Here is a 144,179-nt window from a genome sequence, read left to right as displayed (position 1 = left end):
AAGGAGGTTTCTGGTACAAGGGGATGTTTGATATAGCATGTTCTTATATTCTTCTAGCTCATAAGAAGAAAGAAAAGGTACAAGATGCGGTGGGTAAAAGCTGTGGTTAGAACACTGAAATTGCAGATGAATTGCAGTTGTTTGACAGTAAAGGGAACTAACCGTTGGAACTGCTTTGCCCCAAGGATTGCGGCAGCAGCATCATGATTTGCATCGATCCTGCTTGTTTTTCTGAAATAAATGTTTTAGCTCAATCATCAGTCCTACAGCTCAAAACTGTTCACTTCTGTGGCCCTGGAAAAGTAATTCTCCACTGCAGGATCTATTAGGCAATACCTGCATTATGCCAGAGGTCAGATTGGATGATTACAATGGTTCCTTCGTGTTTTAGAATCACCAGACTTCACAAATTACCACCACATAGTTCACCCATATTCCTTCTCTGTCCATTTAGCCTGCCACCCCTCATCTCAGACAAACACTAAGGCTGACACTAAGAGATCTGAATAGAAACATCAAGGCAAACTGCTATCTATCCCTGGCAATCAGGCCAGAAGAAGCTCCAAGACCAGAAGAAGCTCTGCCCATCCTTATATGTATATCCCTACAGCAGATGTACATTGGTGAAAAAAGTTTGTATCGTGCTCAAAAGAGCTTTGCCTGTTATTTCATCTCATAGTTAGCATGGTTTCAGTGAAAATCACCATGAAAACAAGGATATGAATACAGAAAGAAGAACACAGAAGATGAAATTTCATCTGAATTCAACCAAAGTATAGATTATAGTAAATAGTTTGAAGTGGATCTAATGTGATTAGTTCTGCTACTAATTCCATCTGTTACAGAAGAATATAAGCAGAGAGAGGTAGTTAACCACATTACTCTGAAGTCAGGCAGAAGGCAGGGTACAGATGCACCTTATAGACTAATTGAATCAAAGACGCATAAGCTTTTGTGAGCTTCACAATGAAGTAAGTTAATCTAGTCATTTAGTCTGTTAGGTGCATTTCTACTCTGCCTTCTTCAGTAAAGTATAAGCTATAGATGTATATGGGGCATTAATAATAGTTCTGCTATTTAAAATGTAATGAGTGTCTTTGATATACCGGAGGGAGGTTTTTTTTACTTCATGGCTTATTTGAAAAAACACCATCTGTAAAGTTGCAACAAAATCTTGAAATCCTACTAATGTCTTTGACTCTCTTAAACATTAACTATGTTATCAAACTCACAATCTTTGTGGCTACATACACAAAAACTTCTGGGAAGTATGTATGTGTAAAAGCCTCAGGAACTTAAGAGCTTGGGTGTTTTTTTAAGTTTTTTTTTAATTATACAATCTCCTAATATGCAGTACACAGAGCAACACGCAGCATGCAGCAACGTACACCTTGCAGCAATGAAAACAAATCACAACTTAACTGTCAGTGCAGAAACAATATTTTTATTTACAAAATGAAAATAGTTCTTGCAGCATTTAAACATGCTACATATCTAAACAGGTATCAATCTGTAGTGCAAATACACCTATTTTCTGTTTATTTAATATTGACAAGACTGAAAATGGCTGTTTTTACATCAGGGATGAGTGACCAATAATTTGGTGTTTGCTTGGGGGGTCTGTATGCATACAGTTGTCATGTATAATATAATTCTTCCACCAGATTTCTGGTTTGTCCTGGACTACCATCTTAGGCTTGATTCTTAACCCCTTTTAAAGATTCTCTTGGCTTCAACTCCTTCATATATATAAATCTGTAAAGTTTAATGAAAAAAAAGAGTTGTTATCAGTGGCTTCTTCCTCTAAGATTTATTTCACAGATCCCACATTATTATCTATCATGGCATTACAATATCAGGGTGCACTCCTGTTGCTACTTTAACAGTAACCCCAGCTCACTCATGTGAGTAGTTCCATCAAAAGCAAATAGAAAGACTGAAGGTTGGAACCGTGGGGTTTTTTTCCCTTTTTTTTGAAAATCTTCCAACCTGTATTCAGGCTGGCGCAGTGTCACACTCTCAGACTGACCCCACATGCTTCTCTACAGTGAATCAGGCCAGCAGACCAACCTCACCCAAAGGATGCAGCTGAGCCTGCACTACTGGCCTCGGAGGCTGGAGGGTTGAGCACCACTGACTTAGAACACATGCACTGAATTTAATCCACATGGGTACGATAATATTTTTTAAAATGGCCATGTTTAATCTGTAAATTTTGAAATTCCAGTGGATCTTTAATTTAAAAATGGCAGATGTTGAACAAACGTCGGGCATTTTTAGAACAAAAAAGATCTTACATACATTTCTCATTTTTCAGCTAGTTTTAACATAGGTCTGAATTCATTATAGTTTGATATTTTACATTAACCAAAAAAACCTCCAGTTGCTTTTTAACTTACCTGAACTAGTTCATCGCCTACTATTTCTCTGAATGCCTTCAGTTCTTTCTTATTATCTTTCCTGTTGAATTTTCCCACAAGCTTATTTCCTTCCATGTTCCAGGAACCCTACAATGTAAAAAAAACAAAAAAATCCAAGAAAATTGTATTACTATTGACTCATATACATATGGCAGGACTGTTAAAATGTTGTTAAAAGCATTAAAAGGAGTTAAAGCAATTGAATATTTTTGCATACTGTCAATAGTCCTGTAAAATGGAGATACACTGAAACTATTTTACCGACTTTCCAACTCCAAGAAATTTCCAGATTTCTTCTAGTTTGAATACTTATTTTTATACATATATATTAAATTGATAGAAGTTTTCTTTCTTCTGAGATCAGGGTACTGGTAAAGTGACCAGCTTTTAGGGAACAAAATCCAGGACAGTGCCAAATACTACCCAGACTTCCCAAACCAGAAGTTGTTTACACCGCTACCCATTGCAGTTATAATAGCTGTGTTCACATGGTGCTGCACACAAACTAGCTCCCTAAATATTTTGGGAGTACACCAATTTGAAACCATTTTTTTCAAATTTGAGCAATAGTCTCTTTTCATGGACTCAGTGGGAATTTTGGAGCATGTTCTGGTACAGAACATTTGGTATGATTTGTAGGTTTAGTATATATATTTAATTTGATGAATAGAATCATAGGGCTGGAAGGGACCCTGAAGGATCATCAGGTCCAGTAAAATACAAATAAGTCTGCCTCTTTCATTGACAGAGACGAGTGCAGCCTCTCAAATAACCACCCACCTTTCATTTCCCATTACATGGAGGGAAGTACCCCAGTCACAAAGGATTTCCAGTGTTCAATGTCAGGACTTTGACACTTTCCCGAAGCTGTGTAGTTGCTAAAAACAGCTGTAATATACTTTTATTAGTTTAGCTCACACTATGGCTATGTCCACAGTGAAGTCACTGCTCTGACAATAGCTTATGTAGATACGCATGATCTAGCTTTAAACAAGCCAACTCAGGTACTGCTGGCAGTAACTCTGGTAGCACAGAGTTCAGTGCAGGCTCATTAGGTGCATACCAAGCTTCTCAGGCAGGCTTTGTAGCTTATGCTAAACTTGGTGCAGTTGAGGTTATCCTGTTATCAGTACAAGCTGCAGTTACATCTTGACTGCAGGCTCAACATGACCTAAATTAGACAGCACTGCTCATTTTGGAGGATTAGATTATTTTTATAGTGAAAATATAAACATTAAGTTGGAGGCCAAATTCTGCTCTCTGCTACATGAATACACTTTACATAGAGTCAAGTTTTACATAAAATCAGAAAGCTAAATAAACCATTAATTCCAGAGATAACTTTAGTAAAAGTACAGGTCCAGCATATGAAAGTGAGCCTCTTACAATGAGTTCAGTCCCATCAGCCAGGCTGTACTCAAATTCAACTCCCAACGTGAATACTATTTCTATGGAACGGAAAGTACTTGATTCTTTGATAGTGAATTTATTTCCCTCTTGCTGAATAATGATTTTCAGGTTGTCATGAGCTCCTAACTTTCTCTTCATTACATTAACACCTAGAAAAACAATCAGAAAGAAACAAATTAAATACATATCTATACCATCAGGTCCAATGGGGGATGAATTTATTGTTAGTTAAGTTAGTGCAGGACTCCCTCAGATCAGAATAACTATGTTTTATCTCTTAACTTGCATTCATTTTGCAAAAGATTAAAGATCTCTACCAGGATAAGGCAGTGAAAAAATCAGTCCCTTTGTTGAATTATTCAGGCCCGTGGAACTTATTCTCTATTTTACTATCTCACTCATCTCCAGGTTTCTAATTTCTAGATTTTCTGCTCTCTGTTTCTTCATGTGAACATTTCCCATGAGTTATAAAGGTCAAACTCATTCCAGACATAAACAAACGTTACTCCCAGTAACTTCAGTTGGGTTCACACCTGAAGTGACTTGGGCACTGTTTCTGTTTCTACAGCCATGAGACCAGTTGTTATTTTCTTTTTCCTAAGCTCTTAATTTCATCACAAATGACTTAAACTCTTAATTCCATTGCAAATCACAACATTTAAATAAAGTAACTGGAAATACATTTCAATTTAAATAGTCATTTGGAAACTAGTCTCTCCTTTTTTGTAAACTGCAGAAGATGATTCCCACTCCAACCTCCCAGAGACTGAAACCAACCACCACTTGTAACTGCAGGCATTTTCAAAAGCAGCTTCCAAATCTGAAAGCCCAGTTTTAGGTGCATCTGTTACATCTCTTTACCAGTTGGCACGTTATTGTGGAACTGTGTCTTTCAATGAGTTCCTCTGCAGTAATCTGCAATGTTTACCATCTAATCCTTAGGGAAACATATAGAATTTAATAGCGCTGAAATCAAGTGAGATTTACAGAAATTAAATAGGACTTTTGGAAATTACTTAAAAACCTGTAGCTTTTAAGATAACATGTCTGCCTTTGTAATATTTAATGAAACTATAGACAGAAAATCATATCCTTGCTGTACAGTCCTATATAAAAGGTATTGGGGTTTTTTTTAGTTCTATAGATTTTTCAGGTAAATTTAGTAAAGTAAGAGAATTCCCAATTTATGCCAAAGTAAATGGAATAATTCTGCTTGCATTGACAGAGTTACTCTGTATTTACTCCAGTGTACCTGAGATCCAAAACTTACACTGGAAATTAGCTGTAGAGGGAAAAAGCTGAAAAATTTGGAGGTGAATTTGCTAGGCCGAGAAGTTAAAAGGCAGTATTAGACAGTCAGCAAATGAGCAGGAACACTAAAAGGCAATTGAAAGGAGGACAAGGAGGGCATCACCAGCATTCAACAATCGCTCTTAAATAGTTGTAGTTAGAATTATCTTTCTGTGACATAATAGAACAGTAAAGCTTACCCATCTCCTCCATGAACTTTTCATAGTTTTCACTTCTGTCTACCTTCCAGGTGCCATCAAATGCCATTTTTCTGATCAAAAAGGGAGATTTCTTGTGGTGCTTCTGCTCAACCTGAGATGTAGTTCAGATTTGCAACAGGAATATATATTCTGTCTTATCTTGCAAACAATTTACAGGATGATGTGGCTGGCTAAAGCTCAAATGGTCACATGACCTCCTCAAGGTCAAGTCATTGTAGCTTATTCAGGTGACCTATAAAGATCTCTCCCTATTCCACCTCACCAAATCCCTCTTCCCAAAAGATGAAAATATCTGTACTGTTCTTTCTTTTGCATATAATAGTTACTAAATTAACTTATAAATGACACTACAGTAGTGGTTTAAATCAGCAAGCCAGGAAAGACAAGGATTTAGGGGCGAATGTATTAAGAAAATGTATTACTGATATTAACCTTATGCTTCTGGGTGTGCCTTTATGTACTGAAGAAAATAAACCAAACGTTTATTCGGGCAACCATACACAAACCTAAACTCAAATGCTAATATGGGTTGTGATTGGAAACTATTCAATATATGTATAACTAGCAAAGGGAAGAAGTAAGTAGAAAGAGCTATTTATTGAGTTCTTGCAAAATATTTATTTTGGAAACTACCTATTCATTTGTAGCCACCTGTGCTGTGCTCATGACAATTATTGAATTGCGGCCTGTATTTTTCCATCAAGTTTCATTCTGAGCAGTATTTGTTGTCCATATCTCATGTTTATACTGATCCAGGTTGAGAAGGGAAGAGATTTTCAATGCCATCCTAAATGGCACTGGTTGGTGACCTATCAGAATTGCTGTGTTTGTACATCTGTAGACATTGACACAATTCAATAGCTGCTGCATACAGCCAACTCTGTTGGATTTCACCGAGAGTTTTGTATGTGCTGTCAAATCCTGCTTGCTCTACTACTATGCTGACTGTTTAAGTGGGCCACCTGTTCATGGGTGAGGCAAGAAGCATTTGACTGATGGAGTCACAAAGGAACCAGGCCTGTACTTTAATTCATGGTTAATTGCAAAGGTGATGATGCCCTGAAAGGCACAACGTAGTGTTAGGAAAAAGAGGCTGTTTTTGAAAAGCCTGTAAAGACACATTTGAAAAGCAGCCCCCCTACTACTATACTAACGCTCCCTCCTAGAATTCAAGCGAGCCAATACCTTGTTGTTCTGATGCAGTTGGCTACATTTATTGGACCAGGTATATAGTTGCAAGACATGTCAGATGAGTTTCATGCCATCTCTCCCAACTACACAGCAGTGCCAATTAAAGATGTTACCAAATAAACCTTGCTTCTTGCATATTCCCTGGACTATCATGGTTACAAACATTGTGATTCTATGGGACTGACCCACCAGTTAGCCTTACTGTGCTTCTCCCCATTACAGTATTCTCCACGCTCCAAAGAGCAAAAGGCTAGAGAAAACACGTACTAGATAAAGTAGATCACATCTGGAACATCCACTGTTGAACTCATGTCACCTGGTTTCACAGCTGAATGTTGAAACATCTCCCTGTGTGGAGGCTGCAATAGACTTACTTCACTATGAATAATTACTACTATGGCAGCGAAGAAATAATCAATAGATTTTGTCAAATTCATGGTCTCCTGGTTTGCAGCTCAAGAAATAATAGGGTATTTTGTAGGAGAGGCTTTTTCAGTCATACACATGCTCACAGCCTGGAAATGCATGAAAGACACGTCAAATGTGTAAGCATTATGAAATACTCATGATAACTATGAGGTCTGAGTGTGCCTTTATGGGGTCAGTTTTAGAGAGAACTGATGGGGATCAGGAGGCGGCACAGAAACCCAGAGGGGATAGCGAGCGCTCTGTACACACAGAGACCCAGACATGCATTTATAGCACACAAGTTGAATGTGGTACATGAGAGGGTTTTGTAAAGACTAAACTGAGATTATATAGGATGCCAGCAATTGTTTTCACCAAACGTTTGAGTCATACACCACTGTTCAAGTGTGGGGTGCTGGCTAAGTGTTAACTCCAGGAAGGTCTAACTCCATGATACCAGACTGAACTCTGGCTTTACACAAGGTAATGGACTTCCCCCTACACACAGAATCGTAACAATGCCAGCTGTCATTGCAGGAGCTGACATTTTGCTAGCACTGCAGATTGCAGCTTGGACAGAACTTTTATTAAAAGTTTAATGTCAAATGAATCAAGAAAGCTATTAGGACAGCCATACCAAAGGAAAACCCCAGTCAGTTTTACTTCATAACCAGTGTCTTAATTCAGCTAACCTACCAGAGAAGAAAATAAAATTAACTCAAATAACATTCTCCCCCCCCCCCCCCCCCCCTATTTCCTCCAACAAAGTAAAAAGAAAACAGTTTTGATGGTCTTAGGGAATAGACAAATGCAAAGTTATGGGGCAGGCATACACTGTCCTAAATATAAGACATCATTTAGATCTCTATAGTAATTTTCACATGCAATTTACATAGCACTAGTGTAAAATGCCCCATTGCAAACTTTGAAAAAAAATCTGTTTCCTTTTGATAGGAAAAGAAAAGATGCTTTTAGTAGTTAAAATATTAGACTTTAAAACTCATTTCCTGCACTGAGAATCCATCGTTTTGGCATTTAGGACAAGACTGAGACAGTATATCTCACCCTAAAGGACTGCACTACCTAAGGAAAGGTTTTGGAATTAGCAGAGAGACAATTCCTTTCCTGCCTTCCTTCCTTATTCTAGGGAAATAAATTTAGAACAGAGGTATTCAAGCTGTTGGGCTCACCCCCCCGGGGGGGCATGAAGGAATGTTAAGGGGGTATAGGCAAGAAATTTGGAAGGAACTGGTAACTACAGCCTTGCCAGGGGGATGAGGGACCGGGAGACCCGGGTAGGTTCTGCCAGCGGGCTGCTGTGCCTCGGGGAGCCTGGGGTGGCAGGCATGCAACCTAGACCTGCAGCAGGGCCAAGGCAGGATGCGCTGGAGCTGTGGCAGGTGGAGCCCACCGAGCCAAGTAGTTCCTAGAATGAGGGGTGCCCTGTGCCTGGCTGTGGTGTTCCTCTGGGGTGATGGGGGTAGGGGGTACAAATAAAATTGTAACTGAAAGGTGGGGCTCAGCTCAAAAAGTTTGAAAACCGCTGATCATGAAGGATGTAACAGGGGCAGATTGCTCCCCCCCAGATCAGTTCCGCTGTACCGCCTGGCTTGAGGTCAGAGGCTGTTATTACAAAACCTAACTGATCCTTGAATGATAACTTACTCCTCTTTGCAATAAGATGTTCTCATTATCTTTTTTATTATATTACGATTTTTCTTTGACCTTTGAAATTATCAATCTCCATATATTATATATAGTGTTTTATTGTTACAGATTCCTTGTGTCCAGTTATAGTTCATACTCATTTTATTGTTGGCTAACAAATTATTAACTTCATTTTCTTTGCCATAATGATTCAACTATTACTGAATTTTGTTAAATTCAATAAAGAGAAAAATGTGCAATTATTTTCTTCAATCTCAACTTCATCTGTATTGCAATGCTTAACATTTAAAGTACTTTTATATGCAGAAAAGTAGAAGTTTATTCTTTTTCTAAATACCAGCAGAATTGAATATAGTCTTCCATGGGACCAATGGAACATTTGGTTCACATGTTTTAGGGTGCATATGAAGGCCAGGCAGGAGACAGACCATCAGCAGTTTGTTTGAGAATTTTGGGCTAGATGCCTACTTCCTGCGTATGCATTGCTCTCTCTCTCCCCTCTTTGAGAAAGCTGTTGCCTGGTTTTACAGTGTCCCAGGCTCCCACAGAAATGAACTGGTATCCTAAGAAACTAAAATTAAGAAATATTTGTTTTGCCTTTTGCGGTGGATAAAGATGACTTCTTAGACCTAACCCACCACTTCCCCCCAAAAAAGCATTATTTAATTTTATTTTATGTCAGAGGTATATGTCAGTTTCTCACTTTTGATTTCCTACTGGGAGAATTAATGATATTTTGCAGGAGCTAAATATTAATGTCAGGCAATGCTTCAGGATGAGGTGCAGCTAACTGGTGATTTTATTTTGGCTAGTGCCTATTCAACTTCAGATCATTGGGTGTTCAGCAGAATTTCTCAAAGCTGCTCTGTCAAGTTTGTGTCAAAAATTCAAAAAGTTCAAAAGTTCTCTCTCCCAGATATCTACTGGATAAAAAAAGGGTTATTTCAGGATACGGTGAGATACCTGATAAAGATCTCTCACCATTTTTTTTTTGCATGGTTTGTAGGAAAACCATGGGTTTCCAGATCTATCTTATTCCCATGTAGCCTCCTGACCATTTTAAAAAGGAGCGCCTTAAACTTTCTAAATCATGGGAATGGTAGAGATAATTAAAATGGGTTCAGGATTCACCAAAACTCCTGTGTGCCCCAGATAGACTTTTCTTCTCAACACATTGCACTTGTGGGTGCACTCTTCCTCCCAGGCACTCACTCCAGTTAGGCTTTTGTTTTTGTGCCACCCAGGAATCTTTGACTTTTCTCACAGGTGAAGCTGAAGATCCAAACCAAACCCACCTGCCTGTGGTCAAATATCAGTTGCACTCTGTACTGTCCCCTATAGGTTGTTGCTTTGAGTCTCTGCTGAACTTTCTCCTCATGAGATCTAAACCCCAAAGGGGTTCATTAATGTGTCATAGTTACTGCACATTAAGTTTAGTACTTGTATAACCAAGTACTAAATCAATGCACAGTAACTGGTGCTACTGTGCAGTAGCACTGGTGCATGGCTTTTTAGTGATGCTAACTGTGCAGTAGTGTAGATTTTAAATAAATAAGGATAAAATATTATAAAAAAGGGGGCTCTTCCTCCCCAGTACCTTCACAATATAAAATATATATAAAGTATAAAAAAATATATAAAATACAAAAATAACAACTGCAAATCTGCACAATATAGTCTTCCACTCTCTTTATTTTTATTTTTACTGGTTGCGGCCCCTAGCGAGTTCCTCCCATGAAAGTTTTCTGCAGGGAGGGGGAAAAAGGAAGAAGAGGAAGAGGAGAAGGGTTTGGAGCACAGTTGAAAAACTGGACTTTTGCCCCCCTCAACACACAAGGTTGAAGGTTGGTGGGACATATTACCTATTACCTAAATATCACCTGGGACACTGCATATGCTGGGCGTTGGGTCTGGTAGGCAGTGTCCTGCCCCTGGACTTTTGGTCGTGGTTCTGAAATGGAATGTGATGAAGTTCAGAAGGTTTGCAGTGTTGAAGGAAATCATGTAAACACTCACTCCAAAGTTTCAAACTACTTGCAGAAAACTTACCATTACAGTGTTGCTGCTGCAGCTGTCATCAGGAGCTATGCCCACATGGCGGGAGGTGTGGGGGGCACAGATGGAGGGTATGTGTGGGGGCAGGAGGACATACACTATAGGTGGCGGGGGGGCAGAAGAATTAAGAGGGGGTAGTAAATTAAGAGAATATTGGCTTCCTCCCCCATTTCTTTTTGTTACAATAAAAATAGTAATTTGCAGACCTGATCTGAACCTGTGGCCACTCCACTGTGTGCTGTGAGTGAGGGGTGAGGAGTGAACAAGGGTAAAAAAAAAAAAAAATCACAGTGGCACCTGCTGGCTAAAGGCTGGAACACAGCGCCACCTCATGGCAAAGGGGATTCATTAGAAGTCTTCAGAGCCTGTCTGTTTGAATGAACAAATCCATAGCTGGGGCAGTGTAACTGGGGAGCGTCGCATAATAACTCATCTCCGAGTAGTCTTAGTTAAAGGCTCGAAGTGGATTTTTAGAGCAGGAGGACATCCTGGGTCATGCAAACACAAACACAATTGCGTTGGTGTAAACAAGAAATGTCGTTTCATCTTCACACGCCCTTAATAGTACTGTCAGGTAGTATATTACATGGTTTTTGCCCTGCATGCTACTGAGCAGTTAACATCACATGTAGATGTGCCCAAGGATCCTGTTTAAATCTGCCTCAAAGATCTGACACACTTAGAGCACTTAGATCAATGTTCATTCATTTTTATACATAGGGATTACCTCATTTGTTCAATTCAGTTTGAGACAGCTCTCTGGCAGGGTCGCATGGGTGCAAGCCCGTTATGCCCCCAAGAGCAAAGGACCCTGGTGGACCCCTCCGGCAGACCCTGATCTCACCCCCAGCATGGAGCTGGGAGGTAAGTGGAGCCTGTAGTGGGAGGGCACTAGTTAGGAGCGGGAGGTAGCTGAGAGGAGCCAAGGAGGGTCATGCCCTCCCCCCACCCTCCCAGCTCCTACTTCACCCAGAGCCCTAGGGAGCCGCATAAACAGAGCATGCAAACAGGTATTCTCTAGGCCCCAGCACGAGTTAGTATGGGAGGGCGAGCAGGAGGGCCAAGAGGCTCTAGGTGGTAAGCCCGAAGAGAAGAGTCTGCACAGCAGTAGCCCAGACTACTACCTATGTGATGGTGGTGATGCACACCCCAAAGATCTCTGCTGCTCCCCACTGTAGGTGGAGCTTCCCCCTCTGGTACCACTGAGGCCTCTACCCAGATGGCCCCCTTGGCTCAATAGGGAACTCATGGACCTCCTGAATCTTAAAAGAGAAGCCTATAAGGGTTGGAGGATGGGAAATACCTCTATGGAGGATTATACATCACTGGCCTGCACCTGTAGGGAACAGACCAGAAAAGCCAAGGCCAAAACCGAGCTCAAATTGGCTACGGAAATCAAGGACAAGAAAAAGTCCTTCTTCAGATATGTTAGAAGTCAAAAGAGAAATAAGGGCAACGTTGGACCCCTGCTGAACCAAATGTGGCAGCTGAAATCCGACACCCAAGTAAAAGCTAATCTCCTCGATTACTTTGCGTCTGTTTTTCACCAGTCTAAGGGGATCACCCTGCCTGACAAGACACAGGGTTACGAGGGTACAGGTGACCACATGCCTACATTTGGTAAAGACCTTGTGAGGGAATACCTTGAGAGGCTGGATATCTATAAGTCAGTGGGCCCTGATGAAATGCATCCAAGAGTGCTAAAAGATTTGGCTGACATCATAGTGCAACCAATGGTGAGGGTATCTCAGAAACTGTGGTGCTCAGGAGAGGTTCCTGGAGATTGGAAGAGGCCAATGTGATGCCTATCTTCAAGAAAGGATGGAAGGAAGGAAGATCCAGGGAATGATAGGCCAATCAGTTTTATCTCAATCCCTGGAAAGATTATGGAAAAATAATTAAAGAATCCATCAACAATAGGCTAACGAAAGGTGTCATCCTGAAAGACAACCAATACAGTTTAATTTTGGATATGTCATGCCTGACCAACCTCATCTCCTTTTATGACCAGATGATATGTCACCTGGACAGGGGAGGAGAGGCTGATGTCATTTACTTGGATTTCAAAAAAGCCTTTGATTTGGTCTCCCATGATGTCCTCATGACAAAACTGGGGAATTGCAGCCTCAACAACCTTATGGTCCAATGGCTGGGCAACTGGCTCTGTGGTCTGACCCAGAGAGTGGTAGTTGATGGAACCAAGTCAACATGACGCATGGTGACCAGTAGCATCTCTCAGCATTCAGTACTTGGACCAGTACTCTTTAACATGCTCATAAATGACCTGGATTCGGGTGTCAGAAGCAGACTGGCTAAATTTACAGATGACACCAAATTATGGGGAAGTGCAGTCACACTAGAGGATAGGCTGGGGATTCAGGTTGACTTGGACAGGCTCGCAAAGCGGGCAGATCGAAACCTGATGACTTTTAACATAGAGAAATGCAAGGTGCTGCACCTCAGGAGAAAGAACCCACATTAGACCTATAGGCTCGGCAGTGCCGCACTCACTAGCACTATGACCGAAAGAGACTTGGGGCTCACGATTGACCACAAGATGAATATAAGCCACCGATGCGATGCCGCAGCCAGCAAAGCAAATAAAACCCTGGCTTGCATCTACCGATGCATCTCAAGCAAGACCCCAGATGTCATCCTCCCACTTTATTCAGCCTCAGTGAGGCTGCAGCTGGAGTACTGTATCCAGTTGTAGGCTCCATGCTTTAGAAAGGATGTGGAGAAGCTTGAGAGAATGCAAAGGAGAGCCATGTGCACGATCAGAGGTCAAGCGTGCAGGCCTTATGAGGAGAGGCTAAGAGGCATGGGACTCTTCAGTCTGGAAAAGCGTAGTCTCAGGGGGGACTTGGTGGCAGCCTATAAGTATATCAGGGGTATGCGTTAGGGTCTGGGAAAACATCTGTTCACCTGGGCATCCCAAGGGAAGACAAGGTCTAACAGTCACAAACTGCTGGAAGACCGTTCTAGACTGGGCATAAAGAAAAACTTCTTTACTGTCCAAGTCTCTAGAGTATGGAATAGACTCCCTCCAGAAGTGGTGTAAGCATCTACTCTGGACATGTTCAAAAAGTGTTTGGATGATTATCTTGCTGGGGTCATCTGACCCCAGCAGACTTCCTGCCCTGTGGGCAGGAGGCTGAACCCCATGATCTCACGAGGTCTTTTCCAGCCTTAATGTCTATGAAATCTACGAAATGTAGACAGGAGAGGAGCACTGTAAGCAAACAACAGAAAATATAACATCGGTAGAGGGGCAGTTAAATGAATATTGGATGTTATAATCTGCGTTATTTGGTCTAGTGATGATGTGGTCTGTGTTGATGAAGGGGCACAGCTGGCATCTGGGTCCAGAACAAGGTCTGGTGCCTTGGTAAAAATAGGCATTCCACCATTTGCTCAGAGAGATTTTGACACTCTCCCTAAGGGCACCTATACATGCTCCAGATATCTGGTCCAACACGCACTAATTAGCATGTATCAGAGCACATTTGATGAATCAAATGGATTTGATTAATCAGATCTGCTGGAGCGTGCTAATTAGCACGCTCCAGCAGCCTCTACATCATGTGTATTCACTACCTCTGTGCTTCAAAATGGCAGAGTGCCCCCACTGCCATTTTGAAGAATGGGACGCTGAATACACATGACACTGTGGGCACTTTAATTAGAGTTGCCCCCCCCCCCCCCCCCTTTCCCGGAGCACATATAACGACACCCTAAGATTCTGACTGCATTTGAGGTTTGCTTTTCCTCTCTGAAGTTAGCATGAGCCTTTCTTTCCATCTAAGATCTTGCCCTTGCAATTTTTGACACAAGCGTTTTTATGGGGAAATAACTATGGCTGCAGCTTTAAAGGATGCCTTTAAAAAGGTGTTCCTTTTCATCTGATCTGATGGCATTCGGTAGCATAGACTCCTAAACGTGAGACTTTTTGGTGACATCTCCAAATGGTGTATTTTTCAACCTGATTCTATTTTAAAATGATGGAATCAGACCATAGTTTCAAAGTTTGATCTGTATGAGTCAATTATTGAACTTTAGTAGGCAAAAAGAAATGATTAACTAGCACAAGTATCTAATCATGCCATACTGATAATCAAGAATATAGCACATCAAGCTATATTAAGCAAATTAAATGGCATTCCAAAGATCAGGGTGTCATAAATGTATTTGCAATAGCTTAGATCTGCTCTCCCACCAATGGTTACATGGCATATTGCCTTCAGCATTAATTAGTTCTAAAATAAGTAAAAATAAAGGAACCCAGCCTACAGAAACAGTTTAGATCATTGTATCTGCAATTACACTTTTCCAGCAAAGGATATTTGAACCAGTGCCTATTAGGGCCAATTAGGTTAACTGGTTGAATGGCTGTGGTGTGCTAGCGAAGCAAAAAGTTCCAGCTAGTAGGCTACAAAATTTTTCTGGATATTTTTTCAGGATAAATTTCAAGGGAAGCTCAGAAGATTCTACCCTTCCCTTTATACAGGCATTTATACAACCCTACTCATTTCTGAGGGATATGGTATATAATTTCTCATTGACTATACCTTTTACCAAAATACCCCACCTACTATGAGGTTATGATTTTGTTTGGAAGCTTCAATGTTATTTCTTGTTGGTTCACCAGTTTACTTCACAAATCCAAATGAAGGTTTCTAAGGTTTGTGTTCTAAGAGGCACTTGCCTGTTTAACAGTTGCATATAGAAGCTGGTTTCTTGTGAACACACAGTAAGAACATGTTCTGAGCTCTTGGAATATGCTGTTATTTAGACACGCTAATCATGTGAATGCTCGGAGACTCAGACCCCAGCAACGAGAGTGTCTTGTGTGCCTGCTGCATCTCCTGCCGCTAAGCCAAGCTGATGTGCTGCCTCATGATGTCCAACACCATCTGTTGATCCCGCGACATCTACATCGAGCACATCACGGAACATTGCCAGTACACCAACACCATCAGACCGGACCCAGAGGGGACCGCCTGAATCCTGCTCTGCACCTGATGGACTCCGAGAGTAATCTTCAGTGATGGACACTCCACTCCTCCCGAAGACGACCCCCACGATAAGACTCTATAGACTAACTTAGGGGGTCGGACTCGATGATCTATTGAGGTCCCTTCCGACCCTAACATCTAACATCTATGAACTTCTTCAACCTACCCCCTCCACCCTTGCGGACCATTGTACGGGTTTGTTTGTTTGTTCTTGCGACCCTCCTCCCACCTCTGGGTTTAGTTGGCTGACATTGTATTTTCTGTAACATAGGTGCGTTCCCCTCCTCACCCCCATCCCTCTTATGTTAGTCCCTCACTTGGGCACACTGTATTTCCCTTATGGCTGTCATCTTTTGGTTCATGACTATTAACATTTACTAATAAAATTCATTTTTAGGTTGTATACTTAGAAAGGTAAGGGCTCTATAGTCATATGTTGGTTAACCAGACATCTGTGATATCAAACACTAGCTCCGTGCTTTATGATTTTTAGCTTACTCAGTTATTTTTAAGAATTTGTTTCTAAGAGGTTTTCTCTTATCTAGAACCAAATTATCTGTATTTTTATGTTTCCTCTTTTTAAAACGGCCAGTTACCAGGATGACTAATGTGCGTGCCAGGTGTTGTGGTATTTTAGGTACTTCACTTTTTTAGATAAGCATTTGTGTGTGTGTAAACACTCCTACGTAAGAATTTTGTTATCTTCTCATTCAAAGCTGCTTTCTCCCCATCCCCATGTTTGCTCAGTTTCTTCCATTTAGTGTCACCAGCATCATGAGACTTGGAAATCCAAAGTAGCTATGATCTGTAGGATCTCTTGGCTGTTATTTCCACTGAAGTGTTTTCCAAATGAGGCTAAACTTCAATCCTTGGAATGGATTGAAAGTTCAGTCAATGTGGAGTCTAGTACCCTAATTACTCAGTAGTCACCTCTACATGTTATGGACAAGTATTATGGATACTCTATGTACCCTGCATTGACTTAATCATTTCTGTGTGATTACAGTGATCCACAAAGCACTGTATGGTTTGGATTTTGGCTATAGGCCCAAGCTAAAATATCTGGAAGCAGGGTTTTCTCAGGGGAGAGACATTAACTCCAGAATTAGCTTCACACATTAGGGCTGTGCTAACCTTTGGGTGGTGATTTTATTTGGAGGAGATTCGGTCAGATTTGGTGACAAATCTCTGAATCCAAATCGAATCAGGGGACCAATTAAAAGGTCCGAATCGATCCTCTAGCCAGGATCAAGAGCTTGATCAGGAATTCACCAGGGAACTAGCTGAGGCTGCATGCTCCCGGTGCATGGTTGTCATGGGAGATTTCAACTACCCTGACATCTCGTGGGAAGAGCACTCGGCCACATCCGAACAGTCACAAAGCTTCCTCACGTGTGTGGATGAGCTCTATCTGACTCAAGAAGTCTACAGACTGACAAGAGGCAAAGGGCTGCTTGAGCTGGTACTGGCAACGGGGGATGACTTAATCAGCAACCTAATGATTGAAGGGAAGCTGGGAGACAGTGACCATGAGCTGATCACCTTCACCATCTGCCATAAAGCAGGCAAGTCAGTCAGCAAAGCAGAAGTCCTCAACTTCAGGAAAGCTGACTTAGGACCTCACCAACAAGCCTTCTGAGCTTGTCAAAGGGACCATGACCCAAAGGGGAAGGGAGTTCAGGAAGAGTGGTTGCTCCTCAAGGGAGTGATCCTGAAAGCACAAGCAATGCCTATCCTATCTTGGAGGAAAGGCAGCAAAAGGGCACAGCAGCCCCCTTGGCTCTGCAGGGAACTAGTGAACCTCCTGCATAAAAAGAAAGGCCTATAATAGATGGAAGGCTGGATCCACCCCGAAGGAAGAGTACTTTGCACTGGTCCGGACCTGTAGGAAGTGTACCAGGAAAGCCAAGGCTGTGACTGAACTCCAACTGGCTACATATCAAGGACAATAAAAAATCCTTTTTTAGATATGTGGGGAGCCGGAGGAAAAGCAAGGGTAACATTGGATCCCTGCTAAACCATATGGGTCAACTGACAACTGATGCCCTGGAAAAAGCCAACCTCCTCAACAGGTATTTTGCATTGGTTTTTCACAAGGGACAGCTCTGCCCAATATGGTATGGGACGGCCAGGGCGAGGGAGAACTATTACCCTACATCAATGTTGACCATGTGAAGGAACACCTTGAGAGGTCTGACACCTTCAAGTCAGCTGGCCGAGACAGCTTACACCCCAGGGTACTTAAGGAGCTGGCAAGCATCATAGCTCGGCCACTGGGACGGATCTTCAAGAACTCGTGGTGCTCAGGCAAAGTGCCCGAGGATTGGAAGAAGGCCAGTGTGGTGCCCATCTTCAAGAAAAGGAGGAAAGTAGATCTGGGGAACTACAGGCTCATCAGCCTGACCTCCATCCCTGGGAAGATCTTGGAGAAAATCATCAAAGAGAGCATTTTTGACAAACTGGCTGAAGGCAACTTCTTAAGGGAAGTTGAGATAGGCAGCACAGGTTTGTTGTGGGTAGGTCTTGCCTGACCAATCTCATCTCCTTCTATGACCAGGTGACCTATCACTTGGACAAAGGAGAAGAGATTGATGTCATATATCTCGGCTTTAAAAAAGCTTTTGATCTGGTATCCCATTATCATCTTATAAAAAACTGGCCAACAGCGGCCTCGTCTACATCACAGTCCGCTGGCTGGGGATTTGGCTTCGAGGTTGGACCCAGAGCGTGGTAGTTGATGGAAGTCAATCATTGTGGGGCACTGTGACCAGTGGGGTCCCCCAAGGCTCTGTCCTTGGGCCTGTCCTTTTCAACATCTTCATTAATGGTGTGGACATTGGTGTCAGGAACGGACTGGCCAAGTTTGCTGATGACACCAAACTTTGGGGAAAAACATCCACACCCAAGGACAGATGGTGATCCAGGCTGACCTTGACAGGCTCATAAAATGGGCGGACGCAAACCTGATGGCCTTCAACTCTGAAAAATGCAAGGTACTCCACCTTGGGAAGAAAAACCCGCAGCATGCTTATAGGCTCAGCAGTGCTATGCTTGCTAGCACCACGGCCGAAAGGGACTTGGGGGTCATGATTGACCACAAGTTGAATATGAGCCACCAATGTGATGTTCCAGCCAGCAAAGTGAGCAAAACTCTGGCTTGCATCCATAGATGTTTCTCTAGCAAATCCCAGGATGTCATCCTTCTGCTGTATTTGGCCTTGGTGAGGCCGCAACTGGAGTACTGCATCCAATTCTGGGCTCCACAATTTAAAAAGGATGTGGAGAAGCTTGAGAGAGTCCAGAGAAGAGCCACGCACATGATCAGAAGGCAGGAAAACAGGCCTTATGATGAGAGGCTGAGAGCTATGGGACTCTTCAGTGCAGGCTCAGGGGGGACCTGGTGGCCGCCTATAAATATGTAAGTGGTGTACATCAGGGACTGGGGGAACACCTGTTCACTAGAGTGCTCCATGGGATGACAAGGTCAAATGGTCACAAACTTCTCCGAGACCTTTTCAGGCTGGACATAAGGAAGAACTTCTTTACAGTCCAAGTCCCCAAGACCTGGAACCGACTGCTGCCAGAGGTGGTGCAAGCACCTACTCTGGATTCCTTTAAGAGTGACTTGGACTTTTATGTCACTGGGATCCTGTGACCCCAGTTGACTTCCTGCCCCTGCGGCAGGGGGCTGGACTCGATGATCTTCTGAGGTCCCTTCCAGCCCTCATGTCTATGAAATCTATGATTCAAAGCTCTCCGAATCTTCGGAAAAGATTTGGAGAGCTTCAATAATACAGACAGTCCCATGCCTGCAGCAGGGAGCTGCAGCCAGACTCAGAGCTGGTAAGTAGTGGGGGGGGGGGGGCTGGGGAAGGGACCATGGGGGGACCCCTGCCAGGCCCCATCACCTGCCTGCTCCCCCAGCCCCTGCCCATGGCTGCCCTGCCTGCCCTAGCTCCTGGCCCTTTAAAGAAAAAAAAAACAACAACCCCCCCCCCCCCCCCCCCCCCGGAAAAGCCCCAGGACTCTCCGCTTCTGCAGCAGCCTCGGAGCTTTGTGGGGCTCATGCAGAGCCCCCCACGTGGTGTGGGGCAGCAGGGATTGCCCCCCGCCAGCAGAAACGGTGAGTTGGCGGGGTTCTTAAAGGGCCAGAGCCACACTAGGCAGGGCAGCCATGGGGGGAATGGAGGAGCAAGGAGGTGTCGGGGGGCTTGTGCAGAGCCCCTATGAAGCATGGGGCAGCGGGGGGCAGCACAGATCACTTGGCAGCACTCAGTGAGTCAGGGCTTTTTTTTTTTTTTGCCAAGTGCCAGGAGCTGGGGCAGGTGGGGCAACCATTGCCAGGTTTGGAGTACGGCCGGGGGATGGGCTTGCGTGATTCAGCTGAATTGATTTGGGACAGTGATTCAAATCACCAAACTGAATCACTGTCCCCTGAATTGGCTGAATCCAAATCTGAAGCGAATACTAGCCGATTCGCATAGGTCTATCACTCATTATTTCATCCAGGTCTATTGTCCTGAACATCCCTGTGCTGAATACCATTGCTTACTCAGGCATTTGCCTTAGAAAACAGGGAAAACAGAAGGGCCTGAAGCTGTTTGAAGAGGGAGTCCCTTGAAGTAATCCAATGAGTGGTGTATTACCTCTATTTTTTTTTATACACATGAGCTTGTTGGTTTAGAGCACTTAAGGTATGCAAAAATGTAATAGTGCCCTATATGTATATTCTGAACCTGAGCCAAGTTAGTTTCCAGACAGATAACAACTAGTACCAAGCAGAGACAGGGACATTTATTTATTATCACAAAAATTATAAGGTGTGTCTGCAAGCAGATTCCAACTGCAGTCAAGGAAACATGCGGTGTGATCTTCAAGGCAGACCTTAGATCTCAAGATGCGTTATATGGCTTTGCCTGTCAGTCTCCCCAGAATTTGAACTTGAACTCTGTATAGATATCAGCCAGCCATAAAGGTTGGCCTCTGGAGTTGATCCTGATATGAATCCAAACTCCACCAAAGGTTAGTTAGATAATCTAATTAACTGGGTGGTTATCTAATTCAAAGATTTTAATCTGGTCAAACCTCTGAGGCAGAGAAAATACTTTTGTTGAACAAGATAAAAAAAAGGATAAAGCCTTATGATATGGAAACATGAATATTACATTTCTATTTAGGAACAGAAGGTTTAAATCATGGCAGGAAGATGGAGTGTTTAGAAGTTGGAATCTATTCCCTGATCAATCACTGACTTTCACGTGTGACCTTGGGAAAGTCATTTAGTCTTTCAGTATCTCCCTTCCCTATCTATACATGGGAATGGTACTTTCCTACCAGAAAAGGATGTTGCAATCATAAAATAATCAATTATTGCAAGTTGCTCAAATACTATAGCAATGAATGCATGCCAGTGGATACGAAGGTGGATGATAAAGTCCAGCGCACACATGTGCATCTTCTGTGGACTTTATTTAGCAGTACAAGTTCATCATGTATGTTACTCCCATAAAAGTGCATTCAACTTATTTCAACAAGTTCTGTTGGATCAAGAGCTGTCTCTGTTGATACCCAGCAGATAATTTAAGCTCTACCATGTCTGCTTTCAGTTGCCTATAAAATTTAACACAGCCAAATATTCCACTCCCAACATGTTGTATTTTCAAGACTTAGTGTTCACTTAAACAAAACGGAAATGGTGTTTCTAATTCCAGAGGATGAAGTATCTGTTTAGGACTCAGATTAACATCTTGATACTAAGGAGCTAAGCATGGACTCCTATTGTACTTCAGGCATGCTTTTAGGGCCGAGGGCAGGGAGAGAGGAGTGGGACAAGGTTTGTGCACTGTTAGTTTTTATGGTCAGCTTTTTTGAAACCCTGGACTGCAACAGGCACAAGTGCCACTGCCAAATGTGGTTGTGCGCACAAGGATTTTTATCTTGGCAGATGCTCATTTCCAATTCAACGTGCCCATGTAGGCATACAGGCCCATCATGGCTGCTTCATGATCCTATTGCACCTCTGACTGTGACACACATAGCCAAAGACTCATGAAAAGCCAGAAAATGGTGGTCGCAGTTGGGCCAGTTGGGCTTTGCCATTTGCTGAAGAGATCCATGCATCATAATAAAGCCTGCTGATTTGTCTACTGCCAGCGCCCCATTTCCTTCTGGGTACCACTTACACAATTGTGCCGTGAGATCTTTTCAAAGTGTGCTACAGAATATCAGAGGGTGCCACAGAATATCAGCTCTTTTATCTTGTGAACCACATGTAGGTGTTTTTTTGCATTTAAACCCAGAGATTTCAAAAAGAAACCCATAGCGTAAAAAATATTCTGAGCTGTTGTGGTCTTAAGTTCTTTGCAACAGAAGAATTTCTCTACAGTATTATTTTTCTGTAGTAAAAACAAAAAGACTTAAAAGCTAAGAGCTGGAATTTTCTGAAAGGTATCTAGAGTCTGAAAAGATTGAGAACCACTGACCTATAAAATTCAGCATCTGCAGGAGTCTCCATGGGGATCTGCTGTAGTTGTCGGTGGGAAGGGTTTTTGTCGCATCTTGGAGGAAACCTTGCAAGGTATGTTCAGGATTGTCTCTTTGTGGAAGACTATTTGTGTCTGCTTATTGGGCCAGAGCTGAAGCTCTGGGTTTTATGGGAGCCATAGTAAGTGACACACTGGTAGGGATGGGGCAGGCAGCTGTGGCTGGGGGCTGGCAGGGTTTCAGGAGTTTTGTGGCTAGCTGTGCCTCAGTGGAGAAGCTTGTTGATAGTTGCTAACCGGCTTTTCCAATGATGTTCAGACAAGGATGTGTACTTTCCCAAGAACAGACTCTGCAAATGCTGGACCAAAGCCACAGGGAGGTCAGCGTGGGTTCCACCCCATGAATGAAAAAACAACCCTTCCACTCTCTGAGGATATAACAGCTCTGGGATTATCTCATGGCAGATAGCAAGCCAGGCATCTGAGGACTTCCTTGATGTTATTGGGATATGGCTGATAGTTCTGTAAGAATGTTCCCTGACTGAGATCGGCTGGGTGAGGCACTTAGGATAAAGCTAATCTGGTTACTGAAAGAAAGCATGGAGTAAACGCCCATAGTCCTACCATCTCTCAGGCAAATGTCTCTCAATTAGCAATTGCACATAATCATAAGCATAAGCATAAACTGGACTGGATAGGAGCAAAGTTGCATTGTAAAGGGAAATTCTCTGGCAAGGGGCATGAGGCAGATGTATGGGTCTTTGCATTTCTAATCTGTATGGTTTATATTTTCCACTTGTTGCATAGGAAAAATACATACCGTTTTGGAGTGTGGTTTATATTTCATGGAATGATGCTGTCAATCAGCTTCTAAATTGCTATTATTCCTCCCCATGGTATAGAAAAGCACTTGTCCTTTTTCAGTGGAAGCAATATCATAACTTCAGTCAGTTATCCAGGCCCTTACCCAAAGGAGCAAGAAAAGAACGAGTGAGAGAGGCTGGTTGGTGCAGCTGACAGTTGGCTATTGTAAAAAGGGCCTGCAGGTTGACCCCTGTATACAACTTCTATTTTCAGGGAAACCACCTGTAAGCTTTTTCAGTATTTACCTACTAAGATTTGCATGCAGCACCTTCTGACACTTGTTAGTGTCACACTGCCCTGGAATGGGCCATACCTGCATTGTGAAGTGCTCTTTCCTCCTCTCACCAAACTGCTGGCCACCACAACTGAACCCACCTAGAAGTCAGAGCAACAGCAATTGACATGAGCACCAGGGTATTTCACTTAATCTCAAACTCAATAAAAAAAATCTACCTACTAGGTAGTGCTGGTAGTTAGTTATTGAAAGATTTATCTTCCTTTCTCCACAGAATAACCAGCACCATCTGCTGGCTATAACTTAAAACTTCAGGGGTCTATAAAATATCACAAAAAACTTGGTCAGCTGTTTGGAAGATGGAATTTTCACACCCATCCCCACCTATTCCTGGGAGATTTCGTAATTTCTTTTTCCAAATCAGCAAAGAAAAACTTTGCCATGTTAAAAATGTTCACCGAGGGGAAAACAATTCAAAGGGTTGTGAATTGAAAGTGAAAATTCAGCATTTTTGAAGGAAATAAAAAATGATAATTTTCAATTGATATTCTGATGTAACATTATTTAAAACTGGAAAGCCAAAAAATGGCATTTTATTTTAGAAGTCAACTCAGCTATCATTTTGTTCTGAAGAGTTCTTTTTGAAACTATTTTAATTTTGACATTTTTTGACAAATTTAATCCCCCTGCCCAGTGACATCGTCACCATGAAAAGATTCAGTTTCAATGAAACTGTAATTCTTGAAAAATACTCTGCACAAAAGTTTTAACCAGCTCTAAAAATATGCATTCATATTTGGGCCTGTCTTGCAGCATAAAGCATCCATTTCTTTAATTTAAAAACTAAGTATGGCCTGTAGGAAGCACCAATGTGAAAGAAAGGATGGCTTTACTAATAAGATTAATCTTAGCTCCTATTCTTCTTTGTTTCTGGTCCAGCAGTCCAGGAACTCCATGGGAATATTAACAATGCCAGTCACCCTTACACAGCAATCATTGTGCTTCCACAGGGCACAGCAATAAGTAGGGGCTCTTAGGATCAAGTGTTCAAGTGTGTACATGAAGAGGTTGCCATACAGTTACCTGTGTGTAAAAAATGAGATGTTAGATATCAAGTGATATTTTCAAAGGAACTCAGCATTGCTTTAACTCTGCTTCAGTGAAGATCAGGGATAAAACTCAACAGAAATCAACAGAATCAGAGTTAGGACAATGTTTGTAGTTCAGAAAGATATCCAGAAAATACCTAGGTGGCACTTAGGTGCCCTGGCAAGGTATACGTGGCATTTAGGGGCCTAAAGCCAGAAGTGTGATCCTCAAGTCCCTTTCTAACTTGTTAGGCACCTAAAGAGTGTAGGCTCCTATGTATTCACCAGTAAAGTTCCCTACCTTCCTAAAGTCATGCTTCTGCATATACAGTAAAAGTTCCATTAACCAGCACCTTACAAGCTGGCATACTCTATTAACCAGCATGCTGGCTTGTAAGGAAAAGTGAAACCCGAAGTGCCCACCATGACACTTCCAGTTTAGCCAAGCCCCCATGGCCCGGGGACATGACAGGCTGTGCGGGACCCACCTCCCTGTCCCACAGGGCCCGCAGGAGAGGTGACGATGCCGCGGGAGGGGCGGTGATGCCCTGGATGCGGCAGGAAAAGCGGCGGCCAAAAATAGGCAAGGACACCTGTTTGGGCCGCTCAATTAACCGGCATATTGTGTTATCCAGCACCTCACATTCCCAGGGGATGCTGGATAACAGAGCCTTTACTGTACCTAGAATAGCTACCCATCTTAGCAGGGCTGAGCAATTTTTGGGGTGCAGACACAAGTGCAGCTCCCCACCGTAACTGAGAACACCTTCCAGGAAGTGCTCTGTGTTACAATGAGAGGAGGGAGGAATCTAGCTGCTGGGTGCAAGCCTGCAGCTGATTTTCCCTTACAATGGCCCCTGCTCCCTGCTAGGCTGCAAAGTTTTCCAAATGGGAAAAGGGGGAAGGGAGCAGAGGGAACTCATTTTAGAGGTTCCCCAGCTGGTGCATAGGTGAATTGGAGCCACCTCAACTCGGCGAGAAGGGCGGGGGGGCTCCAAACCACTCACCGCCACCCTGCAGCAGGGGCTGAAACCCCCCCAGACCAAACTCCCTCCAACTCCCTTTTCCTTCCTCCCATTCTGAAAACAGCTCGAGGCTGTCAGGCAGCGCAGACAGAAGTTACATAAAATGCTTTGTTTTGAAACATCTTCATCTGACCCCTCATGCAATGGGAGGTCAGATTTTCACCTGATTGGCCATTTTTGAAGCTATCTGTAGTTGTGCACCATCACAGCTAAAAACTGCTTTCTGTGGCTGGATTAGGCTAAAATTGTCACTTCTGTCTGCGCCCTCAGACTAGGCCTATATCTAAACATATGTCTAAATCCCATAAGGGGTCCAAATTGGCAAGCATGCTCTGAACACACTTACTATAGTACTGAGCTCTGCACCAAACACAGCAATCTCAACCATTTTCATTCAAAAACATACCGAAAGAGAAAACTGGTTATAGGAGACACAAAGTACTTTTTAGGCTTCTTGGCCACGTCCAGATGAGTGTGGCTGTGTGGTATGTGGTGCCGCAGGCACATCTGTGGCACCACATACTGCATGTTCCATTGTTCTCTGTGTTGGAAGGAGGCAGCACGGAGAGGTTTTTTTTTGACCCCTGGATAAACAGCTAGATTGCCACAAAAAAAAAGCAAGTGCCTCACGTGGCAGCAACATGTGCCACCCAAAGCTGGAGCCTGGCCAGCCAGAGCCACAATCCACTGCTGGCCAGGCTCCACGTTGTAGGATCGCCACTGCTGCAGTCCCAGGAGGCCCCCAGGACTCCAGGTAAGGCTGCTGGGGCCAATCTAATGCTGACCCCAGCCTCCCCTTTCCCACCCGAGTTAACTTGCTGCACGCCAGAGTGCGAGTAGGACAGGCATTCCTTGGGGACAACTAACAGTGGCTCAAAGTGCACCACCTCTAGTTGTCCCTAGGGAATCAAACATCTATGCATGGCCCTTGAGCCCTGGTGCAGAAAGGAATGTAGGACTGAAAGGACCACAAGGGGAACAAATAAGAAGGGACTGGTCTACTTAACCCCATAACTCAGGCTCTCTCTGAACAGAGGAGAAATTAGGTGCTGATAAGCAGATGCACTTGGTCACTTGCACATACAAACAATGGTTAGTTCAGGCAAAGAAACAGCTGTGCCCATGTTGGTACCAATCTAAATCTGAGACTCAAAATCTGGCCTCTTGCCTTCTTTCAAAAGGGACAGTTATTTTTAAGGGCTACACATACCTGCTTGTTTTGCCTAGAGCTAAAATAATTCTTCAACCAGAAGCATGGCTTCTTAATACCTAGCAGGCAGAGAACAGAAGAGAATATATTCACACTTTTGTTTAAAGTCACTAGATAAGACCCATCTAAATTGCTGTTGTATGACTGTCTCAAGGGACTAATTATATCCATACAGCAACTTTAAAGGAGCTGTTTGCCAATTCTGCTAATAAATAAGGCTGCTTATGACAGGTTCTGATATGCATAACTGCAGTGCTCTCTAGTGGTTAATAACACTAAATTATTTGTGTTGTTTTTTGAAGAAAAACATTGTGTCACTGGTTTTCAGTTCTGACAAAGCTCATGGCTGGGGAATTTCCTGACACTGATGCTAAAATTCTATAATACTTCATAGCAGTATCTCTAAGCTCCCCAGGGATTAATAATAAATGCAATTAATTCAATAATCCAATTAATATCAAAACTGCTATAAGCAACTTCTTGGACAAAGACGCTGCTCTGAAAATTCATGCTCATTAAAATTAATGATCAATAGACAAAGCTTAGTTGACATCTTCCTTTTTTTATTTTACAAAGCATGAAAAAACAGTACAAAGAAGAGAATGAGGAAATAAGTAACTGAAAAGCAGTCTGACACAGAAAATTACCTAACCCAGTATTCTTTCTTTCATTTACTGTACAGTTACTAGGACAAATCATTCTCTTAACTAACATAAAGAAAGTTATGCCAATTAACTGTAGTGGGGAAAACTGAAAAGGCAAGATCAAATTAACATTTAAGACTTTAATGCTACTTAGAAGTAGGACATAATATACAAAGTAACCCTGTTAGGCTAGTACAAAAATACTGTGCCCAGAAACTATATATTTGTTCAGATATTTTGAAAAGGTAGAAGAATACAAATAGACACACTTAGTGGCTAGTGACAGCTCATTATTTATTTTTTATTAAACTATAATATAAATTTGTTTTTAAACTATTTACAGTGCTTTCCAAACTACATTCTTTAAGTGACACACACGTTTGCCATGGGTATACACCAAGAGGGCTCCAAATTTGAGCTTCCGTCACATCTGCGGGCTATGATTGAAATCAGTGGGGCTAGTTCAGTTCACTAAAAGATCAAGGAAGTGTCACTACCAGAAAGAATTTGGTCCAGAGTGTTTTACTTTTTAATAGTATAGGCAAGAATAATGGTAAATATGACCCATTTCCCAAGTCTCTGGGGCACAGTCCTACTCCCACTTCAATGGGAATCATCACAGCAAAGGCAAACAAGTGTTTGAGCAGGTCCTGTTGCACGGAATGGGAGAACTTGGGTGTGCATAACGTTGCTTATTAATACACATTTACAAACAGTGGTACTTAGGTATGATCTCCTTTATGGAAAAAGACTACTCTCTGTGGAACACATGCTTTTCTAGTCATTTGTCAGTTATTCAACAATGCTGAAATATCCCGATATCACCATTTGCTCGATTTAGCAAAATATCACTCATTACCCAGGCCTGACTCTGATGGGGGCTTTCATTTCTGTTGAAGTCTGACCTGAACATCCAGCCCCAAACACCTGACTTTTGTCCAGCTCACATCTGTATCCAAACTACAAAACTCAAGCTTTTCTTTTAAACTAGTTCAGGTCTCTGGGGAATGCTGCAGAACAAAGAACAGTAAAATAAAGCCGAGTGCTTCTGGAACGTAGACCGCACATTGTTAGACACACACCCGATTGTTACAGAACTGATACAGATCAAATGCTCAGCTGATGCCTTCACAAGATACTTCCATGTAGCTTTTGTGAGAATAGTATGAATCAGCTCATTGTTTTCTAATCAGTATTCTAGGGTTTGGTTCTGCTACATCAAGGGTGCCAAACTCATCTGGCCCCATGGGCTGGATCAGGCCCACAGACCAGCCCTATGCACTGGAGCCAGCATACAGAGCCTGTCTAACGTGGGCGTCTCGTGCAGCACATGCCCTGGACCAGATGTGCAGGCTCCATGTGGCATGCTGGCCCCTGTCTGGGCCTTGTGCACTGAATGCAGCACCACAGGTGGACCATGCCAGGATGGTCTGTGGGCCCAATCTGTATTGGCGCCGTAGTCAGCATGCAGGGCGCTGCATGCAACACACCTCCCAGACCAGCCTGTGTGCTGCATGCAGTGCCTGCAGTGCTGGGTCCAGTGTCACATGCAGCGTGCACCATATTGGCTCCACATACTGAATGTGGCACATGGGGCTGAGGCCAGCATGTGCTACATGTAGTATGTGGGATTGGTAAGAAACCCACAGGCCAGATCCCAGGGCTCCACGGACCAGATACAGCCCAGGGGCTATATTTTTTGACACCCCGGGCTACATAATTGTGATGGGCCTGAAAAACCCAGCAGGGAAGTCCACTCCATAAACTTACCTGACTTAGGCCTCTTTCAACATCACAGGCTGAATCAGAATTGCACCTAACTGACCCTTGAAAGACAAAAGAATCTGAAACTGGATGTAGATCTGAGAATGGAAACTCTGATTCATCTCCAGATGGAGCATGCTGGGATAGTCTATCAAAATCTCACTTTTACATGTGCCTGGTTCTGAATGGCGTTTCTGAATCAGACCCATTTCTGTGAAGAGGGAAAAAAGCAGTGCCTTTTTACAGAAATGGCAGCATTTCCCCAAAAAGAAAATCCTCGTGTATCATTAAGGCCATCAGCCCTCTCTGCTCATCTGAAAGCAGCATAAAGTAACCAACTTAGCTTTAGCATGCTGGAAGGTATTAGGGGTTCACTGATTGCTGAAATGGCACTGGTTTATAATCAAGGGAGCAAACAAATTGTTATAGAAGAATAATTATATGGATTTCTTTAAGTCTTTGTAGTGCATGTGAAAACTTATTTGTTCTGCAATTAATGTAAGAGCAAGGTTACTTTAAGGACTTTATTACTACTTTTAAGATCCTCCCTCTTATTTTTAATTGGAAGAAGAGCAGGACAACCCATTCATTTGGTTGGTATTAAAATGTGTTATTTTTTTAACAGAAGAAAAGTAAGCCTAGAAGCCTACATTAAAGCCAGATTCTTATTTGGGGGTATGTTTCTCATTCACTTCAGTGAGAACTAATTTTGTTTGATGGCATTAGCAGCATTTTTGGTCTTAACTGAAACAAATGTGAAGAAAAAAACCCCAAACAATGCTTGCTCCCAAACACATTGGTGTGAAAATTCCTGGCAGCTTCAATGGAACCAAGACGGGCCCACAGAAGACTTTTATCCTCTGTCCTGATCAACATTTCAGGCAACAAAATTTTGTTGGAGGGCAATTAATATGGTTAGGGGGCTGGGGCCCATGACTTCAGAGGAGAGGTTGAGGGAACTGGGCTTATTTTGTCTAGAGAACAGAAGACCGAGGTGGGATTTAATAGCAGCCTACAACTACTTGAAGCAGGAAAAACTCTCTCACTAGGAGGGTAGTAAAACACTGGAACAGGTTACCCAGAGAGGTCGTGGACTTTACATCCTTGGAGGTTTTTAAAACCTGGCTACACAAAGCCTTGGCTGGGATGATCTAGCTGGGGATGGTCCTTCTTTGAGCAGGGGATTAGACTAGATGACCTCCTGAGGTCCTTGCCAACACCCATTTTCTATGATTCTATGAATCCCAGGCACATGCTAAGTGAAAAAAAAATCAGGGCAGAATTTGGTTCACAGCTTACTAAAGGATTTAGAAAACAATTTCCCACTGGAATGAATGGCTGCTGTGTAGCTAAATCCATTAGCTGGTTTTGTACATTTTAACCTCTAAGTACAACCAGCTGTCACATGTCCTCTACATGGTCACCTGTATTGCCAAAGGAAAAAAATACTTATCTGCAGCCTGCATACAAACCATCCATACACAAGTGTTGAAACAACCACCACCATCGTAACTTGGCAGGAAAACTGAAACAAAATATAAGTCACCTGAACAATCTTGTAATCTGCCTAGAGTACTCAAAATACACTTATAACGCCCCGAACCAGTAGTTAGTTCAAAGGGTGTGCATGTGTTTGGTATAAATATATAGATACATATGTTATGACAGTCATTAGATAGAAATCTCGCTACAAAATATAATTCTATATTTGTTCAAACATAGGTTTTCCTCAATAGGGAGAGGTTTTGTGCAGTGTACATGTACATGTGTACCTTACATCTATGCATAATCTGTAAAACTGTGTATAAGTAGCAATAAAAAAAAAGATGGCAATCTGTGTTATTTGCACTCATTTCTGTTATGTGAAAGGTATGGCTCCATCACCTTTTTACAACAATTAAAAGGTGTAAATAAAAACATGATAAAGCTATGTTATACACACAATATAGCAAATAAGATATATAATGTTGGGGGATCTTACTGTAAATTATATATTGTTAAAAGGAAATATCACTATAGTTGATTCATTATGTGATCATCACCAATGAAGCATTGGTCTTAACCACACCAGCAATCATAAACCTGTATAGATTTTGCCCTTTCAGACACAGACACACATTCCCACACCCATGCGCATAAACTCTTATCAACTGGCGTAGCTAAGAAAATAATTCTACTTCAATACATGAAGTGTCCAAGTTTTTCCTATGGTAAAAATGAAAATATGAGGATCCTGAGCTAGTCTTAGCTATTTATCAAAGGAGTAACTGCCAAATTTTCAAGGACAACTACTATATTTATGCCTATTAAGTATACCACACACACACACACAAACACACACACACACACACACACACACACAGAGTATATGTACGCATATAAACTTATGCATAGTATACTGCAAAACATAATACCCCAAGAATTTTTAATTATTAAGTTATATACCAAGGTTTTTAAAAACTTGAATGGAAAATTCTTAAGTATTTTTTCAAAGAAAAGTCTCCAAATTTGGCTATAATAATAAATTACTGAATTACTAGGGATCAGTGGCTTCTAATTTGAGTTAGCTAAAATATCGCCAAAAACAAGGATTCACGTTCCTTTATTTCTAGTATAAAACTTAACACTTTGGAAGATTCTGAAATGTTTAGTTAACATTTCTTTGTTATTCATGATTTTTAAGTGCTTCTTTTTGAGTTTTATTTGGGATCAGAAACAAGATAGCTAAAAAGCAGGTCCTCCCTGCCCCGGTATTCCAGACCAGATGGCACTAGAAATAATAATATAATCAGATGACACCAGAAATCTCATGGGAAAAAAATTTCTTGCAAGGTTTTCAACTGCAATTTGTAGATTAACCTGTTCAGAAATTGTTTTTCACATAAGTTTCTGACCTTTTGAATGTGAAGTAAAACTAAAAGCAGGCCTTTACACAAACCAGTCTTGCTTGCTATTACACCTGGTATAAATTAAAAAAAAAAATATATATATATTACAGATATGAAAATCATTATAACAACATTTGTGTGCATCTTTATACATCCATATTTGCATCCATATCACTAACTTATGAGTACCAATTCCTGGTTTTAAAACTGTGACATTCATCTTCTTGTGGCATCACACGGTAAATGTGCTCCCTTTTTTGGATGTCTTACCCCTATGCTTTCTTTAATAAATGTCTAGTGATTTATTCAAAAGAATTTATGCATTATCTTCTCTATTGAAGAATACTGGTTTCCTCTGTATCTGATGCAAATCCATTGGCTCTCTTTCCCTTTTCTGAATGTTTCTTATACCTCATATATAAAGTGTAAGTCCCTGCAGTATTCTCAACTGTTTTGCTTTCAGTCTTTTCCCATATTGCTTTAAGACTTTGTTTGTGGTTAAAAATTGTTGCTAGTAGAATGAGTGCTGAAAACTTTTTTTTTTTTTTAAATAAAAATACCTTAGATCTCAAAGTTAATGCAAAAACTTTCTACAATCTCAAGCAATTCTTCAGTTGGTCATGGTCATTTCTTAGATTCTCAACCTGGTGAATCAGACTGTTGACACAAATCTCCAGGCACATCCTCTCTCTGGATCAGATTCTTGAATAAGTACAGTTTTCATCACTTGCTCTAACAAACACATTTGCTTATGCTTTTTCTTCTCGTGCTTCAGTCTGTTGGTCATGATATTAAATAGATCTTTAGAACAAAGATAACACTAGCATACCATCAAAAGGAATCTTATTGAGTTCAGTTTTCCTCTGTGTTTCCTGTATGTTTTATCTGAAATGTTCTTCCCAGGCAGCCAATGATCTATGTTGTTGCATTTTGCCATTTCCTTGTCTATTAAGCAGCTTTTACTGGCTCTGAGCAAATGTCAGAACAGTTGCATTGCAAATCTCAGTTTAGGTCCTTTATGTCTACTGATTCACAGGATTGCTTTAAAATTCCTCAAAAAGGAAAGAGTGAAGGGATAACACATCCTTGTAACAGGAAACACCTGATACAATATGTCACACAAGTCCCTGTGCTTTGTCACTTCGGGCACAATTCTGCATCTCCAGGTAGGTGAAGCTCTCATTGACTTCAATAGAAATTCTGTCAGTATAACAAGTATTAGATTCGGTCATTAATGCAAACCTCAATCACCAAGATCCTTCTTGCCTCCTGGCAACTTGCGGGAGAGCAGACAACATCGCTTACTACTTACATACGAGGATGCAACAAAAAAAATAAGGGGAAGCAAGGTGCTGAATATGATATTTTTTAAGGTACTGGCCAGTCACAAACACTAAACATCTATATATACACATCTGTAAAGCTGAAAGCCCTCCAACCAAGTCCAGTATCAGCAACTTGTACCTCTATGTAGAACTGGGTAGAATAAACTACCTGCAAATCTATAGTTTCACCACATGCAAATAAAATATAAGAATATACAATCATTATAGAACACTGACATAAAAATGATCATGCTGTGCTTTTAAAGGCTGTGGAAAAAATAATACAGCAGTGGTAAAGCATACACAAAATCCACACACAGTGTATAGCAAAATGCAGTATTCCCAAATTATTGTATCTTTAGAGTAAACTTAAAGCATGTGCTTGCTAACCCAGCAACTCAGTTCCGTTTGGACTGATTACTTTCTCCGTTAATCAGATTCTTCTCCTGCTGTTCTGCTAAGGATTGCCATTTCTGTCTGTTCTTTCTACAGCCATCCAACAAAGGGTAACAGGCCTCGGATACGTGAGTCATGGCCTAAAAGAAATGGAAAATTACTTGAAAACTGGGGTTCTTTTTTTAAAAGCTCTCTTCCACCCAAAAATCAAACACAAACACAGTTACTTGGTTTTGCAAAGCAGACTATATTTGAGGTCTTGAAGGGCATTTCTACACATACCTTTTTGTCCTGTAATGTGCTGAAGATCCAGTGGGTTGAAGCAGACTCGATTAATCGATTCTGCTCCACATGCAAGCTGAGGTGTACTGCGCTGCACCGTGTGCAGTTGTATAAGCAGTGAAATGTGCATCAGCATGCAGCGGTGGTGTGCTTTTGAACTAAACACACCTCCAATGTGTTTTAGTTCAAGAGTGCAGCGCTGCCATTTTCTCAGCACTGACATGTATTTTGCCACTTATACAACATGCGCCATGATGCCGGGTGCTTTTAAAAAGCACCCAGCACTAAGGCGTAAGCATGTGTACAGATGCCCAAAGATCTCAGGTCTTGAGATTTCTTATTCTGATGGAGACCAGGCAAGAGTGACCTGCCATATTTGGGTGAAACAGAAAACAAGTTTTGGAGAAAACTGGATTCCCATTCTATGGCATAGACTAGAATGCTTAAATATATACATGTACGTGTTAAGAAGTTTCTACTGAAAAAAATGGTGACATTTGCAAACAAATCCATGAGTATTTCTGTGATATTCCCTTTCCTATTTCCCAACCACATCTGATGGAGACACATCCTTAGGCTGTAAAAGGCTTAGTCCTGAAGCATTATTTCACATGAATACTCCAATTAGCTTGTAATTCAGTGGCACTAAATCCCATGTATTAGGCCCTTGCAGCTGAGCTTAATGTCTCTCAGAATTTTTAGTGAATGCCTGCACACTCATATGAAGCACAATCCTGGCCATACTGAAGTCAGTACATATCGAGTGAAACTAGTCAGAATTTTACTCCATGAATTTAATTTGCATTCAAACAACTGACTTCAGTGGAATTCTTGATTTACACCATGGTGAGAGAAGAGTCAGGCTCTTATGCACAACTTATTGGAGCTTTCCTAGAAAAAACATGACAGAAAAGAACCTCAACTGGTCACCTAGTCCAAACTCCTAGTTAAGGCAGGATCATCTCTGTCTAAACTTTCCTAGACAAACTTTTGTCTAAACTGAATTTCAAAACTTTCAGTGATGGAAATTCCAGTCTCTCTAGATAATCCTTCCCAGTTAGAAAGTTCTTTCTAATATCCAACCTAAATCTCCTTAGTTGAAATTTAAGCACATTAACACTTGTTCGTTTTCTAGGGGACAAAGAGAACAGTTGATCACCAACTTCTATATATCAATGTGTTTTGTATTTGTAAACTTTTCTCAAATCCACTTCAGTCTTCTCTTCTCCAGGGTAAATAATTCCAGTTTTTCAACTTTTCCTCATGTCATACTTGTCAAACCTCCAATCATATTTATCATTGGATTCTTTTCAATTTGTCTATATCTTTCTTTAAGTGTAATGCCCTAAATAGGACACTGTACTCCAGGTGGGACCTCACCAGTGCTGAACAGAGTGGAAGAATCAGTTCCCATGACCTCCATAAAACAATCCCGTTAATGCCATATTTATTCAAATCCAAGATGAGCCTCCTCCCACATGTAACATGGGGGGAAAAGCCCTTTGTCTTGAATTCAAGTTGCGGGCAGGGGGGAGCAGCTACTGTGGATCCACCTCTTGTCCTGACCCAGGGTTGAAGTCAAAACCACTACTTCTGTCCTCCCTGCCATCTCCCTGCACCTCTTACGCTCCAGTTCCAGCCTGGGGAGTTGAGCACGTAGTTGCTCTAGCCCCACCTTGGCCAGGCAGAAGCTGAGTCTGAGTCTGGAGCTGCAGAGGCAGCAGTCAGGTCACTTGACTCCCTTGCTGTCCCTCCCCCACCTCCCCCCACACTGTCTTCCCTCCTGCCACTGCTTGCCTTGCTGCAATGGTGAAGAGCATGAATTGAAGACAACCCTCCAATAATAAGATTCTATACATGGAAAAATTATAACAAATTGATACGTTTTCCATGCATATGTAACCCTACATAATTTAATTTCTGGGGGGTCATCTTAAATTAAGAGTCATCTGAGATCTGGGTAAGCACCCAGTATGCTATTAAGTACATTCAGCATGCCTCATATTCAGCCTGTGGTCCATTATAACCCCCCAGGTATTTTTCTGTAGCACTGCAGCCCAGCTAGTTACTCATTTTGTGTTTGTATATTTGGCTGTTATATCCCAACTGTAAGACTTTACTCTTGTCCTTACTGAATTTCATAACGTTTATTTCAGACTACCCTGCCCCCCTCCCCCGCCCCTCCCATTTACCAAGGTCTGTTTGAATCTCAATTCTAGCCTCTAAAACAGTGGGGGCCACAAATTATCTCCATATCCCTCCAGAGTGCCACTCTAATCCTCTTCCCCTGCCTGATCTGCTGCTCTGCTTTCTGCTCCCTGGCCTGTGCTCCCAGCCCAATGTGCTACTGTTTGCTGCTTCCTGCCCTATCTGCCACGGTGTTGTCTGTCTTGTCCCTTGTCTGCTGCATGCCACACAGAGGCTGTCAGTACCACCTGTTGCACATGTGCCAGCCCTGCTCTAGAATACCTCTACCCTAGCGAAGGGTATCATTAAGATCTAGAACAGTACCAGATCCAGGACCAACCCAGGGGGTTCCTGCTTGATACCTCGTCCAGTTAGACACTGAGCCACTGATGGCTGCTCTCTCAGCATCATTATCCAACAGGTTCTGTATCCACATTATAGTAGTTTCAGTGACATAGTATTTCCTTAGCTTACTTTTGAGACCGTTACAGCATACTATGATAAGCCTTGCTGAAATTCAGGCGCATCATATCCAGTGTACCACCTCCAGGCTCTGTCATTGAGATTTTAGCAGCAGGCCCCACCTTTAGATTCCTGGTCTTTCTGGGAGCCCCAAAGGTTGAGTGATTCAGCTCCATAGGCTGGCTTAAGGCCTGCAGGCCCCTGCTCTCAATGCTTAGAAAAAAATTCCTAGATGATATGCTCCATTATCTTTCTTCATGTCAAAGTTGGACTGATTGCTCCGTAATTACCTGCATCAGCTTTGTTCTCTTTTTTCAAAGATGAACATGGCATTTGCCCTTTTCATCTTCTGGGACTTCAAACAATGTCCAGGAGTTCTCAAATAAAACAGTCAATGGCTATGCAATTCCCTCGGCCAATTCCTTGAACACTCAAGGATGAATCTGACTCAGCCCTGCTGACTTGAAAACACTCAGCTTCTCCAAGTTCTCTCTGACATGTTCTTTTGTTCCTCTAGACCAGGGGTAGGCAACGTTTTTTGGCCAGAGTGCCGAAAAAACCACAATGTCTGCCTTGGAAGGTGCCAGAGTGCCAACATGCTGGAGCCCAGAGCAGCCGTTTGCAGCCTCCCAGCTGCAGCCGGCCTATGGAGCCCAGTCTGCTTGCAGCAGGGCTTGCAGTCTCCCAGCTGCCTGCTGGGAGCAGCCTGGGGTCTGTGGCTGGCAGAAGCTGTTCAGAGCCCAGACTGGCGGTGGTGTGCCGAGCAAAATGGCCTTGCGTGCCATGTTCGGCACGCGTGCCGGGGGTTGCTGACCCCTGCTCTAGACTGACTATTCTGCCTCCCTTGTCTTAACTGTGCTTATCACCATACAGTTGTCTTTTTTTACAGGGACTAAAGTAAACAAGAGATTAAAAACTTCAGTCTTCTCCACCTTGTCCATTTGTTAACTTCCCCCTGTTCAGACCTTCATGGATGCAAGGAGTTCAGGTCTCCTTTTGCAGCACGTGTGTCAAATTCCTAGAGGTGAGATGGAAGCTCACGAAGCACCCACTTAGTGGGAAGGCTGAAGTTACAGCTGAGATCACTGGCTATTTTTACAGCATTAGAACAGTAAGAGTATGCTGGTTTCTTGCTCATTTTCCAAGTGCCCTTTTATGAAATAATTTGTATTTGATACTTATTAAAGTATCCATGTAAGCAGGTGGAGTTCGCAACTGCTCCATACTGAATAAACACACACTTGATCTGCTCCATACTGAGCTCTAATCTACGATTTGCCCGTACTGTTAAACCTAAACAGCAACAAGACATATATTGCAGCCTAAGCTTTCTCCTTAGTGGGGCTGTTCTTTGCATTTCCCTGTAGCACCCTGGTATCTAATGCTCTCTGTCCTATACTCTGTCAAATATGGGGACACCTACCCTAACACATATGCATGGTCCTGCATTCCTGTATGGACTAGCAGCTGCCACTCTACTACAGACTGTTTTAATATCCAGTCAATGAGATTATGGCCTGAGCTATGCTTCTCAGGCATGGCTTTGAGCTGCACAGCCCCACTGGAAGCTCAAAACAGCTTCCTGTGAAAGCACAAGGAGCCCCTGCGGGTGCATCCTCCTTCGCACAGGTGCGGTGTGGACTCCACTTCAAGTTCCCCCCCCCGCCCCCTCCAATGCCTGAGGGAAATGGCTCTGCATACTTGCTGGGGGTTACTGCCATGTGGCAGGAGGGCACCTTGTGCTCAGGGGGGCACAAGACTCGGGCTTTTGCTCTGCTGTGAAGCAGGAGCACAGAGAGGAAGTTTTTCTGCCTCCTTTGTACTTTTGCACAATCATGCAGGGGCTGGGCACAATCTAATCCAGTGTCCTTCAATAGCTAGCTGACAGGAGAGCTAGTGATCCTCTGTAAGTTTCATAATGGAAAGTTTCCCTAGAATTCTTCTCTGGGTAAGTATTCCTCCTCCTCCTCCTCAGAAATTCAGTCTTTAGAGCTGTGAACTCTGAATCTCTTTGATCCATAATGGCTTTGGTTAAATAACAGGTCTTTGGCAGGGGACCTGCAGTCCCCTACAGCAGCCTGCCTTCCCTTAAAAGGAACTGTCTGGGAACCCCCTCCTCCCAAATACCATTCCTGAGCTGTTTCCATAGCACAAAAGTGGAGGCTGCAGGACTACTGCTGACTGTCCTATTTAACTTGTTCATTTGCCCTAAGGGGTTCAGAGGCAGCACAACAATCCTGCTGTGAAGAGTGAGGAGGGGGAGGATGACTGTCCATTTTATAAATAAAAAGGCATAGAGATATGTTGCAACTTGCTCAAGAGTACACAGCAACTCACTGGCACAGCCAGGCATACGACCCAGTGATCTGCCTCCCATTTACCAGGTGCATTCTTCAGAATACATTGCCCCCTACCTGTTTTTGCAATGATTAACACAAACCACCTCAATAGGAGCAATTTGTGATGAACACACAGTCATTTTTCTTGAATGAACACTGAATTCATAAAACAAACTGTCTTATGTTATTGAGCTACTGAACCACTTAAGTGCTTCTAACTTTAGCTTCTGCCCTTATTGCACGCTACAGTACTCAGTTCAGGTTCTGGTTCAGAGGGGTCCTTTTTCAAACACCTTACCTCATACAGCTGTAAACAAATGGCATCTATGAATCCAACCTGCATGCTAGGGATCTTATTTTTCTTCTCTCTGTTCATTAGATCCTGAAATCATAAATCAATTCAGTCAGCTTTCATGGAACACATACCAAGTAAATCAGCTCTATAGTAAAATGAATGAAATAAGAAAATCCATGGGTCAGGTTGGCACTATCCAAACAGCAGCACTTCAAAAAAGCACAGGAGGCTCAGCACAGAAATGCAGAAGCACATTATGTTACAACATAGGAGCTTGCTTGGATGACCAGCTTCAGAAAACCTTTTTCCTCTGAGGCCATAGAGTTGGTGGAGTTGGAAAATCTACTTGTTTGGGGTGGGATACAGGTTGCACTGCTCTTTATGACTTCCCTTCCTGGACAATTACCATAGTTTCTTGCACACAGCACACAACTCCCACCCCAAGTAATCCCCCACAAAAGCTGTTTTGTGTGTTAACCAGGGAAGCTGATTTTTTGCCCAAGATAGAAGCACCCTGCTTTGATTCCTGCTCTGGTATTACTATTCAGGAATCCGGGGGGGGGGGGGGGGGGGGAGGAGGAGCATAGGGCCATTGTTCTTCACTTCACAGTTGTTAGCAATCATCTCTCCTTTTTAATGGTCATTCTGCTAATCAAGCTAAACTTTCTTAGGACAATTTTGCTGTCTGTCAGGGCTTCTCCTATTTCACAGCTCTTTAAATTCTCTTCAAGATCATAGGTCCATGACTGCCATGGAGACCAGTTTTTAGAAGCTGCTAGGGTTACATTTAAGCAGGAAGAAGAAGGTGGATCATCTGAAGATTAGGCTCTGTCCCTGCTCTCTGCAACCTTAACTCTGGAAAAATATTTCTTCATAATGCCTTTCAAAAACAAGGTTTGTAGTATACTGGGAGAGGGGAGAAGAGGGGTGGGGGGATATTGTATGCAAGAAAATACAGTAGTTTAGCAGCAGTGCCAGTTGCCTTTGAGAAATATATGTTCTTTGTGTCAGTAGCCTAAAGGACAGATGCAGGTATTTGGGAACCTAGCCATTAGTTGTCAAAATGGTGAGAAAAGAGCTGGGTCTATAGATCATAGACTTGCTACTGCAAGTATAATATTTAAAAAGAAAGAAAGGAAGGCCCCACTGACAGCAACTACCTTGAAAGTGGGTGTGCTTTCTTACTTACTGTTGGCTCTATGTTGAGTTCCTTTCTTTCCTTGTCTCCTTGGTCAAAAAATTCAGTAGCTACAAGCTCAGCTATCTGCAAAAAAGCGACATACCACATCTGTGAGTTGCAAAAGCCCTGGTGTTATACTCTCTGTGCAGGGCCAAAACAGTAAACTTAATTGCAGGACATTTGCCCTTAATGACAAAAGAATGAAGTCCTAAACCTGAAAGGCTAATGAGATGTCCTGAACTGGCTTCTCAAGGGGCCTATCTGTGAAATCTTTACTACTGAACCATGTTCTCTAAATCTGCTCAGCCAAGTAGTGAAATGGCAAACGAAACATTTTGCTTGGATTAAATTATTTTACTAAACTAGGTCTATTTTAATCATCAAACACTAATATTTTACTATAAGGAGATGTAACTGAAACAAGTGGCATTTGCTGGACATTAGTTCGGAAACACTGGGCTTAGTAGTAAATAGATTTCAGCCGTGACTGAAGAACTTCCAGAGGGCTTGCTCCTCTTGTTGTTGCCAGTGACTTGAGAGAGGATTCACTGACTGCATATCAAGACAGAGTTGGACCTAGCAAGTCCCAGAGACCAAGAGGAGATACACATTTGCAGCAGTTCAAATTCCATGTGCTTCAGTGCTGTACAGATGTATGGCTTCCCCTGACCCTTCTCCTGGAGCACTTAAAAATTGCTGTGATGTCATGCAGTAGACATGACCTCCAGGAAAGAGCTGCAACATGGTTTTCCTTAGTTATTAGCATTGTACATCACTGTGCTTGCCACCCTGGACAGGGAGGGAGGGAAAAGGAGGGACAACCAATGACTGCTCTCTTGTGTACTTAGTGGGTCTTCAAAACCTCTAGAGACTGGCTGAGAGGCATACATGGCATTCTGTTTTCCAGCCCTCCAGTCCTGGAGATTATGTTGAGGGGGGTGGTGATGGGGAAATGAAGTGCTGTGGGCCATCAGAAGACAATGGAGCCTTTTCAGAAAGTGCTTCAAAAATGCTCCTCAGTCTTTGAAGGTCATTTTGAAGTGCTTCTTTGACCACACATGCCTTCACATTTGCTGTTTGGAGGGCTTCAAACACACTTGGAATACTTCAAACAACATGTCTGTCCAAGGCCAGAAGCTCCTCTGAAATTATAATGCTTTGCACTTGTACACACCCTATTGTCCAAAGATTGCTTTATACAGGTTAACAAAGGCAAACCTCACAACCATCCTGAGAGACAAGGATTCCTTTACAAATGGGTAAAGTGAATATTAAGAACTAATTTTTTTAAATTAGACGTTACAACTAGAATTTTCAAAAGTGACTAGTGATTTGTGCACTTTGGTTTTTGTGGGACCCTAATCTCTTCCTTTCAAAAAATACCAAGTACACACCTTAAGAAATAAAGGCCCATTCGAGCCGAGAACCCCCAAAAAGCCAAGAACCCCCACCTTGCAAATCACCAGTCCCTTTTCAAAATATTGACATGCAGGTCTAATTAACATACACAGTTACCATGTTAAACTGGAAGGAACAGAGTACAATGAATATCTAGTGAGATAATTCATGACTGAAACAACAATAAACTTGCATACAAATGAAGATCTTTCTGAAAATGTAATTCTGTTCAAGGCATCACAGCATGTTAGCGGGAAAAGTAACTATAACCCAGAAGAACTGTGTCCGAGACCTGCTCACTGACTACCAGACAAAGCTTCTGTTACTAATGCTTGGCATAAAACTAACCTGATTGTGTGCTATTGCCTTCTAGTAACACAGAACATTTGGGAACAAATGAAAACTATACAGTTACCTTCTACTTACTGCCACATAGACTGATTCTGCAAGATGCCCAGGGCCTTCTCCAGCAAAGTGCTGAGCTCCTTTAACTCCCACACTGAGCACCTTGCAGGGCTGGTCCCTAAAGCTTCATCCTCTACCAATACCTTTTCAAGGTGGGAGATTTAAGGGATCTAATTTGAATAACCAGCACTTAGTAACTCTTAAATGAGGCATATACCCGTTGTTGAACTGGCCAGGGTTTTGTTATTGCTGACAAATCACAGGCAGTCATCAGCATTGCTCTGTAGAAGAAAAGAAAACCCATGATGTGTTACAACATGAAACTCATGTAGCCATTAAAGCAAGATGCTAGTAATTATGGAATCCAATGATAAATAAAATCAAAGTCAGAAAAGCTGATGAAAATACTGGAAAATTATAAAAATAATCTTTAGAGGGGACTACATGGATGGGGTTTGGTAACAAGGCACTCTGTTGTTCTCCTGTGTCAGCAGACCCAAGCAAATCTAGATAATGTCTGTTGAGAGTCAGTCCATTAGCTTTTGATGGGCCCATGTAACATGACCTGGTTGCAGTATATTTGCTACTGAATGGGTGCCACATTACAAAAATCATTGTCATCACTGATGGTAAGTAGTAACTTTGCTGTCTATTCCAGCAGGAAGGCCACTGAACAAGTCTGATTCCTAAAGGCTGTGCCTTCAAAGTAGGGTCACAGCACAGTGATGAAACTGCCTAGGGATTCAGCTACATGGCTGAGGCAATTCAATGTGCCTTTCAGACTCATTCCTTTCATGAAAAATGAATATGTTTCAAAACAAACAGCTCTCCCTGAATCTTTAGGATGCTGATTTTAACAGTTCACTGCTTTAGGACAATGCGCCCACAGCAAAAGAACATTATGATACTGTGTCAGGAATCCTGCACCCTTTAGGAATAATAGAAAAGCTTATATAACTTTACAAGTCATCCACCAGTGTCCATCAGACAAGCCCTTGCAGCTCTCTCAATAATATTCAGAGTTAGGCATCCAATCACTGACCCCTTTGGCTTGTGTCCACTTGTGTAGGCCTGGATCTCACAGTCCTACAGTGGCTCTACTGAAATGTGCAGCAGTGTGGCATGGAAAATCTGACAGATGATAGCACACAGTATGGTTTTAAACTTCTGCCATTAACTTACAAAAATAGCTCTTTTTGCATAGGATCTTCCCAGTCAAACTGCTTCTTTCTTAGAAGTTCAAAAAACTCTCCCCTTCTCCTTAAAACAAGCAAAAACAAGAAAAAGAGAGTTCATAATTGGGTCAACACAATTCAAACATCTGACAGGGGCTGGTCAGCCAAATTTGCTTCTAACTTACTTAATGTACAGTGCCAAGTCTGTGGCAAGAATGGCTTGTTTTATCATTTTCAAAGTGGCCTTGTATTCTTCAATAGAAAGGCTGCTGAGAATCTGGTTTCCCTTTACAAAGACAAAAAAAGAGGAATGTTAACAACCAAATATGTACATGTCAACAATTTATTACATTCTCTACTTAAGTTCTGAATTGCTCTCAGTTGTTTTCTTGTAACTGTTGGCTTTTTCTTCCTCTGCTCTCTACTGCAAATTCTCTGCAAACCATATTGCAGTATATTTGAATATTGGCCAAAAGTTCCAGGAACAGTATTGTAAATTATTATACAGTGGAATGCTATAGTATTTTTAGCAGGCAGAGAACTGGAGAAGCAAAGAGACTTTAAGTCTATCTCATTCCAAAGAGTCCCTTTGCTACAAACCACATCCTAGAGTTTCCTTTTCTTTTTCTGCAGTAAAGAGGCTGTGGCCAATTCAAAAATCATGGCTTAAGAACTTTGCAGCTTAACTATCATATGGCAAAAAGAAGTAGTCATTCCTTTATAAAACAACACAAACAAAGCATTTCATAAGAGATATGCAAGAACAGCAACCCACAGCAAAATCAAGGCACCCTGAGGATGACGACCAAGGAATCTGTTTCTATATGTTCCTTGCTTTTGTCAAGCCTGCAGTACCAAACAAACCATATAAATATGCAGTTTCGCTCTTACTGTGAATGCCAAATAGCTGGTTTTCCAATGAAGAAGCAAAATGTCACACATTGTATGTGTTTATTTCTGGGGCTTTGTTCAAGCTTATCTGTAGCCATGGGATGCGTAACTTTTTTCAAACTGATTTGGGCACATAAAAGCATGAGTCTTCCTTAACATGTAAGCAACGTTTCTGGCTCAGAGAAGGATTTGTTACTGATGACAGGTGTGTCAAAATTAAGGCTTTTTATTTTGTTTGGTCCAAGAAAGCAGGTACTCAAAATGAAACCAGCAAAGCTGCCCTTTGTCAGGCAAAGGCTTGAAATGGCCTGGTTGTCAAAAGTGGGACTGATTTCAAAATGTTGTATTTGTTTTCTTTACCCAAAAAGGAATGAAGCTCTTTTGAGAATGTACAATGCTGGGAATCTATCCAGAAACTAAAAATACAGGCAAAACAAGCTAGGGTTTCAGTCAAACACATGAAGAAAGAAGCCATTTACCGGACTATTCAGGATCATCAGGCACTGATCAAAATGGTGATGCTCCATGATGGAGTGGCAGTAGAGCTGAGCCAGGGGATGTTCGCTTCTGAGAAGTAAAAACATCACATTGGGAAACTCAGAAATCAAGTCAAATGCATCCACCACTCAGCAGCATTTGCCAGCACAACTCACTCTGCTCTGTGTCAATTAACCAACTCTCCCAGTGCTCCTTTCTTCATCCATTGTCTGCTCTCCTTCTTCCGTGTGACTGGTCAAGCAGAACAAACACATTCCCAGAGACTCATAGGGGAGCACAAATGCAAAAACAATGCAATTGCTTTGTCAAAGGCTGACAGCTCTAGCGTTCTGGGTTTTAGAGGCCATTAATACACAAGGAATAAGGAAATAATGCAAGAACCTTTAAGGGACAGAATTATGGAGTGAAAAACAAAAAGCAATAACAAAGGGCAATGAGACAGAAAACTTCAAGGGGAATGTTATTTTAATATCTGGTGATTTACACAACTGCCTTTGTTTACCATGTGACTTTTAGTCAGCCCTCTACAGAGGCTGCTCTTCTGCAAGTTCAGGGCATGTGCACGGCAAATGGCAATACAGGCTTAATAAAAAGCCCACAATGGAAAAGCACCTGTTGATTCCTATGGACTTTGGATCAGGACCTCTAGGAGTCAATGCCAACTGTTTCCTATTTTGCTTGTAATCCCCTACCCACTCTCAGGTTTTGTATCTCATTGTGTTCCAACATAAATGCCTTGATTTATCACGAGCTAGTTACTGAGAAATCATTCTGTCCCTGAGTATCAATGAAAAATCCATAAGAAAATGCTGTGTGTGGGGGGTGAGTAACAGCTTTTACTGTACCATTCGAAGTGGCAAAAGAGAACAACACTAATTGCTTGGATGCAAAGCTTAAACCTGTTTCTTAGTTTTGGATATTGAACTTGTGGCTAGTGGTTTGAGACAAAATATGGAAACTCTTCTTTGAAGATTTCAAAATTTCTTCCTTCTCCCCCATTGCGTGGTGATGTGATTTGCTTCTGTTACTACAAATCCACTATTTTTTAACTATATTAACTCCTGTGGTACACCTCTCTGACATCATCCTGCTAGCTAAGGGCAGGTCAGGAATCTCCCTCTAGCTTGGTTTACTGTTGACCCTGTACTCAGCTATCATAGAATCATAGAAGTAGGGTTGGAAGGGACCTTGTCACCATAATAAAGCACAGGGGCACTGATACACGAGACACTCCGGGCATTTTAACTGGAGTGGCTCTTGGAACTGCTCTAATTAAAGCATCCTCATAGCCCTCCACTCCCAGAGCACATGTAAAAATGCCCTCGGGTTCTGAACAAAGTAGTGCAACAATGCTTCTGTTAGGCCAACAGGCCAGGCCCAAGGACACTTCTTTCAGAACACAATGGTTTGATTATGTAGCTTTCTCTCACTGCTCTTTACATATTGGTTTGGAAAAAATGCTGTGCATCTGCCAAGTGATCTTAAAACACAGTCCACTTCCTGTAATTTTTGCTACCAGGACCGTTCTCTGTATTTTTTAAAACCCCACTGTTCAAGGAAGAAAAAACTTGTCAAATATCACTTTCCCCACCCCCAACAAACAAAGAAGTAGAAAGGATTCATCCCTGGACAATATTTTACTTTTAATTTGGTCTCCACCAGCCCAAATGACTTAAAAAACAAAATGCCTGGAACTGTTTTTAGTGAGACAAACATTATTAAGTTGTAATGGCCTCTACTTTTGTGGCATGGGTGAATGTTGGGTTTTGCCGTCTATGACTTTTTCCCAGGACATTTTTAAAAGAAGATGACGCATGTCCAGATGTTTTCCAGGAAATATATTTTTAAATAAATAAAGCAAAAAATAGTGAGATGGCTCCAATCACTTTAAGCCTGCAAGTTACTGGATTCCCCCCATTTGGGGACACGGGAACGTCACTGCTCCAGATTTTTAGTCTTTTTTGTTGTCTTAAATATCATGCTAAAAATAATTTTGAACCCAAGTATTTGAATGTGAATGGTCAACAAAAGAACTGAAACATCTGGACTTAAATATTTTCTTTCATTTTCTTCCTTTGCTCTCAGTGTTCCTTCCCTCACACACGCCTTTCCTCCCATATGAGCTACCTTCATAGCACTTTACTCTACACCTTTCCTTTCCAGTCAGCCTTAAAGCCAGTCACCAACTCTGCCAGAAAGATACCTCCAGAAATGTATATTATATGTTTTTTGCAAAGCTGGTCAGGATGAAACATTGCTGCCATATCACTGTAATTCTTTTATTTTTCCTAATCAAACTGTTTAATTAACAAATAGTAGTGTTAGAGTGGTGTAGTAGCCATTATGGTCCAGGAATTATGTAAGAGGCATGGATTTTTTTGGGTGATATCTTTTATGGGACCAACTGCATAGCTGTGATAAAGTTAGACAAGCTTTCAAATAAGACCTGGAGAATGTGTTGTATTCAAAAGCTTGTCTAACTTTATCCCAGCTATGCAATTCATCCAATAAAAGATATCACGAAAGAAATCCTTGTCTCTTCATCAATGAAGTAATATATTGAGCTGAGAGAATTATTTTTAGATGAACAGTGAAGTTACTAAAAAAAAGGAAGAAGCAGTTTTGGGGTCAGCAATACTATTCATACATTTGGATTGAAAGTGGCCAGTCATTTTGGCTGAAATAAACAGGGACAACATTTAAGAAAGAGCAAATGTTATTTTAAAGACTAAGCAAAATATCCTGTTTCAAAACAAAAATCCCAATTATTTTTAAATGGCATGTTTTGACTTTTGAACATGCTGAAACAATAGCTTTCATTTCAAAGATGAAATTTAAAAGTCCAACTTTATCCTTTTTTTAAAGAAAGCCTTTTGGGCTGACCTGAACTGCATTTTTTTTTTATTTTTCAGTTCCCTTCTGAACGAAGAAATTCATCCTTCACACAGCTCTAATAATTAGAAGGATCATCTGTGGCTCACTGAATAACAGCAAAACTTTCACTGACTTCAATGATGAAGACCACTCCAGTGATTAGATCTCAATAGATAAAATGTCAAAAGTGCTGAAGTCACTAGACAGCATTAATGAGATGGATGTTCCTTTCAATGAGATCTATGCTTCTACAGGTTTAAGTTAGTTTTGAAAATGTGGCTTGTACTCCCTAAGTCAGTTTAGTCTTTTGTAAGCTTTACCTCAGTGTCTAATATGAATCCATGTGCTAATATCTGGTGTGTCTACGTCCGGTTAACACTATAGATATGCCCACACCATCCGAGCAATTCCCCAAGGAGTAGCACAATGAAGAATGGCACACTTGCTCTGTGCATACTACCTCCAAATATCAATGTAATGTAGCCATCTTAATACCAATAGAGAGACTGAGAACTTACTGTTGCTTGACCAGCACTGACCAGGGAGTCCATCCATATCATGCACAGGACAGGAATATCATGCTTTACAGTATGACAGAGTCCCCAGAAGGGTCCTCAGGCAGTACAGCTGTGCCCTTAGTCTCCAGTCTCTTATTTCTTAGTAAGTTTTAACATCCTATGATAAATTTATTCCTTTAGACTTTTCACAATCATCTTACATAAACTGTATATCTAGTTTGCCTTCATGTTTTTAATTGGCATTTTCTTTTAACTAAATGTACACATTTTAAATGCCCTAAATCTGTTTTAGCCTATCTGGCATGCAACAAAGTCAGGGAAATGGGTATAACTGGCGAGTTAAAATTACTGAATCAATGTGCATCATAGAGTGAAGTTACATGGTATACTTTGACCATACTATGGGCACTTAAATTATGAGCATCTGCACATTAAATCTCCTTACCTCATGCAAAGTGCCCTCCAAAAAGTTCTAAGTTATGCCACTTCAGGTGAGGGCTAACTCTGGGCTGTGCTACCTAGGTTGTGTTAGGGCAACTTAGGCCTGGTTCATGAAGATAAAAATGAGCATTTGTCAACCTCTGTCATCCCAGAATGCACTGCTCCCAGCACCCTTGCCATCCCCCCACTCCCTGAGCAGGGATACAGCCCAAGTGTCCTGGCTCCAAGGCATACCCCTGCTCAACTCTCTAGCCACAAGGCAGAGCAGCGCAGGCAAGAAATAGTATTAACCCTTAATGTGCAGCTGCTCACAGCACATTCTAACTTTAATACTGCATAACACCTCACAGATCTGGTATGGTCAAAATGTAATATGTAAAATCACTCTTATACTCCATGTATCCTACTGCTCTCATATTCACTGTATGCCTATGTGACAATTCAGGGCTATGCAGAAACACACAAGCTAGGGCTGAATGAATGACTTCAGATACCAGAAGCATTATAGGCAAGTTAGCATGCTACTCCACACAGGTTAATAATAATTTAGCTCTGATTCTCGGCTAAAGCCCTGATTCTCTAAGTATCCATGTGGTACACCATGAGAACACAACTATGCTGCTTCCAGTATCCAAGGTCACTCAAAGCTAGCTTGGCTATTTCTGTCCAGCACTACATTTTGCTTGGTAGATATACCCCTATACTGATTTGCAAAACCTATTAAGTCACAAACCAACTCCCTTTTATTTATGTGAATTGGCAAGGTTTTACTGTATTTAATTTTCTAGGTTTTTTTTTTTTATTTTAGTGAAAATGTTTGTGCTCTTCCTTTACCTCAAAGGAGATTTGCTTACCTCTGTATGTAAGAGTTGTTCACCCCTCTATGATCCAAATCATGGCTCAGTGCTGCTATCAGCAAAGCAAGTGTTTCTAGATCAGTCAGCTTGCTCTGTACATAACAGAAAGTACAAGAAAAAATGTGTTTGCTTTGAATCTGTTATTAATGCATGATGCCTTTTCTTGTCAATACACAACATCTTGAGCTTTGACATATGAACATAAATTTAATCACAATAGGACAATTCCTTCCCTTACGTAAATTGCAATATTAAAAACTGGATTAAATGGTGTAAAGCAGCCTTTACATTAATTCTTACAAAGCAGCCTTCATTATATCTCAATGAAAGAGGCCAGTACCATTATAAACATTGTTTTTAAGAAGATGGCGAAACTGAGACAAAGGATGTCATGCCCAAAGTATCCAGCAAAGTGGTGACTTTGGAACTGATCCCTGGTCTCATGAGCCCTAGTCCTCTGCCCTCTCCGTGAAGCAATGCCCCTTTTTAGCAGCTAAAGAATCTATTATTTTAATCAAAAGGTCAACACAGAATCAACTCATTTATAACACATTCTTTTGCAGAAATAGTTTGCCAGGAAGTGGGAGGGGAGTTATAGCTTCTCCCTGGCCACTTCATATTTCCAACATTGTTTAATATAGATAATACAGACAGAAAGCTTACTTGGCTAGTGACCAGATGATATTGAAAAAAAATCTCACTCAAGGCCATTTTTGACTCCAGAACCCTTTTGCTTCTTGTAAATTAGGCTGGCAGGTATCCACCATGGACAGGAATGCAGCAATTATGGAATACACAATGGGAGCTAAGAAGGCTCCTAAAACAACTTGCACCTGAGCTATTAAGGTCAGAGATCATCCACACGGAAAAGCTATGCACAAAGTGAAAGTGACATGCCTAATTTTTTGCAGAATGTATGAGAATACTAGCTACCCTCTCTTCTACTCGGTATTAATTTTGGATTTGGTTCCACAGGGAAACATTCATCTGTGTTCTCAAATAAATTACTGTATTCACTCGAATCCAAGACAAGGTTTCCTCTCCACCATTCATCATGGGGAAAAAAGCTCCTCATCTTGAATACAAGTTGTGTGTGTGTGTGTGTGTGTGTGTGTGTGTGTGTGTGTGTGTGTGTGGAGGGGGGGTAGAGTCAGAGCCATAGTAGCCACCTGCTCCCCACATCTGCCTACCCGCTGCAGCCTTTGTCCCCTCCCCCTTACTCTCAGGCATGGATCTGGCTCTGGCTCCATCCACTCCAGGGGCAGAAAGCACATTAAAACATGGTCCCTGGCCTAGCCAACCAGGAGTGGTACAGCTCTGGCCTCAGGACACTGTTGTAGAAGCATGGCCCTGCCTGCTACAAGTGCCCCATCTTTGGGAGAAAATGGAGCTGGAGCTGCATCTGGTAGTGAAGGGGGGGGTGGGGATGAGGAAGGAAGCAGAGGCTGTGGGGAGTGGGAGGAAGGGGACAGCGAAGGCTGTGCAGAACAGTGTGGGGCAGAGGCTGCGAGGTGTAGGTGGTCAGGCTGTAGGGGAGAAAAGTTGGGGGGTAGAAGACAAGGGGGCTGCCTGATCCCCCTAGTTCCCTACACCCCAGCCAATGGTTTCCTTGCACAGCAGTTGAGGGGGGATGGATTTAAGATGACCCTCTTATAATTAGATTCTGTACCTGGAAAATTATAGCAAATTTATATACATTTTCCCAGTATAGAATCTAATTATTTGGGGGTCATCTTAAATTCAAAGTTGCCTTGGATTCAAGTAAACATGGTACTGTCAGATGGCACAAGCCATCTTGTGCCAAAGACAAAGACTCTTGAATAAATATGGAGGAACAATGACATTTTTTAGTTTAGTTGTTGAAGCAAAAAACAATTCAAGTCAGGTGACGTGGAAACCTTATATACACATCTATACACATATATACATATATACATACATACATATACATATACGCACATACATATACAGTAAAAGCTGCATTAACTGGCATTCTAGTAACCGGATACTAGTACTACTCTATTAACTGGAATTTCTGCCTGGCTGGATGCATGGTGCAGGGCGGGGGGAACCTGGATGTGGCAGCCACCGCCACCACCACCTATTACCCTGAGCTGCTGCTGCTCCATGTGCGGCCACTGCCATCCCTCCCCTGCTCCACATCTGGCTAAAAACCCCTGTCTTGGGTAACCGAATTTTTAGATAACTGGCACCCCCCTAACCACCATACTCATGCCGGATAACAAAGCTTCTACTGTACATACACACACATGCGCACACTCTGAAAAATTTCATCTCAGGAAAGTCATTCTCCCTCTGCCAACTATGATGTGTTCACTTTTGGGGTATTTAATCTCCTGGCAACAGTTTTTTCCTCTGTTTTAATATAAAACTAAGTCAATCTTGAAATGAAATTGCCCCTGTGAAATGAAGGACTAAAACGCTTGCTGTAAAAAAATATCAAAAAAGGAACACTGCAGCACTTCCACAAATGCCCCTTGGTTAATACTTGGTTAAAAGTAGTTGCCAGATTTTAACTGAATTCACAAATAGTTTTGGTCCAGCTGAAATTACATTTCGCCCTCTACATTTTTGTAGCTCTCTTCCAAAATACTAAAAATTGTATGCTGAATACTGTGAAGGAAGACAGTGCAAGAGGGACACTCTTCTGCACTTTCTTGACTGGTGTAGGATATAAGCAGAAACTAATGAAATGCCATTAGCTGAATTAAATAGAAAGGGCATGATCCTGTAAATCAGTAGTGTATATAACATTCACTCTGGAACATCATGTGGGATCAGGCCCATGGTAATAATTTTTAAAAAGTTATACAGCCAGAATGTGAAGTATTCATCATGGACTTCAGTGGAGATATGGCAGAAGGACATAGTTCTTACTGAGATCACAATTCAGCCTATTCAAGTGTTACTGTATTTGGTGAACTAAGAAGGTCTTAAAATGAAAAATTGCCAAACATACCTGAATTTTACCTGATCTCAAGGCAGCAAACATACACTGGGCTGTATTAAATGCATGTCTCCAATTGTGATATGCAACATTTTTCCGATAATTTTTCTTCACACTTAAAATCCATCTGCAAAGAACCTGTAACAAACAGATCAATGTAAAATACACTACAATTTTATTCTTTTCACACAGAAAAATGAATACAACTATATTTTGTGGAAAATTTCCTCTTTCCTTATTCATTAGTAAATTTCAGAAGGCTGTGTTATATACTGAAACACTTCTTTAAGAGTAGGCATAAGGAAAATTAACTTCCCAAATTGCCAATTTGATATGTTTGCCAATATGATATTTTTTTCTATTTGGTTGACACCTGTCCATGGATAAAAGCAAGAAAAAAAGGTCAATTTCAGATGCACTGCTACTAAATCTAAATATAGGAATTCAACTCTTCACTGTGTCACCTCAGTATTTTTGTTTCCTATAAAGACAATTTCTAGTGAATTAAAAGGCTTTCTTAAGGGCTGCTTGAGAAAGAGGTTTGGAAAGTAAATGTGAGTTCAACTGTGGTCAAAGCACAAAATGAAATTTGGAAAGCATTAAGTATATTAAAGACTTTTTTTTTTAATGATGATGACCATATTTCTGGTATTATTACTCAGGAAAAAGCAAATGTGCTGGGTACTTTACGGAACAAAATTAAAGTTATGGCCTAGCCCTAGGTTTTAGTTGCATGAAAGTGATAGTTAATGGGCCAGATTTTCCATTGGTGTAACATCATCGTTTTGATGTAAATGGAGCTATGCTAATTTATACCAGGTGAGGATGTGACATCTGTTTATTTAAAGGAGTTTTAGTAGTCCTCTGAAATGGTCAAGCTGGTAGCAATGATAATCAACATCTTGCATCCCAGAAAAAAAAAAAAAGACACACAGAAAAGAACATTGCCAGCATACTTTAGCCTATTGGCTAATAATAAAATACATTTTGGCTTTTGATTTTGGGGTTTTTATCATGGAAAATCAGAGCTCCTCCTGTCCCCTTTTGGTCACTAGGATGCAGGTCCAAACCCCTCACTCCCAAGCCACAGCCCCCCCATCCCTGCTGGTACCCCTCACTTCCCTCCCACAACCTCTATAACCCCCCACAGCTCCGCTGAAGGGGGCCCCCAGCTGCCAGTGCTATGGGGCCAGGGACCCAGATCCATAGCCTCCTGACCCCCTGCAGCAGTATCTGGGCCCCAGCTGCTACCCATGGGAGGCGGCAGCCGCTGCAGCGGAGCAGAGCACAGAGCCTGGCTCCCCCTCCCCAATGGGTGGCACAGTCTTAGTGGAGCCCATTGTGGGGTGTGGATGCAGGCTGCCCACTTTGGGCTTGGGGCTCCTCAATCTGCTGCCCTCCCGCTGGGGCCTCCACAGCACAGTGGGTGGGACCCAGCTTGGCAGGGCAGAGTGGGGTTGGGTGAGGAAGCTTGGTGCCACCACTGACAGCTCTGCACTGCCATGGTGAAGTGCCCCCTGCACAACTCTGTGCTGCCATCCCTGCTGCTGCCAAATGGGCAGGGGTTGCTTCATCAGAGTGGCATGGGGCTCATGCCAGCAAAGAGGTTCCCCACCCAGCCCTGCTCTGCCTTGCTGTGCCAGGTCTCATCCGCTGGGCTGTGGAGGCCCCAGGGGGAGGGCAGCAGGGTGGGAAACCTGAGCCTGCAGCAGGCAGCCTGCCTCCACCCCAATCCTGCGCACAGATCTGTGGGGCATGCATCCCCTCTGGCCATGCATGCAGTGGCGGAAGCCAGCCTCATCCCCGTATCCCCTGTGGCTCGATCCTGCTCTGTGCTGGGGCCCTGCTGCCTCACTCCCTGCCAGGACCCTGCAGCAGCCCTAGCCCCAGCTCCAGCCGTGCCCAACCTCTCTCCCTCCCCTCCCCACAGGAGCCTCAATTGCTGCTCCCCACCACTAGACTTATCTGCAGGAGCTGCTCTCCAGGCTGCCATGTGTGTGCGTGTGTGCACATGGAGCCCCGTGCCTGAGTGCCTTTGTCCCACTCCCCCCAGCCCCTTGCAGAATGGAATTCCAGCCTGCAGAGACCTCTTTCCAAAAGCAGAAAATCTGCATTTCCCTCTGTTAAAAGGGAAAATCCATATTTTTTCAGTTTTTCTGCAAAAAATGGGAAACCCGGATCCCTGCTAATGAGCAACCCTTGTGCTCTAATCAGACAATAGGTTTGGCTGATCGGACAGGGAGTGGCTTGGGGGGATAAAAAGACTGTCCCTCAGGCTAGAAGAAGGGGCAGGACTCCCAGGCAGACCATGGTGGTATCCCAAAGTTCAGGAAAGGCAGCCTTTGTGGGTAAGGACAAAGAGGGGTTTTTTTTCCCCCCTTCTCTCCTTTTTACCCCTTGAGTGGTCCAACAAGGGAGAAGGATTAAGTTTATGTTGGTTTTGGTTGGGAGCACCCAGAGGAGTGTTATTTTAGTTGGATTTAAGTTAGAAAACACTAGAGGACCAGAAGCAGCTGTGAGGGGAGGTGGAGGCAGCACTGCACGCACATTAAAGCACTCCACAAGTCTAGCTCCTTGTAGGCAATGTAGTAATAGTGTGGTCACATCTATGAGATACTTTAAGTGGGCTAATCAGCACTAGTGAAAGATAGGACCAGTTAGTCTGCCCCCCTACAAATTAACCCACCTACAATGCCATGTAAACACAGCTACGCTGCTGCCAGTTTAGGAGCAAGCAATGAGGAGCAGGGTGGCATGCGTGAAGATGTTGCTGATGAGCACAATAAGTATACCATGTAGATGTGACCAAAGAGAACAATTCATCACTGACTTCTTTCTAACAACTATTCATATTGAAAGACTTATGTCCCATCCCTCAACTTCCTCTTAATCAGAGAAAACAAACATAATACATTTAAAGTAATGCTTTCCAAACTTCTTACTGTTCTCATTGCTCTCTTCCAGACTCTCTTCTATGCTTTTCCTAAAACAGGATACCTAAAACTGGACACATTATTCCAGCTGAATCTTCAGCAAGACCAGGCGAAGTGCAGCAATTGCCTCCCATGTCTACAGGCAACATTTCTTGTAAAGCATCTCAGAATAAGATTTGCCTTTTTTGAAACAGCATCACATTGTTGCATCTTATTCACTGTATTACAGTATCATCCCAGTTATTTTTAATTTCATAATTCTGAATGTGGTTTCTCCAATTTAAGTGCAATATTTTGCACTTATCTTTTTATGGACTTTAATCTTGCAGATTTGGGTCATATTTCCAATGTATCAAGATCATTATGCATTCTAATCAGGCATTCCATAGCATCTGCATGTATTCTCAGCTTGGTGTCACCCATTAATTTTATAAGTGTATTCTCTATTCCATCATCCAAGTTGTTAATGAAAATAAATTTAACAAAGCTGAAACCAGGACAGGCACTTGTCATGACACCAAATAACATGTCCTCCCAATCTGACATCAAGCCACTGGTAAACTACTCCTTGAACCTAGTTTTCAATTTGCACCCTCAGAAGGGTGGTAACAATGTTATCTAGACTTTGTTCCCTTAGTTTACCCTTTCAACATAGTACAGTTCTATAGCATCCATACCTCATGTTTCATTTGGAAATTTTGCACCAGGTTGAGATCTGTGAACATTCGAATTGTACACAGCGTTGTCTCAAAATCTGAAAGCTCAAAGTCACTGAAGCTGAAGTCAGTCAGGTTTAGAGACTGTGCAGATGGCACTACAGCAGCCTAGAAGAAAATAAATGAAAATGAATCGAGCAGTGGCAATCAGAGAGTACCCAGTACTCATGTCTTTTTGCATCAGACAAACATCAACACACTGAAAATTTCACCTTTGTGCTATACTAAAAGCTGGTGACTGCACCCTCTTATTTATCAGTCTCTTTGTTTAACATTAATTATATTTGAGTCACAGAATTAAGGCAAACCTTTTCTTGAGAAAAAAAAAAGAAAAACAGGTTACCCTTACCCTGGGCTTTTCTTCTGTTACCTATATATTCTAGGGTGACATCATGCCACTGATTTTCAAAAGGTTTTAGCAGCAGTCCTCCAGCAACCTATAGTAAGTATGTGTAAATGGTGATTTTTAAAACAGCAAAAAGGTACCTCTCTGACCCAAAGTCCTTGTCAAATTCCTACCAAACATTTCAGAAACATGAGAGCTCAAAAAAGAAACAGACAGAAAAAATACTTTTCTCCCAAGTTCACTCTCAGAAGTGGCTAGACCCATTCTTGCTGAGACTTTAAACAGAAAGGGAAAAATAAAGCGCCACAAGGCAGATAGCAAGCACAGAAAATTTCAGCATGTGAATGGGGTTAAAGTTCAGCAAAGTTATAAGCAGCTGAAAACAGGGGACTATAAGAGGAAGTGTCAGGCTACTTTAAGTACAGATGTCCCCTGCCTGCTTTATTTAGGGTAAAAGAAAAAAATCTAAAGCACTAATCCATAATATTTTAACAGTAGTCATATAATATACTCTTTGTTCAGTAAGATATGCGCCAAAGAGCATTTTCTCTCTCATCTTCCAGACACGTACTTGTCCTGTCCCTTCTCTCACTTCTGATTTAGCTTAGATTTAGATTGTAAGGGTCTGTGTGCAGGACCTGTCTTTCACATTACTCAGCAAGCCACATACACAACTATAGCAAAACACATGCAGAGCCAACATTATAACCCTGGTCTGACCTTTGAGGTTCAGCCTATGAAGTAACAGATGTGTTTTTCTTGGGGTATTATTGCTTTTACGCTAGGAGTGATTTTTCTTTTTAATAAGAGACCCTTAAAAACTGCTAGGAAGAGGATCATCCAAACTGCATGACTCCTTTTATCCGATTCTGTTCAATCCCTTCCTCTGTCCTATACATTCTTCAGCATTAATTTTAGATGCCACAAAGCCAAACCTCTCTCCTTTGCTCGTGACACAATCCAAGCTGACCCACCACAGGCTTAGTAAACATCTCTCCAGTGACCTGGAAACCACACTCTATTTCCAGATCTGCTACCTACCACAAAGTCAAGATATCCAACGCTACATGTTGTCACATTAACATTAATTACTTGCAACATGAAAAAAAGCAGCTGACACCGCTTTCAACAAATCACCTCCATTAATAGGAGCTTGGTTTGGTAATCATCATGTTATTGTATACTCTCATTATGTCACATTACAGTCAGGATTGAGTGGGACAATCTGGGAATCTGCAAAGAGCTAACAAATTGTTTGATACCAGGAACTCTGCATAGTGTCAGTCTGTAGAGTCCAGATTTTTACTACCCTGCTGTGTTTTGCTACCCTTCTGAGCTGAAACTTATAGGTGGTAACAGGAGAAATTATTGCACCTTGCTCAAGGTAGGTTGTTACATTTTTATGTTCTTCCATTTAAATGGCACACTGTCATACAAAGAGATAACTGTTGCCCACAACACCAGTTTTTGAAGTCTGAAATCTAGGGGGTAGCAACAAAAAACTTGATCACATGGTTGGAGACTTGGATCACGTGGCAGAGGGCATGGCTGGACCTTATCAAGCAAAATGGATCAGTCACTATCTGTTGAATAGTGAAAAGGCTCCGATAGCAGCAATGAAAGGGAGAAGGACAGGAAGTGGGAGATAAAAATGAAGATTAGACCAGATTAGAAGCAGAAAGTTGGTTGCAGGAGCAAAAGGAGACTATATTGTGGACGAGAAGCTGTGGAAAGAGGGAAGGAACCTGGATACTTTAAGTCAGAGTTAAAAACCTCTGACCTAACCCCAAGAATTCACAAGAGGGATGAGGCAGCTGAAACGCAAAAATGTATTTAGAGGCTTTGCTGTTTTGTCTTGATCTCTCTCTCATGATCTCCAAACTAAGGGGTAATTGTGTTACAAACCTTTGCAGAGCCTATGCAGATGTGCTTCAATTACTGTGGGTCCCTGAAGAGATGGACTATAGCCCAAAGTGCCCACAAGTTTAGAACTCTGAGAAAGGGTGAACTTAAGGATGGGTTGGGCAGGAGTCAGCAGCTGTCTTGGGGGCAAAGGGCAAGTCCCACTATCAGAGCTGAAAAAATAGTCTTTCCTTTAGCTTTTCTGGACATAGAAGTGTATGCAACTGCCCAAATTAGGGACAGTGCAAGGACAGCTGGATCCACTGAAACAGCATCCAAACAGCAGCCTGATGAGCATTCAGAAAGGAAGCTTTCCTGGGGCTGTGACAATGATCAGATCAGTTTCAAAGAAGGAGAGATTTTCACCCAAGTGAGCACAATCACAGACTAAAACATGGCCAACTACCTCTCTCCAGAATGGAAGACTGTATTCTGAAGAGGGAGTAGGTGTCCATTCCAACTATAACACTACTTGCAATTGTACAACTCAGATCTTTCTCCTAGTAGAAAGGATATCTTTTAACGACCTAGATTTACCTTTATTCCACACAACTTTTTGTACTTTTTCAATGTTATTGATGTACTTAAATCAGGAATACAGAATCATGAAGCTAAGGTTATAGAACTGAGATAAAGAAAAAAAAACAATCCCACAACTATACATTATTTGGCTTAACTTTGTTTCCTTCATTTTAGGTCCCACTTTGGGGGCCAGTAGAATATTCTCCAAGGGAAATAATCTAAACACACAGGAAACCTAGGCTAGGGACAGAAGTTACACATAAACTGGTATAAGCAATTGGAAAGCAATTCAAACCTGTAACACAATAGGGGTAAGTAAAGACAATCAAAATCTGGAGGCTGAATTAATTTAATCTTCGTAGGTTAGTCCAAGCCACTTCGATTGAACCAATAGGCAAGTGAACAGACATTCACTTTTGATTCCAGAAATACAGCCGCATGTCTGCAGTGGCCCAGGCCAAAAGCTGGGGGTGCTAAAGCACACCTCAGCTGGAGCAGACAAGGCTAGCCCATCCACCATGTGAGGGAGAGTTTGTATGGGAAGCACAAAGCATCCTGGGATGCTGGGGGGCTGAGAATTAACTTGAAACTGGAAGGGATCTGGGACAGTTCAATAAACTGATTTAACCTAATCAATTAAGTCTGATACTACATCCATCCAGGTTCATCTTAAACCAGTTTCAGCCATTTTGAAAGCAGTTCATATGCACTGAACTTCTGTCGTATTACACATCTGAACTAGTTTCTGATCACTTATATCAGTTTATATGCAATTTCTGTCCCTAGGCTAGAAGTTCAGTGCACGTAAACCACTTTCAAAAGGGTAGAAACCAGTTTAAGATAAACCTAGATGAATATAGTTATCAGAGGATGCATATACACATACAAAGGCAACTTAAGGCAACTTAAGTTAAGCCATGCTGGAGTGTACACATGTACAGCTCCTTGACATGGTGGCAGCCATCTTGTGAGCTAAGTCAACTTGACTAATACGACTCAAGATTACATAGCTTTGAGGTGTATAATCTTGCTCTGCATTTAAGTTGACTCTGCTTCATATACGTGTGTATGCTCTGACAGTTAAGTCAGCTTTAAACAGTTAAGTCAGCTTAACTGTCACAAAGTCAGTACTCTGTGTATGTACCCAGACTGAACTGATTCAGGTTAAATCAGTTGATTGAATTTCTGTCCCAGTTCCCCTCCAGATTCAAGTTAACTCATAGTCCCCCAGCATCCCAGGATGCTTTGCACCTCCCTAGCAAACCCCACTTCATAGGTTGGGTGGACTAAACTCAGCCCAAGCTGTCTGCTAGAGCCCAGGAGGGAGACATGCCTTAGCACTCCCCAGCTTCTGGCCTGGGCCACTGCAGACATGTGACTGCATTTCCAGAATCAAAAGTGAATGTCTGTTCACTTGCTTATTGGTTCACTCTATGCAATTTAGGCTAACCTGCCAAGACTGAATCAATTCAGCCTTGGGTTTTTTGACTGTCTGTACTTAGCCGTAATAACTTCCAAGTGATGTAGCACTGGGGTGTTATACATGTTCTCACAAGCCAGATTCAGCCCACAAAACCATTCCATCCAGCCCACTGGTAGTCCAGTGGGCTAACAGAAGTTGGGGGGCATGGCCTGCCATGGAACTTGGGGTCCCTAGATCCAGATGGCTGTAGTGATCATCAGCAGCCACCTGGACTTGTGCTGCTGCCTAAATGGAGCTCTGCACTGCCACCTGAATGTGTCTCCATTAAAATTGCTGCTGGCTTGCAGATCCAGCCCAGGAGGAGCCCCTGTGGTCCACATCCATTCCAGGGCCTAGGGTGAGTTTGATACCCTTCCTGCAGCATTTTTAGTGTTTTCAACTGCACATACAATGATTTAATTAACTAGGAACCACTGTTTAATTTTGCTTTCATTAAATCACCATGTTCTTCCACCTCCAAAGTACTGATAAAACAGAGATTACATTCATTCATTCATTCATTCATTCATTCATTCATTCAAGATGGTGAAGGTGGGATAGTAATTCCAAAGTCAGTGGAATATTATGATTCTCTGCACTGGAGGTTGTGCTCTTGTCCCCAGTAAAACAGAAGACATTTCAGAAAGACATTTAATCTGTCTGGTGCCATACTAAACTTGCAGAATATTATCCTGACTGTGTAAAGGGGTAGACAGAGGATATAACCCTGACTGTCTTCTTGCATGCTTTTAAGAATGCCTAATGCAATGTCTTACTATATCATTATCATTGCCACTGGGTACTGATCTTCAGAGGCATAGAAAGTTCTTTCAGCACCTGGAGCAGAGGTGGTGATGGGGAGAAAAGGAGTGGGGAGAGGCAGGGAGAGGAGCAGAGTCTTACCTTCCCTAGCTCTCTTTAATTGGTGGCAGCCACAACTGTTGTGGTTGCTGCTGTAGTAGTGTGGGCTTGGGCTGCTGCAGCTGAGGAACAGGCAGCAGCAAAGACTCCCTGAGGCAGCTCCTAGTGCCCTGTTCATTTCCCTGACCCCTCAGGTGCAGGACTTTGCCTCCCTTAGCAAAGCTTCACTGGGGTTGGAGAGGGGACATCATTCTACACACACTCACCTCCAGATACACTACTGGCATAGAACTGCGCCTGCCATGGCAAAGACTCCTGGAAGGAAGTGGCCATACTGGTAGTACCTCTAAATCGGCTCCTAGGGCTAAGGCCCCACTTGCCTCCCCCTAGATACACTACTGCTGACCTCCCCCCACATCTATATAAAGTGAAGTAAACACTAGACTTTCGTAACCAGATCTTCCATGAGGTAAAAGGGTAGATGCACACAGTGGGAGCTCAAGAGAACATTTTCTTATGCTCATATCCTGACCTCTTCTATAATTTATCTTTTTTGCTTCTCCTGGTTTTGCTGCCTACATAGAAAAAGAGTACATTTCACTCAAACTGAGAGACAGAAACCCCAATCTTCCAGCTATACACACCTTACAGACCTGAATTTCAGTTCCGAGACACCAGAGACTATTCTCCCCTTTTCTATTTCATAAAAGTTATGACGCTTGTTATCATTTTACTCTTGATTCCTAGTCTAGAAGACCACTATATCTTTTAAAACCAGCACTGGCTTCCCAGCTGACCATTTCTTCCATTTCACAATGCTTTATTTTTTTGTACCATGGGAAAATTATAAAATAGCTTGCCATAGAAGACTACCTATTATTAATGCCCCTTCTCAGCATAACTGCGCTGTAACAAGCTTACTATATGAGTAATGCTTACTATATTTGTTTATTTAAGTATTGCAGTAGGGCCTGGAAGCTTGATCAGGGATTCCACCACAAAAGACTTGTTAGTCTATGAAAATGGCTACCAAAAAGCATATCTGGCAGTGACAGCATATGCCTGAGTTCAGAAAGAAACCTTCTTCAGGACAATACCTAAGCACATGATTAACTTTTCAGCTTGTGTTTAAGCAGAACACTACAAATGCAGTCATTAATGCCATGGTTTTCTGAATCAGTACCTTAAACAGATTAAAATTAAAAACAGAAAAGTCATTTTAACCGATAGACTGAAATACACATTCCTAACAAAAAAAAATACAAGTTTTAGTAACAGATACCCAACATTTAAGTTAAAACTAGGTATAGATTACCAGCCAAACAAAAATGTACTATTTCATCTTGAGAGTTGTTTGACCCTGATTTTTCCTAAGCAGCTGCTAAGTCCATGAATGTACAGAAACACCAGATGGCTTCCAAAAATATGATAGATATGATAGCAGGAAAGTTTTCTAACATTTCCTAGTGCTTCATTCTGCTGTTAAAAATGTAAATAAACAAACAAAAATGTGTCCAAGTACAATAGAAATGGTAGATGCTGGCTACAGAGTTTTAAACAGTAAGATTGGTATTCATCCTAATTTTAGGGAAAAAAACTTAAATTCATACATCAGATAATGGACTGCAAGACCAGATTTAATTTCTGAATAACCATCTGTAATTGTTTTAGATTAAAACCTCCACTTAGTGACTGTTCTAGTTGTCAAGTTAGACATATTGCAGAAGTTTATATTTCCAATACATTATCTTACTGGCCAGCCTATAAGAAGTGGAGTGGTTCAATCAAAGATAATAAACATGAATATTCAATGTCAGACACATGCATGAATATATGCTAAGGCTCTATTAACAAATCTGCTATGAAATACTACTGGCACAAATGTATCCAAGAATGAACTCCTGCATCTTTTTATTTGGACTTTTATTGTTGTGGAAGAAATAGAAAATGGCAACAGAACTAAAAGGGATCATCTCTGGGGGAAAGGGAAGAATTTGTTTTAAAGAAGAGATTTCTGACATTTAGAGAATCTTACCTCTAACAAGCAGATTTCCGAGGCCAAATTTAGTCCAAGTGATGCTACTGAAAACTGGAGTTGTTGGAACCATTGTGTACCACAACTTGCACTTTTGACCTGTCTTTCCTTACTGCTGAAAACCAGTGAGGAATAACAGCATCTATCATGACTGGTTACTGTCAAGGCTGCAATACTTCCTCTCCTGAGGGAAGAGGCTACCAGTTTCCCTTAAGGAAGCTGTTGTGTGGGTGTCATTCAGTTCACCTCCCCACACCTCCAACCACACACCTGATTTGCTATACTGTCAACCTGGCAGTGACTGACCAGTATCTATTCCTGTCATTTTTGTTTAAGATTCTGTGGAAAAGTCGTGGGCAGGCAAGTCTGAGCTCCTAGGACTTCCAGATCTCCTGAACTTGATCACTGCCCTGTTTACATGCAGAGCACAGAAACTTGTTTGTTTGGGCAGATGAACTAAGTGACAGACAAATACCAGGTGTCCACATTGATCTCTCAGCTGCCTTTGTTATGCTAATCATGATATTATTTACATACAAACATTAAAGAGTACTTACTGATGAGAGTCCCCCTTTAATGGGTGACTTTCCTGAAAGGTCCCGCAGTTATTTTCAAGGAAATCTTCAGTGCCAAGGAATGTCTTATGAGGCATTTCACAGAGGTCTCTCTTGTGCCCCTTCTTGTTCAATGTGTAGATGAGTTAATAGGAAGAATTAATGATAAAACTTGGGCTGCTGAGTTTTCAGCATACCGAGTGACAGCCTGCTCTTTGCAAAGGTGCTTAGGAGGGTTTTAGGCATGGATGATGATTAGCTGAAGGAAGCTCAATTTCGCTCAAATAGAAGTGATGCTGGTTGGAGGGGAACCAACTGGAAGGCATAACAAGCAGCATACCTGCCCCTTTGCCTTTGTGAACACACCATTTGTTTTATAAGTTAATGATCTGGGGCATTATTAGACGCTCCAGATGCTGTCAGACAATCGTGTAATGACTAGGACAGCTTATTTGCCCAGTATATGTCTGGGCAGGAGACTGAGACAATTTAGTTTGATTGTAGATCTAGTTATTGTGATCATCATTGCCTTCATCTTCTGGAGGATACATTTCCAAAATATGTTCACAATTTCTTCCCTTTTGGACTGATGCACATTTCAATCTAAAGAGCCTTAAGGTATTCCCAGTCAGCTTAGAAGAGAGAGACCATTTCTTTCTTTGTATGAGGCTGACATAGTTGGCGTCAGTAGCAGAGGCTCATTTCCTACCTACCCCCAACTTGGTTTACAAAGGCTTTGTACATTGGAGTCAACCCTCACCCTTCATTTCTGCTGATTTCCAGAGTATGCTGTAAATCGCATCTTTTTCTCCAGGCTTTTGAAAGAAGGTGAAAGCTCTGTGGGCTGGGGCCTATGATTGCAGTGTCTCATATTTTTCATTTGTGGCTCTGGGGAGGCTGCTGTATTAAATTTTTGTTTGTAATGGCTGGATTATATTTTTAACATACAGAAAGCACCAGCATATGGTATAGACAGCAGAAACCTTTCTTTTTAGCACAAATCAACATATCATAATAAATATGCAGTCATGATCGATAGTAGAAGTCTGCTGATTTGGTTGGGGTTCTTTTCAAGATGTTAAAAACAGCATAAGTAGTGATTTTTTCCCCAAAAGTATTTAAACTTAAAATGTTGAAAGATACAACAGAGCAGAAAGAAAGATCTGTTCTGAAAAGCAGAAACTCTAACAAAGGGGTTGACGGAAAGAGGGACAGAATAACCATTAGACATTCTTCATGGCCTTCCAATCTCAAGGTCGGGAGAACAGTGGATTAGTGATGTCTGAATTTGGGGTCAGTCACCAGATGGCTGGGGGAGAACTGGCCACTGACAGCCTTGCTGCTAAACAGCCTGCTAGCTTATGCCACTTCATCTGTTACTATTTTGTGTTCTCTAGGATAACACGTATGAGACTATAGTGATGTAAATGTCAAACTCAATGTACACACAAAACACAAATTCTTGATGAAGTCAATAGGGGGTGTCTTTATAAATCCAGGGGCCAAATCTAGCCGTAACATTGTTTTATTACATAAGTCTGTAAAGGTTTTCTAAATTTAGTTTTTACAATCTTTTGACTGTAATTTCCAGTATCAACCTCCAACTTATCCTGGAACTCAGAGAAGGGAGCTAGCAGGAAATGAACCCAAACAAAAATTTGAGCTGCATGGGAGCTAGGTATTGAGTGGTAAACTAAACATTAACGAAGGCACTTGCAAAGATGGGAGCAAAATAGAAAGCACACACAAAATTAACTGAGCAGCAAATTGAACATGGGAGCTCTAGAGGCAACAGAATCCCTTGACATTAAAATGTTCCATGAAGTCAAAAGGCATGCCAAAGTATGAAATATCTGCTATCACAGTAACAAAATACTGCACTTCCATAGCATTTTTATATCAGACATTCTCAAAGCACTTTATACGCACTGCTGAAATACCATGCACAACAGGCCAAGGTCCAAAAAGTATATTTAATGATGGGAGTATCATGCGGTTCAATTTGATAATGAAGAATGTGGTGATTGAGTTCTCCAAGAAAACAAACAAACAAAAAATCCTACAAAATAAAAACACATGACAAACAGTGGGCAGTAGCAACAGAAGTGCAAGAGGGAAAAAAAGAATGAAAAAATGGCTGGACCCAAGCCTGAAGCCACATGATAATTTCTCTTGGGGAAGAGTATGTTAATCAAAGTATCACACAAATACTCATTCATCAGTAAAGTGGTTTCAACTTAAAACAAACCAACGGAAAAAAAAAATACCACACAATGAACAAAGGCAGGGATTTCAGTAGAAACGGTATCTGTAGTACCATGACTGAAGAATGGTATTTCTGTTATGGAAATCCTGATGTTTCAATTTATTTTCATCCCAATTTGTACAAAGAGTCAAAACAATGAGACTTTTCATGGAAGGAAGAGTTCTCAACATTCCCAATTTTTTATTCCGAGTTACAAGAACACTGTGTGGGTTAGTCTGATGTTAATCATCATGTCTGCCTAAACTGAGAACCTCTGTTCAAAGTCTGTCATGCTTCTGTTCTCCCTATGGTCCAAGCTTTCTAGCAAGACTACATTGCTCATGACTCACAAAGGCATTTTCCTGCTGTTCTATGATGTACCAATGCAGCAACAACCCTGCTTTCGTAGTAACTAAGACTCCTCCAAGCAACTAAGGCATTTTTTTTTTACATGCCTGGCATGTTTATCAGTCATATCCTCATAAAGGACTGTCAGTCATCGTTACATTAACAGAATATTTTATAAATAATAGTAAAAAAATTCAATTACCGCTGTTACCTGCAGCTCCCTCGTTTCTTCTTCAGCAGCTGAAGCATGATATGAGAGGACCTACAGAAGAAGGAAAGAAAGAGCCTTGAGTACAAATGAAAACATGCAATGTAAGAACAACCAAATTATTGGGGTTATTTTAAAACACAAAGATTTCAGACTGCAGTTCCAATTTTGTTATACATCATATTTGGACAAACACTTGTACCTTTGCAAAGATCCACTGACTTTAATGGAGCTCTGCACAGGCACAGACATATACACATTCACAATGCACCAAAGAATCAGGGCCGATATATGTAATTTACCATTCTCCCATTGCGTGAAGGCTTGATATAGCCAACCAAGGAAGAAAACTTAAAACAGTTTTGGGCAAAGAGTTCTGATTTTCTTTTATTTTCTTTATCTCTGTGGAAAATTTTCATGTCCTGATCTCACAGACACATAGCTCATGGAACAGCTATAATTACAGGCCTGACACTGCTGTCGTAATAAGACCTTTCTTTCAGGAGTTTGTAACTTAGACAAAAAAGAAAATTCTGCCCTGGATAAAACTTAGCAGAACAGTCTGAGAGAAAATATTTTTGTTTTAAATTAACAAAATAAACTCGTGCTTTTTTTTTTTAGTTCAGAGAATAAAAGAAGAAAATGTTACAGGGTTGGAGATGTATGTAATTTGTTGCATATACGGACATATATATACACGCAACAAAACATTTTCAGCTTTTAATGAGAAAATGTTTTCATCATATAGTGAACTCTATCTCTAAAGAAATTTTATTTTTAGATAATAAAACAGTTGAGTACTAATTTATGATGTAAGTAAGTGGTCAGACCTTACTTTTAAAGATCTCTGCCATTGCTTTGACGGCACTGTTCTTATCTGCACAATTTAGAATGCTTAGATCCAAGTTAACAAGAGAGCCATCATGTTTCCTTTTGAGGCTACATATTCCACATTTTACAAATTTTGCAAAGATACTATTACACATTGAATATTAGCAGATCCAAAGTCTACCACATTTAACTTTCTGGCTTACAGTTATCTTCCAAGCAGTTTAGCATCTTAGGCTAGAACCTCCTTTTAATACCCTGGTCATTACAGTCAACAGTAACTGATTCAAAGGCTATGACCAGATGATGTTCATGCCTGATATGGTTTGATGTAGGTAGAGGAAGTTGCAGAAAGCCTACAGTAACGCTGCTGTTACTCTCCATGCTGGTTTGTCTAACAGACTGAGCCAAAATCATCAGAGAAAACCTCAGACAAGAAGAGGAAGCCCCTAATCCTCCAAACCATTTCCTCCTTCTACGCAATAGGACAAACCAGCTATGCTGATCACTGTACCCAATGTGCAGCCTAATGTTTAGGGAATGCTGTGTTCATGTCCACCACTAAACCCCAGGAGTGCAGTTAAAATACAACAACAAATAAAATACTATGCAGGCAAATGCAGACAAGAAGCAAATCAGTACCACCCCTGTATAAAACACTGGGCCAAATTCTGTTCATATATTTATACTATGTATGAAGCCAAATAAGGGCTGCCTAGATTTTGGGCTCACCTCTAGTGTCACCATCTGCTTGGCCATGGCTCTCTCCACAACTTCATACATTTGGGTATTCTGGATCCCCAAACCACAAAAGATGACAAAAGCTTCCAAAAACTGTTCGTCATTTCTATTGAAAGCCTTGATTTTACCTGAGTTTTCTTCCACCTTATTCACAAGCTGACACACACCTACGACAGGACACAGGAAGTAAGCAAGTAATAGACAGAAATAGGCAAAATACTACTTTGTTATATGAACGGACACAAATATCTCTAAATTTTTATATTATATAAAACAAAAAAAATGCATTTAAGGTAATTACTGCGCATACTACCCCAAAGTTTACTAGAATTATTTTACTGTGCTCCTGAATAAATACTACACTACTACACGTTGTTTTGTGGAGATCTATGAAAGTAGAAATATAGGTCTGTACAGGCTGGCTTATTTTGCAAAATTCTACAAGGTAGTTTTCAACTTGACTTCTATTATTAATAGTACTTTAGATTGATTTAATCCCTAAAGACAATTTGTCCTTTAGAGGCTAATTAGATTTTTGTTACCATGCCAAAAGAACATTTATGAATGTCAGGATAGCGGTACACAGAGTTTGCACTTCCTTATTTGAACCAGAACCGGAAAGCTAAAAAAAAGTGAACCAAGTAAAAATACCTAAAATTCAGGATAAAAGTTCAAATCAAAGTTCTGATTCTACAGAGATATGGTCTCTCCTATTACAACCTGACCCAAAGTATAACAAAGTCACTGAAAAGCTAAAGTTAGGTTTGGATCAATTCCTAAATTCAGATTACTTATTAATACAAAACAAACAGCTATATTTGTTATCGCAGACTCTACTCGCTTTGTTTAGGAATACGAATAGAATTTTCTCTGTTTGTGAGCCTCTAAGGTTTTGGACTATGAAGGCAAACATTGCTGGATCAAATGCAAAAAAATAAAAATAATGTATATATATTTAAATAGTTTGCTTGGGTGATTATATCTATCGATTGATCAATCAATCTATATCACACACACAAGCAAAAAAAACACCATTACAAAATGTAAAATTATGGCAAGGTAATACAAAAGATACTCATTACCTTTACCATACTGTGCATTATATGATATAGATGAGAGGTGCTTAACTCCCAGCCCAAGGGCCAAATGTGGCCCCCAGCACTGTGTCATTCAGCTCATGGAGCTCCCTACGGATCCATGAGAGCCCTGTGGGCCATGGCTTTTGCACTAGATCAGGCACAATGGTGCAGGGCCTGATCTTGGCATGCATGGCCTGGGCAGGGGCTACATGAGGTATGGAGCATAATCCTGGGGTGCAGGCACTGACCAGGGGTAGTGCTGGGACTAGTCCCAGCTAAGCAGGGACAGTGCGGGGCTCGTAAATGCAATCTTGGCATTCTGGAGCTGGCCAGAGGCAGTGCAATGCCCTGGGATTTGATCCCAGCCTGGTGGGGCCCCAGAGCCTGATCCCAGCTAGGCAAAGATGGCATAAGGCACCAGGGCCTGAGCTTGGCACATGGGGGTGGTGGTGTTGGGCCTCATCTAGCCTGCAGGAGCAAAATCTAGAGCACACCTGATATAGATAGTTCATATCCCCTATTTACTTGAATCCAAGACTAGGTTTTCTTCCCCATTTAACTGGGGGGGAGGGGTGGAATAAAGTTCCTCATCTTGGATCTGAGTACAAGGTGCTAGGGGAGGCAGGCAGGTGCTGCAGCTCTGACTCCAACCCTGACCTGGAGTTGGAGCCACAGTTGCTGCCTGCTCCCCTGACATCACTGCCTCTGTCCTTCTGCCCACACCACACTGCCACTTACCCTCTGGCTCTGACAGGGCTCCAGCAGCCCCACTCTAGCCCAGGGCATGAAGTATATGGTTGCCCTGGCCCCAGCTTGGTAGCAACAGCAGTAGTGGTGGCAGCAGCTCTGGCTTGGGCTTCAGCTCTACGTGGCTGGAACTGGTGCCAAAACAACCATGTGCTCTATGCGGAACTGAATCCAGAGGGCAAGCAGTACGTGAGGCAAGAAGGCAGGTACTAGAGGTCAGGAGTTAGGCTGCTTGACTTCCACATCACCTGCTCCCTCCCTCCCCCACTGCCTGTCACCTATTGCTACAATGGTAGGGGATGAATTCAAGACCCTCAAATAATTATATTCTATACATAGAAAATAACAACAAATGTATATCTTTTCCATGTACAGAATCTCATTATTGGAGGGTTGTCTTAAATTCAAACTCGACTTGTATTCAGGTAAATATGGTCGGAAGTAACATATTTAACCACTAAAACAGGAATAGCAAATACTATTTTGTGCAACATGCTCAACATATATCACTATTGGAAGATTGTGGGGTTTTTTGCTTCGATAGAGTTATGTTAAAATTTGCACAGGTAGAAATGAAACTAACATTTGGACCCCTGCCTTTCTGTTATTTATTATGCGCAGCTATGAGGCCAGATCCTCAGCTATTCCAGAGCAGTGCGCAGGTTACAAGTATTGGATTATAATGGAAACTATTTTGCAACTACTTCAACAGTGGGTGTTATCAACAGCTACTTTAAGACCTGGTATTGAACTAAGGATTCGTTTGTTCCCAACTAAGAAGATTCTCAACTAAGAAGGTTCCCAAAAGTTTAGCAATCTATACTTTCAGTTGAAAATTACTTGTTTCAGATTAAGGAAAAAATCAACAAGAAACATGCTAAGAGTCTCCATGTGCCACTACATGTGCATCTTCTCTGCTATAATCTGTAGCAATTTGGAGAACAAAATGGTTTTTGCATGTATAGGTAGACTAAGTTGCTAGAAGTATGAAGGATCTGTACACAGAACAGTTTCAAACCTGTCTATACATAAAAGCCATGGGTTTGGGTTTTGTTTTTTTTTTGCCAGATTATGCCTTGTTTTTGGAAATTCAGCCAGGACCAGATCATATTCTCATTGGATTGATAAAAATGTTGTAATTGATGGATAAGTATGGGAACTGTGCCAAAATGCTTTGATCCCTGATTAAATGGAAACTTAAGGCCCTACTACAATACAAATAACGCAACACACTACAATAAAAATAATGCGCAACAGCAATGAATGAGAATTCACTGGGAGACACACTGATTTAATCCTAGGGAGAAAGACCTGATCTAGCATTATGCTCTATAGAGGGTATGGGACAGTCTTGTAGATTTCATATTTTCAACTTCTTATTTAGGAAACTAATTTCCCCGCTTAGGAAACTAGTAATTTCTATAGCAACTGTGATGTAATGAATACGGGATATGACTTTCAGCAGTGAATAAGCCACAACAGTTGATGGTTTCTTAAAAACACAGATTTTATTTTCATGTAAATGTTGCTATTAATAAAAACAGGAAGAATTACAGTAAATGTAATGCATGATCTTATAGGCCAAATACTCTAAATGGATTGTTCTCAAAGTTTCCACGAGTTGTTGCTAGGTCCATTTCCAACAGAATTCTGGAGTTTTGCAACATACTTAAAATACCTCAGAAAGATTTTATAAAGTTGCCACTGCATACTTAAAGGATGCAGAAGCAGAAAAAAGGAGAACAGAAAAAGTCTTTTTGTAAATACTCTTGTTCCACCTGAAAGAGACTTGCTTTTTTCAGGTGGAGAAAGCCTCTGTCACAGAAAAAAAAAGATCTCCGGGCCATTTAGCTTAAACATAAAATGGAGTCATATATTATACTATTCCTGAAAATCAGAGAAAATGAGAGTTGAAAGGGAATTCAGGATGTCATCTAGTCCAACCCCCGGCTCAAAGCAGGACCATCTTCAATTAAATCATCCCAGCCAAGACTTTGTGTTGCTAAACCTTAAAAACCTCCAAGGATGGAGAGTCCACAGTCTCTCTGGGTAACCTGCTCCAGTGTTTTACTACCCTCCTAGTGAGAAAGCTTTTCCTAATATCTAACCTAAACTTCTCTTGCTGAAACTTGGGACCATTGCTCCTTGTTCTGTCATCTGTCACCACTGAGAACAGTCTAGCTCTATCATCTTTTGAACCCCCCTCTTCAGGTAGTTGAAGGCTGCTATTAAATCCTGCCAGTCTTCTCTTCTCCAGACTAAATAAGCCCAGTTCCCTCAGCCTCTCTTCAGAAATCACGTGCCCTAGCCCCTAACCATTTTTGTTGCCTTTGCTGGACTTTCTCCAATTTTCTTTCTGTAGTGGGGGGCCCAAAACTGCACACAGTACTTGAGATCTGCCCTCGCCAGTGCTGAATAGAGGAGAAGAATCACTTCCCTCAACCTGCTGGTAACGCTTTTACTAATGCAGCCCAGTATGCCATTAGCTTTCTTGGCAATAAGGCCACACTATTGGTTCACATGCATCTTATTGTCCACTATAACCCTCAGGTCCTTTTCTGAAGAGCTGCTTAGCTCTGCTTAGCCAGTCAGCCCCCAGCCTGTAGCAGTGCATGGGATTGTTCCATCCCAAGTGCAGGACTTCGCACTTGTCCTTAATGAACCTCGTGAGATTTCTTTTGGTCTAGTCTTTCAATTTTTCAAGATCTCTCTGAATCCTAGCCTTACCCTCCAGCATATCCACTACTCCCCCAGTTTGGCGTCATATGCAAACTTGCTGAGGGTGCACTCTATCTCATCTTCCAGGTCACTGATGAAAATAGTGAACAAAACTGGCTCCAGAACTGACCCCTGGGGCACTCCACTTGATACCGGCTGCCAATTAGACATCAAGCCATTGACTACTACTCCCCGAGCTTGATGATCCAGTCAGTTTTCTATCCACCTTACAGTCCATCCATCCAATCCATACTTCCTTAGCTTGCTTGTGAGAATGTTGTGGGAGGTTGTATCCAAAGCCTTGCTAAAGTCCAGGCATTTCACGTCCACTGGTCTCCCCACATCCACAGAGCCAGTCATCTCATCACAGAAGGCAATCAGGTTGGTCAGACATGAGTTGCCCTTGGTAAATCCATGCTGACTGTTCCTAATCACCTTCTTCTCCTCCAAGTGCTTAGAAACTCCTTGGATTCCTTGAGGACCTGCTCCATGATTTTTTCGGGGTCTGAGGTGAGACTGACTGGTCTGTAGTTCCCTTGATCCTCCTTCCTTTTCCTAAAGATGGGCATTATACTTGCCCTTTTCCAATCATCTGGGACCCCCCCACAACTGCAATGAGTTTTCAAAGATGATGGCTAGCAGCTCTGCAAGCACATTGGCCAACTCCTTGAGCACCCAAGCTGGTCTTCTGCCATACCTGCTTGTCTTCCTGCACCTTCAGTAAGGTTTCTTTAAAGAGCAGCCAACTCTCCTGGATTCCTCTCCCCCTCGCACAGGTTTTCCAGGAGATCCTGCCCATGAATTCCCTGATGGAGTCAAAGTCTCCTTTTCTGAAGTCCAGGGTCTGTACTCTGCAGCTCTCCTTCCCTCATGATCCTGAACTCAATCATCTCATGGTCACTGCTGCCCAAGTTGCCATCCATTACTATTCTCTACCAATTCTTCCTTGTTTGTGAGCAACAGGTCAGGAAAAGCACAGCTCCTAGTTGGCCTCTCCAATTCCTATACCAGGAAGTTATCCCCAACACTCTCCAAAAATGTCATGGATTGCCCATGTTATATTGCCTTCCCAACAGGTCAGGGTGACTGAAGTCCACAACAAGAACCGGGGCCTGCGATCAGGAAACTTGTTAGCTGTTATCCACCTCATCCTCCTTGTTTGGTGGTCTACAGCAGACCCTCACCACAACATCATCCTTGTTGCTCTCTCCTCTGACCCTAACCCAGAGACTTTCAATAGGCCTATCTCCAATTTCATATTGGAACTCTGAGCAATCGTATGGCACTTTTACATAAAATGCAACTCCTCTCCTTCTCCCCTGCCTGTCTTCCCTAAACAGTTTATACCTATTCATGACAGTGCTCCAGTAATGCAAGGTATCTCTTATATAATGCAAGGTTATTCCAATCATGTCATAATTCCATGACAATGAGAACTTCCAATTCTTCCTGCTTGTTTCCCTGTTTCTGTGCATTCATGTACAGGCACCTCAGGTAACTGATTGTCCTACTTTCTCAGGAAGAATTAGAACACCTGTCTTGTTGCCCCCTCCTGTTTGTGCTTCCTCCAGGTCACCCATTGCACCACTTACCTCAGGGCTTTGGTATCCATCGCCTGGCAAACCTAGTTTATAGCCTTCCTCCAGCGAGCCTATCTGCAAAGATGCTCTTTCCTTTCTTAATCACATGGATCCCATCTTTTCTTCCTTCTTCAAACAACATCCCATGGTCAAAGAAACCAAAGTCCTTCTGGTGACACCATCTGCACAGCCATGCATTGATCTGCAGGATGCATCCACTCCTGCCCAGGCCCTTCTCCCTTGACCAGAAAGATCAAGAAAAATATCACCTGAGCCCCTCTCCCTTTCACCCTTGCACCCAGATCCCTGTAATCACTCAGGGTTTCCCCAGGCAGTATCACTGGTGCCCACATAGATGAGCAGGTTGGCTTAGTAGTCAGAGGGCTGGATGAGTTTCAGTAATCCTTCTGTGACATCTTGGATCTGGGTTTGGGGCAAGGGTCAGATCTCCTGAAACAACAAGTAAGGCCAGCAGATGGGTGTCTCTGTCCCCCTCAAAAGGAAGTCTCCAACTACTACCACCCACTGCTTCTTCTTGGTGGCAGTGGTCTTGATCCTGCCAACTTTGGGGAGGCCTGGCCTGTCCTCCTCCACCAATGGAACATGTTCCTCCTCTTCTGTTCCCAGGGCTCCATATCTGTTCTCTAAGCAGACTGCTACAGGTATAGATGAAGATTTCTGCTTGTTGTTAGAGCAAAATGTCAAGGGACAACTTATCCTTGCAATATTTCAGATCCAAATTTGCATTTGGAAGAGCAAGTCTCACTGAGAATTATTAAGACTTTTGCTCATTCAGAAGTTTTGAAAAAAACCACCTAAATGGACAGCTTGCTTGAGAATATCAATCAATTAATCATAAATTCCCACCAAAAATATTAGAAAAACTAATATGAGAGCATGAATTTTGTCCTAAACCAACAAGTATAGTGCAGACCCCCCAATTAAAGCTTTAATGATCTGAATCTCCAACTCAGCTCTGGTTTTTGGTAGGTTATTTAAAATAAGACAGTATGTAGTTTTCCCAATTTAAGAAACTAATATCAAAGGTAATTGTTGAGAACTAGGTAAGTAATCTATAATTCTTCTCTATCTGTCGCATGATATTTGTGGCTAAATACAATCCACCTCCATAAAATGAGCCCCCTAGGTTCATATAAGAGAAGCATGAATTAGATAATGTATCCCCATTCTCTAAATGCCATCCCTTATATATATTTGCTGTCCTACTCCAGTTTTTTGCATCCTTCCTTTGGGTGGGACTACATAAAATTTGGTTGACAGGTGAAAGGATAAGGAAACTGCATGGCAGCTACTGGTGAGTTCCATTTATATATTCTTGTGGAACTGCGTGCTGTTGGGAATGCAAGTATATATGGGGCTCCATGATTCCTTGAGGAGGGAGGTCCTAAAAATCAACACCCCTGAGGTACAAAAGCACAGGAGCTGAAGGGCCAGATCCCAAAGCTATTTAGGCACCTGCCTCCCATTAGTCACCTTATTTCCATTAAAATCAATAGGAGTTAGGTACCTGACTACGTTTGTGCATCTGGGCTTTGCACCCATTTTCAAAAGTGGCGCAGACATCTAGGAACTTAGTGTTTATAGACATGCTCTGAGAGGCTGGGGCACTTTAATTAGCGCAGGTCTGAGACCCACATGAATTAAAACATCTGGAGCATCATGTGTATCAGTGTCACCAGGCTGAAAAATGGCAGCGGGGCACTTAGAACTAAAGCTCATCGAACCTTTAGTTTAAAGCACCCCACCACCATTTTTCAGCACAGGGACGCTGATACACATGACACTGGAGTACTCTGGAGCACAGTAATTACTATGCTCCAGCAGACTCGATTAAATTGAGTCTGTTCCAACACACTGCAATTACACTCTATGTTTCGTATAAATTAGCAGGGCTTACATTCCCAGGGCCCAGATCCTTCAAAATAATTAGATGCAGATCCACAAAAACCAGTACTAAGACTACAGCATGTAGCATATAGTTTATAGGCAGCCCAGGGAGGCAATCACAATTTACATGAGTCTCCAAGCTCCTGTTACAGTGAGAGATTAGGAGGACCTAAGGGTAGCTTGAATCATGACAGTCCCCTACTCCCCTACACTGTTAGTTCTATGCTGCACCTCTTAGAAGTGCTACCTTGAGCCTCATTTTTCCCTCAGACTCTTGAATACTTTATGAAGCAAACAGTTTAATGGCTTTCAAGCTCCTTTCATTTCCATATGCACTGCATGTTATATTTTTGGAGGTGTTACTCTTCTGAGGCGAAGGCAAGGCTTCCCCACTTGGTTCCAACTTGAGCTAGCACCTGTTAAAATAAATTTATGTCCAAAGAGTTTGCAAACACATACATGCGTGTGATATGTATAGGAAAAAACATAAGGTCCTTGCTTAGTTTTGGCTGGCCATTATGCAAGTACTGAGGTTAATCTGGACTCTCAGTGAGCTCAAGGGGAACTTTCCTGAGTAAGGCCTTTTCATAAATTCATGCTTGATCTACAAAGCTTAATTCACTCCAGTGCCTGAGCTTTGTCTGGTGTTGTGGGAGTGGGGTGTGGAGCATAGGCAGAGTGCAGCTCCTTATGCACACTCTGTCTCTCAGACACTCCCAGTGACAGAGGAACAGTGGTAGATGGTCTGGTGCAGGGTTCACGCTGGCTCACTTAGACTAGAAGGGATTTCCCATCCAGTAGGTAGGATCTACAGTGAAACAAAGGGACTGAATAGGAGTATGGAATCTATCCCATAGATGATTAACCACTAGCTTATTAACATCATTACTTAAGTCATAGGTAGGGACCTACTTAATTCGCAGGGACTGCCCCCCAATTTTGTAGGCAGAACATGGGCTCAGGCAGTTACTTCACAGGCGGAGCACAGCCCCCCCCCGCCTCTGATTGGCCAAGGGGCTTCTATGGCCCCACCATTCACCACTGATTGGCTGCAGGTGCTGCCTATCATATGGCCCCACCCCTTGCCACTGACTGGTTGCAAGAGCTATTAGTCATGCAGCCCCACCCCTAACCATCAACTTTGAGAAGACAGCCCCTTCCTCCCCTGTTCTCCACCCTGCTGGGCTGCCACACCACACTAATGTTGCTAGCTCCCTCTGAGGAACCAACATTTTCTTTTCTGTAAGTCCCCCCACCCTGGATTTCACAGGCATTGCCTGGATCTCATGGGCATTGCTGGATTTCAGAGAATCTGCAAAATCACGAATTTCACAGATGAATATTGAAAGAATCTGCAATTAACCTGAAATCTGGACAATTGAATATGAAAAAAAGAGGTGAAAGCAATTTAAAGCAATCCCTGACCGAGGACCTTTGTAACCAGCAATCTTTGTAATTGCACTTTCCTATTTTCAAAAACAGTTTTTCCTTTCCATTGCCATATGAAAGATGCACAAACAACATGGCTTCTAATATCTACAACAGAGGCAAAGCAAACAACGATTCACAAAATACTGTGAAATACACCCACTGAACAAACTGAAAAAGCACAGAAAGATAATTTGAGGTGTTGTCATTACGTGGTAATGGTAGTAGATACGGAAATCACAGACAGGAGTATGACAGTATGCATTACGTCAATGCTAAAAAACTATTTCTCTGTTTTAAGGATCTTCTCCCAGGATTTTAGTTCCCATATTGCTAGGATATTACTTTTGTGTAAAACACTTATTCTCATGGAGTGTGCTGTGACACCTTACGGTTTTGTGAGATCCTTTTAAGGTTGATGCAGGGTGCCACATGTGTGGTGTAAAAACACCAGCCATGATTCACAAGATTAACCCAAAGATATTAAATAGGAATCCACAGTATCCAAAAAACTTGTGACTAGTTGTGGCTGTTCCGAGTTCTCTGCAATAAAAGAATTACTCAAGCATTTTTCTGTAGTCAAGAAAAAAGTGAAAACTAAGAGTTGGCATTTTCTGATGGGTACCTTGAGCCTAACAAGGGCTGCCTTCAGACTAAAAAGGTTGAAAACCACTGGTGTATAGAACTACTTCTGTATAGCAATTACACAGATGAATGCAAAACTGTATTATGAAGTCACATACTTGTAACATATTATAGATGCATTTTATCCCCTGCAAAGACAGAAGTTAAAATGTCATAATAAAAATACATTGAACTAATGGGCATGCAGCACATAAGCAGAAATGTAAAAAAAAAAAAAAAAAAAAAAAAAATCAAATTGATAATACCTATCACTTTATTCTTCTTCCCATTTTTTATTGGCGTACACAGCAAACTCTTTACGTGCTGGTTTATATTTTCTGCATTTTCATTCTGTTAAACAATTAAAAACAGCGTTACAAATCTGCAGAGCCCTACATAGCAGCCATAACTATCAGGCCAGAATGATATTATAAATTGCAATTCTCCAGTTGTAGATATGTTGAGGAAGGGATCATGTCTTCAGATCTGTTTACTCAGCACCTACAGTAGATTTGGACCCTGAAAGCAACCTATGGGAATAAATTACAGAATAATACAAAAAATGTGTCAACATAAACATACACTTATTTGTACCCACTTGTTTATGCTATGGGATTTCTTTTCTTTTTGTTAGAATGTATCAGGGTCATGAAAATGAACAGCACCCTTGGGTCAGCGTTTCAATTGGAGCAGCTGAGGAGAAACTGGTGAGGCTTCAGGATTTCTTTCCTTTCCACCAGCCATGAGGGTTTCTAAGGATCAGCCTTCTCTCATTCCACCAAAGGCCACAGGGACTGTTTGAACGCTATAAAGCAGTCGTGCTCAATCTTTTAGCCCTGTAGGTCAGATAAGTGGCTTGGGACCAGTCCATGGGCCGGATCAGGCCCCACAGGTTCAGGTCGGGCTCCATGCCACTTGGCTCTGCTTGGGTCCATTCTGCCCCACTTGCCCAATTTGGTCCCACTTGACCCTGCACCACCCCTATTGGTCCTACGCACTCAATCCAGTGTGTAGAGCCATGTTCTTGGGCCTGTGGGGTTCTCTTGGCATCCAGAAATTTGATAGCAGGGGACTGGCAAATAGCTGCAAGTGTTCCCCCACTAACATATTGTCAGACCCCGTGGGGAACTCCACAGGCTAGATCCATGGTATAAAACTAAAATGGCTACACTCTGTCCTGGGAGAACTGGCAGGAACTCCTTCAGGGCTGTCTTAGTGATCTGACCTTAGAAGGAGGTAAAGTCAAGGGCCAAGGAGTGACCAATTGCATAACAATAGCATACTACAGTTCCTGAAAATACCAATTCACATGTTTTGCAATCAGTTTATAGTAACCACCTGTATAAGAACAATAACATTGTTTGAAAAAGAAAGTATTTTTCTCAAATCCATAGAAACAAAAGAAAATGGCTATCATTTTGCTCTGTTACATCTCTTGCCTGGGTCATGTGGGTGTAACTGAAAGCAGAATGCATCTCTGTCTGATTCCATCCAAGGAAAAGAAAAATAGATGCGTCTTTGATGCTTGTGCTTTGATTAACTTTTCTCAGGCACAGGAACAGGATATTAAACAAATGAAGGACCATTTTTCCTATAATGAATGATAGTATGTGTTTCTTTTTGAAGAAAACTTTCAAGAGATTATGCCGAATATAAAGCAAGGCAGTTCTGGTTTCATCTTCAGCCATCACCTCTCAGGCCTTCAGGAGACTGACGGCTCAAGAGTAGGGGTTAGGGGCAAGTCCACGGCATCTTCAGTAGTGAACCTTCAGGTCTGCAGCATACAAGTGGACTTGAATAGGAAAATGTACACATCCCTGTCCTATCCAGGACCTGCAGCATCAGTGGTATAGATGAGCCTTTTGTCATTTTGCTAAAGAAGTAGATCAGTCCTTATTCCCTAACCACAGCAGCACTGCATCATCTTTATGAGCCTTGTGTGCATATAACCAGAAGTAAATGCCTGGTAACATTTTCCCCTCAGGCATAAAAGAAATCATCCAGAGCCCAGAGAACAATGCATTTCTGCATGAGCAGAAGATCTGAAGTCTGCTGCCAAGACAAAGAGCTTGCCCAGACAAACACTCGTTTGAAACTGCTCCTAATGTATTTATTTCAGGTACTTTAAAACTCCTTTTGAATATTCACCTTTTTCTTTAGCTACCTGACCTAGTGCATCCATTTGTTTTTCTCCCAATACCAAGAAGTAAAATGGGGATACTTGGCAGAATAGACTTCACATCTCTCGAACTGCTGAGCACTCTCAATTCCTATTAACTTGTGGAGCTGAAAATGCTCAGACCCCTACTGGCTTCTGTTCCAAAACTACAGTGAAACTGTAAACAATTACAATGGGAAGGACTGAACAGACTACTGTCAGCTCCTGCTATCATTTTACTGGAACCATCTTGCTGGACACTGTGCCTTCTGATTTTTCTGCTGCTGGACTGCACGGGGAAGAATGTGTGGAGGAAGCCCTGATGCCGATACCCTCCTCCCTATACTCTTCTCTCCCTGACCCAAATGTATAAAATCAACCTGATCTTCATTTAAAAGTTAATAAAAAAACAGCAGACAGCTTTTTTGGCCCTGTTCTCAGAATAAACAACAGAGCTGCAGCCTTGCTTTTTGCCTACAGGGAGTCTAGGGTATCAGAGTTCTTATTTATCTGGTCCAATACCAATCTGCTTTTGCCTTTTTGTTCCTTCCTTCTTAACTCTCCAGTCTCTCTCTACATGGTCATTGGAACAACATATCACAAGCTAATACTGATCGAGAGTTGCTGACACTCTCCAGATCAGTAAACAGCCCACATCTATGATACACAACCGGAGGGTGGGCGGGACCCCTGAGACCATTCCTAAGTCTCACAGTAAACTGTAGAGGACTGGTGTGAAAAACTTCCATCCTCTCTCTTCACTCAAATGCTTTCCTAAAAACATACTTCTTTCTCCCAGCATATCAACCTGCTTTCATGGAGAAATAACTGACCTTCTTTGTGATAAATCCATCTTCTGGCCACCTTGCCCGCTGTGTGTTAAAACAATATTGTTTAGCTTTAGAGAATGTAAAACTTCTTGAAGCAGGAACTGTGCCTCCTTTTATGTCTAAACAGTTCCCACTGCCGGCAGTCAATAAGCAAAATAAAGCTAGTGGTAAAAATGGTAGCAAACACAAGATCTGATCATAGAAGGAAGGAAAGCAAAGATCACCTATGTCTTTTACTACTAAATCCCAAACCTAATTTCAGTTTCCTTACCGTCCATGGAAATCTTCTGTCTTTGCAGATATCTGGTATATTAAGAGGTTCCATTGTATTCTTGACATACTGAGCATACATATAATTGATTTTGTTTGTATCGTAGTCCCTGATGGAGTACCAAAGATAGACAGATATTATTTATTGCAATCTTTGTAGGACGCCAGGGCACATCATAATGTTAACATAAACTATCATGTATAAATCAAAAGGAAAAGCAGACTTAAGCCCAATTCCCACACTCTGATCCAAGCGCCGTCTCTGACCCACCACAAAGTTGTGGGCTGGGCTCATCTATTCTGTGACCCATGTTGTCAATGAAAATATTAAATAGCACTCTACAGCTATTTGAGCAGAACAGCTGAAGTTTTTTATATTCACATCTCAGTTAAATTAAATTAAGGGAGATTATAGTGTTCAAACATCCTAGATGATGCACTTGCCACTACAGAAGAACAATAATATTCATAATATTCCGAGTGCATTATAATCCTCAACTTTGAGGCATGTTTATTTGGTTTCATTAAATATAAGGAAATACACAAGATATACATGAGTTTATTTAGCTCTTTCTTTGTTCAAGATGCACCTAATAAAATCAATACAAGCTCTCTCTATTTGTGCTTCCCGTTCATTTGAATTGGGGTTCACTCCTTGTGGGCATGTCTACACGCTCATTAATGCACCTTAGATACTGCACATTTAGTTTAGTACTTCCTTAATAAAACACTAACTAAATGCACAGTACCTAAAGTTACTGAGCAAGTGCGCAGTAGCACTGGTTCATGGTTATTTAGTGACATTTACTGCGCATAAACTTAATAACACTGCACAGTATGCTATTAGCATGGTTTCTGCCGTGACATGCTATTGTACAGTGTTATTAGACAAATGTGCAGTATCTCATATAGATATACCCTGTGTGAACATTTTAGTTTAGCTGAAACCTGCTTCTCATTTATTCAGTAAATAAGCCTAATTTAAACTGAAACTGAAGGGTCTACAAAGTGGCTTGCACCAATTTAATTAAATTCATTAAAAAAAAATCTCTGTCATATAGGCGAGCTCCAGGTTTGAGTTGTATTTACATTCTTAAATGTTAGGACAGTCAGAGATATTTTAGAAATAGATTACTACACTTAGTAAATGAATCAAGTAGTCTAATAAAATGAAGGACAGAAAATTAATGACAGCTTAAGTCACATAAATAGAACCCTTAAATAATATACATCTGTACATAGCTGACAACACTATATTAGTAATAGATGATATTCACATATTTTAAACCAAGAGCAGATGGCAACATTTGTAAATTTTCTGCTTCTAAGTTCATATAAAATGCTCTCCCAGAGTGAATGCACAATTGATTGCATAGTGATTCTGTTATTGACACAGACCATCTGCTTTCCCCACATAAGGACTTAAAATAACTTTACAAATCAACCAGTTCTCTCTTAATTGCATACTCTTATGTATTTAAATAAGGCACTTTGATTCTAATGACCCTCTTTGCCTTCTTTGGAAGAGGGCCCACCTCCTTCTGTACGCCCATTCTCATCGAGCTTCCGCATTCTTCCCTTCTGATACGTGACTAGGTTTCAATTATTTTTCAGCTTTAAATGCACATATGCAAGGATAGGCACAAAACTGGAGTGGAGCCAGCAACAAGGAAGGTGGGGTGTTAAGAAAAGAAAGCAGTAATTTCTACACATTTTCATAGTTTCATAGTTGATAGGGTCAGAAAGGACCTGGGCAGATCATCAAGTCTGACCCCGGCCATGGGCAGCAATGAATGCTGGGGTCAAATGACCCCAGCCAGGTGATTAACTAGCCTCCTTCTGAAGACCCCCAAGGTAGGAGCGAACACCACTTCCCTTGGAAGTTGGTTCCAGATCCTAGCCACCCTGACTGTAAAGTAGTGCCTTCTAATGTCCAGCCTGAACCTACTCTCAATCAACTTGTAGCCGTTATTCCTAGTTACTCTGGGAGGTGCTCGGGGGAACAGGTCCTCTCCCATTCCCCACTGGTCCCCCCAGTAAGTTTATAAGTGGCCACCAGATCCCCTCTCAGCCTTCTCTCGTGAAGGCTGAACAGGTTCAGGTCCTGTAGCCTCTTCTCGTAGGGCCTGCCCTGCTGCCCCCTGACCACGCGAGTGGCCCTCTGGACCCTCTCAATGCTGGCCACATCCCTCCTGAAGTGCGGCGCCCAGAACTGGATGCAGTACTCCAACTGTGGCCTGACCAACGTTGCATAGAGGGGGAGGATCACCTCCATGGATCTGCTCGTAATGCATCTGTGGATGCATGACAGGGTGCGGTTAGCCTTCCTGACCGTGTCCTCACATTAGCAGCCCATGTTCATCTTAGAATCAATAACAACTCCAAGATCTTTTTCTGCCTCTGTGCTGACAAGAAGGGAGTTCCCCAGCCTATGGGTATGCTGCTGGTTCTTTCTCCCTAGGTGCAATACCCTGCACTTAGCAGTATTGAATCCCATCCTATTCTCATCTGCTCACCCCTGTAACCTGTCCAGATCTAGATGTAGCTTGTCCCTCCCTTCTAGCGTGTCCACCTCTCCCCACATCTTAGTGTCATCCACAAATTTGAACAAGGTGCTTTTCACCCCCTCGTCCAAGTCACTGATAAAGATGTTGAACAGTGCAGGCCTGAGGACTGAGCTCTGGGGGACCCCACTGCCCACATCCCTCCAGGCTGAAAATGACCCATTCACCACCACTCTCTGGGTGTAGCCCTCTAGCCAATTTGCGACCCATCTGTGAAAGCCCAGCCCTCTTCCAATCAGGCATTTCCCATGCAGTCAGGTGACACCCGTGATCAGGCCAAGCTGCACCTGCCAGCCCCCAGATCAGCTGACTTTCTAATTAGGCCTGACCCCATCTGCCAGTGGCCCTGCAGACTGCCTGACCTCTTAAAGTGGCAGGCACACAAAGTGCCCTGCCACAGTAAACATTAGACTAAAAAGTTCAGCGAAATACGATCTCTCTTGCTGGAGAGAATACTCCACATAGAGGAGTTAAAATAAGAAGCACTACTTAAAAAAATCCAGTAATGACCTGGGTTGAAGGTTAGGTGCTTAAGCAAGAAATCCAGCTAATCATTATTACACTGCTTCACTTAATATGGGGCTCATGACCCCAGTTGCTTAATGGGAAATGTTTCTGAAATGTGAGAAGTTTGTGAGATCCTTTAGCCCTAGAAAATGGATTCTTTATGTATTGTATAGTAAATGTAAAGAATTACAAATACATGAGTCCCCAAACTTTAAGATGATAATTATTTGACATGTAGGCCCCTGGCAGATGTTAAAATAATTACATCATTGCCAAGGTAGATATACATGGCAGGAAGTGTGATGTTTGGGATGGGCCATAAAATTCTTCCAATCCCAATCTTGCCACTACTGAGCTAACCCCAACCCAGTCATAGAGATGCTCCAGGCCCAGAGCTGCTCCTATCCCCCATCTGGTTCCAGATCTGGGGCTGTTGAGATTGGGGCTGACGACTGATTGTCAGACAGGTCCTCACAGTCTTGGCTGGGTTGGCCTGACACCTGGGGCTCCCAGGGCCAGGTCTGACAGTCAGCTAAGTGTCAGCCCAACCCCGGAACAGCCCAGCTGAACATGTGTCATTTAGAAGTCTCCCCCCACCCCTTCTTGCCATCTAAAAATAATGGGATCAACCTACAGCCTGGCATGTTAAAGTGCCTCTGCCTTTAAAGTGCAGGGGCTGCAGGCTAGGGAAGGAAATGTTTGTCTCAGGGGTTGCCAGGTTTCCAGCAGCTAGAGTCCTTAGGCTCCCCCCTCCAGAGAACTTAGCAACCCTCTGTCCCAGCAGCCAATTTTCAACATCAGAACCAGGGCTGTCCCACTCCTGTTGCTAACCCCTGTCCCCCCATAAATTGAATGTGCTACACATTCAATTGAATGTGCTACACATTCAATTTATGGTGCCATACAAATAAGCCAAAGGATCTTCCACATATTTTGTGCAATATCTTTGTGGCTGCTTTGCCACTTTGTGGCACTATAAATTGTTTGAACGTGTAGCACTGTTACTACTTATGGTTACTATTTACTGTGCTCCCTTCTCAAGCGAGCACTACTCATTCAGAGCCTTACTACATCTATGTACAATGCTTAACGCTAATTCTTACCAACATCTTGAGATGCTACTACTACTTAAATTATACTAATACAGAAATCAAGACTCAACCAGAACTCCTAGATATTGATTTATTCCTAACTGACAAAAACTCACGGTGAAGTGTCACTGAATCAATACTGCAATAGAAGCAACCACAATTGCAATATTGTAATGAATTTTTCTAGTGCTGACAATCTATGAAAATAATCCTATTTATGGGAAGTTTTATCTGTAACCTTCCAATTTGCTTGGTTAGATTATATTCATCTTCTAAAACTATGTTGCCAAATGTTTGGGTTTTAAGTAGGGCTCAAAACCTGCCCTACTTGAAATGTAAACTAGAAGGGCATTCTTTGAAGTTGCTGGTTGGCAATATTTCTGTAATGATTGTATAACTGGAGCATGACAGGTGATGTGTGCAGAAGGATGCAGCCCGTGATGCAATACAGTTTGGCTAGCATACTGCTGCTTCTTACCAAAGCCCTTCTGAAGAAGGGTTTTGCAAAACAGTCAAGTATACTCCTATGGGTTCCCTTCCCTTCCACATCCACAGAGGGAAGGCTGAAAAAATGCATTGTATCTCGTTCCATTCTGTGCTTGGGATGGGTTGGGGGTGGAAGGGGAATGACACAGGGGTCACAGCTATCCAATGACCATGAAGAGTTGTGCCTCAATTTGTCTTTCTCCAGAAGAAGTGTTCTTATGTTAAACTTGTTTGTGTTACCAAAATCTAATACAGTTATCTTAAAAAACAAAGGGAAGATAATTAATGACAAGTGTGTGAGATGGAGCTACAGACCTACCCGTTTTTCCCCATGTGTATTTAACTTAAAAAAACATTGCATAGAAAATGAAGAAATTTAAAAGGCAGGCCCTATTCTGCCCTCTGATATAGCTGGGTGACTCTATTGAAGCCAGAGAAAGTTGGATGTGTGCATCTCAAGGAAAACCCTAAACCACAAGAGAGATAAGACTAAAATGCTGTTTGCATAACATGAAAGTTGTTTGTTATGAAAAATGATTGCAAGCATAGACATTTTCATTGGCCTATGATGAACTGAAATTCAGAGCAAGTTTCACCTCTTTAGGACATCAGCTGAATCTTCCAATTCCTCAGACTCCATGTGAAACACACTAGAAAAGGAATCCTGGAAAGACAAAAGGGATTCTTACTGCAAAGAAATATATTGAGATTGCAGGTAATAAAAATCATAATTAACAGTGACAGCAGTAATAAAGCGAAAATCAACTGCAGTGACTTGTGTGTGCCTTGAGGCCAATTTCATTGCATTTAACACCCCACACCAACATGTCTGGCTCCAAGCAAAGAAATATAACCACTTTACATCACTGAAGCTTCTTGCATCTCGGCAAAGTTTCTCCGCCCCACAGTGAGCACAGGCATGTTTACAAAGCAACTCCAAAGCTTAATGTTAGTACAGTCTCTCTCAACATTCACTGCATCGCAGACAAAATGCATACTGTGCACTGCTTGCATGCAGACAGTCCAGGAGCATCATGCCACTAAGCTCATTACATCTTTTGAAATGTATTGATAAGCTGTGGCTCCTTATCATGACAGTATTTCAGCACCTTGTAAATGCTAAGAAATTTAGCCCCAGACACCACCATGAAGCAACACATCATCATCTGCATCTTACAGATGAGAACATTGAGACAGAGAAGCCACTGATTGCAGTCTTTGGATACATTGCATAAAGCATTAAGTTATAAAGCAAGTGAGCAAGCATGCAAAGAGGACATAAATGTCTCTTCTGCACTCTTGTGCTGCTGGTGCTGCTGTGCAGAGCTGTTCTTTCTGTGACGTACATGAGGGATGATTTAACTTATGTTAGACTGAAGGCAACCATGGGACCATGTTAATACTGAGGTAATGTGCATCAGTTTTATACACTGATATAAATGCACCAAGATCGGGGATAATGTTGGAGTAGCTGCAGTAGTCACTAGTACAGTGCCTCACCACAGGGTAGCAGCAAGAAAAAAATTAATAACTGATTACTTTGAGCAAACGGTTACCCTGGAATAACTGTAGATATACAATACTTACCTCACCATAACTCAATTTGTACTGGTGTATTGTAACTTCTACTGGTACGGTTTCCTTTTCCTGAAATAATTACACCACATTCTCATAGTTTCATAGTTGGTAGGGTCAGAAGGGACCTAAGCAGATCATCAAGTTCGACTCCCTGCCATGGGCAGGAAAGAATGCTGGGGTCAAACGACCCTGGCTAGGTGTCTATCTAGCCTCCTTTTAAATATCCCCCAGGGTAAGAGCGAGCACCACTTCCCTTGAAAGTTGGTTCTAGATCCTAGCCGCCCTGTGAAGTAGTGCCTCCTGATATCTCGCCTGAATCTACTCTCAGTCAACTTATAGCTGTTATCCCTTGTTACTCCTGATAGTGCTCGGGGGAACAGGGACTTTCCCATTGCCTGCTGGTCTCCTTTAGCCAGTTTATAGATGGCCACCAGATCCCCTCTCAGTCTACTCTTGTGGAGGCTGAACAGGTTCAGCTCCCATAGCCTCTGCTCGTGGGGCCTGCCTTGCTGCCCCCTGATCATGCAAGTGGCCCTCCTCTGGACCCTCTCGATGCTGGCCACATCCCTCCTGAAGTGCGGCGCCCAGAACTGGATGCAGTACTCCAACTGCGGCCTGACCAGTGTCGCATAGAGGGGGAGGATCACCATCTTGGACCTGCTCGTAATGCATCTGTGGATGCACGACAAGGTGCAATTAGCCTTCCTGACCGCGTTCCCACATTGGCGGCACACGTTCATTTTGGAATCAATAATGACTCCAAGATCTTTTTCTGCCTCTGTGCTGACGAGAAGGGAGTTTCCCAGCCTGTAGGTATGCTGCTGGTTCTTCCTTCCCAGGTGCAATACCTTGCACTCGTCAGTATTGAAACGCATCCTGTTCTCATCTGCCCACCCCTGTAACCTGTCCAGATCTAGTTGCAGCCTGTCCCTCTCCTCCAGTGTGCTCACTTCTCCCCACATCTTACTTTCATCTGTGAATTTGAACAAGATGCTTTTCACACCCTCGTCCAAGTTGCCAATGAAGATGTTGAACAGTGTGGGCCCAAGGACCGAGCGCTGGGGGACCCCACTGCCCACATCCCTCCAGGTCAAAAAAGAGTCGAATTCTAGTCATTTACACTAGTGGAGAGATATACACCACATATTCACTCTTTTTCTACCCTGGTGTAAACATGCCAGGTGCCAATGCCTCATGGCTGATTTAGCACAGTAGGCCCCAACCCTGCTATAACTGTCTTTTTTTTTTTTTTTCCAGTTCCTCCTTTTTTCTCTGTTACCTTGTATTATCAGCCCTTGTATCAGGCCTATGCTAGAACAGTGCCACATTTAGGTTAACATGATCCTCCTGGTAGAAACATGCTGCCAGATTATGAGCCTTCTATGCAAACTGGCTGTATCAAATCACAAAGAGTCTGATTTGGGGTCAGCAAGTCTACAAACAAAGGATGATTAGGCATGGGAACAGGAGCAGGAGTGAATTAAAGAGGACACTGAAAAATTAGTGCATTTCCTGTCCAGCCTCTTATTTTATAAAGCAGGCCTCATATGCCAGTTCCTTGTACTTGCTGCAGCCGTAATAGAATACAGAAAAGTGAAGAGCTTGGTTCATAGGATTTATAGGTTAAAATGAAGCACGCTCACAGGGCAATCTTCATCCACTATGAAAATGGTGCATCTCTGCACCTGCATGAAGGAGATTATAGTTGCAGCTATCTTCTTCAAAATTACTTCCAAGGATTGCTGCTCTTCAAAAATCAAACTAGCAAGATCAAGAAGCACCTGGAAGGAAAATAAAAAAAACAAAACCCAGCTTTTTTAATTTTCAGAGGGTAAGTTAAGCAATAGTTATACTAATTGCCCTCCTGGCTTTCTCCCCTGTCTGATAAGTTATAATGCATTCCTATAACCAAACATAAATTTTGATTATCAGACAGAGAGCAGGTCAAGAACCTGCATCATGAACAGCATTCAGTGTGAAGACTCCTAATGAAATTAGGAAGTATATGTAGCTGCACAATGTCTTAAACCAGAAAGACATGTTTAGGTCCAGAACGGCATTTAGCATTCTGCTTTTCCAAATATGCCAAAATCTTGGAAAGTATTTTCACTTTATGACAACATTTTTCTCCCCTCACAGACGGACACTATTAGTTATGCATATGTCTTTTCCATATTTGTCAGTGTGTGTATGCATGTACATGTGTGCATTTTAGCTTTCACAGGAGTGAAAAATAGATTTAAGTTTTACATGACAGAAATTACTTCTGAACACAGTTGTCATCTACTATGACTAATGGATCTGAATAAAATCCTACTTCCTTTGTGACACCACATTGTTATAGTGTACAGCTGTAACTTCTGCTGAGAGAATTCTCATCCGGTTAACTGTGCCTGGATTATCACTTAGTTTGTCTAAGGATTTGGAACTAGGTCTGCAAATCTGACCCAAAAGCTTTTTTCTGCACACTCTAGCAGCAACTTTGAAATTCTACCCTACTGGAAAATTTTGAAATAGTTTCCACCTATTTGTTTCTACAAACCTTTTCATATGGTTTCCCCAGCAAGGAAACAAATTGAAAACAAACAAGGAGTGTCCACCATATAGAAAAAAGCATAAGCTGTCCAGAACAGGATCTAAATATTACCTTACTATAAAAATCCCGATGTCCCTTAATAAATCCGGTGGTCATACCTGGTTACGCCTATTTTCAAGCAATGATGTCTCATACAGCTGGGCATTGTGAAGAACAATTCCACAGAATGTTAGATAAGCAGCAAAATCCTGAAAAGCAACGAGAGACCAAGATTAATTAAGATGACATTTAACATCCACCAGCACATTTTTAATACATTTTTTCCAATATCTTGCTAGCATCTCAGTCTTAGGCGAAATGAAGGCACAGACCTAAAATGGTTTCACAGCATATTAAGACAAAAGGTATTTACAGAAAAACAAGAATGGTTATGCCAGTTTTCTCTCCAGGATTTCAACTGAATAGAAATATGCGTGTTCATATCTTTTAACAAAAACCCCTTCCGTTATGGTCAGAACTCCAGCTGTATAATTTTGTGATAATGCTTCATGTTTAAGGTTGATTTTGGCAAGTCACACAAAATGTTTTCTTTGGTTGGTCTTCCTTTGTGATTGCTATCTCATCAGGAATCTCCTTCCCAATTTCAAAACAAATTGCTGACATTCTTGTTTATCTAGGTAGAGCTTTATCAGAAGGAGGTGGTTATCTAAAACGTCTTAATACATGTGAACATAATTTCACTCATTAAAAAAAAAAAAAAATCAAATGAAGATGATGAGAATCTATTACATGAAGGAATTAAATCTTTAAAAAGTGGGTTAGCAAAGCTATGAATGCTTTCCTTTTCAGCAAGGGATTAATTCTGATGTCCTGCAGATGTTCATTATGCATTCCATCTGAAAGGGAAGAGAGTGAATTCTGACTTTGTTATTGCCAAAGTTTAAGTCAACTCCTTCGGCCTGAATTCAACCCTTCTTGGTGCATCACAGCCTGCATATGAAGTCTGAATACACTTGAGAAAAAAAAAAATCACCATAACATGAGAGTTCAGAATCATGATGCTTTCTGCACTGCTGATTATGAAAGATGTGCTTTGACTATAATTTCTCCAATGCCTCATTTCTTTTTTTGCAAATAATGTATATGGAAATTAAGTTATGCAATTATTTTAGAAGTTGCTTGGCAGCTTTACTGATAAGCTGATATTTGTAGTGCCCACTGAGAGATTCTTTTCACATAAGGTGACCACTGCTGTGAGCTGTTGAACCTGGATTGTTTAAAAATACATTCAGTAAATAATGGGGGAGGAAAGAAACCTGACCCCAAAGTAAACTAATTTACACCCACATTTCTGAAAACTTCAGAAAGATAAAAAAAAGTTTGCCAATAATTTTTACTTGTTCAAAAATTAGTATAATTTTGGTAATTTCAAGGTTTCTTGCTGCCATAAAAGAAATCTATTGCTCATAGAACACACACACACACACACAGTCCACCTATAATAAATACCTTTTCATCTTGCTCTGTGAATGTGCCACCAATTCCAGATTTCTTATTAATAGCTTGAGCCACACCAACAACCTGATGCAATGAAAATAAAATGAAAAATAAAGCAGGCAATTGTCTAGACCGTATGGATAGCACTATTTAAAGCAGATGACAAATTCTGAATACAGGTATAATTATATGCCCATGGTTGATACTCTAGATCAAAACTGTCAAATTGATGGCCTGCAAGGGATTAAATAGAGGGCTCCAGGCTCCTACCTGACCACTGCTTCCCCCATTGCTTTGACTGCAGAGCAGGGCAGGACAGTGCTGCTCAATGCAGACTACAGTCCTGGGGAAGCCTAGGGTACCCAAGAGATGTGATGAAGCAGGGAGCCTACAGCTGGGGAGTTTCGGGTGAGGCGGGATGCCCTGGAGCATCTGGGGTGCCTGGGCACACCTGGTGTAGTGAGGAAGGGGTGCCTGGGAGCACAGTGTGAGGCCACTGGCTACTTAGAAATTGGACAGCCCTGCCCTAGATTAAGCTCCAGGCCTACAGCAGCCTTTCTACACCTTTAATGTAACCAATGTCTGAACTTTTAGATGTGCTGAATATTAGCATGACTGACAAACTGGCCTCAGATAACAGAGTTCCCATATGCATCATACAATTTATATGTATCAAGTCATTCCACAGAAGGTAAAAAAAAAAAAAAAAAAAAAAAAAAAAAAAAAAAAAAAATATCGCTGCTGTTTGAACCAGAAAGAGTACTTTGTGCTGTTATTTCTGAAATAATTAGTGAAAGCAACAGACTGATATATTTACAACTAGGAAGACCTCTTACGAACAGAGAAGCTAACTGGAATCCATGTTTGTAACTTCCTTAAACATCTGTTAATTCCTTTAAAACAAACAAGATTGTGAATTTTTTTATATAAAAGCCTGATTAGGGTGCTTTACATTCCTGGCCAATTCTTTTCAGAATACAAAACACATCTGTTGGAACTTCTGATTTCAAGTTATTCTCTGTATTGAGATTACAATTTATTTCTTAAAATGCATAAAATAATCCCCAGTGGTAGTCCCTTAAGAATGGAGTTTCTGATGTTTTTAGACTTACTGAAGATATTCGGCCAGAGAAGTCATCTTTTGATGAAGTAAACTGATTTAGGTGAAAGGTGGAGAATGAATTTAAAAAACACATCTGCTCAAACATGATGTAATATTTAAGGGATTATCCTTAAAAAGTAGAGGTGCACTGATACATTGGTCCCATATTGGATCGGCACCGATATAAGGAAAATTGACTGTATCAGCAATTGGCTTTTCTTGGCTAATGTGGCTGATAATGCCACCGATAAATGCTCTGTGCACGCGCAGCTGCAGCATACAGGCAGCCAGGAGTGCAACCCAGCAGTGTGGAGAGCATCCAGGTATGGCTGGTAAGTCTGTTGTGAGGAAAGGGGCATGGGGGGCAGATCAAAGCCTCCAAGTTGAAGGAGGGAGTGGGGCTGGGGCAGGTGCTGCACAGCCAACACAGGGTATGGGACGGGGGGCGGCTTGTCTGGGGGCCACAGGGATGAGTTGGTGGCTTCCACCAGTGCATGCACCCCGGGATGGTGGGGGGGGGGGGGGGGGCGTGTGCCTCCAGATATGCATGCAGGGCAAGGGCAGGCTGCCACTGCAGGCTGGGGCCAGGCAGTGGCAGCACTGGGAGGGGGCTATGGTGATTTTGGGGTGGCTGCAGTCCCCCCATAGCTCCCACCCAGCATTGCCACTGCCCACCTCAATGCAGCCCCAGCTCAGCCCCCCACCACAAACAGCCTGGTGCCACCCTGGTTCCAGCCCACAGCAGCAGCCAGCCTTAACCCAAGTGCAGCTCCGGGGGGACACCCCCCCCATGCCTTCCTGGGGTGCGTGCAGCAGTGGGAGCTGCCCTCCCACTCCCTCCAGACAAGCCACTCGCAGCTCCATCCCGGTCTCCGCCCTGGCTGTGCAGCGCCTGCCTCAGCCCCACTCCTTCCCTCACTGCCGGGCCTTGATCCGAGTCCTCTCACACCCCTTCCCTCCCCACTTGCCTCTTCCCCCACAACAAACTTACCAGTCTGACACTGCTCTCCAGACTGCCTGACTGCATATCAGCTTTCAGATCGGTGTCAGCCAATATGGCTCGTTAAAAATCAGCCATCTATATTGGCCCAAAAATTCTCTATCGGTGCACCCCTATTAAAAAGCATTCCCTAGAAAGCAGTACCACTGAGTGCACCCTGGATTAGATCCACATCCAACACAACTCCGATATGAACCTGAGGTTAGTAAAGGTGGCTGTCTGCTACCTTCAAGCTGTCCTTTGCCTCTGGTCTTCAGGACAGGCCAGAGGAATTCTCAGCTAGCCATGTAAAATGGGGTCATAGCCATTTTGCCACACAGAACTAGTGCAAAGCAGACATACCACAGGCCAAGATTTAAGTCAGGGGTAGGCAACCCTTGGCATGGTGTTAGAGCGTGGCATGCAAAGGCTTTTTGCTTGGCACGTGCACCTTGGGGCAGATGGCAGGGAAGGGGCTAGGGCTGCACTGCCATAGCAAGGATCGGGCCCCTCGTGGCTCTCCCATCATCTTTCCCTGGCATGCCAACATCTTACGAGTCAAGGTTGTGGATGTTTTTGGCACTCTATCCAAAAATGTTGCTGACCCCTGATCTAAGCCATTTCCTCTTACAACACTGAGGAGTTTATTGGCTTACTTTCACAAAGCAGCTGCCCTTGCACAATACTAAAATCTCACATTTAGTCAATCAGTTGAACACTTTTTACATATGACTGAGTCAAGTTTCAGTCTTGTCTTGGGGCAGCACTCCTGTCTCTGCAATAAGACAGAGATACCTGCAGGTTGTTGAACAAGGCAAGCAGAATTTTAAAAAGTCCAGGGGGAGGAAAATTTCAAACTAATCAATAGAGATTGCTGAATGGATCAACATCCAAAGGAAATGTATACATAATCCCACCTTAAAATTAGGCAATACATTTCACGTTTTTCCTCAACATCCTCTTTCCCCCAATCCCTGACAAGCTCACAGCCCAGAGTTTGTGCTGTTTTCCCTCATCAGGTTTTATTTGCCTTTTTTGTTTGTTCTCCACTACCTTTGGAGTGGAGAAAGCTGTTGCCCAGATCTCTGTAAACACTCCTAATAATAACCAAGCATCCATCTGGCTGCCAGACTGCTAAATTGCTGTATAGTTGAGGGTGAAAATGAGACTTCTGACTCGCACTAATTCCACCTCCCTGGGTACAAGCTGCGAGTCTCATGTTGGGCAGAAATGAAATTTCAGGGTTGCTTTGAAATTGTTCCATCCCCATCAACTTGTGACCAATTTAAAACCCTGTATTGTACTTACAGAACACATGGACATCCTTTTTGGAAACTGGGAACTGTTACAGAGGCCAACAAAAACAAAGGAATTTAAAGAAAGACTTTCACAGGGGCAAGTATGAAGAATGAGAAAATTTGTCCGAAAATAATTCACTTGCACAGTAATGATCTATGTTCCTATTGCACTTCTTAAAGATACGTGTGTGTTCACTGGTGTACCATCCCACAAAGTCGTTTAATCTTCTCATGGATCCTGCTTTTATCTTTGTGCTTGCAATCTTCTGCCACAAGAATGATGATAGTGTCATAAATTTACCTTTGTGATTTCACAGTGGACACAAATAAAAAACGGTATGGTAGGAGAAAAGAAAATCAGGTCTGTTCTCAGTAGAGATACTCTTCACTTACACTGCAAATGAGAGGACATTCAGGTCTGGATGTTGCTATTTTTAATTCCCCATGCATTCTGAGTTTTTTTTTTTAATCTTTTAATAATAGGATTTTTACTAATACTATTTCTAACAGTTTAGATATAAATCTACACATATTTCCTACATACTTGTATCAAAAGAGAAAGAAAAGGTTGCAGCAAACTGCAATCAGGGAAATTTAGGTTTGATACTACTATTACTATATTGATATTACTATGAGGGTGGTTAACAAACACCTGGTTGTGATGATTTAGGGATATTTCTGCCTTGAGCAGGGCACTGGACTAGATGACCTGCTGGGTCCCTTCAGTCCTATTTTTCTCTGATCTTATGATCCTCTTATTTAAAATGCTACTTTAATCAATTTCTTTTTGTTCATGAAGCATCTCTTAGACCCGAGTCTAAGGTCCCAATCCTTGGCCAACAGAAACTGATTTAACTCTACCGCTTTTGAGGTAGCTAATGTCATTTGACCCCAAGGCTCTTTCCTGCCCAGGGCAGAGGGTCACACTCAGTTATCTAATGAGGTCCCTACCAACCCTAAAAATCTATGAACTGACACCAACTCAGGCTCAGAACCTAACAGAACAGGCCAAAGAACATCTTGTCTGATACTGTCTACACAAAAAATGTTATAGGTGTAAATCACCAAAGACAGAACTACATCAATGGCCGCAAGAACAGAAGCTATAGAAAAAAAGTAAATGCATCTAGCGCTATTCAAACAGCCATTCCTTAAGAGTACTTAGGTCCTATCTGCATTCTTTCCTGCCATTTCCATCCCCTGCAAAGCTGTAATGGCGGTGAATTAGGGTTGAGAAATCACCAGTATAGAAGACCATGGTATTAATGGTGATATCTAGACTGATTACACACTGAGAAGAGTAAGACAGAGGTGGCTAACCTATGACACGTGTACCACAAGTGGTACAACAGCTTGTGTGTGGCATGTGGTAGATCAGGCAGAGAAGAAGCAACACAGTAGCAGGTAGGGCAGGAAGCAGAAAACAGAGCAGCAGTTCAGGCAGGGAGCACAGAGCATGGAGCGGAAAGCAGAGCAGAAGATTAGGCAGGGGAAGTGGATTGAAGTGGCACTCAGAAAGGCTGCAGGCATAATTTGTAGAATGCCTATCAAAAAGGTTGGCCCAGATTGTACTAAACTATGCTAAAAACTAAACTTTCAATTTAATTACATTTTTTTAAACATCTGCAACAAGCCAGAAATGATGCTCTAAAGATTTGGCTTGATTTGTGAGCCTACAGGTATAAAGTCTGCTGCAGGATTCAAATGATGGTGTTTTCAATTCCTCTTTAGGACGGAAAACACCAAAAGAACTTTTTTGTCTATGCATGTGAAATTCATTAAAATTCTTATTGTTAAAAAGTAAGAGGGGGTGAGAGCAGTTTCAGATTTATAATGGGAAAGAAGATTATTCTTGGCCCCTGGCAGATGTTACATTTGCCAGCTATTATACAAGAGTATTGTGAGACAGATAACGTACCAAACTTTAAAACCAGTTCAACCCTGGTTAAAAATGGTGGAACAGCCACAAAGGAGTTGCTTGTGGAACAGCAACTTCTTTGTGGCATGAAAATATCCCATGATAATTTTAATGTGTGGCCCACTGTTGTATTACAATTTGTCATGTGATACTCACATAAACCACATGACTAATATAACATCTGCCAAAGTCCATAGTTTTTCAGTAGTCTTCCCAGAATAATGGTATCACACAGATCATATCATCGTTTTGCAGTATGGACCACTGGAAGCAATATGCTAAAAAAATCTATTTTAAATAAGGGCTTGGTTGTCAGATCCATCCCAGTGGCCCAATTCTCCCTGCAGCAAGATTCCTGTTGACTTCACTGAGACGCATTTCTTATCCAGCGACCATTCACATAGCTATACTGAGGTGCAGCTTGCTTTAAATCCTTCTGCAGCTGACTCTGAACGGTAACTAAACTGTTTACCCACTTCACCTCCTCTTGCTATAACCTAGAGGTGTGCACACTGCTGGCTTCTTTTTATTTTTATTAGCTGTGTACCACAGTGAGTTAAGACAATTTTAATGAGATCACAGACCAACTAAAGCATCCAAAAGGTGAGCGCTTTTGGCTTAGGTAAACACTCTCCCTCTATGAAAGGAAAGCTTGTGGTGCTTAAGCAGCTGCGAGGAAACAGTAAAAACACACGGTTAGTATATACTAAAGAGACCGTTTAGCCTCCCCTCATTAGCACTGCAGGTTTCTCTTTCACTGGGGAAGACATGCGTACCAAGTAAACTTGCTCGTTTTTGGCCCCTTATCAACACCCCTCATTAACAGACAATCAAAAGGGGGAAAAGGAATAAAACAATAAGAAAGTCAAGTTTCTCCTGATTAGGGTAAAACTTCTATGTGGATGACAGCCTTTAGAATGTCTTTGGTTCAGTGATATGATAAACTTTTAGAAGATGTCTTAGTGATATCTGCCATTTCTTCAAACAGAATCACCTATTTTGAAAACTGTATCAGGCCAGACTCTGACCTCATTTATATCCTAGCAAATCCCAGTGAACTCCACTGACTTATGCAGAATTTGGTCCAGTAACAATAATGAGGATAAAAACCTCAGATGTGTACTTTTTATCCAAGCTATTGGGAACTCTCCTAGACCCAGGTAATTAGGAAAAGATACACAACTCAAGAGGATCTGTTCCAGTCTCTAAGGTAATTACAAAATTAGGACAAATGTTTCTAGAGGAAAATCTTAAATGGACCAGATATTCAACTGGCATGAATTGGTGTAACTGCGTTAACAGCAAGAAAGCAATTCTGGGTTACACAAGCCGAAGATCTGAAACAGAATGATGTTTGATATACAGCCATAAGATGAAAAATATAGAAAACTTGTCTAATAACTTGTATATAAAATATGTGGAATCCACTTTGTGCCTAGCAACGGATATACGTATTTGGCATGGAATTTTTTTTCTATAGTTCTCTATAAGTATGTTGTAAATACCAAAAATCCACACAAATGATATGGACACATGACACATTCAGTGGTGTAACTTGTACTGGCTTTGGACATAGCTATACACTATACCAGGATCCAAAGTGAACAGACAAGCAGACAGCTGCATGCAGTTGGCTACCACTATGGCACCTCACCACTAAGTGGTAGGGAGCAGGTAATAGCCTCTTTGTCTCAGGCAAACAGCTACTAGGTAATAAGCTACAGGCACACAAACCTACATTATTGCAACTTAAACTGTAGTGTTTTAGCCTGATTTTTTCCTGGGGTAATTCTACTACAGATACAAATGTATTACACCAACAGAGAGCTGTATCTATTCTTTTTAACAACAGTGTAAAGGCTAAGTAAATCAGTATAAATATGCCAGGTGTCCAAGCCCAAAATTGCAGGGGGGTGAGGGAAAGGAAGGCTGCAGGAGGAGGAGGAGGAAGAAAGATTTCCTTTAATTTGTCAGAGACTATTATATTACTATTTGTTTGAAATTGATAGTTGACTCCTAGCCCTAGAAGTGGCAGTGCGCACCTCAGCATTTCATGGAAAACAACTTATTTTTTCATTGCTCATGGGTATATTCCAAGTTTTATTTGATGCTTCCTGCTATATTTTTGCACATTCAGATCTCAGACCTAATTCTGTGAAAGCTACTTCAGCCACAAAGGGAGCCAATTCCCTTTTTCATTATTATTTTCTTTTGTTATGACTTTAAGAACATTCTTTTGCTCCCTGAGATTTCAAGATTCATGAAAAATGATCTGCTAAAGCAAGGGATGGTGAAAGGAAGAAGAAAGTCAAATCTGTATCATTTAAAGAGAAGGAGGCCTATCCATATGAAATAGTGGGCTTTGTGATTTCAAGCTTATTCTGCTTCCCTAATCTTGTAGAAGTGGTGTTTGATTAATGTCTACAAAATGCAGACCAGGACAATTACCACATCTTCTCACATCCAAGGTACACCTTCCCCCCCACCCCCCCGAAACCAGCTTCTGGAAACCTGAGTGTATATTAGACATGAGAAAAATATGGCAAGAGCAGTTTTTGCCACTTACCAAGCAAAAGCCAAAGTGAGGTCTGCATAGAAGCCACATGGAGCAAAATAAGCAGGCTCAGCTCCCTAGCTGCTGCTACTCAGTAACTACTTACTACAGGGGGTGTGTGTCTACCTGAGACTTTTTACTGCACAGTTGACCAATTAGCTGCACAGTAAATGTCTTGGCATCTGCACATGCACCCCTATTAGGCTTGAGTAAACTACTTTACTCCGTGGCAGGATAGTTCTCGTAAATAAAAGTACTATCCTACCACAAACTAAAAAAACTCTGCATTAGTGCATGTGTAGATGCTGGAGGGGATAGATGGGGCATGAGGCTGCTTTAGTGTGGGGGCTGCCTGCTGGCTAGCCCTGTAATAAAGCTTCTTCATGCCCCAGCCAGCCTGTCCACAGCATGTTGAGCCAGGGGGAGCAGCCCCAGTTTGGCAGGCTGACTCCTTGGGCCCCCTGCCAGCCGGGGCTGGTCTGACCCAGTTCCACGTGCTGCACATGAATAAACTGCAGAGTTTATTGCTCTGGAGTTAATTGCTTCCAAGTACATGTTAAAACAGTACACCTGGGAGTGATAAACTGTGGAGCAATAAGCTCTACAGTTTATTCATGTGCAGTAATAGCACGTGTAGATGTGCCCAAGAATATATTTTCTTCTTCATTCTGCCTAGCAAAAACAAGGGGTATATCTTAATTGAGGGCAAGCCATGTACGTGAAAATATTTATATACAATATTTATTTAGAGACTCCAGTTTTTAATTAACATTATCATATCTCCTTCTCTTCACTACCACATCTCTTCACTGGCTGCTGAACTGTCAAGATGTACATGCATCAGTTTGACATGTCCAGTGAGTCAAGTGGCAGTATATCCACATTGCAGTCAAGCATTAACTCCGTGCTGTCAGAGCTGGACTTTTACAGGTATCTGAGTTAACTGGTTTAAAGTTAGCTTGGGTATGTCTAAGCTACACTGCACTCCCTAGTATGACTCCTGTGTAGACATACCTGATACCTGCAGTGTGGTGTGGTGGGGATAGGGTGGGGGTGGAGAACTTTCCTAGGTTGAATGACAGAGCTTAGATTTATAACATCAAGTTCAGCAAGACATTTAAAAAAAGATGTTATAAATAGCACAGCACCCTGAGTTATTGGGAAGAACTACTCAGTGACAGGACACAAGGCAAAATTAAAAACAAAAATAAACAAGCCAAACAATTGGAGTGATCTTTGCCAGAATGAAACATTCACCTAGTAAGCCAGCAGGAAGTTGAATCTCACGTACTTCAGCTCAGAGCGTGGGAGTGATGCTTCAGTTAATTCAGCTCAGAGTTCCTGTAGAAAAATCCTATACATTTTGGAGTGTAACCCAAAGAGGAGTTGATCTAGGCTAAGAATATACTAGAGAAGGGGATCCCAAACTGTGATACACATACCCCTGGGGGCATGCAAGACATCTCTGCAGGGGGTACACGTGAGAAATTGTGTAATGGCTGATTTAATTTTCATTATAATAACAACTAGCATCTAAGAGGTTAAAATATATAATATATGCTGGTAGGAGTATGTGGGCAGCTGGTATATCTGGAAGGGGATATGCAGTAAGAAAAACTTCGATAACCTCTGTATTAGAGAATTATTTCCTAGAATTTAACATAGACTTGTATCATTGTTTGAGAAATTTAGTATTTTATTCAAACATTCCAAAGAAAGGATTCTGATTATAAAGAGGATGGAGACAGGTGTTTCTCTGTGGCTATACAGGACAGGACTAGGAGCAATGGACTCAAGTTGCAGCAGGGGGAATTTAAGGTTAGAGATGATGAGGAACTTTCTGACTAAGCTGGTCAAGCATTGGAACTGGCTACTGAAAGAAGTTGTGTAATCTCCATCCCTGGAAGTTTTCAAAAGCAGGTTGGACAGACCCTTGGCTAGCATGGCTTTATTAGAGATGATCTTGCTTAGAGAAGATGGTTGGATAGATGACCTCATGAGGTCCCTTCCAATCGTAAGTTCCTATGATGCTATAAAGGCTTCCTTTCTGCAGTGTGCAGTGGTCTTGTTACACTAAGAATGCTTGAGGACTATACTACAGCACTTTTAACCAAAATGTATAAGCAATCTTCACAAGAGAGAAGATAACTGCAACAATCCAGATGTCTGAAATGGCATTATTATACTGAACTGGTACAAGGCTTCCAGCTAGAGTTGTAGCTAGATGATGCTAGTTTCCCCTTATAATTAAGGGAAAAAAAATAACCATGGGAACTCTGTGGTAAGTGCTGGTTAATATGAGCTGGCTAATATTTACTCTTAGGGGTGGCCACTGTACTACTGATGATAAGAATTCAGACCATTTTAAAGTTTTTATTCATAGATTCATAGATGTTAGGGTTGGAAGGGACCTCAATAGATCATCAAGTCCGACCCCCTGCATAAGCAGGAAAGAGTGCTGGGTCTAGATGACCCCAGCTAGATACTCGTCTAACCTCCTCTTGAAGACCCCCAGGGTAGGGGAGAGCACCACCTCCCTTGGGAGCCCGTTCCAGACCTTGGCCACTCGAACTGTGAAGAAGTTCTTCCTTATGTCCAGTCTAAATCTGCTCTCTACTAGCTTGTGGCCATTGTTTCTTGTAACCCCCGGGGGCGCCTTGGTGAATAAATCCCCACCAATTCCCTTCTGTGCCCCCGTGATGAACTTATAGGCAGCCACAAGGTCGCCTCTCAACCTTCTCTTGCGGAGGCTGAAAAGGTCCAGTTTCTCTAGTCTCTCCTCGTAGGGCTTGGTCTGCAGGCCCTTGACCATACGAGTTGCCCTTCGCTGTACCCTCTCCAGGTTATCCGCATCCTTCTTGAAGTGTGGCGCCCAGAATTGCACGCAGTACTCCAACTGCGGTCTGACCAACGCCCTATAGAGGGGAAGTATCACCTCCCTGGACCTATTTGTCATGCATCTGCTGATGCACGATAAAGTGCCATTGGCTTTTCTGATGGCTTCGTCACACTGCCGGCTCATGTTCATCTTGGAGTCCACTAGGACTCCAAGATCCCTTTCCACCTCTGTGCCACCCAGCAGGTCATTCCCTAGGCTGTAGGTGTGCTGGACATTTTTCCTCCCTAGGTGCAGCACTTTGCATTTCTCCTTGTTGAACTGCATCCTATTGTTTTCTGCCCACTTGTCCAGCCTATCCAGGTCTGCCTGCAGCTGTTCCCTGCCCTCCAGCGTGTCCACTTCTCCCCATAGCTTTGTGTCATCTGCAAACTTGGACAGAGTACATTTCACTCCCACGTCCAAGTCGCTGATGAAGACATTAAAGAGTATCGGTCCAAGGACCGAACCCTGCGGGACCCCACTGCCCACACCCTTCCAGGTCGAGACCGACCCATCTACCACGACTCTTTGGGTGCGACCCTCTAGCCAATTCGCCACCCACCGGACTGTGCAGTCATCCACATCACAGCCTCTTAACTTGTTCACCAGTATGGGGTGGGATACCGTATCGAAGGCCTTCCTGAAGTCTAAGTATACGACATCCACCCCTCCTCCTGTGTCCAGGCGTTTCGTAACCTGGTCATAGAAAGAGACTAGGTTGGTCAGGCACGATCTGCCCGCCACAAACCCATGCTGGTTTCCCCTCAGCATAATTTGTCCTGCCGGGCTCTCACAAATGTGAGCCTTGATAATTTTTTCAAATACTTTACCAAGGATGGAGGTGAGACTGACCGGCCTATAGTTGCCCGGGTCCTCCTTCCTCCCCTTTTTGAAAATGGGGACCACGTTAGCCCTTTTCCAGTCCTCCGGGACTTGGCCCGTGTGCCACGAGCATTCAAATATTCCCGCCAGTGGCTCTGCAATGACGTCGGCCAGTGCCTTCAGCACCCTCGGATGGAGCCCATCCGGGCCTGCCGACTTAAAGGCATCCAGTTCTTCCAAGTGACTCTGCACCACCTCAGGATCTACGCATGGAAGTCTGGCGCCTTATTGTGGTTTTTCTTCTTTTATATACATTTTATAGTCAGTGTGATTAGCTTAATAAAATGTAGAGTCTAACTATGAAACTTCTACTGACACTTGAGACATTCCAGAAGGAAAATCCCAGAAGGAGCTAAATGCTGTGCTTCACATTGCTTTATGTTAATTTCTTGAAAGTTTCGAATAGGAAAATAGTTTGAAATGGCTTAACTGCTGGCCAGTTTGTTTTTCCCTTGGTAGAGTAAAGCCCAGTTTTTGTGGCTGAATAACTTTCTTGCTTTTTCTTTTAAATGATCATAATATTGCCAGAACATACCATATGGTGATATCTGATATGGACGGTTGGACAGAAGTTCTATTTAGTTATCAGAGATTGTGCACAGGGGCCTCAGATATCAGAACTCTCTGCAAAGCCCTTTAAGTCAAACTTGACGTTTGATCAGCTTGCTTCTGTATTATTTCATGGGGAAAAAGGGAGCTCTTTACAAACAAAACTAGCACTGTATAAGCCTCCTACTGCCTTTAAGACTGAGGATAAATGCATCAGAGTTGCTCAGACCCAGATTTGAAACACATACTTCTTCATGGTTCTCTCAGCTAGAATCAGCTTTAGAATAGTTTGTTTTATTATTAAAGAACTGAAGTTCTGTAATTCTATTGCTTTCTTTTACCAAGCCTGCTTAAAATCCTTCAGTCTTTCCCATGGGTCAGAACTTCTCCTTCCTCCTCACACCCTGCGATTTTTTTTTAATTTTTCTTTCTTTATTTTTGAGTGACCTTGGAGGACCCCTCATCTCAGACTCCACATGGAAGTTTTGGCAAACCTGAGCCTGTTCTACCTCTTTTGAAAAAGTCATCAGTCTCATAGATTTTGATAGTCAAACATACAATTTTCTTTAGATTTTATTTTTAGATAGTTTTGTTTCGATGCAGAATATTGCTTTAAAAACAGCAATGGACAACAAACAGATCAGAAGATAATACTTGCATTCTCCAGGGGCCAGTTTTCAAAGCTTCTCTTCTATGTAAGATGTCTCTCAGATACATAGCAGCGGAGTGGACTTTTCTGTATCTGGATTTTAACTATTGACATTCTGGACCTAAGCAAATTATTTTAGCTGCAAGATAGGGTATTATAGAAGCTGCATTTGGTTGGGGGGGGGGGGGGGGGAGTGGGGAAAAGGCAGCCTGGGTGGGGGGTTTTTTTGTTTTAAGAGACAGCAGCTGAACACAGACTGTAATTTATGGCTTGATTCACTGAATCAAAATCTCATTCCAGAAACGTGTCAGTTCAGCGTTATGGCAAGGGTGATAAAAACCTTACGGTTAGTGACTTAAAAAAAGTGCTGTAAGAGATATTCTAGGCCCTCAAAATTCATGCAAATAGGAGAGAATGTAACACACAATTTTCTTTCCACTTCAGCCTTTGCCAGTTAGTTAATTTGTTGGTTTGTCTTCCATGTTTTAAAAAAAAGAAGTGACTGCTTTAGTTCAACTAGAAGTGCTGTTTCACTTAGAAAGAGAAACTCAGCTAAGACTTTATAGGTTCATTCAAACCATTAAATCAGTGCCAGTGTATCTGAGTAGGGACTACTGGTACCTAATCCTCCCTCACGTATCAGGAGGAGTGGGCAAGTAGTAAAACACCTATACCACAGCCAGCTGAATTTTGGCCATGAATTTATGATTTCAGGTACTCAGTATATAGCATTCTTGTGTTGTTTCTGTCTATATGTAGAAAAAAAGAAATCTGAGCAAAATATAGAGCCTTCACCTTGTATCAGTCACATGTGCTACCACCACTCTGTCAGATATCACAGCATGGTGGAGTTCTAGTTGCTCATTAACTAGTTCAATGCCATTGTAACTGTTGCCAACCAGCATCCCAAAGCGGGAATGGATGTTTGACTGGGATAACAGTATCAAAAGCATGATCAATGTGTGGCCATGGAGTGTAAATTTCTAATGATAAATAAAGCAGTAAACAACTATTTTAAAACACAAGTTATAGGTAGGAAAGGAAGATCTATTTGATCATTTGGGTTAGCCAGGGCCATTAGTCCCAATTTAATTAGACAATAATTTAGCTAGTTTATTCAGTGAGAGAAAGTTAAATAAAAAGTCTCGTTTCAAGCACCTAAGTCCTTTCACTGATCTGAATCCAAGTTCTTCTGACCAATGCCATTTGGTATGCATCAGTGAACAGGACAGCATAAAAATATCTGTCATAGAACCCCAGGCAAATCTATTTCATATTTTGTATTGTGTGATAACGATGTACAGCTGAAAGAGTAACACAGCTAGAAACACTATTGTACAAGATGATCCAGGTATTGCAACTTACCTCTTCCCTGTGGTTCTTTATTGGCATACAAAGAATACTCTGTGTCTTATACCCTGTGATCTGGTCGACCTCTGCATTGAATCGGGGATCCTTGTAGGGGAAAAAAAAAATGTAATTAAATTACCCACTTGCTCAAAGACTGTTTTTCTTCCTTACAGTTTATAGGGCTAGAGGAATTCCAACATTCACATAACTGTTACCCAGGGCAACAATGTTTCCATTAGAAGATAGTAACTATGTAAATATAAAAGTTAGTACTGACAGATTGAATGATAGGAAATGTTGTAGAAAATAAACTGTTTATGTATAATATAAGCACTTGTGGATAAATGTAAGGGTTGGAAAATGCAACAAACTTAAGTAAAGCTTTTTCCAGCCTGGATATTTACTATAATAGCTGTATGTGCAAGTTAACTATTTCTGCCCCATTTTCATCCTCACAAGAAATTACCAAACCATTCAGAAAAATAGTCATGGCTAAAAAGGTCCTGAAATGCATGATGTCAGGATTTCTATTTTGGATCTAAAGCCAACAATAACACATATAAGAACACACATTTGGGAATATATTTCATAGAAACCTATTCCCAAATATTAGAAAAGTCTTTTTTTCACTGTTAAAAGCTGTTTCCAGATAGAACCAAGCTCCTGAATAAACTTACCCTTGATCAATAAAAAGTCCAGCCCTGCAGCTTTAGAGAGGGCCAGTCCTTTAAGGAAAAATAATAATTTACTAACAACTCATCATTACTGCTACAGAATGCATCTATAATGTCCATAAAATGGGCACTAAAAAAAACCAAAAACAAAACAAAACAAAAAAAAACACCAACCCCCCCCCCAAAAAAATATCCATATCCATTTATATTCATATTGTATAAATATAATAATCTAAAATGATGGACCAGAATGGTGTCAGCACAGAAGTGAGAAGACAAACTTCAAGCAGTAGAGCTTTTATAGGATTATGTGGCTATGTATATATGTTCAAATGATCTGGAAGAATTCTCCTTGGTTTGTTCGCCTGGTAGAAAATCTTAGGTGGAGACATCTGAATGCTGAGACCCTGAAGATCAAGGAGCTTTCAGTGCTGACACTGAAAAGCTGCGCCCCTCCCCGCTTTCCCTTCTAATACACACATCTCAGCACCCTTTCTCTGCAGGTTCCCTCAGTCTGCCTGGAGACAGGTGGCAGCAGTATACAGGGCAGTCCTGATCAGCTGACCTGGATGGCTTGTGTCTCCCTGCAGCACAATGTGGAGACTATAAAAAGAGTGTGTTCTTTTCCCTACCTGGCTGGAGTAGTATAGTCCAGCCAGAGTGACACACTGTCTCGGGAGGGGGCAGGGGGAAAGGAAGGGATAGGGGCAAAGCACCTTGGGATGCTGGAGGATTGTGACATGGCTTTTTTCAGTAAGGTATGTTGTACAGACATTTGGTCTCTAAGGAGAAGGTCTTCTGAGAGTGATTTAACCCTGGTTGTTTCCAGATTATTTTTCTTCTGGAGCAGCAATTTGTGCTCTGGAAGAAAAATCCTGGACATCTCTATACTTGTGGTTTGTCCTGGGAGAACAGCAACCCCCCAATTGAAAATGAATGTCTGTATGTGGCCTATACTAAGATAAGAGCTATTAAAACCAAAAGATTTTTCTCCCATGAGGGCATAACTGTAGCGCTGGGTAGAGAAGAAATGGTTTCAAGTGTAAGGTATACACTGACCAGGAAGTCAGAAGAAAAAGAGTTCAGTTTCTACTGTGTGCAAATAAAAATCACTATTTTTATTTGCATTACTACTGCAAGAAGGTGATTTCAATGCGACTCAACTGCCAAGTCATTTTTATAATCATCAAACATCAAGTCACCACGGCCTGGATTTTCAAAAGGAGCCTAATGGAGTTAAGCAATCAAATGTACTTGAAACTGAGCACGTCCCCTTTAAATCCCAGCCTCAAATACTCATTTTAAAGTGTGTAAAAGAATTCTGTTACATCAGAAACTCATTGGTATTATATCTGTCATGCACACCATGAGTAAAAAAATTTTTTTTAAAGATTCCTTTTGCATGTATACACACAGCAATGGGAATATCAAAAAGCTCAGTTACAAAATGGTGGGACTGGGTCAATTATCTTTCCTTTCCATTTATTTTTCTTTTACTATGTATCATTACAATATATTAAGTGCATTTTTATCATATTAAAAAGCAGCAATGTATTCTTAAAGACTAGTTTTTAAGTCTGCAATGTCTGATTTCAATATCTGATTCAGAACTACAGCCCCAATTCAGGAAAATATTTAAGTATGTGTGTGGCATTAAGCACTTGAGTAGTCCAACTGAAGTAATGTATTTAAAACTAAGCATCTGTGCGCTTACCTGGATAGGGACCTATCAGCTTCCTTATGTATAACAACAGTTAAGGCCTATTTTATACCCATCCTATGTGAAGCTGCTGAGAAACACTGCTTACAAAAATCATTATGACTTTGGAAAAATCCACTCAGAATGATTAAGAGGTAATCAATTAGAAGTAATATTCTGCACATCATCATTGGTATAATTCCAGTTGGGAAAATTTCTTTGATCACTAACTTTAGAAGCACAAAAATCTGCCCTATTATGGTAGGGTTATAATTCATAGTTTCATAGTAGCTAGGGTCAGGAGGGACCTGAAAGATCATCTAGCCTGACCCCCTGCCACAGGCAGGAATGAATGCTGGGTTCACAAGACCCCAGACAGGTGATCGTGTAAACCCTTTTTGAATTTACCCAAAGTAGGGGTGAAGAACAACTCCCTGGGAAGTTGGTTCCAGATTCTGGCCACCCTGACTAAAATATTGCCTCCTGATCTCTAACCTAAACCTATTCTCCAGCAGCTTATTACCATTGTTCCTTGTCACCCCAGGTGGTGCTGGGGAGAAATGGGCTCTTCCTATTTGTTGATGATCTCCCCTGATGAGTTTGTAGGCAGCCACCAGGTCCCCCCTCAGCCTCCTCTTGCTGAGGCTGAACAGGTTCAGGTCCCTCAGTCTCTCCTCATACGGCCTGTCCTGCTGCCCTCTCACCAAATGGGTGGCCCTCCTCTGAACCCTCTCCAGGCTGGCCACATCCTTTTTAAAGTGCAGCACCCAGTACTGGATGTAGTACTCCAATTGAGGCCTTACCAATGTCACGTAGATGGGGAGTATCACCCCTCTGGACTGGCTTGAGATGCACCTTTGGATGCATGACAAGGTATGGCTGGCCTTGCTAGCTGCGGTCTGGCATTGGTGGCTCATGTTCATCTTGGAGTCAATAATGACTCCAAGATCCCTTTCACCTCTGTGCTTTCAAGAGGGGAACTCCCCATCCTGTATGTATGCTGTGGATTCCTTCCCCCAAGGTGCAGCACCCTGCATTTATCTATGTTGAACTCCATCCTGTTCTCATCTGCCCACTTTTGTAGTCTGTCTAAATCTATTTGCAGCCTCTCTCTCACTTCAAGTGTGTCCACCTCGCCCCACATCTTAGTGTCATCAGCAACCTTGGACAACGTGCTTTCAACCCCCTTGTCCAAGTTGCTGATGAAGATATTAAACAGTGCGGCCCGAGGAGTGAGCCCTGGGGGACCCCACTGCTCACATCTCACCAGGTTGAGTATGACGCATCCACCACTACTTTCTGGGTGCACCCTATCAGCCAGTTTTTTACTCATCCAACTATGTAGGCATCAATGCCACAGTTGCTTAATTTATTATTAATGAGAATGGGTTGAGAAACAGTGTCAAAGGCCTTCTTAAAGTCTAGAAAGACTATGTCCATGGTGACACCATCATCCAAGGATTTAGTTACCCAGTTAATTGAACTGATCTACCTGATGAACAGGGATCCTAGTTTCTCTGTAAAAAAAAAAATCAATGTTTTTCTGATTAAAATCCCCAAAATCTGTGTTTTGCCATGATTAAAATGAAATGCCACTATAGATTCATAGATGTTAGGGTCGGAAGGGACCTCAATAGCTCATCGAGTCCGACCCCCTGCATAGGCAGGAAAGAGTGCTGGGTCTAGATGACCCCAGCTAGATGGTTATCTAACCTCTTCTTGAAGACCCCCAGGGTAGGGGAGAGCACTACCTCCCTTGGGAGCCCGTTCCAGATCTTGGCCACTCGAACTGTGAATGGCCACTCGAACCGTGAATCTCTGATTTGTCCTGTTGAATTTTAAATCACTTACAGGTTTTCTACCACATCTTTTCAGTAGCTTTTCCACAGACTGTTAGAATTTATTATCAGTTTTTTTACCCTGATCTTCAGCCTAAATATTCCTGCACTCAAAGTCATCCCACTTTGCCCAGTTATATACAGCTTTAGATTTTCTACAATTGTTCACAATAGAGTATCAGATACTGGCTAATACTGTGTACACTCACATTTTAGTCCTAAATTATAACAGCCACATTTTCAATTTTACAGTGTTTCATAGTTACCTCATATGCATTCTTGATATTCAAAGGCTGGCCCAAGGCTGCTACGTGTCCCACAATCCCCTTGTTCCATTCCAAGCGGATGCAATTATTGGAAGCTTCTTCCAAGGTGGAACCTTCTGCAACATCAAACAGCCGGCTGACAAGAAATTTCTCATTGGAACTGTCTTCACAGACCAGGAAAAGGGAATAGCGATCTGCAGCTATAAGCTCATGGATGTGCAGAAAAATTTTGTGGCAAAGAGCTGTTACATCCAAGTGGCTAGAAATATCTTTCACTAGTTCTAAGAGTCTTGAGCACTGATCTCCTATATCAGTCCTAATCTTTGGAGATTGTAGAGGCATCTGTTCCTTCTTTTCAGAGTCTGAGAGAAAGCTCACGGTTCCTACAGAGTCCTTGACAACAATAGGTCTTAAAGGCCTATCAAATTCAGAGGCAGAGATTTTCCTAGCTGGGGTACCAGGGTTGGTGATCTCAGCACAGGTAGCCAGTTGAGCAGAGCAAGAGCAAGATTCACTGTGGGTTTTGGTTCCCTCCTTGCAAACTGGGATAGGATGAACTCTCTCAGCAAACCATGCATTGACCATTTCTCTATAAAACAAAATCAAAGGATAAGAAATATTGTACATGAATCTCTGAAAGATAATAAATAAATAGAAGGGAACACCCCAGGACAATATCTGTCGATGCTTTTACCCAGAGTAGATGCATTTGAACAATTGGGGGGGTTGTACATGCCATAAAATTGGCCTTTAAAGCAGCTTAAATGCCCCTTGCTGCTTCTCTGACATGATATTCTTTGTTTCCAGCCAGGGCTCAATCTAACTCAAGTACCAACATTGTGTCTCATAAAAAAAGAAATATGCCTGATCAAAGGAAATGACTAAGGCAGGGTACTACCACTCAGGACATCATGTTCCATACTTAAAAAACTGAAAAATTATAAATACAATAATCTCAAAGGTTTAGCCTTCATTTTATTCATTAAAAACAATGACCCCCTTGTTTTTCCTATGTTGGAAATCATTATGCAAAACAACAAAATGAAACACTATTATCATTAGTTATTTAAAATATATAAAAATGGAAAACAAACCTGATTCTTCATCCAAAAGGAGAAAAATTTGAAATAATGACATTTTTTATTTAGAAAGGGGGCATTTTTGTTTAAAGGTGTTTTCAACTACCTGTAACATGTGGAACTTTACTCTCAGAATTATGGCCATTCAGTTTAATGGGGTGACAGCGTATGTATGCAACATTCATGTTACTTGATAATATATTCTGGCATTTTAGTTAAGATTTATCCCTCCCTCCAGTCTCTAAATGTGAAGAAGAAGTAAGCTACTGGCACATTAATACAATGTCTCTGTTTCCAAAAAAATCTGCTTTTGTCCAACTTGAACAGAATTCTGCTTTTGTCCAACTTGAACAGAATTCCAATTCTACACAGATGGTACAGCAGGGGTTGTCAGAGAGCCAGATTATAGTGAGAAAACTCCTTGGAAACTGAAAATTTGACAGCACAAGCAAAATTATGAAAAGAGAATTTGGGCTGTTGGACAGACAGCAACAAAAACCTGGATCAGATAAGATAAGACGCTCCGGAGGAGAATTACTGCACAACGGTTCAATCCTGGATGGTACTGAGTATGTAAGATCCTAAATGAAAGGCCTTGAGGGAGCTCTTCTTGAGTGACTTTTCAATCCCAGTAACAAAGAGAAAGGTAAGCTGCAAGCATGATTACTGGAGCAGGTCAACAGCATTATTAAGAGGAGCTTGGTAAAAAATAATCTTCAGAAAATATATTTATTTCAAATTGAATGGATGTTCCTGCCAGTCTCTAGAGGTCTAGTATATTTGCTCACCTGCACGCAGCTATGACTTTTTAAAAGGCATGATATTATTTGGTCTTGTTGTTTTAATAGAAAGAAGTTACCTGCAATGAATTAAGGAAATCCTTTTAACTATGTATCAAGCCTTTTATTGATAACTATGTTGACTTTCAGTCTCCTAGTTACAATAATTATAATTTTTCAATGTATATTAAAATTGGAATGAAGTAATTTCACCATTCCTTAAAATGTTGCAACTGGTAAATACGTAACATGAATTTAACAGCAGCTTATCAACACCTGTGCCTTTTCAAAAACTCAGCAGTGTAAATTTTAAAGCATGTGATGTGGTCACTTTTTCATACTATTTACAAAACACCCCTTCTTCTAAATATGTGCTTGAATAGAGTTGGGCAAAGGAAAGGACCTGAAATGAAATCCTTTTTTTCTTCTGAATCTTCTTTTAACCTTTTAAATCTTTTAATTTACTTTTTTCCTTTTGAAGTAAAGTAAAACAAACAATTCCTTTAAAAAAAATGTCAAAATGAAAAATGTTGGCATGTCTAAAACAAAGTATTTAATTCAAAAGATTATCTCTATTGACATTCCTCTTGGGCTTCCCCCTGACTCCCATTTTTTTCAGCCACTTAGCCATTTGGCATAATTTGATTTGAATTCATTAATGGTTTCACCCCTCCCCATTCCCTAAGCTCCATTTTTTAGAAAGTTCACTGCAGTGGACTCCATGAAGTGCACATCATTGGGACTGAAAAAAAGAATGCAGATTTACCTGAAACATGCATCTCTCTCAATTTCATATAAATCAATCACTGCATGTTAAATATACAGCACTGTAAGTAATGTGATATTTGCGATCTTGAAACTGATTAGTTCCCCCCCTCATTTTCAAAACCTGACATTGATTATTACAAACCTATTAGAAAATGAAAGAAGATAGTCTTTTTTGCAACTGCTAATATCAGTACTGAGAAGGCAGTGTACTTAGCATTGTTTATGGTGATGTGAGGGCAGTTACGTTAGCGGTTTAAAAACTGACTAGTTCCCCTGACATTCAAGGCTCTAATAGCATCGCTCTGACAGCTGCCTCCTCTTCACTCTCTCTGGGAGTTATATGGACTTCAGTTAGTTGTAAAGCAGACACATGCAAATACAGTTACAATGCAGTTAACATGTGTTTAAGCTATAAAGTAGACTATGGGGCCTGAAAATCTTTCATACTTCAAAAGATTTATGCATTTAACTGATATGCAGGTAAGTCTTTAATATAATATAAGCAATATGCAATACTCAGTGACTGGCAGTGGGTTACACCATTAAGCAGAATGTACATGTATCTGGTGTGCTTCAAAGTGGAGTACACCATATTCCTCAAATACTCCCAGCTTCACTATTTGTTTTCCTGAAAAAGACCTGGATTCAACACAGTAATAACAGCTCCTGACCATTCCCCCAAATGTAGTGTATCTTTCATTGCTGACAGGCACATATAGCATCCCTGCCATTCTTTCTAATCGCCTACACAATAAACATGTTTTAAACTTTTAATTGGTTAAAATCTGAAATGCAGAAGTCTCAGATTATCTTAATTTATCCAATATGGAGGTGTTAATTCCTGCTATCAATCAGCAGGGAAATTAATCATGCTAGATGGTACTTTCATCTATATATGTTCAGTATGAACACAGCTCTGTATAAATCTGTTTTCTATTTAAAAAGTGACCTCAACTATGTTGTAGAATTCAGTACTTTAGGCGGGTGCTACAAACGATTGACAAAGGAAAGTCAAAGTGATTAATTCCTAAAGCCATTATTTCAAGTATACTTCAAAGCAATGGATAGAATTTGACCTTCAGGTATATTGGTCCTGATTCTTCAACCTTAGACAAAAATACTGTTATGTACGGTGAGTCCCATTGACCTTGATGGGCCCAACAGTCCATTCAGTTAAGCATATTTGCAAGGTTTTTTTTGAAGGATGGGGCTTCAGACTATAAGCCCTTTCAGGTAAGGTACCCTGGATGAAATCCTGGACCCAGAGAAGTCAACGTGAACATTATAATTGACTTCAGTGGGGTCAGCACTTCATCCCATTTGTTTATACAACTTCCATGAAGAACATAATACAATGTTATTATTTATACCCCCAATTAACAGCTATTATAAAGTGGTTGTACTCAAATTCTGGAATCTATCCAATTACTGGTAAAAATGTCAGGCAATTAAATGGTTCCGCCATGGAATTAAATGTTTCTACTGTTACCGTGGAAAGAAAAAGATTAATGTGATTAACTTAAAAACTGTTTAGAAACTAAAAGGAAGTAAACTGAATTTTTACACGTAATAATCATCCTCTGTGATCTCTCTTCATTACAGTGTCATCATGTCTTTCAGATGAAGTTTTAACCTTACCCATATGTCTCATGCAAATTCACTTCCAGATGAAGAAAAGGGAGAAATGATTAATATGTTATCAGGGTTTTGATTATAAACCAGCCTTCCTTACAGTGTTTGAAACAATTAAATGTTAATATGTTGGAAGGATGATTTTGTGCTAAGGCATTAAATAAAAGCATCCTTTGCAAGGAACATATCAACCAACTTATGCTATAAGTTATTTTATTAGGACACAAAATAAGAAAGCTAACATTTGGTATCTTTAAATTCCATTTCCTTGATGTTAAAAGGGAAATTAAGAAACAAATGATGACAGTGGCCACAAGCATCCTCAGAAGAATTAAGCAAGTGAATCAATGCATAAATAGCTCTATAAAAATGCTGTGAATTATCTCAGAATAAAATAATTATTGACAACTATCATGTTATTAGCAAGTTTCGTGATATTTGGTGTTTTTCTTAAAACTCAATTACCTATAGGAAAGTAGTTACATATAAATCTTAATTTTCAAAAACAACAGTAAGTGCCTAACTAAGGTAGGAGAGAACAATTAGACAATCTGGGTAGAGCGAGTCCTAAAGGCTTTCAAAATAGAAGATAAATAAATAAATAGATCTCTTTCTCTGTCAAGCGCTCATGATTTTGAAGGCAGTATTATGGTTGCATGTGATCTGACTCATGACTTTTGGTAACCGAAGAGTGAAGTTGTAGCTTTGATGGTCCAGAAATTATGCAAAAGGCAAGAATTTTTTAGGGTGATATTTTCTATTGGACCGACTTTGGAGTTGGGATAAAGTTAAACAAGCTTTTGAGTGCAAGGCATTCTTCATCAGAACTGATAAAGAATGTCTGGCATCTAAAAGCTTGCCTAACTTTATCCCAACTATACAGTCGGTTCAATAAAAGATATCACCACAAAAAATTCATGATTTTTTAACATTTGGAATTAGTGATACTGTAAAATCAGATTTAAAAGCATTTCTATTAGCAAAGTACAAGGTGAAACAGTCCTCCTAACCTACTCTATGTTCCATGTCAAATATTCATAAACCTGAACTAAATACATTTTAAAAAATGATGGTCAATTTATATGCATTTGCTGAACAACCACAGTTGATTAGAAAAGGCACAAAGACCCTGATTCTCTACTGTTTTACACCAGCACGATCATTTACATGCGATGGAAAAAGGCGTTACAATACTACCATTCTGAGTTGCCCATGCTTTACACTGAATCTGCACAGGATTAATGCACGTGATTATTTAAGGTAAAATGCAAAAGGGCATCAAAGGATCAGCACTGCGGTTAAACCAGGAGCTTGGATTATCAAGGGAGAATCTGCTGCCATTGTGTTTGTGAAGTGCCTTGCCTAGGATAACCATACATCCTGGATTGGCCAAAACAATCCCAGATTTCGGAGGCTGTCTCAGCATCCTGGGCATTCGAGAAAATTGAAGCAAAAGTCCTGGATTGGTGAGAACCCACCTGCACATGCAGGGATTAGGAGTGTAGTCAGGAGTGGGGCACATGCAGGTGGGTTTGGGCCAACCCAGGATTTCTGCTTCAATTTTCTCAAGGGAGCCCAGCCAATGGGCTGTGGGAAGAGTCACTTGCTCAGGAGGGTCAGGGGAGAGGTGCATGTGAGGAGGGGGTGTGTGTGTGTGTGTGTGTGTGTGTGTGTGTGTGTGTGTGTGTGCGCGCGCGCGTGTGCATGCGAGCGCGTGTGTGCGTGCGTGTGTGTGTGTGTATATGAATACCCAGCCCCACTCCTGGGAGCCATGGGGTCAGGGCTATGGTGTGCTGTCCTGCCCAGCACCAGTCCTGGGAGCAATTGAGTTGGAGCTGTGTGAGCATGTGCATACATGCACATGCTGCCGCCCTTCATCCCAGATTTCCCCATCACATCCCGGGTTTCCCTCAAATTATTATGGTCACCTTAGCTGTACCCAGCTTTAGCAATGCAGCAGTAATAAACAACCAAAAACTTCTGAGGTCTAATTCCAGCTTTGACATCATGACCTTGGAATAATTCCATAACAGCAAGACCTCTTCTTCTAGGCTACCCCAACTGCCAAATAAAGATTTTAATACTTATCTACCTACTTTCAATGCTAATACTCTGTTTTGGATTCGGGACCTCCAGGATGGATGGTCGTGAGCGATTTGCTCCCACAACTGGGTCGATGCCAAAACTGTTTAAGGACACCTTTAGGGTGTCCATGTACCACTTCTTTGGTGCACCGCAAAAGCGTGCTCCATTTGACAGCTTGCCACAAAAGACTCTTTGGCAGGCGAGCAACAGGCATTCTTGAGAGGTGGCCTGCCCATCTTAGCTGTGCCAGTTTCAGTGGGGTGTGAATACTGGGGAGAGTTGATCTTCCGAGCACCTCGGCATCTGGAATCTTGTCCTGCCATTTGATCTTTAGCTTCTTTCGTAGGCAGCACAAGTGGAAGTGGTTTCGTTTCTTGGCATGACACTAGTAAGTGGTCCAGGTTTCACAGGCATAAAGGAGGGTCAGAAGGATGATGGCTTCATAAACCTTCAGTTTTGTCGACATTCTGATGCCCCTGCAGTCCTAGACTGACTTACGGAGTCTGTGGAAAGCCACGCTAGCTTTTGCTAATCTTGCGTTGACTTCATCATCAATGTGGACAGCATGGGACAGCGTACTGCCTAGATAGGCAAACTTGTCGACCATTGACAGTTGTTGGCCTTTAACTGAGATGTGTGGCTTCTGGGGTGTTGTGCCACGTGCAGTTTGAAACATCACTTCAGTCTTCTTTGTGTTAATAGAGAGTCCAAAGTTGTCACAGGTTGATGAGAGTAGATCCATGGATCGTTGCATGTCAGCCTGTGAATAATGCACAGTCATCAGCGAAGAGGAAGTTGCCAAGTGTGGCTCTCTTGATTTTGGAGCTCACTCCAAGCATGCGCAGGTTGAAAATGTCTCTGTCAAAATGGTACCTGATCCTCATACCAAGGTCATCATCTTGGAAGTTATCCAACAACATAGCAGAGAATACCGTGCTGAAGAGACTAGGTATGAGCACACAGCCCTGCTTGACACCATTTGTGACCGAAAAGGGATCAGAGCATTTGCCATTTGCAAAGCCGCATGTCATCATGCCATTGTGGAACTGTCGAACCATATTGATGAATTTTTTCAGGGCATTCGTACTTCTTAATGATTTCCCAGAGGCCTTCTGTTCCTGGCACTTTTCTTGAAACTGCCAGACTGCAAACACCATGACAGTGGTTCCACATCCTTTTCTGAAGCTGCATTGACTCTCAGGCAGTAGGTCATTTAGGTGGTTGGTCAGCCAGATGAGGAGGACTCTCAGGAGTATCTCTCTGGCAGTTGAGAGGAAGGAGATGCCCCTGTGGTTGTCACAGAGTTGGTGATTTCCCTTCCTCTTGTACAATGGACGATGGAGACATCCTTGAATTTTTGGGGGACTACCTCTTGTGACCACCTGCTGCAGATCTTGGTTAGTTTCTCCATAAGGCCGTGACCACCTGATTTGTAGACCTCTGCTGGAATCATGTCGGCTCCAGGAGCTTTACCACTAGACATATGTTGTATAGCCTTTTGGATTTCTGTGATTGTGGGTGGATCTTTAAGCGAGGTGTTGGCGACGATTTGAGGCAGCCTGTGTATGGCATCCATGTTGATGGAGGAGGTCCGATTGAGGATGGCGCTGAAGTGTTCAGCACATCTCTGAAGGATCTGGGCCTTGTCAGTTAATAGCATGGTCCCATCAGCAGACAGCAGAGGGGAGGATCTGAGAACCTGCAGACAGCCTTTATGGCATTGAAGAACTTCTTTGCATTGTTTCGGTCAGCATAGTGCTGGATCTCATCTGCTTTGTTCCTCAACCATGTGTCCTGCATTCATCGCAACTTGTGTTGAATAGTCTTCCATATTGAGCTGTAGGTGTGTTGTGCTGATGCGGACTTATCATAGAGGTAGGCTCTGTGGCGACATCGTAACTCCTCACCATCTTCATCAAACCAGTCTTGGTGCCTGCGGACACTTGTTCCCAAGGTCTCATGGGCTGCAGAGTATATAGCTTCACGGAGCCGCTTCCAGTTGGCTTCGATGAAGTCAGAATGGAGCAGTATAGTGTGAAAGTGATCTTTCAGATGGTTTGCAAAACACAGCCTAGTGCTGTCATTTATCAGCCCTAGAGTGTTGAGGCACTTTGGTTCACTGCATCCATTCAGATGCCATCTGGTTTGAATCATGATCTTTAACGATAATCAATCCCGCATTCAGCACCACACATTGCTTTGGTTACAAGGACATCATGTCTGTTCCTCCTTCGGACGATGACATAGCCAATAAGATGCCAATGCTTGGAGTGAGGGTGCATGCACTATATCTTCTTCCGGTTGGGGAGATGGAACACAGTGTTAGTAACCAGAAACTCGTGCTCAGCACATAGTCTGAGCAGGAGAAAACCATTGCTATTGCAGCTTCTGATCCCATGCTTCCTGATGACACCAACCCATGCTTGGCCTTCAAATAGTAATGCATGGCAGAAGCAATGAAGAAATGTGCGGCCAGGAAAACGAAAACCTCCCATACCTAGTCCTCATTGCTCTCCTGCCCCTGCTGCAGCAGATTGTTCAAAACAAATATTGAACTTATAAGTCACCTATGTACTCACATGACCTAGCCTCCACCCTCCTTCGTTCTCTTCCCTTTCCCTTTTTTCTCCTTTTCCTTCCGTCTTTTTTTCTCTTTTCTCCTTCACTTTTTCTTTCCCACTTCTTTTCTCTACTCTTTCCCCCTTCCCCCTGCTGGATGAGGTCATCTTTGCCCGTGAAGGACGAACCATTCCATTCACCTACTTTCAAGGCATGCCTGAAAATATGGAGCCCAACCCTGCAGGCCCTCTCTCAGGTACTCTCATTTTGTTTGGACTGACTACTCATTGGAAGCTTTGGAGTACTGATGTTTGTAAAGCCCCTGGAGTCTGAACAAAACTCTTGTGAAATTCTCCAAGGAAGTAACAATGTATAATTAAGAGTAGCATATTCTTTTCCCTTTTAATGTTACTTTGACAATGGTTCAGTAACCTGCCCACAAAGCCTGTGATTTTAAGGATCATGTAGATTAAGGGAAAAGAATCTTCAGCTACTGAAACCCTCCTGAAATATGTTCTTAAACTTTAAATTGTTTAGGCATTGCCAGAATAAAGGTAACAGTAAAACTGTTTAAATTTAACAGGAATGAGAACAAGTTTACTGATTTTTTCTGAATAACTCTTTTTATAAGGAAATCATTTAGCTCCTTTCTCTCACACAGCTGTATGCATGGGTGGAAGGACTTGTGTTTTATGTTGAAGGAAATGCAAAACATCATTTGTTTAACCCATTTAATCAAAAAACAATTTTAAAAAAATCAGAGGAATGACTTATGTTTCCTTTTTGGGACATTTTCATTTAGCCATGTATGACAAAGACAACACTTTAAGAAACAATTATTTTCTCAGCAGACAATAATACAAGTAAAGTTTATCTGTACCAGCAAGCAAGTGAACTACAAGTGAAATTAATGGAAAATGGAAAATTCAGGTTGATTCAAATTAAGAGTTAGATTCTGAAAATGCTCCACATTCACACAAGCAGTCTCCAGTGAGCAAAGGCCTGTAAAGAGGGCCTTGCTACAGATATGAGTGCAGCGATCAGGAGTGCAGTAGGCAGAAGCAAACACTGGCATCCAGGTGAGTTGCAATAAAGCACATTCCCTGGAAACCAGGTTGTAATCTACTACCCAGGTGTCTCCCTACATAGGATTCAGGCAGAATTTATACTAAGCTTAAGTCTACATTGTACTGGCACCATGCTCCAGCCAGGGCACTCCCAACCCAACCTGTTCATCCACACCTGCTGACACTTGAAACTGGAAATATGACAGTTCCTGAGGGATCATCCTTCTGCTGCCCCTTTTAAGACCTCAAGCTGTGGCATACTTCAGAGGGGTAGCTAGGGAAGACTCTGCAGTGGCCCTGCTACAGCATTTCCAAGTCTGGACTATACAAGCAGGAGCACATGGGCAGTGGGTACTTGGAATTGTCCCAGTGGGGGAAGGCTGCTCCCATGGTACAGACATCCTTTATGTCATAAAGAATGATTCCAGAATTGCTTAGGCACCTAAATTAAGCCTGAAAAATTTCAAGGTAACTAGACCTGGGCCACTGCCCATACTCTCAAGAGTGAGCAGGGGTACTGTGTTCTATACTTAACTCAGTGCTGCTGTTAAATCATTCTGGTTTAGCTAGGCATCTCCCCTCCAAGTGATCTGGATCTGATGCAGACATGTAAGGAGGCACATCCTTGCAGCATTAAGTCAGACACCCAAGATCAGACACAAAAGCAGGGGTTCACACAGTCCTGTTATTTATTGCTTGCTTGTAGGCTCCTCTCTGCCCTGAGCACCTAAGGTATTCTGGATTATGAGGCACCAAGTTTCCCCATTCATCATACAGGAAGGTAGACAATGAACTCTCAATCTAAATCAGTGTCCTAGGAAAGGTGCCTACACTTTAAATGCCAAAATGCCTAAGGCGAGGTGACCTACAAATCAATTAGGATCTGATCCCCTTTCAAACCCATACAATGCTTTTACCCCAACACAACCCTTCAGGCATTGCTTGGTGAGCTATTATGGTAATACACATTCATTCCTTATGTGCTGCCTTATGTTACTCTGTTTCCCATGAGCCTGTCCTGAGGCAGCCAGAACTTTGCCCAGAATTCCTGATGAGAAAAGGTAACCCTGAAAGATCCTTCATACTTCAAAAAATGTATGTATTTAACTGATATGCAGATAACAAGTCTTTAATATAAACAATATGGAACAATCAGAAACTTACATTGAGTTATGCCATTAAGCAGAATATACACATATCTGGTGTGCTTCAAAGTGGAGTACACCATATTACTCAAATACCCCCAGCTTTATTATTTGTTTTCCTGAGAAGAGCTGGACTTAACACAGTAATACCAGCTCCTGACCACCCCCCCTGCCAAATGTAGTGCATCTTCCATTGCTGACAAGCACATATAATATCCCTGCCATTCCTCCTCCTAATCACCTACACAATAAACATGCTTTAAACTTCTTTTTGGTTAAAATCTGAAATGCAGAAGTCTCAGATTATCTTAGTTTATCCCATATGGAGGCTTTATACTGTACCTAATCAGCTCATAGAAGAAATCAACAGAAGTTTTGCAAATTACCTAATATGTGAGCACCTGTATAACTAAAATACAAGGAAATGTGTGGCTGTTCAGTAACCTGTGATGAAAAGGTCTGTGCTCATATTTTAAATTTGGGATTTTGGCTTTACATACAGAACTACAGATTAATTTCCCTACTGTCGAGGAAAACCTTGTTACTGTCATTTGCATTTAGTCGCATCCAGTCCTCCCTCTCATTCGAGTGGTGAAGATCAGGACACAGTGAGAATAGTGGCTACTATATTTGCCATAGGCAAGACTCAACAGAGGAAGAAGTGGGAAAGGCCATTTTTTTTACTACAGGGGAATGTAAGATGTTATTTTTTAACATGGAGAACTAAAATATTTAAAGGAAATGTTATTGTATGTGTCCATAGGTGGATGCAGATTTTGTAAAGGGAGGTGTGGGAGCAGCCAGTGACATTGGAAGAGTGTCTGCACTCCCTGCTCCCAGCTCCCCCCTACCGCTGGGCAGGCATACCCTCCCCTCTCCCCCCCCCACAGTGGGAGCAGCAGCTGGGGACGTTAAATCCCCCAACCAGGTAAAAATCTTCCCTATCTGTTCTGGATCCTCCCTTCCTTCCCCTTTGTTCTCAGTGACATGTCCCCTCCCCACCATTATCCCCAGATGTCCTAGGCTGAGGGGTAGACTACAAAGCTACTCCTGTCCTACTCCAACTGGGTTTCATGGGGAGCCAGAATTGGCTGGGGACAGCAGAGGTGGCAGTGGGTGGGTTCCTTTCCCATGCGTCTTCACCCAGACTGGCAGGAAACAGCCAGGGGAAACAAGCCAGGGGAAACAAGCATGAGTCTGTCCACCACTGCTGCTGTCCCCAGCTAAGTCTGACTCACCAGAAGCCTAGCTGGAGAAGGACAGGAGTAGCTATGGACCCCTTCTGTCCCTGGATCACCAGGGACAGCAGCACTGGTAGGTGGGAGAGCAGGGAAATGACAGGGGTTGGGACATGCTATGGAGGGAAAAGGAAGGAGGGAATTCTTACTTCTTTGGGGGGCTTAAAAAAGTCCATAGCTGCTGCTCCCGTGGCACTAACTGAAAGGCAAGGGGAGGGCTAGAGAGGGGTTCCTTCCATTACCATGAAGCGCCTTTGGATCTGTTCCTGTATGTCTCTCTCCATAATCATGAGCACAACTACATATATCCCCTTCATTATTTTTTTATTTGAATTACAGTAGAACCCAGAATCCTCAGCTGTGATCAGGGCTTAACTGGATTAGGTGTTACAAAAACAAGGTTAAAATGTAAATAGGGAAGGACAAAAAAAGGATGGGAAAGAAACAGAGGCAGAAAGAGAAGTGACTTGAACAATGTCAAACACCAGATCAGTGGCAGAGCTGGAAAAAAAAAAAAAGGTCTCTCAATTCCCAGAAGAGTGGCCAATACACCAAACCACCCTCCCATTGTCTGCTGTTCTGCCATTACTTCAGTGTGATATCTTAGATCAGGCGTTTTCAACCTTTTGTAAACAAGTGTACCCCCGGCGACTGGGCACGGAGTGGGGGGGAGGGGGTGGCACGTGACCAGATGCGGAGTGTTGGCAGTGTGGGGTGGTAGATGTTGGCAGCATGTGCAAGCTTCCTCCCCACATCTGTCTGGCCAGGCGGTGCCTGTGTCTTAGGTAAGTCATCCCTCATCCTATCTCTTCGTTTCATTTTGTTCATCTATAAAATAGATGTATATTGTAGTTACCCAACACAGAAAAATAAAGTGATATTTAATGAGTTATGGTCAACTGTGATTGCCTCACTGGCACAAGCCAAGATACCACACTTGTAAGACATTTGTAATACAACCCTTAACATTTGTGAGGCACTTTGAGATTCTCAGATGAAGGGTGATAAAGCAGGACAAAAAATATTATTATTAAAATACACCTGTCAAAGACCCATAATAATAATTACAGTACCATAGAGCCCGTGGGTAATGGATACATTTAAAACAAAACAAAATTATTCCCAATACATTTTGTCTGTTACTTGAACATATTTGGTATACAGATCACCTGATGCTTAAACACACACTTTTCAGCAACAGCACTATGGCATGTTTTGTTGAATCTAGCTAACTGATGATAAACATGATGAGAGACATTCAGTCTGAAGCCATCTGGCACAGACTGCTAATACTTAGCTGCATGAATTCTTAGGGCCTTATCCTGCTGTTTTTGATGTCAGTAGTCTCTGAAGAGGAGTCTAATAATCAATTTCTCAATTTGCTTTTCTCAGAATAACCACTAGATGTCAACAAATTTCTTTCCAGTTCCTTCATCTCAGATATGGAAATCATTTGAAAGCTCCACATCAACTTGAAAAGTAAATGTTAGCAGAATCATTTAAAGTTGTCTTGGTACTAAGTTTGCCCCTGCATTCTCTTGCCAGCGCTTGTGGCTTTCACAATTACAAATTCAGATATTTAAAAAATATATATCTTTTTCCTCTTGCTTTGTGAAATTGGTAAATAAATGATTCTCAGCAAGGGTGCCTTGAGAACCTTTCAAGGGCACCATGGGGTGCCATGTAAATGTTAGCACTGTTGCATGATTCCCATGATAAACCTAGAGACTTCAAATACCAATACATACTGTTAAAAAACATTCTGACCTGTTGTGGTATTTTTGAGTCCTCTGCAAGAGAAGAGCTGCTCTATTATTTTTCTAAATAGAGTCCAAAAAGGTAAGAACCACTGGTGTAAATAAATAGGGGAAACGGCATGACTATATAAGGAAAACAGAAAAAATAATGATATATGAAGTAGTCATACATAAAACAAACCAGAAGAAGAAAACTATCTTTTTATTTAATCCTTTTGAGTTACAATTACTTTCGGTTTCAATTCTAACAGCAATAGACACAAGCTTTTCTAAAGAATGATGATTTTAAAAAAAGTATCTATTTATGGGCACAATTTAGCAAACCTAAAAACTTACGTAACTTTAGACATGCAAGCAGTCTAGTAACTAGTTGACTTCAATGACAGAACTCATATTTCAAGTAAACAGGTGTCACCCTTCTGCCAGCACCAACCGGCAGCAAGAGGGTTGAGTTCACATTTCAGGGTACTCCATAAATTATACCTGTGGCTCGAGCCCCCACCCAGAAATATGGGAACACTAAATTTGATGGGGCATCCCGTATAAACAAACCCCCCTGCTTGCAAGCAACATAAATACAAAAAACCCAAATTTATTATAGAAAATAAAAACAAAAAAACCCCAAAGAAAACACTAAATAGAATTTTAAAACACTATTAACTACAAAGTCTATAGATGGCACCCTCTTGGGGAAGCTTCATCCAGGCCCAGACAGTCTGAGACTTGAGGCTCCTCAAAGGGTAGTTCTGGGGGCCTTCACCCCTATACCTGCCCTTCAGTAATGGGCTGGAGAGGGGGACCCACACCAGAGTCTTATGAGCTGTTCCTTGGGTTCACTGTGCCACGGGGAGCTGCTTGAGAGCATGGGTCCTTCTGCATTGCTACCAGCACCACTGCTCCTGGAGACGTGGTAGAGCACTGACCTCTATTTCCGCATGGTGGCTTTGAGGGGTTAATTGCTGCTTTTGTCAGCACACCGCACCCCAAAATTCCTAGTCCCAATCCCAGCTCTGCTGGGCAGAAAACTACAAAACAACTCAGAAGTAAGGTCAGACCTATCTTGGCTTGGGCCTGAACTGGACAGTAAAAGCCGGCCAGGCCTATACTACACTGAGGCCTGGATCAACAACAAAAAGTGCCAGGTCTCATCCTGAATCAAACGTGCCAGGTCCAAATCTGCCAGCCAAACATATGGCTGGGGTTCAGCCACACAGCTAGACTGAAATGCACTAGCTGTGAAACAGCAAAATAGGGCCAAGACCTAAGGATGCAGCCTGGACATCCAGTCTCAGCTATACCACTGTGCTAAGGCACTACAATTACAAAACAGTGAGGCCAGGCCCATGTGGCCAGTAACTGCCAGGACCCCATTCCTGGTCAGTCTGCTCCAGGGATCAATACCCCCATGGTAGTATCCCACTCAAAAAAAAAAAAAAAAAATGGGGGGTAGGGGGAAGAGCAAGGAAATAAGGGTCTCAAACTCTGAGACAGACTTTCTCTCCCTATACCTAAAACTTTCCCTTTACATAGCTTTCACTTGCCTCTCCAGTGAAGAGGTGGGAAGACCCCCTGCATGGGGCGCAGTTTTTCTCGCTCCCTAGTCAGCTGTGCAGGTCTGAGCAGCACCAAGAGAAAGAAGTAAAAACCTTTGTTGAGCTGTTCTCATTGGAGGAAGAAGCAGAAGATTCTCCAGGTGGACTGAGTAAGAGAGAAGCTGAAGCATGGCACTCCCTAACTGGAGACAGCTTGGATGATGTCACACCAGATATATAAGAACAACTCACAAAGTTTTGGGGGTTTTTTTCTCCTGGGGCTGCTCAGACCTGCACAGCTGAATTAGGAGCCAGAAAAACTGCTGCCCATGGGGGGGGCGGCGGCAGAAGTGGGGGGGAATGTCTCCCCATCTCTTCACTGCAGAAGTAAGTGAAAGTTATGTAAAGGAAAAGCCTCAGGTACAGGGTGAAAAAGTCTGTCTCGGAGTTTGAGACCCTTACTTCCTCCCTCTTTCCCCCCTCCTCCTTTTTTGCCCCAATGAGGCCAGAGGAGTTTAAATATTTTGCCCAAATACAGGCCCCAGCTTTCAATGTGCAGAGCACATGGCCAAATCAGGGGTGATCATGCCCACACAAAATCATACCCCCCCCCCCCAACAATACACAACCACCAAAAGCATACCCTTTACCCTACACAACCCAAGTGTGTGTGGGTGTTACACAGGTATTAATCCAAAGCTAAATAGCGCTCTTTGGCTCTCAATTCAGTGATAGTATTAATGAAAGAGGTGAAATAAATGGCTTTCTGGTATTATGTAAATTTTAAAAAAACTAAATCTTGTCTAATGCCGGGTTGTCCCCGCCCCCCCTCTGCCTTCCCCAAATATATCATGTTGTTTGATTTCTTGGCCAAACTGAAAATGCCAAGAAAACTGAGTGTCCTGGTATTAACTTGCAAATAGTCAAGAATACTAAATTATCTTTTATAACTAAACTACAGGCCCAGCTTTTAACAAGAACAATTCTGCATCCCTAGAAAGGAGTTTGCATTCACAACCCAAAGAAAGGCATAACAAAGCCACAAGGATACAAAGTTCAAGGTTTCAAATAATAAAACATGACCTTTTTTTTCTGCTTGCTTCTTGTCAGAAAAAAAACCTGAGGACTCAATTGTTCTCTTATTGAAATTAATGGGGAAAGATTAAAAATTAAATTCAGCTTTCTACAGAGAGCCAGCACAAGGCCTATGTACCACTTAGATCCTACTTAAGCTCCCAAAATAGGTCCTAAGTGTGTTTTAAGTGGTGCAGAGGCTTTGGGCTAGCCCTCTGCAGTGGGATGAGTCCACTCTTGATGCATAAATAAATGGGAATATATATACATATATATTTTACTAAGCAAATATATTTTGTGGCTATATACCCAGTGCCAGACCCAATGTGAAATTACCACCATTGAATTATTCACAAGAGCCATTTGAATAAGGTTTCTTTTCTGGCATTTTGTAAATAGTCTTTTGCATCTAATGCTATTTTCGAGCAATTCATATAAATCACACAAAGTAGTCCATGTAAATTTACTTACATCTTCTTTGCCAGTGCAGAGGAGGGAGACCTGTATTGTGTAATTTTGGTAATTATATTTGTCTATGACATGGGCAAAATAGTTTTCCCTTAATTTAAAGTTCAAAATGAAAATAAATTGTGCAGCCGGAGGCCGACTCAGGAAACATATTGTATAAATCTCTATTGTTTACAGTACTTGACCTGGATCCTACATCATCCACACAATTCATCTTTAAACATTCAAATGGGCATAAGAATATACCATGAACATTTAAACATGCACATTTTAACTTAAAGACACATTGAATACACAGGCTGAATTCAGCTCTTGTACAGAGGGCCAGCCTTCAAAGTAGAACTAAAGTGGAATTTAAGTGATGGACAGCCCTTCTGTTAGCTTTCTGTACAAGGGAAAAATTCAGGAGGATTCTTTAATAGAAGCTGATAGCCAAAATTTCCACATTTTTATAGGTGTATACCCATTGAAAAAAATTTTAGCACTACAGGGAACATTCTCTAATTATCCATCATACCTCCCCATCTATAAATGTAGTGAACTGCCTCCCCCTCGTGTTTTTTCTTGCATCATAAGAGTTATGCTCTGATTTTGTACACTGCTTGCAAGTAAAATTCCAAAATAAAAAACAACCTAAAAAGAGAGCTGCCTACAGACTTACATTTCCTCTACCCTCATTTTTATTAAGAAAAAAAATCCATAGGCATTGCTCTCAAGTCTTAGGAAGTTGTGATATTAACTGCAATTGGAGCAAGATTGGGCTTCCTAATGCCTGCTGGTATTAACATAAATACTGCAATGGCGCTAGCTGTAAATTACTCTGGAAATAGAGAGAAGGAACTGTTGTAACAAATCCTACTCCCAACCCCCCCCCCGGCCACCACACACATTATTTTTTTTCCTCCCAGGTCCTCCAAGGACTGCAAAATGCATTTCAATTAATACTGTGCATGCCTTTGTGTTTCTTTAACATCTGCGTTATACAGGAGGCAGCAAAAGCACTCTCATGTGGCAGCTCTGTACTAATTGGAAACTAGTCTACACTTGATTCCTGGGCAAAACTCCTACCGACAGTTCTGTGTGATAGAGGAGGCCAGATTGTGGTCAGCTGAGAATAAAAGAATTAATAGTTGCTCTAAAGGCTCCAAACTTTCCTGAATAAGTGATAGTTTTTTCAAGGTGTATTAGTACATTGTTTTTCTTCTTTAAACCCTGCCCCCAAAACCACCCTTTTCTGCAACCTGCCTACATTTATTTGTGTGCATAGTCTGAAAATATTTAGGCACGGTGTAATTTTACTTGTGAATAATTTTCCTCACCACGCATCCAGCATTTGCTGGGTTGGTGCCTTAAAAAGGTATATTGGAATGATGTTAATACACACTATAGACATCTCTTCAAGGATGTGAGCTTCCTGAAAAGGGCTAAAGGAAGTGGAAGCTACTTACAAGTGAGGAAAGGGTTTTTAAGGTAACTGACTTTACAAAATAAATACATAAATAAAGCCACATTTCAAAAACCTTCTTAAGAAGCCCTATAATGCACTTCTCCCTCTGGCAAAGCTCTATACATATATATATAACATGAACCAAAGGTGCAAATGGGAGAAAACACAGTGGAGTCAGCATGACATAACTTCGTTTAAGTCAAAAAGGCTACACCACGGATGGATTTGGCTCATTAAAGTAAAACTGTTACATATTTTTAAGATTAATATTTTTAGAGATTTAAAAATATGTTCCTACTTTGGCTATTCAAAAATAACTCTCCTAAACAAACTTTCAGTACAGTATTTTTAACAGTTCAGAATATGTGCATTAGTCTGAACTTCTTTCCACTTGTTCAAAAATGCATAACCTTTTTCTTAAGTGGAAACAAATTAAGCAAACATATTACAACACAAAACCATGAGATAACACAAAAAATAGACTTAATAAGCATAAGCTTAAAAGCTAAACACCAAATGGATGGCCAGGGATAAAAGAGTTTGTTGAGTATCCCTCTAAACATGTAAATCTGAAGGCCACTTAACTGAGAAACCTAATATCACAGCTAGTATGCCCCAAATGGACTTCTTGGAACCAATAAAAAGGGAAATAAGTTGTACCTGCCCTTTTGCAAAGGAACAAATATCACTGATATATTCAAGCCATGCAATCACTGAATTCGAATCAGGGTGTCTTTTTCTGGTGAACATCACCCCCAGAATCCTCGGCAAAGGAGCAAATCACTTGTAAATGTTTTCCAACTACACTTAATAAGCCAAGAAGTATTTACAGCAAATAGCCTTATTTTCATTAAGAAAACGCAAGGCTTAGTTTAATCATTTTCATCTATCATGCCATGCATTTAGGAAGCCAGCCCTAAAACTGCCTGCAACCAAGAGCAGATTTTTTCCTTTCAACAGCACCTGTAGTGCATTGCAAAGGACATTAAAAGAAAACCATTTTTGTACTTTAAAAAAGAGGGACAATAAGGAAAACCAGGAATAGTGTATTCTGGCATCTCCAACTGGGATAGTTAATGTGGAATTTGATATGACAACAACTGGATAAAGGTTTTATCAAATATAAAAAGTCACTTGTACTTTTTTTATTTACCTTTTTTGTATTTGGTAAAACTTTAGTAAGAGGCTATGGAAATCAGATTCAGGCCTAATTCACTACAAGTTTATGGGTGTAAGGACTGCAAGTTATACTGCTATACTAGTCCAATAGTAAGGATTATAATTTTAACATCAATTACAAAAAAGGTACAACCATAATATGAGGTTAACACAAGCTACAATCTAAAAGCAACTCAGATGCAGCATGAGTTTAGAAGAATTAGTTTTACTTTGAAAAAAACCCTTCTCTCCATTTTCTGTGAAGTCATTTCTATTTAGATATACAATTCTAAAATTTTCAATCACAAAGGAAGCTGGGGAAAAAAGGGGCAACTTAATGAGAACTAGGAACAAACTGCCTAAGAGGTGCATACCCTAAAAATACTGTAAATGGCTTACGTAGCCTACACTGAACTCATCCCTGTTATAATTTAATTAAGTTTGCTAGGAAGAAGTATCCCCATTACTCTGCACTTTGATCAAAGCAATCATAAAAATTCAAATTTAATATCTATTTCTATGCTTCTTGCATATCGTTAGTCTGCCCAGAACAAAACAAAGTTATAAAATGTAGCAGCCTGATACTGTAAGGCATTACTCAGGTAAGCAGTCTTTATTCATACGTACTTAGACTGTCTATGCAAGACAGAGCTGCTTATAAGTATTCACACTACAGGGCCTAGGCTGCACACTTTCACTGTATTTGGTAGAAAATGAAACGTAACACACAGTTAAACCTACACACAGAATTCATCAGTCCACTGAATCATCCTGGACTCAAAGCAATAAAGCAGCCTAATGATGCACAACTTGGAATTCCTCCTGAAAATCTCCACAGAAAGGTATACAGCATCCTGCAGGATCAGACCTTGACTTGTAATGATGACTGAAATAAAGTTTAAACTGTTGCCATAAAATCAACTTTCACATTTTCTTTCTGCTTGGAAACAAAGAACAAATTTAGCACACCGGTGACCTAGACCTTTAGCCCATACTCACATGGGTCCAGAATATCTAATGTCAAAGGTTCCAAATGGAGCTTATGAAATTTCTGGTTTATGAATATAGTTGTATTAAGTAGAACCAACTGTGAATAAACAAACACACATCTTTTCTCTTCAAGTCCTCCCTTTCAGGAGGTGTGCTTATTTCTGAAGCCACAGAGAAACACATCCATGTCAAAGTGATTTATGCAAAAGGGAACAAGGCAAAAACATCCCTTATAATTTAGAGCGGAGGTATGGAACTGTTACTCTCATTTATAAACATAATCCTTTCAGATAAAGCCACCCAAATTAATCTTTTTGTTTATGAGAGACAATGTATTTAAATCCTTACTCATGTGGGCACAGTCAAAAAGGCTACTCAGGGAGCGGGGACTTGCAGGATGAATGTTTGACCGGGAGAGGAACATCACATATAATCAATTTTTATGTTGCGACACACGGTTGCTAAATTAGATCCTGATCTAAAGCCGGCTGCAGTCAGTGTACAGATACTTCAGTAGGCTTTGGATCATGACCTTAGTATTCCTTCCCAGCCCCAATGTATCACATTACTCTGTAACAAATGGTGCAGCTGAATTCCATTTTGCACATTTGTATTCATATTTGCAGCGTTAAAGAGAAGGTCCTTTGGCTGACCTGGTTAATTCTCTTTTTTTTTTTTTTTGGTTTATTGCTCTAAAGATCTGCTTATGTTCCTAAAGAAATAAACCCAAACCATTGCAGTACTAAGTTAGACTTTTAAAGCAACGGTTAAAAACAATGTCAAAGGAAGACCAAGTAAAAAGTTAAGCAACGGAAACCCTACTGTGGAAACTGCAAGCATTTTCGTTCAAGGTAACTATTACCGTAGCACAAATTGTGCACTTTTTAAAAAACGAACACAAAGCACAACGTGGAACGAACAGTGTAGCGCTCTCGCTCGAGCCAGGAATCCAAAACAGTGGCAGAATGCAGAATGCCAAACAGCTAACAAAACGTGCTGCTTCTCTCCAACTTCTCAGCTTTATTAAGTGTAATAGGAAGAAAAGAACCAGGCAGACTAGCAAATGGTTTGTAAAAGGTGCCTCTTCCACCACCACTAACAGACAGGACTGCCTGTCCTGGACAATCTGCCATAGAGAAAGTAAGTTCCAAAGAGGAAAAACTCTGCTCGGGTCAGACGGACATTCCTGAAAAACAATGCGATGCTCCCACTGTTATAAAAAGCATCATCGGGCGGCTGCCAGGCAAGCCCCGCCAGTCCAGAGCTGTTTTTCTGGCCGCCTCCTCTCCAACGCAGGGACCTTTCACTTAGCCATGGGAATGGCACCAAACTGGATTCTGCCTGCAGCCGCCCTTCCCCAAAGGGAGCCGTCCAGGAGGCCCACCAAGCCTCTCTGGTGGAGGAGGGAAACCAGCCCAGCACCAGGGTTACTATGAATGCAGCCTTCCTGGCGACCCCCCGTTTCCGAAGTGGCTGAAGGAGCAATCTAAGGGCTGCTTTTCTCCCAGCACCAGCTTACCCTGGCCCCGCGCTGCCCATGCCCCCGCTTGGGGTGCCAGGGGGAGGCTTGAGGCTGGCTCTGGGGGCAGAGGAGCAGAGCGGGGGGCAAGGGAGGAGCGGGGCGGAGGAGGGGGGGCAATTCTTCCTGGGCCCCAGCGCATCCCCTCTCCCGCCCGCGCCAGATACCTGGTCCTGTCCCCGAAGGGCAGCATGGCCAGCCCCGCGCGCCGCTCCCAGCACTGCGGGGGGTGCAGCAGGCAGCCCTCAAGTTCAAAGCCAAACTTCCCGGCTCGGGACTGCCCCCTAGCGGCAGCGGCGGCGGCGGCTGCGGCTGCCCCCCCCACCCACCCAGCCGCAGGGTGGGCGCCGTGGGCTCCTACCTGGTGGCTTTCCGGACAAAGTAGGAGCGGGCGAAACCGCCGTGGTCGTCCAGCCAGGCTTCCACCGCGTCCTGCTCCATGCCGGCCGCTCCGCGCCGCGCTGCGCCGCGCTCCCCGTCCTCCCGCCCAGCCCCGAGCAGCGGCGCCCACAGGAGCCTCCTCCCGCCCCGCCCGGCGCCACCCCCTGCTCCCAGGTGCTCGCCCGGCCCCCGCCGCTGCCTGGCCCCTTCCCTCCCGGCCTCCGCCCGGCCTGGGTGAGCTCCTGCCCCTGAGGCGCCCGCCCGCGGGGTGCGCTGCTCCTAGCCTCCGCCTTCATTTCCCCACAGGAGAGGAAGGGGAAAAGGAGGCGGCGGTTTGGGCTGCCTTGGGAACGGAGTAGCCGGGGGGGGGGAAGTGCTCAGGTGCCCCAGTGGGTCCCCAAGGAGAGGGCCGCTGCTGCAGAAGGCCACCCGGAGCCTGGTAGCTGGGCTTTTCTTTTGCCCCTCTTCAAGGAGTGGCATGATTCACCTAGAAAGGTGGCAGGGCCGAGCTCCCTTGTAGAGTGCCTCACTGTTGGACAAAGGCAAGATTGGCCCACGATTTCGGGGAGTCCCCTGCAAGAAATAGTTTTGGGGCTGCTCAATGCAAAGAAGCCGGCAGCAGGACAGGGGGAAGGGGCAGGGGGGTAGCAGTGGGGCAGGGCACTGGAGGGGGGTGGCAAGCAGCTGAAGAAGCTGGCGGCAGTAGCGGGAGGGGAGGGGAGGGGGGAAAGTGGCTGGATGCAGGGGGCCCCTTGGCTGCGGGGTCCCCTGCAGCCACAGGTTTTGCAGAATAGGACTGGCCAGCCCTGGACAAATTCAAAACTCTAGAGCTCTTAGTTCAGAGATGATAGGAGCTGGTGTGACAGGAAGACAAAAGAGGACTATGGGAAAGAAATGGCAGACCTCATCTGGTGGAGAGGGGTCTGGCATAGACTTTTTCAGGAGTAGACCCTCTGAGGAAGGCAGTGGGTGGGGATACAGGTATGGAGATGGGCGCACGGTTGCACGTTGCGAACTGTGTAACGGGTTTTTAGCATGCTTTGAGCTGACAAGTGAACCACAGGGGCCACTTGGCAGAGTGTTGGAGATGGAGTTACATACATATATTTATTTATATACAGGTTTCCCTCGCTTTATGCTGTATATGTGTTCCTGGAAAACGGTGTATCATTCGAATTCGCATAAAGGGAACCCACTTTACAATGTAACAAATAGGGATCTGTTCCAAGACCTTGACTGTACTGACCCTCAGACCCATTTCTACCACTTTTACAAGACTATTTTGGTACTCACCAACAGCAGACAGTACACATAAGCACAGGGCACTATCGTAATGGGGATGGCAACTACAGAAACACGTGTCATAAGACTACAAGCAAGGAGCACAGACTCACACAGGAAACTATATTTTGGTGTGCTGCGTGTCACTCCCACAATGCACCGCACAAAGCAGTTTACTGCAGGTTTCCACCACACTGATCGCTAAGAGTGAATTTACCTTGCATATAACAAATTTTTGGTATAAAAAGGGTCATCGCATAACAGCAAATTCGCACATACAGAACCTGCATAAAGCAAGGGAAACCTGTATACAGAAATAAATATTTTTGCAAAACAAACAAAAAAAGATACCTTTTATGAGACCAACTAAGAAATTGCAAAAAAAAATATCTTTTTCTGCAAGCTTTCAGGCGCACACACCCTTCCTCAGGCTCAGGGAAAATTAAAGATGGTAAAAAGTCCCCATAGGCAGAAAATAAACTACCTACTCACTGTTGGAGGGTTGTTGGTTGTAGCCCTGTTGGTCTAAGGGCATAGGCAGGCAAGGTTCTTTGGCGAAATGTGATATCTTTTATTAGATAACTGAAAGGTTGGGAAAAAAGTTCTTTGCAAGCTTTCAGACACAAATATCCTTTGTCAGACATAGGGAGACTCTGCTGGTGTTATGTGCTCTCCAAGGTGGAAAGGCTCAAGGTAGAGAACCTCACTGTTGGAGGATCAACACGGGAACCTGTGGTGGTCAAGTCATTAGGTCTGTGCTGGGGCAGGGTTGAGGGCAGTCTTACTAAAGAGTTTTAAATTATGGTTCGAATGGGATGGTTTGGAGAGGGCTGATCCTGGACTAGATCAATGTTTCCTAACCTTTTCCAGCGCAAGGCACACTTACATTAATATTTTTTTTCTGTAGCACACAACCCCCCACAATTTTTTTTTTTTTTAACCACATACAAAGTCATTAGAGTGTAGTATGACATACCATCTCACATCCATACACCAGAAAGGAAGCAGAGCATAATACACTAATACACAGTTCTGTCCATAGCACAACATTAATACACAATATACAGTTCTGTCCACAAAACTAATTTATATAAAAGATACATTTCATTTATTCATTTATTTTTCTAATGTGTGATTTTTTTCCCCCCAAAATTCCACGGCAGACCTGTTCATTTCTGATGGTGCACCATTGTGCCACAGCACGCTGGTTGAGAAACACTGGACTAGATCAGCATTTCTCAGCCCAGGGGTCACGACCCAAAAGTGGGTCTCAAGAGTATATGAAAGGATTGTGAACAAACTCTAAAAATGGATTCTCCTTTAAAGGAGAAAAATGTGGGAAACTGTAGCTTTTCCTTTGCAAGCTGGCAGAGTTTTAGTCTGCACAGGGTTGCTTGGGAGCCCCCCAAGCCCTGCACATACCCACCCCCTGCCCCACATACTGGGGGCAGAGGGCAGTGTGTCAGGAGTGAGGGGCACTGGGTCGGGACTGGCCATTGATGTTTACAAATGGGTCCTGGTACAATAAAGTTGAGAACCACCAGACAGATGACCTCTGGAGGTCCCTTCTAGCCCATCTTCTCTCTCATGCTATGATTAGGGCACCAACACCCAGATTTTCAATCTGGGGTACCCACAGCAGAGGTTTGAAATCCTTTTTAGGTACTTGAATTAAAAAAAAAAAAAAGTCTTGTTTTCAGAGGCACTTGCAGTTCCTATGGTCTCTCACTTTAGAGACTACCCCCCCTCCCCCGGGCCCCAAATTTCAGTGTTGTTAGGAAATACCGCATCTCAAGGTTCAGACCACCTTCTGTTGCAAGGTTCTCCCCCACCCCTGTCCACCACAGGAAGCTTGATATAGTTCAATTCGTAACTTTCTAGATTCTGAGTTTTAGCATTTCTGATCTCTTATGCCAATACACAGTGATAGATATCAGCAGGAAAGAAGGAAATGGATGTAAAACAAGTGGCCCACCTAATAATAATATTACTACAGGATGGAATTCATCCCAGTGTCAAAGATGAATACAGTGTCTTCAGCTCCAAATAAAGCTATTGCAAATCTCTGGAAACTGGAAAGCAGACACCCCTGAAATCATGTCACACTGTTTATAGGGACTCCACACCAGTTGCAAAAGGGCTAATGCGGGATTTAGGATGTAGGTGAAGGTAGCAGGACATAAAACAGGTCAATAGCTATGCAGTCTGCCTATGGGCTGGGGAAGCAGATTCCCTCCTCTGTCCTCATTTACCTTCTAGGCCTGAAATCCACTTGCTTTGGTTTTATGCAGTATCCATTAATTTCATCCCTAAGGATTTATTATAATAAAGTGCTGCCTATAGGAAGGGAAACTTAACAGGAACATACCTGTCTCATTTTATTATACAGTCTCAGAAGGTATACGTGTTGCTGAAGAAGAAGTGGATCAGGAAGGCAAAAGTTGTAAGCCAACGTGACTAAATGGTCATAAGATATTATTTAGGCCAAAAAGAGACACTTCAATAAAGGACTGAAAAGAGAACTTCAGAGAGACCAAAACAAAGTAGATGAATGGGCAACATGACAATAAATGATGCTCTGTTTTCATAAAGGCAAAGCAATGTACATAGAAGAGAAAACATTAAACTACTCATACCACCATATAAGGTTATAAGTTAACTGTCAGCTCAGGAACACAATGTGGGTGCCTCTGTGAAGGCCTCTGCTCCATGATTTTAACAACAGATGTTAGACCGCGTAAGAAATGGGATAAAGAAATGCCATGCTGCTTTTTGCAAGGTGATGGTGCAGCATCGGTAGAATATACCATGCAGCTAGTGATCACCCTATCATGAAAAGATGTTAGAAAATTAGGGGCTGGTTCAGAGAAAGAAGACAAGAACGATCAAGGGCATGAGAAATGCCTGTCCTGGAAAAAGATTGCAGAAGAGACCTTAGAATGGAGTTGAATAAGAGGGAACAGGATAAAAGTATAAAAAATAATGAATGGAATAGAAAAGATGTACCAGGGACTTCTGCCATCTTTGTTTTAAAAGACAAGAACAGGGGAACAACGAAACAAAAGGTGGAAAAAATTCAGAGCTGGTGAAGGAAAATACTTTTTTTCACAGAATTCATAATTAGACCCTGAAATGTACTGCCACGTAAGACCGCTGAAGCCAGTAATTCTTTTAGAGTGCAAACATATAAGAAGAATTCTTGCACTTTCCTCCAAACATCTAAGTACACAAGCCATTGTCAGAGACAGGATACTAGACTCAGTGGACAGTAAACCTAGTCCATTAGGGGAGTTCCTGTGCTCCTATGTTGTCACAAGTTTTCCCTTCCAGTCACCTGACAATAAATATCCATGCTAATTTATATTTTACTAGCTTTGCTTTGGATATTTTTCATTAAAATAATGAAAAAAATGCATTACCTTTTCTACATTTCCCCCCCTAAATTTCCTTATGATTTTTAAAATCTTGCTTCATAAATGTTCTCAGTTTTAAAATCATTCTACCCTGAAGTTGCTAAAGACTTAAGTCTTCACAGTGACTGTATCTTTTTTCTGGCTAATGCAAACAAGGGTTATAGTTCCAAATCCATTTGCGAACATGGTTGTAATGTATTTGTACTAGCTGGTTTGCTTTATTTGTGCAGATTATTTAGTTAGTACTTACAAAAATATATATAATACTTATATAAATAATCATAGACAACACAGGCTTAGAGGGACAATCTCATAGATGTCTTCCACTCTGAAATGAACAGTTTCTTACAATCTTGTTCAAAACAGAAGATGATTCAGTGTGTGTCAGCTGCAACATACGCTATCCTGTGTGTCATATTATTGTCATTAGTAGTGCTGGTAATAATAAATGTTTACAGCATAAGCCCCAGTTGAAAATGAGTGTCCATTGCACTGCACATTGTACAAATTTTAGAGTAAAATCCTGACCACATTTGCATAGACACACGGAAGTAACAAGGTATTACGCATCTACATACTTACTGCTGCAAGCCTCCCTAGTACAGTAAGTAGTACCTTTAATACTACTTTTAACAATCAGCCTGGGGGAGCATACTCTGCATCAGGTATACACCTTAGACAGTGAACTTTCCCCAGCACAAGGCAAAGGGAAATCCTGTTGCATTGCTGTATTAGTGCAACACTGTTATGCCCTTCGCTCAGAGCTTGTAGCAAAGCCCTGATATAGTCCATAGATAAGAGAATATAGTCCATACAAAAGATTGTCTTCCTACAATTACATGACAGAGGCTCAGAAGACTGCTACAGAGCAGAGATCAGAATACCTTTTTCTCTCGACTGCACAGACAGTTGAAAATAAACCAGACTTTTCTCACTGTATCCCATAAATTTCCATGAGTAATATTAAACATTCTGTTTTCCTTCTGAAGGTGAGGAGTGTATACAAAAGCCAAAAGCAAGATGTGAACGCTCAAAGTGGGAAAAGCCTTCCATAATTCTGGCATGCAAAGCATACAGGAAATAACTCAGTGCATCTCAGCTCTCACTCAAGTTTTCCAGTTTGTTCCCAGAACTCAGTTGACAGCACTGATGTGTAATAGCGATGGCTTGAAAAAGATTCTGGGTAATATACATGTAAGTAAACTCTATTAAAATCCAAGAGCTACTTGCAGCAAAACAGGATGTTTGTGTGATCAGTAAAATAGAATGGTTTTTCAACACGAAACTATTTTATAGCAGCATTCATGCTTTACTTCTGGAGAGAGGATAGATCTGGTAGTGTTCTGAGATGTGATAAATTCTTGTTTTGTATGCTTTACAGTGAATGCAAACCAAAGATACAATTAAAGATAAATACTTGTTCTACACGTCTGAAATATATAAATTAGAGTCTGTGTTAACTCGTCATTGTCAAAAACAACAAATATGCAAGGATACAGTCCATAGACAATGATTTATTCATGTGATATTTTATGCTTAAAAAGAGGCAATGTTTATTCATACTCACATGAAATAATAAGTCATTTCTACATGGTTTCCCTTTAAAGGAGAGTAAATAAGATTTTCTTCTTAGTATTTAAGTGATTTGCTTTAGCTCCAGAATTTACAAGTGATCTAGTGACCTCACCCTCTGCACAGTTCACTTCCTCAAAGGCTGTGATTGCTTGATCAATTATAGCACAGCCAGACTGTAAGCCTTTAAAGCTACACTATCAACACTGTAAAAATGCAAAAAACAGAGGGGCACATTAAATGGAAACCCTTTTGCCTACAGGATCAGACCCTTTTCTATTCGTTAGAAAAGTGCAGAAAATTGTCCCTGAAACCCCTTTTTTTAGGTCAGCTGTAGTTTGCCTTCCATGTTTTGCTACACCATTTTTTGCTACACCTGAACCTGCAAGATATTTAGTCAAGGATCAACATTTAAAAGGTGCTATTCTCTGAGACAGTAGTATGCTGCTCTTGATTTTCTGCTGGATACAGTCTGTCTCCTCTGCACCATTCCCCATTACTGACATTATTCTTCATAAAAGGCCAGCCCCTCAGTCCTATAGAAACCTATTTGGCATTGGTCCAGTCATGCACAAGAGACTTACAGCTGCCTCAAACAGGCAGATGAGGATTCACCCAGTGTGGAGAATGTTCAGCAGGTATAAAACCAGTGGAGTCATGTATAGCCCCGCTTTCCTCAAAGAATATATACCTGAGCAAGAGGCCTGCTGTGGGCATCGGGGAACAAAACAGGAATGTGATGCTCTCCTGGGTGGCAGAGCCCTATGAGACTCTTTCAGTTGCTATAAATCACTGTGTGGTTCCTCTAGGTTGCACGTGAGGCTGATTCACTGTCTACTCCCAGCATCAGTGAGGGCATAGGTAACTAAGAGTCACTCTATCTTTGCTTCCTTCCCCTCAGCTATGCCACCTATCCACTAAGGTTCCAAAAGTTTAAGCATAAAAAGGTGTTTCTTACCAATTCTCCCCTGTGTGAGGTCCTTATAATCATCTCTCCTGCAGTGTCAGTTGTTGGCAGATGGGAATCCATTGTGATCAAACTGTAGACAAACAAAAAAGTTTCATAACACTTGCATGAAGGCCTGACTACACATACTCCTGGCAAAGCACCAGGTTCTTTGTCTCACGCTGGCACTCGAAGATTGCTACTTACTTTCATAGTTTGGACCAGAGCTCTTGCCCAGATACTTCAAGAAATGTGTCAAAGGGCACATGCAGATGTTACACTTACAGTTCATTACACCTAAGTAGGGTTAGGTCCATCTAAGTGCCAATCTGTACAGATGGTTGGGGAGGTTAGAACAGGCAAAACATGGCTGGCCTTACGTGATTTAGTTCACCTGAGGAGATTAACTAAATTAGATTGGGAATGGATTAGCCCACTCTAATGAAAGTCTGCACATGTTTGGAGCACAGCCCTGTGACTGGGAAAGCCCAGCCACTCACCCCAGCCATAGGGCTGCGCTGTTCCTACCCCACCCCCTGAACCAGGCTATTATAAGTCCCCAAAGCCCCAACCCTGGATGGACAACTTCCCTGAGGACCCACCAAATCTCCCACAGACCCACTAGCCCTCTCTGATCCCGCTTGCCCCTCCTCCCATCCCAAATTACTAAAATAAGGTTCCCAGCATAGCTTCCAGCATTGGTGAACATGTGCATACGCTGAACCCAATCTACAATAGAGTGGGTACAGTGAACGTCTGCACGTTCCCTAAAGAGACAAGCTTGAGATAGAACTTTCTCTGCATCTCTTCCAAGTCAAGAATGGGGTATACTGAAAGGACAGAGTTTGGCTAGAAGCAGAACTACCATCTTGAGGGCTCTCTAGCTAGGCTTTCAGGGACATACAACTCACCATTTTTAATTTTCAATACATTTTTTAAAAGGTGCCAAGAGGGTTAGAATGCGAGCCTATGGAGTTGACACTGACAATGTCACTACATACACAGTTAATTGAAAAAAATCAGCACAACTAGGTCACATTAAATTGATTCTTTTAAAGAAATTAGACAAGAATTACAAACTCAGGATGTCTTAAAATTCCTGAGAATATGAATTGTTCACGTTTATTTCCTGAGCATTATTTGAGGTGCTTGGACACAGATTCATGCTCTTTGCCTTTTTCATTAGGGGTTGGTTGCCTTTTATTCCGCTAACAAATTATTTTGATGTGTTGGATGAAGAAAGTTTTTTAAGTGACTTGATTTTTGTAAACCTATAAAAGGAGACGTAGGTAAAGTGCCAGGGATATTCCCAATCCAATATATGTGTGATGCAAATATGCCCAAAACTGGAGCATGGTGGAGGAAGAGTTAATTTTGAGAAATACAGATATTTAAAGGTGTGTGTGTATGTGCAAGTGGCCCACTTTTGCCCTCTACCCCACACACTGCATATTCATTACTCATACATACAAACAAGAAAAAAAGCCTGGTTTAAGACTGGACTATTATTTGTGTATTTCAGTGGATACACTTGTAAAGTGAGAATTGTTTCATAGAATTAAATTGATTTTACTGGTGGCCACAGACTTACTGGACTTAATAGATGCATTTAACTTAGCTGGGTGTTAGAGGGTTGGTGGATTTTTACCACCCTTCTGTCCTTCATTAAGCTTGGGTCTGGACAATGTTTGTTTGATTTTGGCTCCCGGCACAGCTAAGAGGAACCTGCTCTAAATTGCCAGTAGGAGCAAGATAAAGTAGTGTACAGCAAGCTATGCAAGTCTGACACCTGTCTACACACAGGTAGAAGCCACACACAGTCTGAATCTCCATCTGGCTGTTTACTCATATTTTCTAACTCCTTTGCACTGTTACTATGGGCCAAAATAGTGGCCTACGCTGACTTACTGTAATTAAAGAACAAATTTCTAATGTTATAACCCAGTGAGTCATGAGGGTGTCTTGTGAGTTTTGTTCTTCCAATAGTTTCCTAATAATTACTTGAAATTCTTCCCAAATCCACACAGACTGCCCCCTTACTACATAATTTGTTTTCTCCTTTGGGAGAATGTTGCATTTATTTTACTGGAAGTCATGCAAAGTAGCAGTTTTCTCTTATTTTGATTTGAACATAATATAACATTTTATCTTGATCAAAGCAACAACCAATATTTTTTAGGACCATCAGGAAAGCAGTAGCTTCTCAGGAGTGCTTGTAATATACAAATGATCAGCTGGATCCTACTCTCTTCTATTTCATAGTCTGAGAAGTATTAGCATCTCCAGTGACCTCTGCTCTTCAGGTTTTTAATTTATTGTGCTTTCCACTGAAAATCTTAGGAGAAAGATTTTCTCCATGAAGATGTTACCCAGTGGTTCGAAACAGGACTGCAAATCTCTTTGTTTCAGGGATCAGGTTCATCTTTGTAAACTAATGAAGGGTGAAGCAGGCAAAGGATTGTGTCAGCACTGTTCTAATCTGAAATGGAGTCATCTCAACAACACCAAGTTGCTTTGGGGCTAAATTCAGATGATATAAAATGGCACAATTCCTTGGGGGTTAAACTGAGGTCTGAATTTGGCCTCCTATTCATGAGGAGCTGCCTCTATTTTTGTTATGGAACTATTTATTTATTTAGTAGCATTATATCCTGTTGTGTCCAAAAGTCTTCGAGGAGCTAATTAAAGGGAAAGATTCTGACTTGATACTCTTGGGCATTCTGGACAATGTGTGCTTGGGGCAGGCTGTAGATGGGCTCCCCAGGAGTAATTTTGGGCTGAGTCCAGCAGGATTTTTCCTGTCGAATGTGTGCCAGAGCTGGACCTATGCTACTCTTAAAGACAGTGCCTCTTCTTCATGCATGGGCAGGTCCATCTACTACTGCGGAGGGACAGGGAGGGAGAAAGGCCTTCCTCTTCCTCCTACCACTTTTTTTTGAAAGGCAATTTCTACAGATACACCAGAGGCAGTGACATTGCACTTCACCTAAAAGAGCTTGGCCAGCCTAAAGCTACTTGCACAGAACTGACACAGAGGTTGCCCCCAGAGTAAGAACAGCATTTGGACTCTTGTAGAAACATTTGTATTTACTTGATTTGTCTTGGATGATTTGGTTTGAAATATTTCATGAGCTTTGCATCGTCGCATATAAACATAATGAGGCCTTTAAGCTGGCAATCAGAATTCATACAGGAATATGCCTGCCAATGCAATGCCAAATGCGCCCCATCAATCTTTTTGGCATGCACTCTTAGGCACTTCTCCTTGCTGTTCCAGAAGTCTCCTCAGTACATCAATCTCATGTTTCGAATATGTGGCAATTATTAATTCAGATGATCAAGATGAGATGTTGCAAGTTGCTACACTACTTTTCTGGATATATTCTTTTCATAAGAATTGGCATTTTGCCTGAAATAGCCCCTGAATTTTTTCAGTTTAATCATAATTTTAGTACTTTACCTAGGAACTCAACACAAACTTCTTCCTTGAATGCCACCTTCCACATTACTGAACAGATGCAACAGCTAGGTATATTAAGCATGGATTTCATTTCTTTATGCCACAACAAGCTCTGCTCACAAAATAAGCAACCAGTGCATCTTTTTTGTTGCAATTGTTTGAGCCTTTTATTTTATATTTACCTGTTTATTTATATTCTTGATCTTAGTACTGTTCCTGATCATCTGTTCTTTAGTTGCATAAATAGAGGTGGATAAGTAGGGCATCACCCTTTGGTGCCTATTATGATGGTGCATCAAAATGGTGGGTCCTGGAGAACCTGCACCATGGCAACAGCAGCCTGTATCACGCCAGCAGCAGCCTGTGTGTGGGGAGTCTGTGCTGCAGTGGTGCAGGCTGCACCTTAAGGCTGTCTGACACTCTACAGCCCTCCTCCCCACCACCGCCCCATGATCTGCAGTACCTCTGCCTAGTTACATCTCTGAGTTTACTTCCATACCAAACACAAATATAATTATCAAG

General features: G+C 41.9%; 2 protein-coding genes and 1 long non-coding RNA gene across 5 annotated transcripts; all 3 read right to left on the bottom strand.

Annotated features, from left to right (window-relative positions):
• Window positions 1–1,448: 1,448 nt before the first annotated feature.
• On the bottom strand, window positions 1,449–5,748 carry FABP2 (fatty acid binding protein 2). The gene is made up of 4 exons (XM_006259656.3): window positions 5,321–5,748; window positions 3,807–3,979; window positions 2,400–2,507; window positions 1,449–1,755 (listed from the first exon to the last, which is right to left on the bottom strand). The coding sequence occupies exons 1-4, from the start codon at window positions 5,385–5,387 to the stop codon at window positions 1,705–1,707; spliced, it is 399 nt and encodes a 132-aa protein (XP_006259718.1). The 5' UTR covers window positions 5,388–5,748; the 3' UTR covers window positions 1,449–1,704.
• A 21,376-nt stretch (window positions 5,749–27,124) lies between these two features.
• On the bottom strand, window positions 27,125–133,101 carry PDE5A (phosphodiesterase 5A). Of its 3 annotated transcripts, none has more exons than XM_006274043.4 (21): window positions 132,966–133,101; window positions 110,308–110,896; window positions 105,846–105,935; window positions 91,684–91,755; window positions 90,333–90,422; window positions 89,282–89,419; window positions 86,657–86,724; window positions 81,414–81,522; window positions 78,421–78,505; window positions 68,062–68,237; window positions 66,496–66,555; window positions 55,980–56,126; window positions 52,382–52,507; window positions 49,399–49,493; window positions 44,693–44,780; window positions 43,508–43,608; window positions 43,330–43,407; window positions 42,365–42,428; window positions 40,354–40,428; window positions 39,168–39,251; window positions 27,125–33,739 (listed from the first exon to the last, which is right to left on the bottom strand). In XM_006274043.4, exons 1-21 carry the CDS (start codon window positions 133,043–133,045, stop codon window positions 33,602–33,604), a joined length of 2,553 nt encoding a protein of 850 aa, XP_006274105.1. In that variant the 5' UTR covers window positions 133,046–133,101; the 3' UTR covers window positions 27,125–33,601. The 3 variants fall into 3 exon arrangements, with proteins under 3 accessions (XP_006274105.1, XP_019350407.1, XP_014456272.1); XM_019494862.2 differs by having other exon boundaries at window positions 66,505–66,555; XM_014600786.3 differs by lacking the exon at window positions 132,966–133,101 and adding an exon at window positions 132,772–132,838.
• LOC132248352 (uncharacterized) lies at window positions 123,165–124,535 on the bottom strand. Its single transcript, XR_009459530.1, has 2 exons — window positions 124,427–124,535; window positions 123,165–123,487 (listed from the first exon to the last, which is right to left on the bottom strand). It is a non-coding gene; the product is annotated as an uncharacterized LOC132248352 (long non-coding RNA).
• Window positions 133,102–144,179: the final 11,078 nt, after the last annotated feature.

This window comes from Alligator mississippiensis, chromosome 2, assembly GCF_030867095.1.
Source record: "Alligator mississippiensis isolate rAllMis1 chromosome 2, rAllMis1, whole genome shotgun sequence".
Lineage (NCBI taxonomy): Eukaryota > Metazoa > Chordata > Crocodylia > Alligatoridae > Alligator > Alligator mississippiensis.
This window is presented reverse-complemented; position numbering and strand designations above follow the sequence as displayed.

Coding starts and splice junctions, on each gene's coding strand:
- FABP2 (XM_006259656.3), bottom strand. CDS start 5,387: ATGGCATTTGATGGCACCTGGAAGGTAGACAGAAGTGAAAACTATGAA. Junction 2,508..3,806: donor CTGATGGGACTGAACTCATT/GTAAGAGGCTCA, acceptor TTTACATTGTAG/GGTTCCTGGAACATGGAAGG. Junction 1,756..2,399: donor TAGGCGATGAACTAGTTCAG/GTAAGTTAAAAA, acceptor TAAACTTTACAG/ATTTATATATATGAAGGAGT.
- PDE5A (XM_006274043.4), bottom strand. CDS start 133,045: ATGGAGCAGGACGCGGTGGAAGCCTGGCTGGACGACCACGGCGGTTTC. Junction 110,897..132,965: donor TTTGTCCGGAAAGCCACCAG/GTAGGAGCCCAC, acceptor TTTGTTTTATAG/AGAAATGGTCAATGCATGGT. Junction 33,740..39,167: donor TTTGTTTACAGCTGTATGAG/GTAAGGTGTTTG, acceptor CATTTCTTTTAG/GCCATGACTCACGTATCCGA.